At 36.6% G+C, this 144,179-nt stretch overlaps 1 protein-coding gene across 1 annotated transcript; it reads left to right on the top strand.

Moving 5' to 3' along the window:
* The first annotated feature begins 57,451 nt into the window (after window positions 1-57,451).
* GPR149 (G protein-coupled receptor 149) lies at window positions 57,452-143,733 on the top strand. Its single transcript, XM_068547368.1, has 4 exons — window positions 57,452-58,471; window positions 59,426-59,618; window positions 64,750-65,207; window positions 143,161-143,733. The coding sequence occupies exons 1-4, from the start codon at window positions 57,452-57,454 to the stop codon at window positions 143,731-143,733; spliced, it is 2,244 nt and encodes a 747-aa protein (XP_068403469.1).
* Window positions 143,734-144,179: the final 446 nt, after the last annotated feature.

Here is a 144,179-nt window from a genome sequence, read left to right as displayed (position 1 = left end):
GTGAAGTACTTAACTACTCAAGACCAAGGCTCCACTAGTCTCCTCTCCATGGACTTGCTAGAAACTAATTCTCCACTGTCCAACTGACAGAAGCTGTTCTACACCTCCCTCAGGACATGCTGCCCTATCACTTACTTGTGCTTCCATTCCCCAGCTGTCCTCGCTCACCCTTGTCCCAAGATTGCTGTCCTTGTCTCGACAATCTCCTCCCACATCCCTATCAATTTCTGAGAGCCTCTCGCCTCAAAGTTGGAGAGGACCTAACCCAGAGACCTGTTACAGGAGGCTCAGTGGGACGTTCCTGCAGTCCAGCTAAGGGTCCCACATTCTGAGCTCAGAGAACCATCAAAGACTATGCCATCGATTTCACTGGAAGGACTATTTGGAGGTGTCCATTCAAAGACTATGTCCTTATGCCAACCAGGACTCCACACACAGTTCAAGACATTTGAAAGGAATGGACTCTCTTTTTGAGTAATTCATCATTTTTTAAAAGAGTCTATTTCCATCAGCTCACCCTCACCCTCCCACAGGGTAGAAGTGCAGGGGGCTCCTTCCCCTTCACAAAGTAAAGGAACGGGACTCCAGGAGCATCATTTAATAATATAACTAGAAATATCAATGTATAATTTTATTTTCTTAATTTGGGTTCTCCTAGAGAAAACCTGGAGACAAGAATTCAAACACCAAAGTTATTTGGGAGGTACAGGAAGTATTGGTAAGGGAGAGGGGAAGTAAGAAAGGGAAGGGAAGGCAATTGGAGGTTAATCCTTTCAAGAAATTTAGTCAGTGTAAAACACAGGCCTAAGAATTTTCCTTGAGGGGCAAGGGAGCTGGGGTATTTATACACCAACTCCAGTCAGTAATTTGTTGAAAGCTTTCCTGGGGTGGGGGCTGCGGTAATATCGCAACACTCTGAGCCTGCTTCAGGTGCTCCAGGAGGGCACAGTGGACTCAGTAAGAAGAGATAAGGGCCTCAGGTGCCTGGCTGACTGCAGTCCTACTGAGGGTGTTACCCAGTAACTGAACAGGGGTCCAAGTCTCCTATATTCTAGCAGTGCTTCAACTGCACCAATTAAGCACTTTTAACTTCTCAATGTTATCCATTGCCTTTTTAAATTTTATTTGACCTCCTTCTACATACGAAATAACATTTCAGAGAGGAAACTGAATCATACATTCATGAGTTTTTGGAGGAATCACACAGCTAGTGGCAGTTTGACTTAATATCCAAGACTCCTAACTTTCAAGTCAGTTCTCTTTACACCTGTGAACTTCCTTGGTCCCTCCTAGACATTCCATTTTAAAAATTATTAGTGCTAACATCAATATATTGCTCTTGCCTTGAATACGATGATACTGATTTTCTTGTCAAACTGATGTTCATTTGATGATATCTCTACCGAAACAACCCGTACAATCTGAAACGTGAGGATGAACCTGACATCCACATACTTAGATGAGTTATGTTCTAAGTCTCTTCAATATATGCATTACCAAAAAGATCCACTACATTTTCACAGTGGGGCGAGAGGCCTCTTTGGCAATATAAACAGTAATAAGCTCTTTTTATTTCCTATGTTTTCAGATAACCCTACAGTGGAAAGAAATACTGTTGTGAAACAGGTCAGGAAACACTGTCTGTATTAAGGGCTGCACAACAAGAGTGAGTGCATTAGGTGGGCTTTCTTCCAATCAGGCATATTTCTATATTCCTGAAAAGGAATATTCAGGGGTGTGGTAAATGGAGAAAAAGCCTATAGTGTGACCCTGTTATAGTAAGTAAAATTTTCCCTTGTGAGTAGTAGCTTTCCCTTGCAAAGAGCCAGCACAGAGGAGCCAACTGATATTTTCCCCAACTAGTGTCTTGATTTTTATTTTTGACTTTTTGGAGTTTTTGGAGTTTTTCCACCTTAGAAGTATCAAGGGTTCACATTGGCTTTCTATTTGATTTCTTTTCAGTAACCTACTTAGACCAGTTTAATGATGACTGATAGTTGTTTAGTAACAATAGGACACAAGAGAATGATTCGTGGATGGCTGTGTGTTTTCAAGAGCTTCAGTCATACATGTGAAGGAAAGAAAACAAACATGGCATATATATTAATGCATACAGATTCCACCTAATATCTAGAAAGGAAACAAAACAATTCCAGGGAAGATCATCATTATGTCTGTAAGAGATTTTCTTAAAATATTAGAATGCAATTTTAACATCTGTATATGAGAGGGAAAAATGTGTTTCTGTCCTTCAAAATTGGAGCTGTTTTTGTGATGTAATTCAGAATACTCTCCTAACCAAGCCTGCATAGAGAATGGCAGCTCACCATTATGGCTATGTAGCATGAGTTTGCTGCTAACAACATGGTAAATCATTCATCCAACAAATATTGTTGTGAGGCAAAGGGATATAAAAGTTAAAATTTCATGGTCTTTGACCTCTTGGAGATTGAGCTCAAATGTGGAAGGCAGTTAACTAAACAGGCAAGTGTAATGCAAAATAAGCACAAATTAGGGTATAGGGGAATACATAGGAGGGACAGCCAACCCAGTCTTTGGGATTCAGGGAAGGCTAGCAGTTGGCTTTGTGAGACATGGAGGAGCTAAAAATATATTCCAGGCAAGGACATTGTTGCAGAGGCAAAAGAAAGTACAGCACCTTTGGGGAACTGAAACTAGTTCTGATGGGCTGCAGAGTAATGAGCAAGGACTATAGTCTGGTAACCAATGGGGCTGGAAAGGCGAGGTCTTTACAAATCATGTTAAACAGTTGGAAACCTATCTAAATATAATAATTCATTAAGGGGATTTTAGGAAGAAAGTATCATAATCTTGTGCACTTTTGAACAATTGCTTCTGGTTGGTACCATGGAGACTACTCTTGGAAAATGTAAGACAAGGCAAGGAAATCCATAAGGATGCTGTAGCAATAATTCAGACAAAAGACAATGGTGGCCTGAACTAGAGTAGTGGTGATAAGTATAGTGAAAAATAGATTGATTTGAAAGATATTTAAGAAGTAGACTTTGTAGGCTCTGATGATTGGTTGGATGCCAGCAGGAAGGACAAGGAATGATCAGGACTTCTGGCTTGGGCAACTGGATAGGTGCTGTGCACCTACTGAATATTGGAAACGGAGGAAGAGATGCAGTTTTTATGTATATAAGACACTCCCTGGAAATAAAATTGGTTTTTTCATAATAACAACATCTATAGTTGTTTAAAATTGTCTCAAGTTTCTTTACTTTGCCACCGGTTACATAGTATATACATTTTACAGGTGAAACGTTCAAGGCTTTAAGAAATTAAATGACTTGCCCAAGATGACATAGGTCATAAATGGTGACACCAAGACTGAAGCAAGATCTTATGTTTCTAAAACCATTGCTTATTGTGCTCTGCCTCCCTTCCCTGGAAGGTGCATTAACTCTTATGAGCCACAGGGATAATATCTTTAGTAGTATTATCAGTGATTTTCTAAATGATGTTCTGATGACCTGACAGAGATGATGATGCCTTCCGAGCTATTCAATCCACTCATCCTGCAAGGCAATTTCAATTTCCCAGAGCTTGCTATCTTTACTGGGATTTTATTTTTAAAAAGAACAACCTTGAAATAGTTTTGTCTCCCTTTCCCCTAAAAGTATTCCACAACTATGTTAGAAATAGATATTGTTTCAAAAGTAATAGTTAAACATTCAGAAGTAGGTCCTCATCAGATAATCAAATCATCACATTACGGTATTTGCATGACAAAAATATCATGGAGTCTATTTTATGACTATAGGTAGATTATTTGCCGTGGAAGTTTTAATGTATTATTCTATTTTCTGTAGCTATTCTCTTTGTATTACTATCTCAGCACCACACATGGTTATCTGATACCAGTATCCAGTATCAAAAGTTGCTTGTTGATATAAATCAAGTGAAATTCACTTTTCCCAAGTTTTCAAAATACTACTACTAATAAGTAATGAATAGAATCTTCTCAATCTTAATTTTCTTCCATACATATTTATTAAAATTTGATACCTGCTACAAATTATCTATATCAAGGTCTAGTGTAAAAGGATTCTGGGAAGATGGTGACAGCAACAAGCTTTGAATTCCAGTGTAAAAAGAGACAGAACAACCACACAGAACAAACCTTGGACAAAATTAGGTGATAGACTACCCTCATGAACCGCAAAATACAAGCAGGTGAAGACAAACTATAGCCACACTTGATGTTATTAGCATTTGAGCAGGAGAAAGCAGAGGAAAAAAACAGGGAATCTGATGGATCTGGGAATAGGAAAACCCCAAAAGAGCTAACAGCTAATCACTGGAAAGCACAGCAGACTGATTTGGAAGCAGCAGTTAAAATTGGGAGAGGTTTTGCTCAGTTCAATATTGGATAAATGAAAGGAGTCCATGAGGGGAGCTAAAAAAGTTGAGGAGTCTAGCCCGAAGACTCCATGCACTCTTGAAACCAACTTGCCATGGTTCTCTTTTAGGAGAGAGCCCACATTGAGGAGAAACTGCTGGGAGCAGAATCACAATCAAGCAGGACATGTGAAATAGAGATGGTGGAAATAGAAGGTCCAGATAAAAGTTGGGAAGGAGAAGAGAGCTAGGAAATCTCAGAAAGTAAGTTGCCATCTCTTTGAACATTACAAATAACCAAGAAAGGAGAGAGCACTGTCAAAGGAGAAAAGCCATCTGGCAAAGCCTCCTTCAAAAATTGAGGGAAAACAAATTTTATATAAAAATGCACAGAGATTAAGTAGTGAGATCAGTTCTCATACAAAGCTATTATATTCCAAAAAAGAAAATAAAGAGCAGGATAACGTCCTTATAGATAATTTTGTTAAATGCTGGGAAGATGCTCATTGAACAGACCAAAAGAGTAAGCTTCTACTTGAGACAGAGCTAAAAGACATTAAGAAAATGATATATAAACAATGAAAGAATAATATAAATCAGTATTAGAAAACCTTAGAAATTAAATGACAGAGCTCAGGGGTAAAAAAAAGAGTTAAAAGGAAATGAAGACTAAACCAGAACACAAAACTGAGTAAATACCAGAGATGATGAGAAAATCTCTTTAAGAGAAATACATGGTGAAAAGGAGGGAAAATATTTTAATTAAATAGAAATAATGAAGAAGACACAAAAGAATTTGAGATAAAGTGATAAATATTTAAGATAGGTTAGAAAATCCAGTGTATGAATGAAAGGAATCCTTGAAGAAAAAAACCAAAGTGAGGGAACAGGACAAATACTAAAACTCTGTAAGTCAAAAAAACTTCAGTTAAATTTTTTTAAAAATTGAATCTATATATTGAAAGTTCAGTCCATGTACTTTAGATTATCACTTGGATAAACTAATGCCAGCTCATATTTTATTAAAACTGTTGGATTTTAAATAAAAAGAAAAAATCCTTTGATCAGCTAGGCAAAAAAAAAAAAGCAAATGACCTATAGATACTAAATTGTTAACAGACTTTTCAAGAGTCACAATCACACTTTCATAATAAAATGGAAGACATTCAAGAAAAGAAAATGAGCCAAGGATTTTAGATACAGACAAACTATTACCAATATGCAAAATACAGGAAATATTGTTCTCTTGAGCCTTTCCTAAGGAACTTACTAGAGAATGAGCAACCAAAACGACTAAAGAGAATTAAACATGTATAATATGTAGTCACTTTTAAAACAATGATTAAATGAGAGTTAGACAAGAGAGCGTACTGTATGTTATGGTGATAAGATGAGGCAAGGTAGATACAGTATAACTATAAAAGATGGTGGAGAGTAAGGAGAACATATGCAAAAAATATTTTAATTAATTATAGTGGTGATGATAGTATTAATATTGTTATTCTACAACAGATGTGTGTATGATGGGAGATAAAGTTAATGAGCCATTCTAATTTTACCACCTCCTGTGCCTTTGAGAACTGGGAGTACAAATAATATGGATGAGGTTATGTGAAAATCCTGTAGTCCTGAATTTGAATTGTAAATATAAGTATGAAATCATGAGGTATTTTATCTTAAAAAATGATGTATATTTTCTGTCTACTGAGGAGCCCAGAAACAGTAGCAATGAGCACTCCTACCACGCAGATTGTAGTCCTCACATGCCATTCTCTAGTAAAGAAAAACAGTTTCCTGGAGAAATGGCTGATTCAGGCCTGAGGCAGGAAATGTACATGATGAACCTAAAAAGCTTGTCCAATTTATAGTGAGAAAGCTATAAAAAGACTTCTAGGGTCATGCCAAAAGGAACAACTTGAAGATCTTTGGGCGTTAACATCTTTTAACATCACAAATGAGAGATAAGCAGACACTAAATGCCTTCTGATGAAGGAACACACCATGACCTAGGCAGAGTCTTGCTAAAGAGATCCCATCTGAATTTAATTAATGGATTAAACTCCATGTTCCTGCTACCAATTTACAAAGGACAGAGGTACATAAATGACATTCACCATGAAAATGCAATCAGCCAAATCCAGACAGTTGGAAACTGTACTAGTCAAATGTATGGGTCTTTCAATAGATACAATGTAAGGGTATGAGTGGGTGGGAGGAGGGGGAAATAAAAGGGGAAAATTGTAAATTGAAGGAGACTTTAAAAACATTTCCAAAAAAATTTTAAATAGCAAGACTAAACTATATTTTCTAGGGATTCACACTTGGGTGATAAAGCTATTTTTTAAAAAAAGAAGAAATGATTACTTTAGGAGTCAGGATAGTGGTTAATTTTGGGGTACTGCATAGATGGACGGACTCCTGGAGAAGCTAGCAAAGTTCTATTTCTTGACCTGCTTTAATATCCATCTGTTTGTAAAGATTTTCTGTATCTGTGTTTTACTTTTAAATAAAATGGTTTTATAAAAATCCAGTATAACATGTAACTGTTCTAGGAGGAAACAGCATATTTTGTTATTTTGAGTATTTAAATAACTTTTATAATGAAGCCATGAATCCTCCGTGACTCTAGTTTTGAGTTAATTCATTATCTGACATTTGAGAACAATTTCAATGAGCAAGGACTTCCCCCATTGGTGATATCCTGCTTCATGTTGATAATCCTACAGCCTGGCATGTAGTAAACAGACAATAATATTCGCTGAAAAAATAATGGCTGCTTTTCAGATTGCACATTTGGTCTTGAATTTTAAATCTCTTGAAAACAGACACTTGTTCATTTGCCAGCCTTTATAAGAGAACACTACTATCGCATCATAAAGCCAGCTCATTCTTCGTAATCTCACCATTAATCTGTGGACAATTTTATTTTTTAACAAGAAATCCTAATCATTTGAATAAGAAGTACAAATCTTGTTTTCTTATATGAAAATTTTCCTATTTTAATCCCTTTAAAAATATAATTATAAAGATTTTTTAAAATTAAAAGAATAAAATTAAATTTAAAAGAGATAAAATTCTTATGTAAATTAAACAAAAGTTGCTTGTTTTCAGATGTGAGAATTTATTCATATGGGAAGTCTTAGAAAGTCAGACAAATTAAATTACAGTCATTCATAAATTTAATAATATTTATGTATCTGGCTGTAAAATTGAATCGTCCCCCCAAATCCTGTAGATATGTGCCCCAAATTTTTAGAGCAATGATGCTAGAAAAAGAAAAGTCGACTAATAAAGGTTTTAGTTACAAGTAAAATATATATATATATATATATATATAGGAAAGTAAAGGAATGGTGGGTAGCATTATATAAATATAATGCCCATGATATTTGACATTAAAAAATTAAATTTTAGTTGGAGAATAGGGCCTACAATAGGAGTAATATTACACTTATCACCAGAAAATGCACATCAAGATTTTATAAAGTAGAAACATGATAACCAGTCTGAAGCTTTCAAGAAAAATAATTTGTGCTTATGGTTATTTAGTTTGATGTTCAAACCTTAGGATCGATTTCAGATATAGATTCATTTTTAATTATGACCTGAGAGTCTCTTAGTAACTTTCATCATGGTTATTTAACTGCTTTCTACACTTTTTTCTCTCCTTTGTTCTTTCTCTTTAGAACTCTGATTTCATTTTTTAAAGTGCAAAATCTATCTCTGTTTCCTAAATATGACAGTTACATTTAGATCTTTTTAAAAGGAGAGCTATTTTGAGCTGTTGCATTTACTTTCAAAAATCATTACCTGTGTCTTGGACAGAGAAACTTCAGAATAGCCAAAGTATCTAAAAAGCAATTATCCTTGATTTTTTTTTTTCCTTGAGAATTCAAAGCCATTTTTATCCTATGCCCTAGATAATATCTCCCTGGTCAATTCTATTTTGCTGTTTCTGACATTATTTTTTTCTAAGATTTGGCAAATTTATACCATTCCTCCTAGAAATAGCTTGGAAAATTCCAAAAATACAAAGTTGTTTTAAAGTTTAAGTTTATAATCATAAGCTTTCCTAGTCCTGGGTGCTAATATTGCCAGCAGGATCATTTTTTCATACCCTTCTGTTGGTGATCACAGAATATTGTCCCATGCAGAACTCAGTATAGTGGTCAATTCAGAATAGGCAACAAATTTACCAACCTTATAATTATTAGCAAATTAAAGCTAGTAACTACTCAGCCATGAAAACTTTAGAATAAATCTGGAACTTAGAAACACATAGATGGTTTATTAAGTAGGTAATATATTTACTTTGTTTTAATACAGAGCATCACACAGACACAGATGATGGAGGGGAGTCAATTCTGTATATCATTAGAACATATGGAAAAAATAACTCAGAAGTTCTAGTATCCCAATACAAATGTACACAATGATCAGAGAGATAGAGACCTACAGCCAACATTCACTTAAGGAGAGCATTTAGTACGAAAGCACCCCTAACAATGATAGAAGGAGAGCGTTTTCAGATGCCAAGCCCCAGTGCTGCTCTTCTGGGCCCTGCAAAAATGAATGACCAAGGAGATAAAGAGAGCTAGGATCCATCCTGTGCTCTGCTCACCAAGCCCCACACCCTTGCATGGGACTGCCTTCTAATAGGCAAGCCACGCCTCCAACTGGCGGCAGTCTCAGAGGGGTGCCTTATCCTAAGGCCACTAAAAGCAAATATATAGGAGTGGACCCCCATCACTTTGTATTTTTTAAATCCCCTAGTGATTCCTAAGGACTCTCCATGGCTAAGGGCAATTTTAGAAATAGCACTATTTCTCGTACAACATCCTTTCAATACATAGGAATCAGAGTGTAAGCTGTGAGAGATGTCTTCCGAGTTCAGTATTGCCTGTTATTACACAGAAGCCCCTTCCACTTCGGTTGTCTTTGTTGCCTTTGTCTGTCATGAAATGTATAGCATACTCCAGAAGGACAAAATTGAGTCTGTCCTGCATTGGATCCACACTGCCTATCACAGTGCTTTGTGTGAATTCAGTAAAAATTTCTGAATGAATGTATGTATTAATAGATAAGTGGGTGGGTGAATGAATGAATATATTCATCTGAACCAGCAGTTTTGTACTAAGCTACTTTATCTTCATAATACATGGGTTAAATCTAGATGGCACAAAATCAACCCAATGATAGTTTCAAACTCTAGTCACTCTATCAACATACTAGATATAATACTATTAAACAAATAACTTGATTTTCCCTCCAAGGATTTCATAATAAGTTGGTCATTTTGGCATTGTATAAAAACAACTGTAAAAATTAATAAACAGAAACCTAAATTAAAATAGAGTCAGGAGGCCAGAAGGGGAAACTCTCATACCCTATGACAATAGCAAAGACATCTCCTTCTCCCTGCTTGGTAAGAGCTTAGCCAATGAGATACTGCCACAACTCAGCCAATAAAAAGCCACTAGACTTCAAACTGTCAATTCCTCCAATGGACTTTTTGTTTACTGTAGACTTCCCAGCTTCCCTTTCTTCTTTTTAAAAGAGTTCTCTTCTTGCTGTGGAGTGACTTGCAAGTGGCTCGCCATGGTTGCAGCCTCCAAACTGCAATTCTGTGTTGATCACAAATAAACCTATTTTTGCTGGAGAAATAACTGGCAGTCTATTTGTTTTAGGTCAGTACAACTTAAATCACAACTTATAGAAATTAAAACACTGAGAACAGTATAGTGGCAGAGAGAAAAAGGAAGACACAAATAACTTTTAATTTCAGGAGAATTTGGGAACTTTATCTTTTTAAAAAATTTTTTAAATCAAACTATAGTTGATTTACAATGTAAGGGAATATTCTATTTAGATAGTCTCAGATTTGCTTAAAACTCAGATTGTTGGTTCAGGGAAAATAGACACAGAAGAAAAAAAAAGAAAAGAAAAATTAAGTGTCAGCTGATTTAATGAACTATGGCAAAATTAAAATGAGATTTATGTTTTCATGTTATTTAACAGCATGAAAGGATTTCTCCAGGGAGTCATCAACAATGACCATAGTTGGGCTTGTGTATAAACATATGCTACAAATGGTGGTAAAATAAGACTCCTGGCCAAGGTAACAGCATGAGAAAATCCAGGGTTTATAGTCAGACCTTTTTAAAAATTCTAGTTCTATTATGTGCTGCCTATAGTACATTAATCTTGCTAATTTCCCTCTTCAAGTTTCAGTTTATTCATAATGCTTCAGTATATTTCATAAGATTATATGTGAAAGACACACAGAAATTGCCTAATAGTGCAGAGTGCATAGCAAACACTTAAGTATATGTTAATTTTCAGCCATGGATTTACTCATTGGCATGGCTGCTACTCCATAACCCTTGAGCCTCTTGAATCCTGAGTGGAAAGTCAACTTTCTCTCTTCAGGAGGAATCAGAAGCAGAGAAGATGAGAGTGTGCATGATGTGTTAGGCATGGAAACCTAGGAAGAAGAGAGTCAAGAAAAGAGACGCTGATTGCAATTTCAAAATTTTAGAGTTGTAAGCTGGTAAACCTCCCTAAAATATTCACTTGCTTCTCACTCCCTTAAGCTATAATTTCTGTTAGTATGTTTTAGAACATATTTTTTTCATTCTCTCTTTCTAGTCCATCTCCTCTGTCTCCAGTTTATTTACTGTGGAGTCCCAACTCTGCCAATCCAACCACCTCATGGAAACCTCCTATCCATTGACCTTGCCACTTGATGATAATGCCCCTCATGTTCTCACTTCCTTCTTTATCCAGCTGGGCAATGGGAATCCATCTCTAGTATCACTCTCCTATAAAGATCATTCATTCCCTTGCTCCTCTCTCTGTTCACCTTACTCTTTTGAAAAATCCTAACTCCGGTTAACTCAACTCTTTACTCATTCTGCAGCTGAACAGAGCAGGAGAAAGACACACAATTGTGGTGCCCCTTTAAGTTGGAAAATACAAGTGGGCACTTGGCACTGCTCTGCAATCTAGTTGCATTCTCCTAATAAATTAACTTTCTTCTTCTCTTAGAAAACTAATTCACATCTTATTTCTTATACTCAAATTTCCATTATCTCCTCCCTTCTTTCTCACTCTGTCCTGATGACCTTGACTCCTTTATCACTCAGAAAATTAGAAGTAATAGCAAAAATACTTCTCCAACTTCCAATACCATATCTGCTAAACCCCCTGCTTCTGTTCCCATATACTCTACTTTCATTCCTGTTACAATATATATTCTTAACATTTTGTGTGTGTGTGTTGTGAGAACTTTTAGCAGTCTGGCAAAGCCTATAAACTCTTTTCAGAATAATGTTCTTGAATGCATAAAATAAAATGACTAGAAATACAAAAAAATATTAAAATTTAACTATCAAAATGTTTAAAGACTTGTGTTATAGTAATATATGTTTCTTTATTATTGCATTACATAAGAAGATCTAGCAGGTGGTCTAACAACTACCATATTTTAGTGTAGTGAAGAGAGAAAGTTATATTATAAGATATTTCCAATAGTTATGTGATTTGAAAATATCTGTATTAGTACCCAATTCTGATTTGTTGATTATATTCATTATTGAAGGAAATATTAAATTTCAATCAAAGATTAATAAAAATAAGGATGTAGTCTTTTGCCCATTCAAGTTCACAAACCTTCTGAATTCTCCTATGGTCTTCCTGGAAGTTGGTGGATACCAGATTTAAAACCTGAGATAAAGCCAACCCTTCCACTTGTACAAAAATTGGATTGATCCCTTGATCATTATGTAGTGTTCTTCCTTGTCTCTTGTAACATTCTTTATTTTAAAGTCTATTTTATCTATGAGTATTGCTGCTCCAGCTTTCTTTTGATTTCCATTCACATGGAATATCTTTTTCCATCCCCTCACTTTCAGTCTCTGTGTTTCCCTACGTCAGAAGTGGGTCTCTTGTAGACAGCATATATAAGGGTCTTGTTTTTGTATCCATTCAGCCAGTCTGTGTCTTTTGGTTGGAGCATTTAATCCATTTACATTTAAGGTAATTATTGATATGTATGTTCCTATTACCATTTTCTTAATTGTCTTGGGTTTGTTTATGTAGGTCCTTTTCTTCTCTTGTGTTTCCCACTTGGAGAAGTTCCTTTAGCTTTTGTTGTAGAGCTGGTTTGGTGGTGCTGAATTCTCTTAGCTAGAGCTAATCAATGAATTTGGTAAAGTTGCAGGATACAAAATTTATGTACAGAAATCTCTCGCATTCCTATATACTAACAATGAAAGATCAGAAAAAGAAATTAAGGAAACAATCCCATTCACCATTGCAACAAAAAGAATAAAATACCTAGGAATAAGCCTACCTAAGGAGGTAAAAGACCTGTACTCAGAAAACTATAAGACACTGATGAAAGAAATCAAAGATGGTACAAACAGATGGAGAGAGATACCATGTTTGTGGATTGGAAGAATCAATATTGTGAAAATGACTATACTACCCAAAGCAATCTACAGATTCAATGCAATCCCTAGCAAATTACCAATGGCATTTTTACAGAACTAGAACAAAAACATCTTAAAATTTGTATGGAGACACAAAAGACCCCAAATAGCTAAAGCAATCTTGAGGGGGAAAAATGGAGCTGGAAGAATCAGACTCCCTGACTTCAGACTATACTACGAAGCTACCGTAATCAAGACAATATGGTACTGGCACAAAAACAGAAATATAGATCAGTGAAACAAGATAGAAAGCCCAGAGGTAAACCTACACACCTATGGTCAACTAACAAAGGAGGCAAGGATATGCAATGGAGAAAAGACAGTCTCTTCAATAAGTGGTGCTGGGAATATTGGACAGCTACATGGAGAAGAATGAAATTAGAACACTCCCTAACACCATACACAAAAATAAACTCAAAATGGATTAAAGAGCTAAATGTAAGACCAGACACTATAAAACTCTTAGAGGAAAACATAGGAAGAACACTCTTTGACATACATCACAGCAAGATCATTTTTGACCCACCTCCTAGAGTAATGGAAATAAAAACAAAAATAAACAAATGGGAACCTAATGAAACTTACAAGCATTTGCACAGCAAAGGAAACTATAAACAAGACATAAAGACAACCCTTGGAATGGGAGAAAATATTTGCAAATGAAACAACGGATAAAGGATTAATCTCCAAAATATATAAACAGCTCATGCAGCTCAATATTAAAAAAAAACAAACAACCCAATCCAAAAATGGGCAGAAGACCTAAATAGACATTTCTCCAAAGAAGACATACAGATGGCCAAGAGGCACATGAAAAGCTGCTCAACATCACTAATTATTAGAGAAATGCAAATCAAAACTACAGTGAGGTATCACCTGACACCAGTTAGAATGGACATCATCAGAAAATCTACAAACAACAAATGCTGGAGAGGGTGTGGAGAAAAGGGAACCCTCTTGCACTGGTGGGGGAATGTAAATTGATACAGTCACTATGGGGAACAGTATGGTGGAGGTTCCTTAAAAAATTAAAAATAGAATTATCATATGACTCAGCAAACCCACTACTGGGCATGTACCCAGAGAAAACCATAATTCAAAAAGACACATGCACCCCAATGTTCATTGCAGCACTATTTACAATAGCCAGGTCATGGAAGCAACCTAATTGCCCATTGACAGATGAATGGATAAAGAAGATGTGGTACATATATACAATGAAATATTACTCAGCCACAAAAAGAACGAAATTGGGTCATTTGTAGAGACGTGGATGGACCTAGAGACTGTCATACAGAGTGAAGTAAGTCAGAAAGAGAAGAATAAATATCGTATATTAATGCATATATGTGGAATCTAGAAAAATGGTACAGATGATCCAGTTTGCAAGGCAGAAATAGAGACACAGATGTAGAGAACAAACATATGGACACCAAGCGGGGGAAACAGGGATGGGAGGTGGTGGTGGTAGTGGGATGAATTGGGAGATTGGGATTGACATACATACATTAATATGTATAAAATAGATAACTAATAAGAACCTGCTGTATAAAAAAACTAAAATTCAAACAAAATATTGGCCGTATGCTGGGACAAAAAGCAAATTTCAAGTGATTAAAATCTGACCTCAGTGAAATTAAACTAGAAATCCGTAATAAGATAACCAGATAATATCTCTCTATTTAAAAATTAAGAAATACTAAATGTGTCAAATAACAAATTAAAATAAAAATTAGAAAAGTTTTTTATTTGAATTATAATAAAATTATCACAGAAGTTTAAGCATCAACATTTTTGTGGTACAGATTTTTTAAAAGTTGAAGGAAATTTACAGCCATTAAAATTAAATGCATAAATTTGAAAAGAAGTGTTGAAAATTAATGGATTAAGCATCCATTTCAAGAAATAAGAAAAAGAAAAAGAAACCCAAAGTAAGAGTAGAAATCATTAGAGAAAGGCAAATCAAAACTACAATGAGGTATCACCTCACATCAGTCAGAATGGCCATCATCAGAAAATCTACCAACAGTTAATCCTGGAGAGGGTGTGGAGAAAAGGGAACACTCTTGCACTGTTGGTGGGAATGTAAATTGATACAGCCACTATGGAGAACAGTATGGAGGTTCCTTAAAAAACTAAAACTAGAACTACCATACCACCCAGCACTCCCACTACTGGGCATATACCCTGAGAAAGCCATAATTCAAAAAGAGTCATGTACCACACTGTTCACTGCAGCTCTATTTACAATAGCCAGGACATGGAAGCAACCTAAGTGTCCGTAGACAGATGAATGGATAAAGAAGATGTGGTACATATATACAATGGAATATTACTCAGACATAAAAAGAAATGAAATTGAGTTACTTGTAGTGAGGTAGATGGACCTAGAGTCTGTCATACAGAGTGAAGTAAGTCAGAAAGAGAAAAACAAATACCGTATGCTAACACATATATATGGAATCTTAAAAAAATGGGGGCTTCCCTGGTGGCGCAGTGGTTGAGAATCTGCCTGCCAATGCAGGGGACACGGGTTCGAGCCCTGGTCTGGGAGGATCCCACATGCCGTGGAGCAACTGGGCCCGTGAGCCACAACTACTGAGCCTGCGCGACTGGAGCCTGTGCTCCGCAACAAAAGAGGCCGCGATAGTGAGAAGGCCCACGCACTGCGATGAAGAGTGGCCCCCGCTTGCCACAACTAGAGAAAGCCCTCGCACCGAAACGAAGACCCAACACAGCCAAAACTAAATAAATAAATAATTTTTTTAAAAAAAAAACCTTAGAATTAAGGGGGAAAGTGAATATTGCTCTGTTTGTTTTGTGAAGTTATCATAGTCTTGATATCAAAACCTGATAAGGAAACCACAGTGAAAGAAAATTAAATCCAACTCCACCCATAGACATGGACAGAAAAATCCTAAACAACACGTTAGCTAGCAAATCATATTCAACAGATATAAAATGAATAAAATCTAATAATCAAGATGATTTACTCCAGGAAAGCAAGGTTGTTTTCACACTTGAAAATCAATTAGCATAATTCACCACATTAACCAAATGAAGAAGAAAAAGCATGGGATTTCAGCAGATGCAGAAAAAAATGGTGTCATAAAATTTGACATCCATTTATAATAATTAAAAAGCACTCAGCAAACTAAGAGTTTATTTAATATGATTTATAAATAAAAATAATTTACAAGATATTAAATAAATTTATCTAGGTTAATGAGTATGAAAAATTCAAAAAAGCCATTTTTTCAGAATACCAGCAACAATAATTTAGAAAATAACCTTTATAAAATAGTACTACTCAAAATAGCATCAACAAATATCAAATAAGCATGTTTGTTCCAATTTGCTGGGTGAGGGAAAGCCTAAGGCGCCCCAGGAGAAATGAGGAGGAGGATATGGAAGTGGAGTACGGATGGCATTTAAGGCAAAGACGTGCGAGGGAGGTAAGAGCTATTTAAGGAGAAAATTCTACAGACTGACTAACCAAACAGGAGAGCAGGTGCTGCAAATATGGCGGCAGCTGTGACAGTGTCTCTACTGACATTTTATGTTATATTTCAAGTACTTGAAATAAAAATGAATGCAAGTTTAGGAATCAATTTACAAGATTAGAACACAACTGCATGTTCTACAAGATCTCCCAGATCAAAAGATTACACCAAGAAAAATTTTTTAAAATAAATTCAGGTTTATTTAGCTACAACATAAATGCAATAAAATTGACTCCCTTTGTATATGCATCTTGACAAACACATTCGGTCATGTAACCGCCATCACAATTGGGATGGAGAATATTGGCATCATCCTCAAAAGCTTTGTGCCTATTTGTAGTCAGTCCTGTCCCCTCCACTCTAGCCTGTGGCAAAGATTTATGTATTTTATGTTCTTAGAGTTTTGTCTTGTATGGAATGTCATATGCCTCTTTGCTTCCAGAAATATATTTTAAAAGAGTCTAGTATTTCTAAAACACTTCAAAGTTTACTCACTACAATAGCATTTTATCATAGGAATCTCTAACAACTTCATATTCTAACCACAATTCTAAGTAAAAATTCCATGCACAGTATAGTCACGTGTATTAAAGCAGACAAAATTTACACAGATGAAAAAATATAAAAATAATTTTAATAACACTTATATAGTCTCTTCTATGTGCCAGTTACCTTTCTAAATACTTTCCCATATATTAAATCATTTCATCCCCTACTATTATAAATAATTTTACATGTAATAACTCATTTAATTCAACAAAACTATAAGGAAATTACTATGATCCTAATTTTATGGATGAAGAAATTGGGGATCAAGCAAAGTAATTTGCCCAAGGCAAAAAGCTAGTAAATGGCATAACCAGAATTAAATGCAAGCAAGTTTGTTATGTATTCATTCTTTTAAGAAAAACAGGAGAAAACAGAATATAATATTCAACCATAATAGATTGGATCATAGCAACCTGGAGATTGAGGCTGACCTAGTCATGCACCTATGTATGTACACTAATGAATTAGATTCACCAAATCATAGCACACTGCATACAGAAAGGAACTTGCAGCTCATCTTGTCAAATTCCTTTACTTTATCACTGAAGAAAATGAGTCCCAGAGAAAAACAAAAAATTTGTCCTGTATTATTAGGCTAATTTATGGCTGACTTGGCAGTAAAATACAGGTAATTTCTCCCACACTATTTCAAAATATCCCTAATCACCTTGAAGCAGATAATCTATACAAGTTATCTATCATGTACAGAGCCCTCTTCTGAAAATCCTCAAGTGCCTTCATTCTCGCAGACCACTTCTGAACAAAAATAGACAGAATACCTTATACACAGGCTATTATGCTTTATTTCACATGACTTCGCTAGTCCAGGATCTTTGCATGACCAAAGGTGCATGTAATGTGTCTAATATAAGAGCTGTGCCCTACAGAGGTACTCTCTACTGAAGAGTGACTGGAATATCTAATCAAACCATTAACTCCCAGGCACAGTTGACAGGTACAAACGCAGAGGGTCACAGAGAGAAAAAACAAAAGCAGAAGTCATGAAGCACTAGATTCGATATGAGTCCGTGGCTTCAAGGACTTGAGATAAAAATGAGAACTGCTATCAGAATAAGATCAAACAGGAATATGGAAGCAGAGTCGAAGGGACCAAATCACTAGCCCTAGAATGCCCTGAGGTCAACATAGTGGCTTTTATACCACTAGGTCAGGGTGCAGTAGAACCACTTGGGAACGGGTTAGAAGTGCAAATTTTCAGGCCCCACACAGACTGACTAAGGGTAGGGCCCAGAAAACTATGTTTTTAATAAGCACCCCAGATGACTCTGATGTACCATAAAGTTCAAGAACCATGAAACTAGGCCAGCGACTGTACCCTGAACGTTGGTCAGAATGACATTCCAATTCCTTGCTTCCTTACTTAACTTTACCTAAATCCTTTAAGATAAAAGCCTAGGAGTTATCTAGGAATAACCCTGCAGTTTCTGTTCCTTGCAGCAATCTAATTAACAATCAGCTTTGAGTGTTGGAGAACTGCATATAATCAACTTTAATGAATTGTTTGAACTTTATTCAAATTATGCTGCTCTTTTGCATATTAATTTCTTCATTCATTCATTCATTCATTCAATAAATATTTATTATTCACTGTTTACCATGTGCCAGACAGTACATAGCAATGAAAATACAAAAATCCCTGCATTTGTAGAACTTAGATTGTGGCGAGAGGAAACAGACAATGAACAGTTAAATAAATAAGGTAGGACATATGTCAGATGGTGATAAGTGCTATGGGAAAAAAAATAAAGAGGCAGGGAAGGTGATAGGGAGTATAGAGGGGGCTTTGTGATTTTAAATAGGGTGGACAGAAAGGCAACTCTACTAACGTGCCATTTGAGCAAACACCTGACGGCTCTATGGGAGCAAGCCTTGTGGATACCTGGGGGAAGGGAGATCTTAGAGGATTATAGGAATGGCAAGGAGGCCAGTGTGACTAGAGCTGAAAGAATGATGGGAAGAGCCGAGCCATAGGCATAAAGTCAGAGAGACTAACAGGACGCTAGATGGTTTAAGACTTTACAAGTGATTGTGAAGACTTGGGGGTTTATTCATTAGTTTTGTAAGTTGTGGATAATTTATTTCTCCAATCACGTAAACTTTGAGATTCTTTATTTGATAGGAATAAATGGCCTAGCCTTTTAACCAACATATGAAGTACAATTGTACCGTTTGATAAGGCAGCTTTATGATCATAATTCCAGGCTGGCCCTGGAGAGAGGGATACCAAGAGAGTAGTCTATACAATCTTAACCACTGTAACAGGGAGAATCAAAAAATAAATCTCTCTTCTGGTTTTCTGGAGATAGACAAATTCTTTGCAGCATTTTGAGTAAAGTGACTTTATCTGAGGTTAAAATGATTCCACAGAGAAAGCAATTCTCTTTAGAATAGAATTTATCATTGGGTTGGGAGGATGCATGAATTTCTTCTGAAACCTTTTGTTACCAAGTACGTGGAAAGTTATAGTTACATGAAAATATTCAGCTTGACACAAGTCTAAGACCTAAATCCATTAGAACAGACGTGCCTGGAGACAGAAGTGATTGTATAGAACATATCCCTTCTTTGTACACCATCCCAGACACACTGAGTGTGGGGTGGTCTGCAGGTCTGCAATGAATGCAACAGACAACAGTCCCTGCCACGTGGAGATCACATTACAGGATAGGGATGCAGAAAACAACACCTAAACAATAAATTGGCTGATTTCACATAGTTATGAGTGGTATGAAAAGGGTAGCAGGACAAAGAGTGACCGGTAGAGTTTGTGGCTTTCTACTTGAGATTAATTGCTCAGGAAAGCCCTCTCTGAGGAGGTGACATTTAAATTAAAACCTAAATGATGAGAAGAAGCCAACCTTGCAAAGATCTGGGGGCCAAGAACAATGTAGATGGTTCAGATACACAATAACCCTTAACATTTATATTGTCATCTACAGTTTTCACTTCTGTTTCACATACATTGATTTTTTTTTATCATCACAATAATACTGTGGAAAAAATACAGTCGACATTATTTGACCTATTTTGCAGATGAGTAACTAGGTTTCAGAGAGGTCTAAGGGCCTGCCAAAGACAGGATTAGTAGATGGGCTTTGGCAGGCATTCCTTCCTGGCCCAGTTTGTTGCTATTGTGATTCCAAAGAAGATGAATATTCTCAAGTTGAGAAATACCGATGTCACATAGAGGAAAAAAAAGAAAGAAAAAAAATTGTATTTAGGTTTCAGTTATTTGTAAATGATAAAATATAATTCACCTGTAATTTTTTAACTATAGGTTTTAATTGCTCTTTATTTTTCATTTGAGAGTTTTAGTTTGGGCCATCTAGGTTTGAGGGGTGATATAGTGGTCTCTTCTGCTAAGTCTTGATTTGCATTTCCTTCTAATTTTAACCATAAGAGATACTTAAGGATGTAACCTACACAGATTTTTGCTACATTCTGAGCTTATACATTCCTCATATGCACAGATTTATAGAATAAATCTATGTACAACTTCCAAATCTAGGGTTACCAGGGGAAGGATACACTTGATTATCAAATGAGGTCATTAAAAGAGTTTTAAAAAGTAAATATGAACAATTTTACTCTATTATTGATATTAGTATTAAGATCTGTGCAAGGGTAAGGTTTTCTTCAATTCCTAGAGGCCTATACCACACTACATTTTTCCAAGAATGCTTTTGTTTCCTAACATTGTGACGACATTGACTATATGAATAACAAGAAATTTTTTCTACCTCTTCTGGAAATGTGTAGTTCTCTGTCATTTTACAGTAATAAATTTCAGGGAATAAATTTAAGAAATATTCATGTCATCTTTTCATGAAATGAGAAATTACTTCTTTGTCTCATGGATCTCAGAAGACTACATTAATAAGTTCAGCTACTACATCACAATTATATGAGAAATACTTCTAAAATTTACTGAAACATAATATTTTGAAATTATAGGATAAATTATTATCCTATTTAACATTAAAGTTGATTTTACACACAGTGATCTATATCAGTACCTAATAAGCCAGGATGTGTGTTCTAGGCTTTTTGAAAGTCACAGCACAAGGCAAGAAAAAAATGGACAATAGCAAGCTTTGATGGTGATAAAGTCAACAGTAGATGCAAGTTGTGGTAATAGTAGTATTTTATGGTTTCCTCTGCTGTGCAAAAGCTTTCACGTTTCATTAGGTCCCATTTGTTTATTTTTGTTTTTATTTCCATTCCTCTAGGAGGTGGGTTAAAAAGGATCTTTCTGTGATTTATGTCATAGAGTGTTCTGCCTGTTTTCCTCTGAGAGTTTTATAGTGTCTGGCCTTCCATTTAGGTCTTTAATCCATTTTGAGTTTATTTTTGTGTATGGTGTTAAGGAGTGTTTTAATTTCATTCTTTTACATGTAGCTGTCCAGTTTTCCCAGCACCACTTATTGAAGAGGCTGTCTTTTCTCCATTGTATATTCTTGCCTCCTTTATCAAAGATAATGTGACCATATAGGCATGGGTTTATCTCTGGGCTTTCTGACTTGTTCCATTGATTTATATTTCTGTTTTTGTGCCAGTACCATACTGTCTTGATTACTGTAGGTTTGTAGTATAGTCTGAAGTCTGGGAACCTGATTCCTCCAGTTCTGTTTTTCTTTCTCAAGATTGCTTTGGCTGTTCAGGGTCTTTTGTGTTTCCATACAAATTGTGAAATTTTTTGTTCTAATTCTGTGAAAAATGCCATTGGTAGTTTGATAGGGATTGCATTGAATCTGTAGATTGCTTTGGGTAGTAGAGTCATTTTCACAGTGTTGATTCTTCCAGTCCAAGAACATGGTATATCTCTCCATCTGTTTGTATCAACTTTAAATTCTTTCATCAGTGGCTTATGGTTTTCTGCATACAGGTCTTTTGTCTCCTTAGGTAGGGGGATATATGTATATGTATAGCTGATTCACTTTGTTATAAAGCAGAAACTAACACACCATTGTAAAGCAATTATACTCCAAAAGAGATGTTAAAAAAATAGTATTTTAATAAAAGACAGTATCTATCAGCATTGCATTGTGCCAGGTGCCAGGCTAAGCACTTTACTTACATTATCTTAGCCATCCTTCTCTGTACAACCTTAGTTCCCACCACTCTGCTAAATAAATCCTGCATTCAACCTATCTCCTCGCTCTACCCCAAATATGCTACACTTATTAATGCTTTATTCATTCACTAAATAAATATTTATGGAACATCTATTATATATTATGTACCATGAAATGCAACCACTGACTTCCAGTGAGAGAGACAAACAGAAAGAGCCATGCAAAATGATGAGTACTCTGACAGAGGGGAGTACTGGGTCCAACAGCAAGTACAAGCAAACATCTAGCCCAGCTTTGAGAAAGTTTCCCAGAAGAGTTATCATCAGAACTGAATAAAGATGAGTGAATGAGCAAGGGGGGATAACTGCAAACATTGTTCCAGACAAAGGCTATGTGCAAAGAAGTGAGAAAGACCATGTAGGATTGGGTACCAGCAAGTTGATCATATGGCAGTAATGTACCCTCAGGGGGCAAGTACAGAGCAATAAACTTGGACAGATAGGCTGAAGGGGAATTTTGCTGGTCCTAGCATACATTCCTAAGGAATTTGGATTTTATCCTATAGTATAGACCAGAGGTTGGCAAACCTATTCTGTAAAGGATAAGAGAGTAAAAATTTTATGCTTTGTGGGCTATATGGTCTCTGTCACAACCATGTAATGCTGCCATTGCAGTGCACAAGCAGTCACAGACAATAGGTAAACAAATGGATGTGCTTGTGTTCCAATAAAACTGTGTTTAAAAACTGGTAGTGGGCTAGATTTAGTCCATGGGCTATAGTTTACCCTACCTGCACTCCCAGTATAGATTCTTATTTCTCAAAGTTTTATCTGAGGTCCAGCAGTAGCAGCTGAAAATTTGTTAGAAATGCAGAATCTCAGACATCACTGCAGTCCCACTGAATCTGAATCATTTAACAGTTTAATTGTGTGCACATTCAAATTTAAGAAGCACAACTGGAAAACACTGAAAAATTTTAAGCATGAGAATGACATAACAGGCTTTGTTCCAGTTATAATGTGGCTCTTTCTGAATAGCCCCCATCCAATATTTTCCATATGTGTAAACCTTCAACACTTTTCAAGCCCCAGCTTGAGTATACCTCACCCATGGAACCATATGCCACCAACCTGAAGTGATAATTTTCTCCTCTGATATCTTAAGCACAAAAACATGTTTTATCATTTAATTGTTTCTGTGACTTTTCATAGGTCATAATATGCCCAAGAATAAGAACTATCCATACATCTTTTGTATTTCCCACCTAACAAACCTAACAATGAAATACATGGAGGAAGAAATGTATTCCAAAAGATTCTGCCACTTTAGAAGTTGGTGTTGGTAATTTAGACTGGGGCTACAGAGTTCTTAACTGTGGCATTGGTATTGTCTTAGGGAGCATAGTTTCATATCCCACAGAAGCCAGCTTCCATTGGGCTGGAAAATTCTCTAAAAGTGTACCTCTAAACCATGAATACTTTTGGATGCATGAGGGCTGGGTCAGAGGAATTGCACGGCTCAAAAAGAGAAAAAAAAAACTCATCTAAAGTTTTGGGAGAAAAAACAATTCTAGGCAAGGGTATCATCTTTGGATAGTTCCTCAACTCTTGAAAGTCTGATCTTCAGAAATATCCATCAATACTTTGTTTCACCATATCAAGAGGCTTATGCAGTTCCAAGGCTCCAAAAGCATCGCTGGGTTAACTCGAGACATTCATGAAATTTGTTATAATCTTGTTACCATCAATTGAAGGTATCTGGCATTCCAGGGTCATCTCATTTTCTCCTAGGATGAGAGGCTACACTGACCCTGAAGGCCTTATTCACACAACCTTGGGTCTCTCTGCATAAAAACAAACATGAATTCCTAGTTCTCCAGGGATAGCTAGCCTGGAATGCTCAAGAGTTAGGGCACTTACTGACTCTGTCTCTGGACAGGCAAGGGCCTGGTATAATTTACCAGAGCCAAGGTTCTAGGTGACAGGACTAGGGACTGAGTAGAACAATGCTGGTCCATGGGCTGTAGAATATAGAACCAAGGAGGAAAAACTGAAAGAGAGACTGTCTAAAGGTAAAACCAGAATCAGAAAGACTATCTAGTACAAGTGATCAGGATAGTTAGATAAGAAACTGGAACCATAAAGCAGAGCAAGCATATGACCAATGGAAAGTGGAAGGCAGAGCCAGGAGTGATTCCCAGAGGTATGGGGTGACAACTACAGGACTTTATGGGGTGCCAGAGACATTTCCTGTGGGAGAAGAAGAAGTTGTTACAAACACTCTACACATTGGAACAATAGCATTTTGGTCTAAGTTTAATATATTTCATCTGGTTTTATAGGACAAAAGATAACATCAGTCTATGTACCCCGTAGTTTCCTCTGCATAATGGACATCACAGTAGTTTTTAAAATTTTTCATGGGTGGTTTTGGGGAAATTTAGATTCATTAACTTTTAAAAAGAAACAGATTAAATTCCCTTCCCTGGCCAACTAAGCCCTTGCCCATGCTTATCTAGAATGAGGAGTGGCACTGAAACACAGAGAAATCCCATCAGAATTGAGGCCTGGCAGCCACAGTTCAATTTAATGCCTAAATATTATCAGGTTTTCTTCAAAGAAATGCCATTAGGGAGGCATTAGAAAAGCAATGGGTTAGCATTTCAGAAGTTGTCTATGAAAATGGTACCATAAATTATAGTAATGGAATAAAATTAACTTTGATTGAGTATTTATAATACACTGGGCCTCAGCATTCTATACAGATGATCGCATTGTTTCCTCACAAAATTCTTTTAAGATAAGTGCCAACGTATTTCCCATCTTATAGGTGAGGAAGCTGAGGCACCAAGAGGCAGGTTCACACATAGCCAATCTGACCCTCTGATTTTAGCCACCACATGGACGGCAACCCACCATGCTGTGTGCTCAGCAACCTATAGAATCCTGGCTTCTGAAGTGATCACTGTCTAATGTAAAAGAACATTATCATCAATGCAAAAGATAGTTTCAGATATTCCTGTTTTATGAATGGTTTTACTAAAATACTTTTAATTACATTTACAAACTTTTCAAATATCAGTAACAGCTTTTCTCTCACAAATTCAGCCTCAGTGCTGAAAGTTACGGTGTTTTGTTTTGTTTTTATAATGCACATAAGCCTAAATGTTTCTCCAAATATAGTATTTCCATCAATCGTCTTTAGATATCGTCCTGTAAAAAGGAAACTAAAAGATCCCAGTAACACTGAATTTCATTAGCATGCAGTGATTTACAGAACATTTCAGCATTTTAGCCCACACAGTTTCTATTTGAATGTTTCAGACTGGAATGTGACAAAACCACAATGAAAAATAAAGATGAATGTACTGAAAATATAGCAATTAATTGATTTAAACATGGTAAATAATAACAAAAGATCTTTTTGAACAGAATGAGAATATTTTTATGTCTACTTCAAGAAATCTATAAGGAAAATGGTTGAGTAAAATATATTATTCATTAAAGACAGGACTATTTTTTAAGAGTATATGTATGTTTACTATTATTTAAGTTATCCATAAGAAACATGGGAACTATGACATTCTGTACACTTATTTACAGATCTTGTTCAGAATAAAAGAAAAAAAAGTACTTTAAAACAGCTCATTTTCTTATTCCTTTCAAACGCTCTTTATTTTTATAATCCATCTTTTATGAACTGTTTTGTTATTTCCATAAACTCTGAATGTAAGAGAAATACAGATCATTTAATAAGAATTTTGACTATAAATATGTGTACAAAGTACCTGGAATATCTTAACAAGTTTTCAAGATGAATAAACTAAATTATTTAGTACTAATTATGTGATAATTACACTATTTGTGTTTGTATCTACATTATCAAAGAAGCTATGGGATGTATTTTGCTATTTCCAGATGAGAAAGCTAAGTGACCCACCCAAAGTCACACAACTAGTAAATAAAAACTCAAATTACCATTTGATTCTTTTTTTTAAAAGATTTATTTCATTTTATTTTTTTAATTTAATTTATTTTTGGCTGCGCTGGGTCTTAATTGCAGCACATAGGATCTTAGTTGAGGCATGTGGGATCTCTTGTTGTGGCGCTCGGGCTTCTCTCTAGTTGTGGCATAAGGGTTTTCTCTTCTCTAGTTGCAGCGTGCGGGCTCCAGGGCTCCAGGGCACGTGGGCTCTGTAGTTGTGGCAGGCAGGTTTAGTTGCCCCGTGGTATATGGGATCTTAGTTCCCTGACCAGGGATGGAACCCACGGTCCCTGCATTGGAAGGTGGATTCTTTACCCCTGGACCACCAGGAAAGTCCCCACCATTTGATTCTTCATATCCCAAATATTTCTGCATTCTGACTGACATCAGAAAGAAATCTTTGTATCAAATAGGTCTACAAGAATCTGGAGTAAAATGAGAATGAGGTCAGAATAAATGACAATGATTCTAACAATGTTGATGCTATTTAAAAGCTTACTATGTACCTGACATTATGTGAAGCATTTTATATGTATCATTTCATTTAATCTTAAGAATATCATGAAATAAGTTGTTTTACTACCTCTGTTTTATAAATAGAAAAAAGTTTAGAAACTCTTCTCATTTCAAAGTTAAATTTCTTAATCTCCCCAGGATTAGACATGAAAATGTGTAGAAAAATCTGTCAAATTTAACTTTACTGCATTGTGAGCCTATTAAAATTATGGTTATGAAGCCTATATAATAATGGAAAATGCTTGTGATATGATAGAGTTGAAAGGAGGGTATACATATTTAAATATACTACATTATTACAACTATATAAAAAAAAGCTTAATGGAAGACTAGAAGAAGAAATATAAGTGAAAGGCAGAATTCTAAAATGATCTCCAATGATCTAAACAAATGGTACAAATGAGCATATTTAGAAAACAGAAGTTGAGTCACAGATGTAGAAAACAAACTTGTGGTTACCAGGGGGAAGCGGCAGGTAAGGGATAAATTGGGAGATTGGGATTGACATATACACACTACTATATATAGAATAGGTAACTAATAAAAACCTACTGAATAGCACAGGGAACTCTATTCAATACTCTGTAATGACCTATATGGGAATAGAATCTTAAAAAGAGTGGATTTGTGTGTATGTATAACGGACTCACTTTGCTGTACAGCAGAAACTAACACAACATTGAAAATCAACTATACTTCAATTTAAAAAATTAATTTAAAAAATTAAAAATGCAGGTGCAAGATGATTATGTTGCAGAGATCTCCCATACAATATCATGCCTATGGTTAACACTGTACTGTACACTTAAATTTTTTTAAGAAAGTAGATATCATATAAAGTGTTCTTACCACAATAGAAAGTAAAAGTAATATAAAATGATCTCCAATGACCCATGCCCTTGGTGAAAACTGTGAATATGATAGAATTTCACTCCTATGATTATATTATGTTATTTTTAAAATTTTTATTGGAGTATAGTTGATTTACAATGCTGTGTTTCTGCTGTACAGCAGTGAATCAGATATATATATATATATACACATATACATGTGTATGTGTGTGTACGTGTGTGTGTGTGTATGTGTGTGTGTGTATATATATATATGTCCACTCTTTTATAGATTCTTTTCCCATATAGGTCATTACACAGTACTGAGTAGAGTTCCCTGTGATATGGCAAAAGAATTTTTGCAGATATAATTAGGGTTCCTAACCAGTTGAGTTCGTCAAAAGGAAGACTATTCTAATTAATTCTAATTAGATGAGTTTTTAAAAGGAGGTCTAGAGATTGAAGAGATGCTCCTGATGTCCTGGAAGAAAGCAAAAATCTGTGTTGTGAACTGCCTGTGGAAGCCACGTGGCAGGGAACTGTGGGCAGCCTCCAGCAGCTGAGAATGGTCCCTGGATGACAGCTACTAAGAAGATGGGGATCTTCATCAGATAACCACAGTGACCTGAATTCTGACAACAACCTTAAAGAGCTTGGAAGAAGACCTTGAGCCCAAGATGAGAACTGCAGCCCTGGACAAAACCTTGATTGTAGCCTTCTGAGACATGAACAGAGGTGCAGCTAAGTTGCACCCAGACCCCAAACTGTGCTTCAGTTTTCTCATCTATAAAATAGGGTTCAAAAGAGTGTCTATCTCATAATGTTGTTTCAAGGATTAACGAGTTGATTCATGATGACTGCTTGAAACAATAAGTTTTAGTTACCTATTGTTATATAAAAAATTACCCCAAAGTTTAGCATCTTAATACAACAAATATTTATTATATCATGATTTCTGAGTCAGACATCCAGATGCAGTTATCTGTGTCTTCTAGCTCAGGGTCTCTTCACAGACTGCAAGCAAGGTGTTGGCCAGGGCTGCAGTCAAGGCTTGACTAGGGAAGAATCAGCTGTCAAGTTCATTCATGTAGTTGTCGACAAGATTCTCAGATTGTTGAACTGAAGACCTCAGTTCAATGCTGGCTGTTGAAAGGAAGTTGCCCCTAGTTCCTTATCACATGGGACTCTCCACAGAATAGCTCGCAACACGGCAGCTTGCTTCATCAGAGAGAGCAAGTGAGAGAGTGTGAGCAAGATGGAAGTCATGTTCTCTTTGTAACCTAATCTCAGAAGTGAAAGCCAATCACATTTGCTGGATTCCATTTGTGAGAAGTAGATTACTAAATCCAACCCATAGTCAAATGAAGGGATTACACAAGGGCATGAATACCAGGAGGCAAGAATTATTAAAAGCCATTTTAGAAGGCTTCCTACCCCCAGATGCTTGAAACAATAGCTCTCAATGAATGTTAGCCACTATTGCTATGATTAAGTGCTTTTAAGAATAAGCTAAACACAAAAATAATAACAATAGCAAGATGACTTTTTGGTAGGCTTAAGAAACCAGTTTAATGAATTTTTATTGAGTACTGTGTGCCAGACACTATCCTGTAAAGGAAGAATACAAAGATAAATGAAGCATGGTTACTTACCTTTTAAGGAGTTGATGGTCTAGTGGGGGAGAAAAATCCCAAAAATATCATTTGCTGTGATGGAAGTAGGTATACATTTTAGTGGGGCTACAAAGAAAAGAGTGAATGGTCATCTTAAAAATTGAGGTGATGCTTGAGCTAAGTTCTGAACAATTGATAGGTGTTCACAAGATTGGGAAAAGAGCATTCTATGGAGAGAGAAAGCTGTGGATAAAGATAAGAACAGGCAAAAGAGCATGACACATTTGGGGAACTACTGGTTGACCAATATGGCTGAAGAGTAACAATACATAAGTCTTCAAAGAAAGTATAGATTTCTGGATGTGAAATAATTATGGTTTAGCTTGTAATGTGAATATGAAGACTTAGAGGTAGGACATCTAGGTGTAGAAAGGCAAGTCACATACAGGTTTCTAACTGAAGGGGGATTTTTGAGTTGGAGAAGTAGACTTCAGAATCTTCAGCAATCAGATGTTAATTGAAATTCTGGGTTTAGGTTAAGTCTCCTGGTGAAAGTGTATAGAATAATTAAGGAATAGGCTTGTATTAGGAACTTTAGGAAAACAATATTTAAGGGACAAGATAAAAACATAAGAAAAAGAAGGAATAGTCAAAAGGGTAGGAGTACAATCAGGAAAGCATGATGTCTTAGAAGCTGAGGGAGGAAAAATGTTCAAGAAAAAGGGAGTGGTCAACAGTGCCAAAAGACAAGGAGAGATCAAGTAAAAGTGACCAAGTGAAATGTAGATGGTCAGAAGGAATCCAATTTAGTAGGCAGGAAGGAAAGTGTCAATTATCGATTCATACCACAATTGTTATGTCCATCAGCCTTCTATGAACAGTATTATTACGCTTAGTTTCCATATGCACACACTGAACTAGTAACTTGCCAAATATCACACAGCTAGTGGATGGTGGAGCCAAGATTTGATCCCACAGGTTTCAGACCCCAAAGCTCACTCTCTAACCCTGAACATAAACTAAAGTTTGGCTAACATTGGTATAGTGGATTAAATGTTGCCTTCTCAAATGATATATCTACATTCTAACCTTTGGAATCTGTGAATGTGACCTTATTTGGAAAAAAGGTCTTTGTGGATGTAATTAAGTAAAGAATCTGGAGATGAGATGTTCCTGTATTATCCAGGTGGGCCTTAAATCCAATTAAAGCCATTTTTATAGGAAATAAACAAAAGAGAGACACACAAGGAGAAGAGGAGAAGGCCATGTAAAGACAGTGGCTGAAATTAGAGTGATGCAGCCACAAGGTAGGGATGCCTGGGGCCACACGAATCTGGGGGAGGCAAGGAAGGATTCTCCCCTAGAGCACTCAGGAGGAGTCTACATTATATTTCATATTTCTAGCCTCCAGAACCATGAGAATAAATTTCTGTTGTTTTAAACCACTAGGATTGTGGTAATTTGTTATGGCAGCCTTAGGAAACTACAGTTGACCTTTGAACAATGCAGGTGTTAGGAGGCGCTGCCACCTTGCTCAGCTGAAAATCCAAGTATAACTTCACAGTCTTCCCTCCATACCACAGTTCTGCATCCCTGGAATCAACCAACCACGGATTGTGCAGTGCTGTAGTATTTACTGAAAAAAATCTACGTATAAGTGGATCTGTACAGTTCAAACCCGTGTTGTTCAAGGGCCAACTGGAATACAGTTGGTTTCTTAGTCAGCTTAGGCTGCTATAACAAAATACCATAAACTGGATACCTTACCAACAAGAGGAACTCATTTTCTCACAATTCTGGAAGGTGGAAGTCTAAGATCATGGTACCAGCATGATCAGGTTCTGGTGAGGACCCTCTTCCAAGGTCTCTCTTTTTGATTTTTTAATAAATTTATTTATTTATTTTTGTCTGCGTTGGATCTTCTGGCTGCACACGGACTTTCTCTAGTTGCGGCAAGCAGGGGCTACTCTTCATTGTGGTGTGCGGGCTTCTCGTTGCAGTGGCTTCTCTTGTTGCAGTGCACAGGCTCAAGGCACGTGGGCTTCAGTCGTTGTGGCTTGTGGGCTTCAGTAGTTGTGTCATGCGGGCTCAGTCGTTGTGACTCGTGGGCTCTAGAGCTCAGGCTCAATAGTTGTGGCGCACGGGCTTAGTTGCTCTGCGGCATGTGGGATCTTCCCGGACCAGGGCTTGAACCTGTGTCCCCTGCATTGGCAGGCGGATTCTCAACCACTGTGCCACCAGGGAAGACCTCAGGGTCTCTTTTATAAGGGCGCTAATCTCATTCATGACGGTTCCACCCTCATGACCTTATCACTTTCCAAAGGCCCCACTTCCTGATACCATCACACTTGGGGTAGAATTTCAACATATGTATTTTGGGAAGACACAAACATTCAGTATATAATAATTTGTAATGGTGGGGTTTTTTTTCTTTTGTTTCGGGGGGCTTTTCGAGTGGGGAAGGGGTTGGCCACATTTTAGAAGAAAGAATCATTCCAAGGAAAAAGGAATTAGATTAATCAAATGAACGATTTTCAATTTAAAATCTTTTTGATTATTGCTATATAAAGGACCATTACTATGTACATTTTTTAGAAGATCAAAGCTGTCTTATCATTTGAACTTAATATCATTGGTATAGCAAAACCTCATAATAAACCATCAAAACAATGGCTTTCAATTAAAGCTTTTGTTTGCAATTAATAACAAATGCTTTAAAAAACATAATATATTTTCCTTTAATATTTTAGCACTTTACAGCAGTAATCAACTGTCTTTTTAAGTCATATTTAACACATTTTTTCCAGAAAATTCATTTATTCAACAACATTGAGATATTATAGCATCATGTAAAGCTGTTTTTAGCTTTACTATTAGAAAGAATGTTGGTGATCCAAATTAAGGAGTAGTAAGTGGTGATCCCCAATCAATATTTTCCCAGTGAGTCAAATTTAAGATTTCTAGCATATAAAGGGGGAAATCTCCATTTTTTCATTTTTCAAGTTTATTATAACTTCTTTTTCTATGTCAATATGTTTTCATTGGTGGATCACCAAAGATAATACATACTCTTCTCCAAAGGTAATTTAGAGACCTCACATTACTCTTTTACCAGATTTATAAAGGATAAATGATTTTTATACATGGCTTCATTCCTTTTTACTATTTGACACTGTGGCAGATCCTGATTTTAAACACCATAACTCACTCAACATAATTATGCCCTATTTTATAGCGTGCTGCATTATATTTGAAAAGCACGTTATTCATTGTGGTCTAAAAACATTCATAAGATAAGTGTGAATGTATTAATTTAGTTAACAATGTTTCAAGCAAAGTGCAGATAATATTAAAATAGATGTTTTCTTTGACTGCTAGCAACACATGCATTATAGCAAAAAAAAAAGAAATTATTTATTTTGAAGGCTAGTCATGTTATACTAGTATCTAAAAAGTAGTGAGATAAATATCAGAAGCTAGATTTTTTTTTAACTTTTTATTTTATATTGGAGTATAGGTGATTAACAATGTTGTGTTAGTTTCAGGTGTACAGCAAAGTGATTCAGTTATACATATACATGTATCTATTCTTTTTCAAATTCTTTTCCCATTTAGGTTGTTACATAATATTGAGCAGAGTTCCCTGTGCTATACAGTAGGTCCTTGTTGGTTATCCATTTTAAATATAGCAGTGTGTAGATGTCAATCCCAAACTCCCTAACTATCCCTCCCCCTCCCACCCTTCCTCCCCGGTAACCATAAGTTCATTCTGTAAGTCTGTGAGTCTAGATTTTATTTTAATGCACCATAAAGTAAAAAGGAAAAGGAGATAGGGTTAGTTAATTAAAAATAAGTACATTTTTACCCTCTTAAGGCAATTTCCAGGTCGTGTGGTGTTAATGGAAAGACCATGAACCTTCTACTCAAAGAGATATGATTTTTAATTTCTGTTCCACTACTAATTAGTTAAGTGATACAGCACATAGTAATTAATCTCTCTGAGACTTTATTCTTACCTGCAATGGGAGAGTACCTACTAACTTCTGGGCCTCTGTGAAAATTAAATACAGTAAGTAAGTAGGGCAGTTAATAGTGACTGACAGATAGTAAATAATCATTACATGATTGATGTTGTTGTTGTTGAATCTACCTTTAGAATTTGAAGCATTGACAGGACAATTCCATGATTTGTGAGTCTTTTAGCTATGATATCATTCCTTTTCTCAACATCTCTTCTCAGATTCTGCTACCATTTCTTTGTAAATTTACCTTATTGCTTATAAATTCTATTACAAAGAATTAATCACAAATTTGAGGTGTCTTATACAGCTGACTATATCATTATCATGTGGCTTCTTAATATTTTTAGGCAACCAAGCTCACTTAAGAGATATGGAATCCACAATAAATGAAGAATAATATACAGTTGACCCTTGAATAATGCAGGGATAAGGGGCACTAACCCCTGCACAGTTGAAAATTTGCGCATGACTTTTGAATCCCCAAAAACTTAACTGCTAATAGCCTACTGTTGACTGGAAGCCTTACCGATAATATGAATCATCAATTAACACATATTTTGTGTGTTATATGTATTATATACTGTATTCTTACAATAAAGTAAGCTAGAGAAAAGAAATGTTATTAAGAAAATCATGAGGAAGAGAAAATATATACATTTACAGCACTGTACTTGAATTATGGATACCATAAATTTGTCATCTGTTTACAAGATATCATCTGTCTGTCAATACCTACATCAATATTGTCTTACAGAATACAAAGCACTATAGATGTTAGATGTATTACTAACACTAGACATTAGAAATGAAAAGATGGTGGGATAAAGAAATTCATATTTACAGGTAAAACAATTCATACATTGATAATGAAGAAGCAGCGGTATGATGGCTTTATGGTAGCCTAGTATAACTGATACGATTGCCTCATGGTAGCCTAGCTTACACACTAATGGATGAATTGTTATAAAAATGTTATGGCGTATAATATTACAGTCATATTCATAACACAATATTGGAAAGATTGTTACATTTTTTTCAAAAACCACTTACCACTGATGATAGGCTAATACGTAGTTTCTCCAATTATGAGAGAGAGGGGCATACTGTACACTAATGTAATTCTTTGAAAGCAAATTATAAAACAGTAAGGAAACCTACACATTATTAAGTGTATACTAAATATCACTCACCGTATGCCTATGTAAGGATAGATTGTCCACTTCAATACAAGTCTTGCACACAGTGTTCTACACAATGAATACTTAGGCATGATCATAATGACACATAAACATCTCATACAGTTCTTGCCATGTAGTTATTACATTTTCACACTCACACACATACACAACACATAAGTTTATGAACTATACAGCATGATGATGATTTAGTGTTCATTAAGGGGAAGTAAATCATCATAAAGGTCTTCATCCTTGTCGTCTTCACATTGAGTAGGCTGAGGGAGAAGAGGAAGAGGAGGGGTTGGTCTTACTGCCTCCAGGGTAGCAGAAGCAGAAGACGGAGAGGAAGTGGAAGGGAAGGCAGAAGAGGCAGGTACACTCAGTGTAACTTTATGGAAATACATCATAATTTCCATCTGAATTTTTGCTTTTTCATTTCTCTAAAAATGTTTCTATATGGTACCAATTCTTCTTCCACCATTTCCTTTGGTTTCAATGCCCATATCATAGAAGGGTCCCTGTCATAAAAGAAGTCAAAAGCAGTCTTGAATAATCAAAACCCTTCTGCCAGATTGTCTAACATCAATTTGTTTTCTGGCACTGCTTCTTCTACATCTTCTTTCTTATCATCTGGCACTGGTTCAGAAGCACTCATCTCCATCAAGTGGTCTTCTGTTCATTTCTCTGGTGTGGTGTCTATTAGCTCTTGAATTTCTCCAAGAGCCATATCTTGAAACCTTTCACCCTCATCTTTTTTTTTTTTTTTTTACCATATCCATAATCTTTTTCATGATTTCCTTTGATTGGCTCTGTCATAAATCCTGTGATGTCATGCACAACATATGGACACAGTTTTCTCCAGCAGGAATTTATTGTTTTAGGCTTAATGGCTTTCGTGGCTTTTTCTATTACAACAATGGCATCTTCAATGGTGTAATCTTTCCAGACTTTTATGGTGTTCTCTCTGTTGAGGTTCTCTTCCATTGCATTGACAATCCCTTCCATAGTGTACCATGCGTAGTGAGCCTTAAAGGTCCTTATGATGCCCTGATCTACAGGCTAAATTTAGAGATGTTGTGTTTGGGGACAAGTAGACCACTTTGATGCCTTTGGTCTTGAACTCGTGGGGTTCTGGGTGGCCAGGGGCATTGTTCAATATTGAAAGAACTTTAAAACACAGTCCCTTACTGATATGGTACTCCCTGACTTCAGAGACAAAGCATTGATAGAATAAATCCAGAAAAATGGATCTTGTTGTTCAGGCCTTCTTGTTGTAAAATCAAAAGACTGGCAGCTGGTGTTTGTCTTGTTCCTTCTAGGCTCAGGAGTTTGCAGCTTTATAGATAAAGGTAGTCCTGATCATAAGCCCGATGGCATTTGCATAGGTCAGTAGAGTTAGCCTACCCCTTCCTGCCTTAAATCCTGGTGCTAGCTTCTCTTCCTTAATAATAAGTGCATTTTGTGACTTTTTTTCCCAGAATAAGACACTTTTGTCTGCATTAAAAACCTGTTCAGGCAGGTATCCTTTCTCCTCCTTCTTAATTGTGTCTGGGAACTCGTCTGCTGCCTCTTGGTCAGCAGAAGCTGCTGCTTCTGCTATCTTGACATTTTTAAAGCCAAACCACTTTATAAAATTATCAAACCATCCTTTGCTTGCATTAAATTCTCCAGTTTTAGATCCTTCACCTTCCTGTTCTTTTAAGTTATCATATAATGACTTCACTTTCTCTTGGATTATATTAGAGTCTACAGGTATGACTTTCTTATAGCAATCCTGCACCCACATAAAAGCTGCATTTTCAATAAGAGGTAAAAAGGTATTTCATGAAAAGTGCAAGCTTTTCATGCCTGCTGTCCTAGCAGTGACAGTTTCATGAATTTCCTTTTTTTTTTTTAAACGTGTCCTTATGCTGGATTCGTTTATCTTGGAATGGTGGGCAACCATCATTTCAGACCTCAATCTACAGTACCTATCAAACAACTGAACTTTTTTCTTGTCATGTCATGACTTTGCTTCTTGGGAGCACTTCCAGCATCACTAGAGGCACTTCGTATGGGTACCATGGTGTTATTTAAAGTTATGGTATTGTACTAAACACAATGAAAAATACACAAGAACCTCGAGAGTTCACTGCAATATGAAATTTCTTGGACAGGTGAACTGCTCATGTGGAGAGGATTAGCATCACAAAGTGTTTTAAGCAAATACTTGCAACACTTGTGCTCTCTGCAATAGCAACAGGAGGTGGCTACAGAATTATTACAGTAGGACAGTGTGGACTACAGTTTTATGCAGCTACGATTTAATACTGAATCTTTATGTTTGTTTACATTTCTCTCAACTGTACAGTCTGTGTGCATAAGTTTTGATAAATTTTAACATTTTATAATAGAGTTGTGTATATTTTATGGTGGTAAATGGTAGAATAGTATCTACATAGATTTCATGCATTCATATCATACCTTTTTCTTAATTTTTTTCAGCATTTCAAGGCTATACGGTTTATCTGAGAGTATTTTCAAACTGTCACAAGTCTCCAGAATTTTTTCCGATATATTTATTGAAAAAAATCCACATATAAGTAGACCCACACAGTTCAAACCCATGTTGCTCAAGAGTCAGCCATACTTAGGAAATGATTCCACAGATGCATCTGAAGTGAGGCAATGATAAATTTTTTGTCCATCCTTGTGTACAGTAAACAAACAGTGGAATACAGTGCAAACTCTCAACAGTAGATTTAGTCACATGCAGCACCTCTTCTTTAAAAGTGGTAAATAAATCAGAGGTTTTTAAATTTAGGGTATTTCCTTCTTTTGTCTGTGTTAAAAATTACTCTTTAAAAATACCAAATTAAAGGTTCTTAGTCCAAGGTGGTATTTTTCCTTTCTCACACACACACACACAAAAACTAGCAAAATCATGTGATAATCATCTTTTCAGGTGTACTACCTATTATATCATAGTGTTGACAAACGTTCCAACTCCTCTGTAAGAATAAGAGAGAACAGAAGTCTATCTAGGCTGGGGTTCTGGGAGATCAGCTTAAATGAGGAGTAAGGTAGGGCCAAGCCTACCTTGTGCAGGAAGTATCCTAGGCAGAAGTGGAGGCAGGCTTCCATGGAGGAGGGCAGTTCAAGAGCCAGATAAACTATCCTCACAGACAGTCAATCCCAAAGGGACCAAGCACAGAGATGAAAATGGTTACAAGGCACTAGGTCTGTAAATAGAGGTAAATATATGAAGAAGACAGATAAGAAGAAGAGCCTGATAAAGACCCAGTAGGTAGAACCATGGACAATTTTTTCAGTTGTCCGTGGTCTTATCCATGGACGTGAATGGAGCCCTTAATGGTGTCAAATCAGTCCAAAGAATACAACCAGGAGATACTATCATTCCCTCAATAGCTGACTTTGGCAAATGTTGGTTTAAAAGAGAGCCTTCAGTTCTACCTTCATCAAATGTTCTTTGAGCACTTGTATGGCAGGATGATCTATTAAATGACTTTCCTTAGTCACTTCAAGCTGACAATAAAACTTACCTTTACTAAAAAACAATTCATTGCCAGACCCAGGGTGAAAACATACAAGATGAGTCTAGAATATTATTTCTTGCCATACCAATATGCTAGGAAACTATCAGCTACTGGAGTTGTGTCAAAAGGACTTAAGGGCCAACTTTAAGAAGCTCTCACTAGCCAAAGTTGAGAAGATTTGAGTATCAGTAAAGAAAACTGCAACTAATAGAAAAAAATTTTTTAATGTATACCCATAAATTCATAATAATATTTTAAAGATAATAATAATTGGTCACCTTAGGAGGATCTTAGGGTTTCAATCATTATTTTGAAAACTGGTAACAAAGGAAAAGAATCAAAAATCTGTTATGCTGTTAAAACATACTGTACCTCAGGAAAACTCAATAGTTGATGAGGGAGCTAACAAATGAAAATGAGTTGACAGAATTTCTTAGCCTCTAATGCATTAATGGATCTGGGGAATGATCATCAATGGCTCGCGACAACACAAAAAGGGAGGCAACCAGACATTATATGTCTCCTGATGGAAGTATGCATCAACTATGCAGTATTTTTCAAAAGCAAAAAAAAAAAGTGAACCTGAGTCTTATCAAACCTCTAAATCTAACTTCCAGTTCACAGAGGACAGAGGAAACTTACAAATTGACAGCATAGGAAGCAATCTGATCTACAAAATCCAGACCGTGGAAAAACAATGCATTTCTTCAACAAACAAATTTCAAGAAAAGAAAAAGAGATTGAAGGAGAACCTATAGTTGAGGAGATACTTAAGAGACAGCAACTAATCTAAACACTAACCTAATCTTATTTGGATCCTGATTAAACAATCTGCTAAAAAGAAAGAAAAGGGGAGAGAGAGACAGATTTGGTGGGGCTGGGGGAGAGAGAGAGAGAAAACTGGGCAAGTGGAAAAACATAAGTCCAGTCTATAAACTCGATGTGATAGGACTTTTTGCAAGTATTTTTAGGCATGATAATGGTATTAAGGTTATGTTTAAAAGAGCAATATTTATCTTTGAGATATACATACTAAAGTATTTACAGATGGAAAGACATGATATTTGGAATTTCTTTCAAAATAATAATCTGGAAAGAACTGGTGGAACACAGATCAAAGAAATTTGACCATGAGTTTGTTGAAGGTGGATAATGGGGATTCCTTATTCTATTTTCTCTACTTTTAACATATAAAGATTTCCATAAAATTAAAAAAAAAACTATTGACCTTGATGGCATCCTTTTTGGATGAACTTTTTTGGTTAGGATCACAATTCTAAACATGTTAAAAGTTATCAAAAGGAAAGAACGTTGCTATAACCCCTGCCTTACAATTTTGATGTGAAGTCACAGATAACACACAAAAAGTTCCTAGCCATTGTCTTGCAAATCAAAGTTGTCCAAGAAATAATGGTTACTATTATTATATGTTTGACCATTGTAGCATCCAAAGTGAGTGCTACTGAAAAGACAAAGTAGAATCTTCCTGGAAATGTGGTAAATTGAGATTATGCCAGAAGCATCATCACTGCACAAAACAGAGGAGAAGTAATTACCCAAAACGAAAGGGAAAATTGGTATGTTTCACCACAGGTAAAAGAACAGAGGCTGGGTAGCAAAAAAAACAAACATCCACCATATGGAGAAAACAGGAAACTTCTGTTTTAAGCCTAGTACTTGGCTTTATATAAACTAAGGATTCAGTACTGATAGGGTAATACTGGTAACATTTAAGTTACATCCTAAATCCAAACTAAATTTTTATGAAAAGATTTAGAGTCTATGTTATGGTGATTAATTTTAGTCAGATCACACAATAATTAATATTTAGTTTTAAGTAGAGTTCTTAAAAATATACATTATTATCTTCCTTCTAATGTCAATTTGAGAATGTATCGATATCTCACAATTTATATAAACTGAGTAAAATTTCACCATCAAAGTTATAGGATAAGTTTTTGAATGATATGCCTAAAATCATAAATACATTTTTGAAAGACCACAATTTACTCTGCCATGCACATATAAAAGTGTCTGACTACAATGAAGAAAACCAAAACATAACATTTTAAATTTTGTTCATATAATGGCTTAAAATATTCTGTTCTGGAAAAAATGTTGACTTTTTTACATGGCTAAGATTTCAAAAGCCCTTAATTTCTTTCAGAAGGCAGTCTATATCAGAAAACAGCACTAAAGTGATAATTACATTGGTAATGATTAAATATATAAATTTTCGTTTAGTTAAGGCCTCACTAAAAAAACTGTTCAAAAGATATAGGAGGAACTTGAGGTAAATTATTTGAAAGATGCAACCCAGTAACTCAGCAGATATTTATCAGATTCTTCCTTTCTCCAAGAACTGTTCGAAATCCTTCGTATACAATGATGAGTAAGATACCATACCATCCCCTCCTTTAGTGCACAGTGAAGAAGAGAAGACCTCTGTCTAAAGAATGACTGTATGATATAACGAATGCCATGACAGAGGCAAAAACTCAATGCTATGCAAGATGGAAAAGAGGTGCTAAGATTTTCTCAGGGTCCAGGAGTAAGGAAAGTTGAGTAGAATATGAAATAAGTAGTAGCAGCACAGTTGACTGTAAAAGAGAGTCATTAGATTACATACTCCAAATTAATTCAAATTTGTAGAGTCATGGTCACATAATACACATATTTTTAGAAGGATTACTTTGGCAGCAATGGAAATGGACTGGAGTGGGTGAGGCTGGAAACAAGAACACAGGAAGAAATATTTCAAGACGGGAGAATTAGGACACAGACAGGTGAATGGAGGGGAAAGTTGTATGTGAGAATATTTAGAAGGTAGGATTCAGGAGACTTTGTGAATGAGCAAAAAGAGGGAAATGGAGTAAGAAAAGCAGTTAAGTCAGTGGTTCTTAAAGCAGAGTACCTGGAACAGCAGCAGCACCATCCCCTGGGAACTTTTGAAAAACGTAAATTCTTTGGCCTCACTCCAGACCTTCCAAATACACTCTGGATATGGAGCCCAGCAATCTATGTTTAAGAAGCCCTCCAGGCAATTCTGATGCATGCTACAGTTTGAAAAGCACTTGCAGCGGTTGATTCTCAAAATTAGCTGCATTGGGGAATTGCCTGGGGAACTAAGAAAAAGAAAATTCCCACCCCAGAGATTCTGGTTTCATTGGACCAGACTGTAACCTAAACATCAGGATTTATATATATATATATATATATATATATATATATATATATATATTTTTTTTTTTTTTTTTTTAACTGAAGTATAGTTGATTTACAATGTTGTGTTAATTACTGCTGTACAACAAAGTGATTCAGTTATACATATATATACATTCTTTTTTTTATATTCTTTTCCATTATGGTTTATCACAGGATATTGAATATAGTCCTCTGTGCTATACAGTAGGAACTTGTTGTTTATCCATTCTATATATAATAGCTTACATCTGCTAGCCTCAACCAACCACTCCAGCCTTCTCCCCTCCCCCATCCCGTTGCAAACCACCAGTCTCTTCTCTATGTCCGTGATCCTGTTTCTGTTTCATAGATAGGTTCATTTCTGGCATATTTCAGATTCCACATATAAGTGATATCATATGGTATTCATCTTTCTCTTTCTGACTTTCTTCACTTAGTATGATAGTCTCTAGTTTCATCCATGTTGCTGCAAATGGCATTATTTCATTCTTTTTTATGGCTGAGTAGTATTCCATTGTATATATATACCACATCTTCTTTATCCATTCATCTGTTGATGAACATTTAGGTTGTTTCATGTCTTGGCTATTGTAAACAGTGCTTCTATGAACATTGGAGTACATGTATCTTTTTGAATTATAGTTTTGTCCAGATGCATGCCCAGGAGTGGAATTGCTGGATCATATGGTATCTCCATTTTTAGTTTTTTGAGGAACCTCCATACTGTTTTCCACAGTGGCTGCACCAACTTACATCCCCACCAGCAGTGTAGGAGGGTTCTCTTTTCTCCACGTCCTCTCCAGCATTTGTTATTTGTAGACTTTTTAATGGCCATTCTGACTGGTGTGAGGTGGTACCTCATTGTAGTTTTGATTTGTATTTCTATAATAATTAGTGATCATGAGCGTTTTTTTCATAGACATCAGGATTTTTTAAAGTTCCCCCAGGTGATTTCAGTGTGTGTCCACATGTGGTAGACTGCTGGTTCTGATTGGGGAAGCTGAGTGGATAGTGCTGATACCCACCAAGGAAAGGGGGAAGGTTTAAGAGGAAATCTGATACCATTTTCCCAGGCTAACTGTTCTCTACTGAATCCCCAAAGACACACACCAGACCTTATTTAACTAGATTTTCTATAGTTTACTATAGGCAAACAGATGAAAAAGTAATAAAAGTATCAAAACATGAGCACATTATAAGGGCATCGAAACTTTGAAAATTCTCCATAACACCCTTTTCATTCTCTGAAGTTTTTGAACTAATCTCCAAAAGCTCTAATGTCCTTCTGCTCTCCTCTTCCTTTTATTACTAAATATGGAATTCATCCATGCTCACTCTTCATTTAGTCCACATTCAGTCCTTAAGGTCGTGGTTAAGCACACAGGCTACCTGTGTTCAAATCTTAGCTTTGCCATTTGCTAGCTCTGTGGGCTTAGGCAGTTTACTGAACTTCTTTGTGCCTCAGTTTCCCCATCTTTAAGAGGGAATAACAATAGAACCTACCTGTTAGGACTGACTGAGGATTTAAAGCATTAATAATCGTAAAGTTCTTGGAACAGTGCCTGGCACATGGTAAGTGCCATGTAAATTTTATTCAATAAAAATTTTTCAAAGTTAGCATGGAGCATTTGGTGTATAAATCAAAAGGCAATTCAAGGGCTTCCTAGTACAAGGGAAGTAATTTGCACCAGGCGAGCCTCACTTGTGTCTCCAGGAGACACATACAACATGATAACTCCTGTAGCTAGACTGCCAAGTCCTTGCAGACAGGTGCCATGGCTTACTCACCTTTGTATTCCCACTTTCTAGCACAATGCCTAGCCCATGGTAATTAATAAATATTCATTGAATAAATGAACTCATGATGGATTATTCATTCCATTCATTAAGTTTTACTCTATGTAGAAAATAAGATCTCATATGGTATCTTCCAAGAGGAAATAACCAGTTTGGGGATGATGATTTAAGCCAAAGTGTCCCAAGATGAAGGTAGAAGATAAAGAGAACTGCACTACACATCCTACCTCATTTAGCTCTAGCCAGGAAATCAGGTAGGTCTGGGCCTGCGGAAGGATCTATCAGAGATTCTGGGAGGGGCAGAGGCAGGGAAATGAGGTTGGGACTGACATTTGGAGTGGAGGGGGAAAAAAAAAAGACTTAGGCAACCAGAAAATCATTCTGAAGCAGTTTTCATTAGCCTGGCAGAAGAATAGGGCAGTTTTATAATGTCAGAAATTCTGCCAAAGAAATTAAAGCAATATTTAAGACTTGATAGACTTGGAATCAGGGCCAACTCTGCCATTAGCAAGCTCCTGATCTTGCATGAGTCACCTAGCCTATCGAGCCTCTCTAAGCCTCTGTTTCCTCCTCTCCAAAATAAGGCATTGACTAATGATCCAGAAGGTCCTTTGCAGTTCTGTAGTTCTTTGATTCTAACAGCAGACTGAAAATTTAAGTTCTTCCAAGGAAAAATAATATACTTTCTTTCTAATTCAGGGAGCTATTGCAGGGACTCTATATCTCCTTTCTGTGTGCAATAATACTATCTACTCTTAAAATTTATTCTGTGTTTTAGACTTTCACTTGTAATGATATGGACTGACACCCAGCTTAGGATAATTACCAAAAAATAGAGCTTAATGCACTAGACCAAATTTATTTTTAACTTTGAGTCACCCATCACAACTCTGTAACAACAATATGCTATGAAAATCATAACAGTCTCTAAAGAGTCTTTGTAAAAAATAGCTTGAAAATACTACAATACCTATTTAGTTCTTGAACAATTTATTAGTAAAACTTAAATGGCTGTACCCTTCATCTGAGTTACAGTTGCTCTTTAGGCTTACAAAAACAAAACAAAATAAAGCAAAACAAACAAACAAACTGAACCACTAACTCTGAAGTGGGTAGGTAAGAAGAATGAGTCACAATTCTATGACTTTTATGTTTCGATGCAAATTGCACATATCACACCTAGGGATTTGTGTCAAACTCAGGTTTAAATGGTGGAAACTGATTTATCTATTTACTTGGTTCACAAAGGTTCAGAGCCTCTAGGCAATCAATCTAACTCTTTGCAAAAAGACATCAGTTATTTGAGATTTTTACCTCAAAACCTACTGTGCCCCCAGTGTGCTATCTCTGATTATTGTTAAATAAAGTCTCAGTTGGCAGAAAAGTTCACCATACTAGGGCTCTTGATAGCTTCAGAGAAATACTTCATTAAATTCTAAAGCACTCAAGCCATACCTCCAAAGCACAAGCAAACCTTTCTGAGTCTCCAGAAATTACTCACAGCCCAACTACTGTTGGGGCCATAAAAGGCGTAGCATCAGAACCACAGAGCTAAGGTAGAAACCAGTTCTTTGTTCTGCTAACTCCATAAGGAATATTTTCTTGTTATCAAGATCTCTAAAGCCCCACAAAATACCATGTTCCTGTCAACATCGACTTCAGATAAACACTACAAACATGAAAGTAGTTCCCAGCAACTGTAATTCAGTTCTTGCTTTGACATATAGCTGGAGCTTGTCATTCTCAATGCAACATTTATCACATTGAGTATTTCTAAGCAATCCGGAAGGTTCATGCCACTTATCAATTTATCAATAGTTTTGCCCAGTTTGTACATGATGAGTCTTTTGCGTAGGAGTGAGACCTTAAGCTAGTGAGTAAATCTAGCTGAACAGAAGCATCTCAAACTCTACAACAGTTTTGTTGTTATCTACTTGCCATCATAAAAAATTGTTCTTTATTAAAAATCTCCTCTGAAGGAGAGTCAAGTGCTCATGATGGTGATTAAAATGCAGAGAATCATAAGCTTCCCAAAGAGAGATACTAACCAGAAAAAATTCTATGGGGAAAATTACAATATATGCTGTAGTAAATTATTGTCGTGTACACACTGAAATTTTTGAAGTACAGCTACTGCAAATGTTAAAGGTCTGTTTTCATATGCAAAAGGAAAATGATAGTGAACACTTGTAACTATTTGTTAAATCAGCTATACTGTATTAAGAGTAAAAAAGATCACAATGTAGGTGAAATTGCTTAGTAACCTGTCAATCACTTTACAAAGAAAAAAATTAAGAGCTATGTAGAGAAAAATACTGAGGCACATCATCATTTAAGGGTGCTGGGGTGTAATAAAAGATAAAGAGACCTTTTCTGTAATCCTTCTGAGAAAACAAAAACTTCTAGTTATATGTTGCCTCTATGTCATTCATATATCCACAAGTTCCTAAAAGGGAATTCTGTGTTTGGAAGCGCTACATGAGAAACGAAAAGAGAGAGAAAGACAGAGACAGAGAGAGAAGTAGAGAGAGAGAGACAGAGTGAGAGGGAGAATCTAAAGGGCTAGAAGTTTCGTATATTGCATGTATTCTATAATATGGGGTGATATGGATGAACCTTAAGGACATTATGCTAAGTGAGATAAGCCAGTTAGAGATGGAGTGATTCCTTTTAATTGATTTTGATCATCTTTTGTTTTTCTCAGTTTTCAACTATTGCAAAAATATTCTTTCCTTTTGCTATCACTCCAGAAACCATGTTCATGGTATTTGTTTTTTTAGCAGAAATTCTTAATTTTGATGTAAAAAGCTGCATCAATATTTTTGCCTTATGATTTGTATGTTTTCAGTTTTAATTAATAAGACCTTCACTTCCCTGGCTTCAAAAGAACTTAATAGTTTGCCTTTTATATTTAGGTCTTTGATCCATCTAAGATCACCTATATATATAAGATCAGGATCAATTTTTATTTTTCTCCATAAAGTTAGGTGATGATCCTTCAGGGGACCACACTTGTGATATAAGTTGTTATATAAATATATAGGCCTGTCTCTGAACTCTCTGTTCTGTTGCATTGGTAGTTTATGTGTATTTTTTGTTTGTTTGTTTGTTTTAAAACATCTTTATTAGAGTATAATTGCTTTACAATGGTGTGTCAGTTTCTGCTTTATAACAAAGTGAATCAGCTATACATATACATATACATATGTCCCCATATCTCTTCCCTCTTGCATCTCCCTCCCTCCCACCCTCCCTATCCCACCCCTCTAGGTGGTCACAAAGCACCGAGCTGATCTCCCTGTGCTATGCGGCTGCTTCCCACTAGCGATCTGTTTTATGTTTGGTAGTGTATATATGTCCATGCCAAGGTGGGACAAAGTTTATGTGTTTTTGTACTAATCACACTACCTTTAGAACAATGGCATCATTGTATGAATTGCTCCTTTTTTATGACACTGGCTTAGCTCTTCATTGACCTCTATCCTTTCAAATAAATTTAAGTTTATTGAATTTTTCAAGAAACTCAACTAGAATTTAATTGGGATTATATTGAATATATAGATAAATTTAGGAAGAATTTATATCATTTTAATACTAAATGTTTTATACAGAATCATGGAATATCTCTCCATTTATTTAGATCATCTTCTATGATCTTTTATTAAAGTTTTCAAGTTTTCTCTAAATAGGGCTTGAGTGTCCATGGTTAAATTAATTTCTCAGGCATTTCATGATTTTTACTGCTTCAAGGATTTAAATTATGAAAATATATATTCTATTACACTTTCTTTTTTTTAACATCTTTATTGGAGTATAATTGCTTCACAATGGTGTGTTAGTTTCTGCTTTATAGCAAAGTGAGTCAGCTATACATATACATACATCCCCATATCTACTCCCTCTTGCGTCTCCCTCCCACGCTCCCTATCCCACCCCTTAAGGTGGTCACAAAGCACTGAGCTGATCTCCCTGTGCTATGCGGCTGCTTCCCACTAGCTATCTATTTTACATTTGGTAGTATATGTAAGTCCATGCCACTCTCTCACTTCATTCCAGCTTACCCTTCCCCCTCCCTGTGTCCTCAAGTCCATTCTCTATGGCTGAGTCTTTATTCCTGTCCTGCCCCTCGGTTCTTCAGAACCTTTTTTTTTTTTTTTAGATTCCATATATATGTGTTAGCATACGGTATTTGTTTTTCTCTTTCTGACTTACTTCACTCTGTATGACAGACTCTAACTCCATCCACCTCACTACAAATAACTCCATTTCGTTTCTTTTTATGGCTGAGTAATATTCCATTGTATATATGTGCCACATCTTCTTTATCCATTCATCTGTCGATGGACATTTAGGTTGCTTCCATGTCCTGGCTATTGTAAATAGAGCTGCAATGAACATTGTGGTACATGACTCTTATTGAATTATGGTTTCTCAGGGTATATGCCCAGTAGTGGGATTGCTGGGTCATATGGTAGTTCTATTTTTAGTTTTTTGAGGAACCTTCATACTGTTCTCCATAGTGGCTGTATCAATTTACATTCCCACCAGCAGTGCAAGAGGGTTCCCTTTTCTCCACATCCTCTCCAGCTTATTACAGTTTCTAGTTGGTTGTTGCTCCTACTAATTTTTAAAAATTAATCCTTTGCCCAACAATTGAATTCTCTTTTTAGTTGTAATCATTTTTCTGTGAGTTCATTTGCTTCCTAGGTTTATGATTATATCATCTGCACATAATAATTTTCTTTCTGAACTTCCACCCAGTCCAATCTCTTGTTTGTATTTTTTCCTCATAACATTGGCTAGGACCCCCAGTAATATGTTAAATAGTAATGATAATCGTGGACATACTTGTCCTGTTTCTGTTGGGAGATAATTATCCATGCATATCTTGCATCTCTGTATGTCTTGCAAGCAGAGACACTGACTGTCTTTTTATATTTTCTTTTTAGTGAAGTCTGTATCCAAAATAAAAGGCAGACTTGCTTACAGCCTTGGAAGAAAGGGATAGTGTCTCCCTCCAGAGTGAAGGGCAGGCATACTTACTGCCCATGATAAACTATTTGTGTTCCTAAGCTAGTTCAGGGTTTCTCTCCTGACACAACCTCCACTGTGTGTGCAGGTGTCACCTGGCTCTCTGCATGTGACCCTGTGGGAATTTGGGCTTGGGAAACTGGCACAAGAAGATACTGATATTCTACTGCTATTGTTGTGAATAATAAAGTCCTTTGCTTCTGAACCAGGAACCCCCTTATTCTGCCACGAACCTGCATCAAGTTAACTTACAAGCTTGCAAGTAGGGTAAAATCTACAAGTGTTTGTTTGTAATAGCCCCAAACTGACAACAACACAAATGTCCATCTATGATGGAATTGACACATAAATTGTAGGCTATTCATAAATCTGGAATTCTATATACCAAAGAAAAAGAACCACTATATTAAAAAACATGGATGCATCTCACAAACATGACATTGAACAAAGGCAGCTAGACTCACAGCAGCACATACTTTATCTTTCCAAGGAAAATTAGTCTACAATTATAAATTAGAAGTCAGACCCTAGTTACCCTTGGGGTGTGTTGTTGGAGGGTGGTTCAGTGGTAACTGGAAGGGACACTTGGGGACTTCTGACATCCTGGTCATGTGTTTCCTCATCTACGTGCTGTAACACAGGTGAGCACACTTTGTGAAAATTTATTAATTTGTGTGTTTATCATTTGCACACCTTTCTGTATGCATGTTATAGAATTTATAAAAATATATATTATTTTATGGGATAGGAATCAACAGAAAATAATCTGTATAACAAAATAGAGATTCGGAAATAGACACAATTCATATAGGAAATGATTATACCTGTATCTTAAAGGTGTCATAGCAAATCAGTTGGGAAAAGATAGACTATATAAAGTTATGTTGGAGCAACTGGATACCTACTTGGGAAATAAAAATCAAGCAGAATTCTTTTCTAAATCCTTGTACCAAAATATATTTAACAGGAAAATTTTAAATGCAAAAGTGATTCCATACTAGTATTTTAAAATGACGTGATTTATTTTACACTTTTGATGTGAAGTATTTTGTGTGACACAAAGGAAACTGTCAATCAGTTTGCCTTAAAAGAAAAGCTGCTTTTAAAAATAAGCCATAGGGGCTTCCCCGGTGGCGCAGTGGTTGAGGGTCTGCCTGCTAGTGCAGGGAACACGGGTTCGAGCCCTGGTCTGGGAGGATCCCACATGCCACGGAGCGGCTGGGCCCGTGAGCCACAATTACTGATCCTGCGCGTCTGGAGCCTGTGCTCCGCAACGGGAGGGGCCGCGATGGTGAGGGGCCCGCGCACTGCGATGAAGAGCGGTCCCCGCACCGCGATGAAGGGTGGCCCCCGCTTGCCGCAACTAGAGAAAGCCCTCGCACGAACCGAAGACCCAACACAGCCAAAAATAAATAATAAATAAAGTAGCTATAAAAATAAGCCATAAAAAGATTAACAAGTACCCTTGAGAGATTATTTCTTAGACCCTGCTTCTCCCCACTCATGAAGTCTTCAATTACCTCTAAGTTGTTCAGTGACAAAATTTGTTTTGAACAAAATGGAAGAATGACAATGTTGAACTTTATCTGAACCCTTTGCTCCCAGAAAGCAGTAATGGTTGAGAGATTCCCACCCTTTATGCTCTGGGAAATGGCTAAATCCAAAGACCCACCATATTCTGGCATTTCCCCAAATAACACCCACCTCCATCCTTATCAATAATTCCTCTGTTACTTCCCTCAGTACAAACAAGGCCCCTTCCTTTTCTTTGAGTTATTTCTCATTAATGAATGCTCTCCCAATTGCAATAGCCTGAATAAAATAATTTCCTAAAAAATTAATCAACAAAATCATAATATAATTGACAAATTCATAACAAATATCTGAACATATGAAGTTCTTATTTCCTTCACACCAAAAGACACTTATAAATCAATATTTTTTAACCTAGCAGATGGAGCAAATAAATTTAAAGCTTTCATAACGCTCAGTACTGGTGAGAATGTGGGAGAAACAGGCAGTCTTAATATATTTGGGTTTATGCTACCATTATTGGTGCAAATATTTTGTAGGCACATAGACAAATATGTCACAATTAAAGCAACTTTGGCCCAGCAATTTCAACTTTAAGAATTTACCTTGTGTATGTACTTACAAAAAGGTGCCTTGATGTGTGTACAAGGATGTTCACTCAACATTATTTTTTTAGAGCAAAACAATGGGGAAAAAACCTTACACATTCTTTCATAAGGAACTAATTAAATAAATTATAGTTCATTTATACAGCCAAATATAAAACATCTATGTAAATAATAAAGAAGTGCTGGTATGAAGTGATTTCCAAAATGATTTCATCCATAAAAAAAAAATGTAAGTATGATTACATATGTGTATAGATTCCATTTTTGTGCACACATGAAACTGCTCCTAGTCATCACTTCTGCACAGTAAGAGCAAGGTTTTCTTCTGTAGTTTTGGATGGGGTTTTTTGCCATACCTTTACAGTTACATTTAACCCATTTTCAAGTCTGACTTACTGGCTCTCATCTCCAATCCTTTCTGGAACAAGTCAATTTTAAAATATAGAATCTGTGTCTATCAGTTTGTCTTTATCTCTTACCCTGACCTTGCTAGGCCAGCCATATTCCCTCCAACTCCAATGCCTGTCACCGCGAGTACCATAATATATCAGCCCAGATACCTCCAATCTACTATATATTCATTCATTCTCATTCTCTCTCTCTCTCTGCCCCCTATCCCTGCCATCCCTCCTTTTCTCTATCCTCTCTTCATTGCACATTTTATTAATTTGAGCATCAAATTTAGAAATAGCACGATTGCTTGGTGACTTTATGGTTCTGATATGCATCAGACATGGAAGGAAAGGAAGGAGATAAATGCTCCATCACAACTGCTTCCCCTTTATTGTCATCTACCAGAGAACCCTGAGCTGGTGCTAGTGTAGTCTTTCACTTCGAAGGAAACTGCCAGTTTCAGAGATAAGTATACTAGAAACTCATCATTACTTATTCTAAACTTTTATGATGCTTTTCATCTGAGCTTTTCAAATTCTTCAGGACAGGTATTATTTTCCTGTCTATGAAGACAGAGGAACAAAGCCATAGGTGAGATGAAGTGGCTTGCTGAAGGATTCAAAGCAAGCCTGTTGAGAGTTAGCAATCATTCCGGTTGTCGAGTCCGGCTTCTCTACCACAGTGACCAGAGGATCAATATCACTTTTCACCTCTGCAGGACTACTGTTTCTAAGCCCTTACCGTGTCTCTCTTTCGTGCGAGATTTTTAAAATACTTCATAAATACATAACCTTTTCATTTCAAATACACCCAAAACCTGGGGTATTTCTCACTACATAGCCCTGAGACACTGCTGCCCCTGTGAGTAGACACAAATGAGAAAAGGGAGGAAGGTAAATTTAATTTCCACCTCAGTCACTGAATTACAGCATCATCTTCAACAAGTGATTTTGCTTGTATGCTCTAACTTCTCGACTGTAGAGTTTGGATAAAACTTCACTTCTTAGGGAAGTAAGAACTACTGAGATAATTTCTTTAAAACCCTTGGAGCTCAATGATACTAAATGAAAAGAAAGAACAGGCGGCCATCTGTATCATTCTATTGCTGAGTTAGGACCTCAGAAATTTGTATTGCCTCAGGAAGTTGTCTTCCCCAGCAATCCCTCTGATTTATTAAAGCTCACAGAATGTTTGCAAAGGCAAGAAATCTAGAGAATAGGAAAGAAAAATAAACCACACACAATTTTGCCTCTATAAGCGAGGGGTGTGTCTCTGAATAACCTGAATAAAACCTAACGTCTTTGTTTACAGGCAGTGTAATTTTAGGTGGGTTATTTACTCTCTGTGCCTCAGTTCCTTTGTTTGGAAAGTGCAACTAAAACTAATACTCACATCTTAGTATTTTGAGTATTAGTTAATTAGTTAATACATATAGTTAACTTTATTAGAAGAATGTCCAACACATTATAAGAACTAAATTGTGTTAGCTGTTGCTATTATTTTTGTTATTGATATTAATTATATAATTTTTATATAAATATAATATATAATTTATTATATAATATAGTATATATTATTATATATGTTAGAACACATAAGATGTGGGTTTGTCTAAATCTCACAAATGACCCAAACATTCTATCAATTGGAGTTACTTTGCACTGAAATTGTCCTGTTTTGGATAAACCAAGAATCAACATATTTTTTTCTGTAAAGTGCCAGATAGTAAATATTTTTGGCACAGTCTCTGTCACAACTACTCAGGATTCAACTCTGTTGTTGTAGCTTGAAAGCAACCACAAAAAGACTTAAACAAATGGGTGTGGCTATGTTCCAATAAAACTTTATTTACAAAAACAAACCATAGTTTGCCAGCCCCTAAAATAAACCAAGAAATCTTTCAAAGCCATTGTTTTTACTTAGTGAAGTAAACTGGGACCTTAATAAGGAAATTACTCTTCCTGCCAAAAGACATGAGACAAAACATGTTTCCCATTACTATGCCCCAGATATCACCTCAAGGCAAGACAATGATACTCCTACAGGACAGAGTGATCAGATTAGAAAGTAAAGCCGTAGCACTGAGAGAGAAGCCACTCCCACGGCAAGGAGTGGCATTCATTTTGCAAAGGACTGGAAAGAGCAATCATCTTTGAGAACATGGTTGATGAAGTTTTGGTACTTAAAGTGAACCTTGAGCCTTTATAGATGTAGAGACTGAGAAGTTTATGAAATACTAAGGAAGGCTTTATTCAAAAGGCAGCAAGGTCCCAGCACACACTGGTATGGGTCACAAACAACGTGGAGGTGGTGGTCAGGGTTGGGGGGGATGGTCACATAAAAATTCAGGATCATAACATGGGCCATGCAGGATGAAGAGAAATCTGGACCAGACCAGAACCAAGAGCTATTCTCATAGCTCCTTCAGAGATTTCACCAGCTCCCTAGTGAAAAGAAACAAATAATATCAGAACTGCTTCGTATATCACTTATAGTCATAGTACTGAGCTGAGGATATTATTCTATCCTCAAGATACTGAGATGTTGAAATAATTTCTTTGAAACCTTGAGCCCAAAAAATAAGGTACAGGGGCCCTCCTGTATTACTTCATTACTAATTTAAGACTTGGTCAATTTGTTGTGCATAAGGACATTCTCATCCTAAGCATTCAATATTTATTGTGTGGACCCCCTTGGGATGAGAGATTATTTTCAGAGAGGAATTTAGGGAAGAAGATAGTATGAAAAATGACTAGACCATGAGCTTCATAAGGGCAGGAACTCTAATGTTCTGTTTACCATTAATGCACATTGTCTGAACTTTAGACACTCAAATGTTGAATGAATGAATGAATGAAAGTTTACACTGTATAATTATGGTTAGAATAACTATATATTATTTATATTTTTATTCTATGGAGTGGATTCAGTCATTCTCAATCCACTCAACGCTTCACACAGCTCTATATTAAAACTTTCCTCCAGATATAATCTTTATTATATGACTAGGTGGACCTTCAGAACTACCATGGTCAAGATCTTTGCCCAGAATGAATAAAAAGTGACCATTAACAGTAAACCTATTTCTCTCTGTAACTGTTCTACATTAACATATATACACATTCATATATATATGAAGTTAGTCTCTCTGACTTGGCGCCAAGTTAAATTGTGTCCTTATTCAAAGTTATTAGACAGTTTTAAATATTGTACATTTCTGATGAGACTTTGAAAAAGAAGAAAATAAATCACAGCATTTGGGCTCTCCTATGACACCAAATTGCTAGTGACTTTTTTTGGAAACTATCAGCTAAAGCAGAGTTTGCATATGTTTAATACAATCTGGATTTTACATATTCATATATGTTATAAATTTATATGTGTATTATATATATTTATATTCGTAAATTCTAGACTTTATATATTATGTATATATATGCATATGTACTGGATAATTTATGATATCTTTCGCTTGAGCTTTGATGATAAGTTAGTAAGAGTCTTAACCTGGGCCAGTCCTTCAAAATGTTTTGGTTGCATCCTATATTTTTAGAAACAAAGAAGTGTTATATCTTCATGATTAAGTTTATCTGTGATGCTTTTTTTTTAATTTTCATAAATGTTTCCATCTGATTCTCTGGTTACTTTTTTATTGCCAAAGCTCCGCATTGCTAAGGATGTTATTTAACCATATTCAGCCAGAATTTTTTATGCTGTTTCCTACTTTTTGAGGATTTTCAGATATAATGTAGACTTTTAGAAAAATGAGTTGCCTGCAGTGCTTTGCAAAGGTACAATTACATCAACGACTTCATAAACTAAAAGCCCAACGAAATTTTTTCCATGAAATTCTCTCTAGGTTGTTTTATAGTCTCTTATGCTATATGTTTCAAAGTAACCAAAGCAGCAGTGGGACAATAAATAACATCTTCACTTAAGCTGTTCTGGTATAATCATAATGTCAATTTAAATCAATTTAAATTTGCATTATTCAGTAATTTGAAGACAGGATTTTCAATAATTGAAGATATAAAGATTTATCATAAATGAGACAGAGGAACAAGGCTCATTCACAAGAACTGAGTAAATTTAAGGCACAAAGGGGCTTCTTAGAAATCTTTCTCCCCAGACTCCTAAATGTTATCCTGGTTATTTAAAAGGCATTTAGAGTGATTCTTTTTTTTTTATTTTTTAGCTCAGGAGGATATTGCAAAGAAAATGAGATTATGGCTAAGGGGAAGACTTACAACTTTCAAAAAACTCATGTATAATATACATATGTATTATATATATACACAATGTATGTATATATATTATATATATTATAAAACATAAAGCTTGGTAAAAGGTTGTTTATAAACTACAACTTTGAAAAATGAGATATTTCAAGCATGCTTTCTGAGAAAGAAAAACAGAAACAAAGCTTTATAGTTGTCAGCATTCATTGGAAGTGTTCCCCGTCATGAGGTGCTAAGAGGGGGCAATTAGAAAATGTGTGTGTGTTGTGATTAAGAATGCAAAGCCAGGCTACAATTTTAAAAACTGACTCTACCACTTACTAGCTGTTGGGGCAACTCTATACCTAACCATATTAGGATGAGCTAAGTTACCATCCAATAACAATCAACCCCCAAAACACAGTGACTTACACAATAAACTTTACTTCTTGCTCATACAAAACTTACTATAGGTTCTCACAGCCCTCCAGGGCAGCCATGATCCTTCAGTTGGCCTAACATTCCAGGCTGCTTGAATCTTATACCTTCTTCATATTGACAAGGGCCTCCATGTCATCACAGCAGGGAAAGAGATAGCATGGAGAACCCAAGCATCAGTTCAGTATTGATTATTGTGAAGTAGGCAGAAAAGAAAATTAAGATAAAGTTAACCTGAACTATTTAAAAATTATATCATTCAATTTTAGAACTTGAAAGGACCTAAAAATAATCCAGTCAAGTCCCCTTATTTTACAGATGTGGAAACAGACACCCAGAGAAAGTATAAGAATTTTTGCCCAAGTTTACACAGACAGCAGTAGCACAGTTTGGAATCAGATTCAGATTTCTCTCCTAGCTCCCTGCTGGCTGCAATTCCACCACCAACCTTTGGAAATGTACTAACACTCTTGCCCCTTCTGTCATATCGTAGAGATAAGAGCAGCATGGTGGTTAGGTGTCCTGTCCCTTTTCAAAAATTATATTTAATAGAAAACCCAGAGATGATGGTAATGACAGAGGGAATGTCCCCAGGCCTCAAGTGGTATTGTGACAGCCATTATTTATTTCCACTCATTCCATTTGAACAATGTGATATATATTGTCCAACCCCACTAAAACTCCAGGGTTAAATACCATATGGAAAGGTAACCCAGAGCCTTCTTAATCACACTACGCTGCAAGGTCTATTACTATCAGTAGGAAGAGCCAGAGCGCTGAGCTAGCTGTCACAGGTGGCTGAGTGAAGGGGAAATCAAATAATACGTCAAGATAAGTGAAGGGCCCACTGTTTATTGAAGGTTATGGCTGGCAATGACTAATACAATCACTTTTCCCTTGAACAGATTCAGGTTCAAAATGTAGCTTCAGTTACCTCTAAAATGAAAGGAATGTTCAGAGTTCTACTGCCACTTCCATGTACTTAGACCATTACCAAATGAATGTTCTCCTTTCCCTTTCCCTGCTTTCCTTCAGACTCCAGCACTGTGTGTGGAAAGACAGCCCTCAGGTCATGAGGCTGAGCTGAGGAGGAATACTACCCCAAAGCATCCTGGGAAATGCTGGACCAGAACTATTGCTGTCTGTTACTTCTTTGCTAAACCACTCATCTTGCAAAACCAACGAGGTGGGAGGAGACGCAAGAGAAGGAGATATGGGGATATATGTATATGTATAGCTGATTCACTTTGTTATAAAGCAGAAACTAACACACCATTGTAAAGCAATTATACCCCAAAAAAGATGTTAATTAATTAATTAATTAATTTAAAAAATGAGTTCAGAGACTCAATTGTTGTACAGAACATCCCAGTACTCTGGTTAAAAATGTTTTTGTGAGATAACTTCCTTTTTACTCCCTATATAATGCCATCTGACTTTAACAACTAGAAATATTATTTATTCAAATGGAAGCTTGCTTACTTTATGACACTGACATAAAATAGTTACATGGCTAAAGTTAGAATGGCTCCACCCAAAGATTCTGCAAAATCTTGTTTAGTGTAGTGAGGACCATAATGACATTCTTATTAGTAAATACAATACATATTTTAAAAACAAACAAAGCTGGTACCTCCTATTTTCTTAAAAATGGCATTGATGATATTCTTCCTCCAGTGGATTATGGAACAGAGAGGTCTAGATAAGAGTAAAAGCAGCCCCTTAGTAGAGTAGCGTGGACCTCTCAAAGCGGTTATTTGTCATTCACATCAAGCCTGAGCAAGTATTTGGGTTAGTTTTATATGTCAAAACCGAAGGGGAAGGCTTAGCAAAAACATTGTCTCTTGCTCCGAATAAGGCAGGCTGAGGAGATGTACATCATTTCGCTCACACACTGAACTCCCCTCCCTTTTGTTCCTGCTTCTCCCCTGCTTGGAGCTGACTCCTCCTTCCTGCAGCTCTGAGGATCACAGGCTGATTGAAGAACACAGCGGTTCCGATGGGGAGCTGTGCTCAGTGACTCACTCTCTCTCTCATTCTCTCTCTGTCTCTCTGTCTCTGAACCGGCAAAGCTGAAAACTACCTGATAATCTCTCTGCCTTTGAATCCAGCTCGGAACCAAGTGCATCATTTTACTGCTCTTAAAAACTGAATAGAGTTTGATTACCTCAAGCCAAAGCTGCTTTGCTCCATAAGAAGGACCCGAAAGGACCCACACATCATTGTTTTTCAATCTACTTAAGGAACTTTTGCTTTCATGCCTGAAACTTGCTGGTTTCAGGAGGGAGTTTTTGGTTTGTTTGTTTTTAATTGAAATGTTGAAAAGTTTCGTATTGCTGCTTTAAGTGGAACCCAATTTTAAAATATGGGTTGAGTCAGATCTAAAGGAGACTTGTCTGACCATCTTCTGCCGGGACTGACTGGTGAACATCTTGAGGGAAACTTGGTAGGAGATAATGAGATCTGATTTGCAACTAACCGCCATGCTCAATTTTGAGAATATTTATAGACTCACTGAAAAAGAAATTAAATATTGACCAAGGATAATGTCTGTATTTCTCAGTAACTTATCAACAAATGACTCTAGCCTGTGGAAAGAAAATCATAATTCGACAGATCTTTTAAATCCGCCAGGAACCGTGAATATCTATCTTTTTTGCCTGACATGCTTAATGACTGTCGCAGCCCTGGCAGGCAGCATTTATTCCCTAGTTTCCCTCATGAAAACGCGGAACAGAACTGTTGTGTCCATGCTTGTGGCGTCCTGGTCTGGGGATGATCTCATGAGCGTCTTGTCGGTGACCATCTTCATGTTTTTGCAGTGGCCAAATGAGGTCTCTGACTACTTCCAGTCTCTGTGCACCACCTCTGCCTTACTATATTTATGCCAGGGCCTCTCGAGCAACTTGAAGGCGACTCTCTTAGTCTCCTACAACTTTTACACGATGCGCAGGGCTGTGGGGAGCCAGGCAGCCTCCAGGAGATCCGGCCAGGTGCTCGGCGTGGCGCTGACGGTGTGGGCAGCCAGCCTGCTGCTCTCGGCGCTTCCTCTGTGCGGCTGGGGCGCCTTTGTACGCACGCCTTGGGGCTGCCTGGCCGACTGCTCCAGCTCCTACGTGCTGCTGCTTTTCGCTGTGTACACTTCGGCCTTCGGACTCCTCGCCGGCCTCTCGGTCCCCCTCACTCACCAGCTGCTGTGTTCGGAGGAGCCGCCAAGACTCCACGCCAACTACCAGGAAATTTCCCGCGGAGCTTCCACTCCAGGGACCCCTTCAACGGGGGTTGGCAGAGTGCTTTCCCTGTCCCCAGGTGATGCCCCGGGCCCGGCCCTGCGGTGCTCTGGAGGATGCTCCCCGAGCTCGGACACCGTGATTGGCCCGGGTCTGCCCACGAGGGCAGGGCTGGGGCAGGGACCGGGGCGCGCTGCTACCGCTGTGGCTGGAGCCTGCAGGCGTGAGGACCGGGGGACCCTCTACGGCACCAGGAGCTTCACCGTGAGCGTAGCGCAGAAGCGCTTTTCTTTGATCTTAGCGATGACAAAAGTCACCCTTTGGCTGCCCATGATGGTAAAAGTGCGGTTGCTCACAGAGCGCGGGGGGGGGGGGTGTGCCAGGCAGTATGAGTGCGTGTTGAGACCAGCGTCCCCGGTTTGGAGGGTCACCCAGAGACGTGCATTAAGTCCGCTTACGAATGTATCTCGCTTGGTTTTAGAGAAGCACTTGGAGGAAGGCCGTTCACGGGTAGGAGGAGCAGCCGCGAAGCCTTTGCTGCTAAGTGCTTCTCGGTTCAAAACTGGGGAGGAGGATGGGGAGCGCTTTCAGGCGCGGGAGACTTAGTTTTCCGAGATCGCTCATGGCCAAGGGTGTCCTTTTCTCTCATAGCGATATCTGGGAGTATTCAGAAGAGAAGGGAGGTAGTAAAGAGGGTGTTTGCCCCCAGTCTTCTGTCACGCCCTTCTCTCTGCTCCATTCCTCCCTCGTAAGGACGCCGCCCATCCCCAGCAGGGAGAGAGGAGAGGCGTGATCAGAAGTAGAGGCAGCAGAAAGTAGACAAAACAGGCTTTTGTTCAAGCTTCCAGGAAAGAGCCCAGCTGAGAGGTGGCGGGTGGTGCCCTAGTGTGACAAGCATAACCTGGCAGAGGTGAGGAGCCAGGGATGTGACAAAGGACATCTGGAGTACCAGTTACAGGTTTCACACACGCTTGCCTGTTCTCTGGGATAGCGTTTTCCGTATTGTGACTGTGCTTCCCTGGTGGAAACTTGAGCTGGCAGCTAGCACAGACCAGGCTCTCAAGAGTGGAAACCCTCAAAGCCTGTGCAGTCTGGAGCAGCGGGCCTCCTCCCAAGGAATCCCAGTAGTCCATCACCAAAACCGAGGATGCCAGCCCAGGAGTAGAGCTTCTGGCTCTCAGACAGGAAAGGGTCCTGGAGAAGGGAGCTGGGGCAGCATGCTTGAGGGAAAGGCTTGGCAAAATGGAAAATGTTATCCTAGGATAGGTCTGAAGCTCTCTGCTTTTGCAGATCCACATGGTGGTCCAGCACGTCGTGGGCTCTCAGAGCCTTCCCTTTGAGACGCTCAGCTTTCTGCTAACCCTCCTGGCCACCACTGTAACTCCAGTGTTTGTCTTGTCCAAACACTGGACACACTTGCCCTGTGGCTGCATCATCAACTGCAAGCAGAACACATATGCAGTGACGTCTGATGGGAAAAAACGTAAGTCCTGAACAGTGCAGAGGTGGGGAACAATATGTGTATGGTCAAATACAGAAAGGTGGTCTATTGAGAGAGTTGCCTTAGTAGGGGATGAAGAGTCCAAGGACAAATGAAGTGGTAAATAAAGGGAAGAAATTATAATGTGAAACAATTATTAACATAGTACTGGAGTAAGTTTTAAATGAGGCAAGTTTAAAACAACTCTGTGAACTGCTTGTACATTGAATAATTATTTTAGGTAAGAAAAAAAGAATTCATTCAACACAGCATGAAGTCAACAAAGGCCTTTAGGTGTTATATCTACCATAGCTCTTAGCCTAGAGTAGAAAATAACTCCCCTTCCCAAGTCTACGTATGAGAAGTCTGCATCTTTGAAAAGTTAAAAACTCATTATATTAAAGTTCATTATTGTTGAGTGGAAGAGTAAAGAAAAGCATTTTCTTTAGTTTGCTGCTTATATTCTTCCAGGGTTTTGGAAAGTTTTCAGAGTAAGCAATAGGAGTGACTAAAAACAGTTCCAAAACAAATTTTAAGTGTTTGCCTCTGCTTTTAGAAAACATACATATATACACAAAACAACCCCGCAAACACCTGTAATTTCAAAAAAGGACAAAGGTGGCAGAGTTTGTCAATGTATGTTCATGTATGAATCTAGCCATGCTAGTTATTAAAAAAAAAAAAAAAAAAAAAAAAAAACTATGTTCTAAAGAGTACCTCTAGACCAGGAGTGCGGTCAATTATAAAACTCACTAGAGTGTAATTGTTCCTGTTCTGAGACAGGAACAGTTGAAGAATGACCTGTATATTTTGACTCTGCCAGGAAGGAAAAGGACATTTTTTTGTCATGCCAGACAAAAGATAGGATGTTCTACCATTTAATAAATCCAAGACTACATTGGTGTATGCTGGATTAACTGTTCCATTAATTGTCCTTTGCTCAGAATAAGCAAGTAGATTATTCTTTAATAGAGAAGAAAGAGTAAATGAAAACAGTCCATCTTAGACTATTTAGGGCTATGAAAACTGGAGACTGTTAAAGAATATTCTGCAATCAATTCTTCAACAGGTTTATTTTATAGACATTAAATAGTCATGAACTGGTCATTTTCCATGTATTCATGACATTTAATGTCTAGATAATTTTCAAATGACCAGAAGATTTTTTTTTAGTGTTAAGGATGCCATGAAGTTTTATTGTTAATAGATGCCAAATTCATCTATGCCCTTAAAATAAAATAACCATGGAACTTGTAATAAGTATGTGCTTTTGGATATTAATATCCAGAGCAACAGTGACACAGAAAATTAATAATAAATCTTTTTGAACCACATAGAAGAACATAGAATATATAAAAATCACTTACAAGCCTGAAAGTTCTACCATTCTATCAAACATTAATATTTTGTCACTAAATTAATGAACTAACCCCATCTTATAGTATTTAAAATTGTAAGAGAGACAAGAAGAGTTTAGGGCAGTCATTTTTAAGAACTAAAGGGCACCTCTATCAGAGCTGAAAACAAAGCAATGCAACAGATCTATCACTATAAATGGTCTAGGAAGCACTCTATCTTATACTGCACAAAATAGAAGAAACTACAGCAGGCTAGCAGAATCAATAATCATGCTAATATCTCATGTTTGAAATTAGAACCATGCCTTTCAAGATCAAAATAATATTTTTCCTCTAAAATTATCGTTGCCCTTATTTGTATTTATTTTAAAATTTCAGGGAAGGTGTTGAAATGTGAGCTTAGAGAGGCATGGCTTTGAAAATAAAATGTTGTGAGAAATGTTAGTTTAAAATGGCTCCATTCTCTTTTTTTTCTTTTTTCTAACATCTTTATTGGAGTATAATTGCTTTACAATGGTGTGTTAGTCTCTGCTTTATAACAAAGTGAATCAGCTATACATATACATATATCCCCATATCTCCTCCCTCTTGCGTCTCCCTCCCACCCTCCCTATCCCACCCCTCTAGGTGGTCACAAAGCACCCAGCTGATCTCCCTGTGCTATGCAGCTGCTTCCCACTAGCGATCTATTTTACGTTTGGTAGTGTATATATGTCCATGGCACTCTCTCACTTGATCCTAGGCTCTGCCACAGGAAAATTATAAGAATAAGAATGATGTACTTTCCTTGTCTGAGGACGCCCTGTAAATTTTCCTATTGCTAGGATGACACAAAAACAGAATTTTGAAACTCCACAGATGGCTCATCCTCAGGTGGGCAGGTGCTTGATCAGTTATAGTACTTTGATTCTATGTAGTTATAGTACTTTGATGGCTCCAGTTTCACATTTAAGCTTTTTCTCCTTAACAAATTAATATCCCCCTTTTATATTCTTTTGCTGGGAACTCCAGAAGCAAGAAAAGGAAAATATTTTTTCCTAACTCATATTTACCGTAGGTTCATTTTGGTGATGTAAGCATAATTCTACATCTCAGCTTCACTGTATGGATACTGAGAGACATGCAGCCAGAAAATGAATGTCAGTAATGGAAAATAATTTCCAGAAATAATAGTTCTCTCCTGTTTTCAACAATAATCTGTATTACTAGTGTCTCAAAACAAAAGTGGTTTAAAAAAAGATGGTTTTAACACAGAGGTCTCAGGTGGTAGACATATGGATTGGATATGGCTTTCAGACCCATTTGGTTTGCATGACATGATGCGTTCTTTTGTAAATTAAATAAACAGTTAAAATAAAATATTTTCTATAAAAATCAGATTTTCAGCTTCTGTTTTTTGACAAAGTCAAAGTATCTGGTGACATGTTACTCTGAAGAATTATGTATATTTATAAGCTGATATAATTACTTATGTCTAAAATTGTCATTAGTAAGATGTGATTAAAAGCAGAGACTAGAGCTATTTCATGCCTTATCCAGGGTTTTGCTTTTCAGAGCAAATGTAACATTATACTTATTTTTCATAAGTGTACTATAGACTTCAAAAGACCCTGACTCTATTCTGATGGTCTTTAAGTTTCTTGTAAGTTACTAGTCAAATATTGTCAACTCTGTTATGTTGTTATAACCTATTACCTTCATTGGTTAGTCAGAATTTACCTCTAGTGTTAAGGAAAAGTCAATAACAAGAAATGTTTCTATTGGTTACATTTCATAATTAATGTACTTCCCTTAACTTAAAGATAGCACATCAGGGACATTCTGCTTCCATTAACAAATTTCTGTCATGGATCTGATTAGCAGTAAAGCAATTTCACATAGAGGTTAATGACTCCAATTCTGGAGTCAGCTTTAAATTAAAATCTCTTTACCAGGTAAGTAATCTTAGGTAGGTTTCTTCTATCAGCCTCAGTTTTCTCAAATGCAAAATAGAACCAATATGCCTTTTATTATGTAGGGTTGTTGTTTTGTTAAATGACATGACCTATGTGCATAACTGTCCCTGGAATGCTCTAGTTCCCCACTGTATCTTTCTCAATCACACTTCCTTCTCATAGCCTACCTCAGACTGCTTCTTGCACCCAGTGATGTGGAAGTAGATTCTCCATCGACACATTCTGCACAGTTTTTAAAAACCTTACTCACTTTTGCTTTATATGTTTCATAGTTGTAATACACAGCTAATAAAATATATAGCCACAGATATCCATTTATATGATAAAATTAGGATTTTATGACAGTTTTTGTTTGCTTAATATCCTTGAATTGACCACTTGTCACTTTATAACTTTTTTTAGAGAAAAAGGAAACCCAACAATAACTAAAACGTCCTTTTAGTTCCTTCAGCTTTCACACTATTAAAGTAAATTAAAAATTCTAATTTAATTTTACTGTACTATATTACTAGAAAAAGTTAAGTAGTACTATAAATGAAATAGTGTATAATGTTAACATCTGTTTCTACTTTTCCATTTTCTTTGAATAGAAATTTGTGTTTGTATCCTGGCTCAATGTTTTGGCTCAAATAATGAATGATACCTATAAATTCTCTTTCAGTCAGCAGAATTGGTTTGTAAATCTTCAGTTCTGAGACAATTTCAGTAATAGAATCAGCATATGAATGACATGAGGTTGTATTGTAAAATGAATCAAATTTTACCTGTTGTTCTCATAGAAATTTTATAGTTTTTAATAAATTTTTCCACTAAGGATAGCTAAATGTGTGCTATAAAACACAGAACTATCCAAGTAGAAAAAAGTTTTGAAATGAGCCATGTTTGAAAGATGAAAATCAAAACATTACATTGCATTTTGTCTACCATCTTGATATAGCTTCATTCTTAATACACAAAAAGTATCTAGTATTTAATGACGTTCACATACAACAATTGTATCACTTCTGTCACATTCTCATGTGTTATTCTGCTAAGACTTTATACAGTATTCACCAAATAGTAGTGCTATATGTAAGATACCATCATATTTCACCTGATTTAAACCATGGAAAGTTTTGTGTTCCTGCTAAACTCATCTTGTAGTTAATCAGGTATAGACATGTTGTAAAGTGCTTCAGTTCACAGAAATATGTCTATATACTCTTCTATACAATTCATTTCAAATTTATTCAGAAATGTACATATTATTTTTAAAAGTTTAAAAACTGTATTGTAGCATTATCTAATTTTTACTGTATGCATTTATAAACATATAAATGTCAGGAATGATATACATCAAAATATTTAAAGCATTTATATCTGTTGTTGGTATTGCCAGCAGAATAGCTCAAGTAATATTAAGAGCTTTTTAATAATTAAGTTGTAGCAAAATAAAATTTATAAACAATGTATTTTATACCCAAATAAAGAAATGTACAGATAATTGGTAGACTGATAGAGCTAAAACTAAAACTGAGTGGATATGAGACTATTCTAAATTATGGATTAATTTTTTACATAAAATTTCTTTAAAGACTTCAGTGTTCTGGGGTTGTATGTATTTCAAGGCTTCCATTGTGTCAGTGAGAACAGTTAGGCCCAGAGTGATAAGATGGTTGAATTTGTGAGGCACAGTTGCTTTGCATAATTGACAAGAAGTAAACGAAGATAATTCAACGAATCAGGTTGAATTCACTTTCCTATTTTTATTCATTTTGTATATCCAAGCACTGTTTATATCTGTCTTCCTAATCATGTAATTTTGTTTTTGTTTTTACATAGCCAAGAGGAGATGCATTGAATTCAATCTATCATTTCAACGAAGTTATGGAATTTATAAAATAGCACATGAAGATTACTATGATGATGATGAAAATTCAATGTCCTATCACAATCTCATGAACTATGAGTGCAAAACTACAAAAAACTCTCAGAGAGACTCTCATAATATATTCAATGCCATAAAGGTGGAAATCAGCACCACACCCTCTCTGGACAGCTCCACACTAAAAGGCATCAACAAATGCACAAACACTGATATTATAGATGCTAAACAGGATTCCCACAATGAAAAAGGTGTTGATCCACTGCTCTCTGAAAAAACAGAAGGTCATATTAAATATGACGAAAGCACCCTTTTGGAAGGGCCAGAAAGAAGACTTTCTCATGAGGAGAGTCAGAAACCAGACCTTTCAGACTGGGAATGGTGTAGGAGTAAATCAGAAAGAACCCCTCGTCAGGTACAGTAAAGGTTGTTATTCCTCTTAAATTAAAAGTGAGACCAAATACGACAGCATGCAAAAAAATTATCCGTTGCTTATTTCATTCATCCGACTCCAAGGTTATCTTCACTTAACTCAATTAATTTCCATAATACTAAATTTTATTTCAAAGTGTCTTTTTAAATTTTTTTAATTAGTTCTGCATTTTCAGTCAAATTCTGTGTATTTTGGAATTGGCAGAGCTAAACAGGATCTTTGAGACGAACATCTATTTTAACCTTAAGTAATCTGTGTAAATTCAGACTAGACTCTCAAAACTTATTTCAAATTAGTAAACTTGTAGGTTTTATATCTTTTCTTCACCTGAAAAGTTTACACAAGTGTCCAAAAGAGGTTTTGGGGCAAATGTTTATACAGCTACCGGTAAACAGGTAGTCCTTTTGCAACTCTACTATTCACATAGCTTGCCTATTAGTCTTTTTTTTCTTTTGAATTTTATTTCTTTATTTTTTTATACAGCAGGTTCTTTTTTTTAAACATCTTTATTAGAATATAATTGCTTTACAATGGAGTCTTAGTTTGTGCTGTATAGCAAAGTGAATTAGCTATACATATACATACATCTCCATATCACCTCCCTCTTGCATCTCCCTCCCATCCTCCCAATCACACCCTGCTAGGTGGACACAAAGCACCGAGCTGATCTCCCTGTGCTATGCAGCTGCTTCCCACTAGCTATCTATTTTACATTTGTTAGTGAATATATGTCCATGCCACTCTCTCACTTCATCCCAGCTTACCCTTCCCCCTCCCCATGTCCTGCAGTCCATTCTCTATGTCTGCATCTTGATTCCTGTCCTGCCCCTAGGTTCTTCAGAATCTTTTTTTTTTTTAGATTCCATATAGATGTGTTAGCATACAGAATTTGTTTTTCTCTATCTGACTTACTTTACTCTGTATGACAGTCTCTAGATCCATCCACCTCACTACAAATAACTCAATTTCATTTCGTTTTATGGCTGAGTAATATTCCATTATATATATGTGCCACAACTTCTTTATCCATTTGTCTGTCAGTGGACAGTTACGTTGCTTCCATGTCCTGGCTATTGTAAATAGAGCTGCAATGAACACTGTGGTACATGACCCTTTTGAATTATGGTTTTCTCAGGGTATATGCCAGGAGTGGGATTGCTGGGTGGTATGATAGTTCTATTTTTAGATTTTAAGGAATCTCCATACTGGCTGAATCAATTTACATTCGCACCAACACTGCAAGAGGGCTCCCTTTTCTCCACACCCTCTCCAGCATTTACTATGTGTAGATTTTTTGATGATGGCCATTCTGACTGGTGTAAGGTGATACCTCATTGTAGTTTTGATTTGCATTTCTCTAATGATTAGTGATGTTGAGCATTCTTTCATGTGTCTGTTGGTGATCTGTATATATTCTTTGGAGAAATGTCTATTTAGGTCTTCTGCCCATTTTTGGATTGGGTCCTTTGTTTTTTTGATACTGAGCTGCATGAGCTGCTTCTATATTTTGGAGATTAATCCTTTATCAGTTGCTTCGTTTCCAAATATTACTCCCATTCTGAGGGTAGTCTTTTCACCTTGTTTAAGGTTTCCTTAGCTGTGCAAAAGCTTTTAAGTTTCATTAGGTCCCATTTGTTTATTTGTGTTTTTATTTCCATTTCTCTAGGAGGTGGGTCAAAAAGGATCTTTCTGAGATTGATCTCATGGAGTGTTCTGCCTATGTCTTCCTATAAGAGTTTTATAGTGTCTGGCCTTCCATTTAGTCTTTAATCCATTTTGAGTTTATTTTTATGTGTGGTGTTAAGGAGTGTTCTAATTTCATTCTTTTACATGTAGCTGTCCAGTTTTCCCAGCACCACTTCTTGAAGAAGCTGTCCATTCTCCATTGTATATTCTTGCCTCCTTTATCAAAGATAAGGTGACCATATGTGCGTGGGTTTATCTCTGGGCTTTCTGTCCTGTTCCATTGATCTATATTTCTGGTTTTTTGCCAGTACCACACTGTCTTGATTACTGTAGCTTTGTAGTACAGTCTGAAGTCAGGGAGCCTGATTCCTCCAGCTCCATTTTTCTTTCTCAAGATTGCTTTGGCTATTTGGGGTCTTTTGTGTTTCTATACAAATTGTGAAATTTTTTGATCTAGTCCTGTGAAAAATGCCATTGGTAGTTTGATAAGGATTGCATTGAATCTGTAGATTGCTTTGGGTAGTAGAGTCATTTTCACAATGTTGACTCTTCCAATCCAAGAACATGGTATATCTCTCCATCTATTTGTATCATCGTTTTTTTTTAAATTAATTAATTAATTTATTTATTTATGGCTGTGTGTTGGGTCTTCGTTTCTGTGCGAGGGCCCTCTCTAGTTGCAGCGAGTGGGGGCCACTCTTCATCGCGGTGCACAGGCCTCCCACCATCGCGGCCTCTCCTGCTGCGGAGCAGAGGCTCCAGACGCGCAGGCTCAGCAATTGTGGCCCACGGGCCTAGCCGCTCCGCGGCATGCGGGATCCTCCCAGACCAGGGCGTGAACCCGTGTCCCCTGCATTGGCAGGCAGACTCTCAACCACTGCGCCACTAGGGAAGCCCCTATTTGTATCATCTTTAACTTCTTTCACCAGTGTCTTATAGTTTTCTGCATACAGGTCTTTTGTCTCCTTAGGTAGGTTTATTACTAGGTATTTTATTCTTTTTGTTGCAGTGGTAAATGGGAGTGTTTCCTTAATTTCTCTTTCAGATTTTTCATCATTAGTGTATAGGAATGCAAGAGATTTCTGTGCGTTAATTTTGTATCCTGAAACTTTACCAAATTCATCGATTAGCGCTAGTAGTTTTCTGGTGGCATCTTTAGGGTTCTCTATGTATAGTATCATGTCATCTGCAAACAGTGACAATTTACGTCTTCTTTTTTGATTTGGAACCCTTTTATTTCTTTTTCTTCTATTATTGCTGTGGCTAAAACTTCCAAAACTATGTTGAATAATAGTGGTGAGAGTGGGCAACCTTGTCTTGTTCCTGATCTTAGTGGAAATGGTTTCAGTTTTTCACCATTGAGAATGATGTTGGCTGTGGGTTTGTCATCTATGGCCTTTATTATATTGAGGTAAGTTCACTCTATGCCTACTTTCTGGAGGGTTTTTATCATAAACTGGTGTTGAATTTTCGCAAAAGCTTTTTCTACATCTTCTGAGATGATCATATGGATTTTCTCCTTCAATTTGTTAATATGGTTTATCATATTGATTGATTTGCGTATATTGAAGAATCCTTGCACTCCTGGGATAAACCCCACTTGCTCATGGTGTATGATCCTTTTAATGTGCTGTTGGATTCTGTTTGCTAGTATTTTGTTGAGGATTTTTGCATGTTCATCAGTGATACTGGCCTGTAGTTTTCTTTTTTTGTGGCATCTTTGTCTGGTTTTGGTATCAGGGTGATGGTGGCCTTGTAGAATGAGTTTGGGAGTGTTCCTCCCTCTGCTATATTTTGGAAGAGTTTGAGAAGGATAGGTGTTAGCTCTTCTCTAAATGTTTGATAGAATTCACCTGTGAAGCCATCTGTCCTGGCCTTTTGTTTGTTGGAAGATTTTTAATCACAGTTTCAATTTCAGTGCTTGTGATTGGTCTGTTTTTATTTTCTATTTCTTCCTGGTTCAGTCTCAGATGGCTGTGCTTTTCTAAGAATTTGTCCATTTCTTCCAGGTTGTCCATTTTATTGGCATATAGTTGCTTGTAGTAATCACTCATGATCCTTTGTATTTCTGCAGTGTCAGTTGTTACTTCTCCTTTTTCATTTCTAATTCTATTTATTTGGGTCTTCTCCCTTTTTTTTCTTGATGAGTCTGGCTAATGGTTTATCAATTTTGTTTATCTTCTCAAAGAAACAGCTTTTAGTTTTATTGATCTTTGCTCTCGTTTCCTTCATTCTTTTTCATTTATTTCTGATCTGATCTTTATGATTTCTTTCCTTCTGCTAACTTTGGGGCTTTTTTGTCCTTCTTTCTCTAATTGCTTTAGGTATAAGGTTAGGTTGTTTATTTGAGATATTTCTTGTTTCTTGAGGTAGGATTGTATTGCTATAAACTTCCCTCTTAGAACTGCTTTTGCTGCATCCCATAGGTTTTGGGTCGTCGTGATTTCATTGGCATTTGTTTCTAGGTATTTTTTGATTTCTTCTTTGATTTCTTCAGTGATCTCTTGGTTATTTAGTAGTGTATTGTTAAGCCTCCATGTGTTTGTATTTTTTACAGATTTTTTCCTGTAATTGATATCTAGTCTCATAGCGTTGTGGTCAGAAAAGCTATTTGATACAATTTCAATTTTCTTAAATTTACCAAGGCTTGATTTGTGACCCAAGATATGATCTATCCGGGAGAATGTTCCATGAGCACTTGAGAAGAAAGTGTAATCTGCTGTTTTTGGATGCAATGTCCTATAAATATCAATTAAGTCCATCTTGTTTAATGTGTCATTTAAACCTTGTGTTTCTTTTTTTATTTTCATTTTAGATAAACTATCCATTGGTGAAAATGGGGTGTTAAAGTCCCCTACTATGATTGTGTTACTGTCGATTTCCCCTTTTATGGCTGTTAGCATTTGCCTTATGTATTGAGGTGCTCCTGTGTTGGGTGCATAAATATTTACAATTGTTATATCTTCTTCTTGGATTGATCCCTTGATCATTATGTAGTGTCCTTTGTCTCTTGTAATAGTCTTTATTTTAAAGTCTATTTTGTCTGATATGAGAATTGCTACTCCAGCTTTCTTTTGATTTCCATTTGCATGGAATATCTTTTTCCATCCCCTCCCTTTCAGTCTGTATGTGTTCCTAGGTCTGAAGTGGATCTCTTGTAGACAGCATATGTATGGGTCTTGTTTTTGTATCCATTCAGCCAGGCTGCGTCTTTGGGTTGGAGCGTTTAATCCATTTACATTCAAGGTAATTATCAATATGTATGTTCCTATTACCATTTTCTTAATTGTTTTGGGTTTGTTATTGTAAGTCTTTTCCTTCTCTTGTGTTTCCTGCCTAGAGAAGTTCCTTTAGCATTTGTTGTAGAGCTGGTTTGGTGGTGCTGAATTCTCTCAGCTTTTTCTTATCTGTAAAGGTTTTAATTTCTCCATCAAATCTGAATGAGATCCTTGTTGGGTAGAGTCATCTTGGTTGTAGGCTTTTCCCTTTCATCACTTTAAATATGTCCTGCCACTCCCTTCTGGCTTGCAGACTTTCTGCTGAAAGATCAGCTGTTAACCTTATGGGGATTCCCTCGTTTGTTATTTGTTGCTTTTCCCTTGTTGTTTTTACTATTTTTTCTTTGTATTTAATTTCTGATAGTTTGATTAATATGTGTCTTGGAGTGTTTCTCCTTGGATTTATTCTGTATGGGACTCTCTGCGCTTTCTGGACCTGATTGACTATTTCCTTACCCATATTTGGGAAGTTTTCAACTGTAATCTCTTCAAATATTTTCTCAGTCCCTTTTTTTCTCTTCGTTCTTTGGGACCCCTATAATTCGAATGTTGGTGCATTTAATGTTGCCCAGAGACCTCTGAGATTGTCCTCAATTCTTTTCATTCTTTTTTCTTTATTCTTCTCTGTGGTAGTTATTTCCACTATTTTATCTTCCAGGTCACTTATCCATTCTTCTGCCTCAGTTATTCTGCTATTGCTTCCTTCTAGAGAATGTTTAATTTCATTTATTGTATTGTTCATCATTGTTTGTTTGCTCTTTAGTTCTTCTAGATCCTTGTTAAACATTTCTTGTATTTTCTCCATTCTATTTCCAAGATTTTCCATCATCTTTTCTATCATTACTCTGAATTCTTTTTTAGGTAGCCTGCCTATTTCCTCTTTTTTTTTTGATCTGGCGGGGTTTTACCTCGCTCCTTCCTCTGCTGTGTATTTCTCTGTCTTCTCATATTGCTTAACTTACTGTGTTTGGGTTCTCCTTTTCACAGGCTGCAGGTCCATAGTTCCCGTTGTTTTTGGTGTCTGCTCCCAGTGGGTAAGGTTGGTTCAGTGGGTTGTCTAGGCTTCCTGGTGGAAGGGACTGGTGCCTGTGGTCTGGTGTATGAGGCTGGATCTTGTCTTTTTGGTGGGCAGGACCACATTCGGTGGTGTGTTTTGGGGTGTCTGTGGCCTTATTATGATTTTAGTCAGCCTCTCTGCTAATGGATGGGTTTGTGTTCCTGTCTTACTAGTTGTTTGGCATAGGGTATCCATCAGTGTAGCTTGCTGGTCATTGAGCAGAGCTGGGTCTTAGCGTTGAGATGGAGATCTCTGGGAGAGCTTTCACCATTTGATATTACATGGGGCCAGGAGGTCTCTGGTGGGCCAATGTCCTGAACTCGGCTCTCCCACCTCAGAGGCTCAGGCCTGACCCCCAGCCAGAGCACCAAGACCCTCTCAGCCACACGGCTCAGAAGAAAAGGGAGATAAAAAAAGAAAGAAAAAAGAAAGAAAGAAAATAAAGTTATTAAAATAGAAAAAAATATTAAAAATAAAAAAGTAATAAAAAAAAAGAAAGAGAGAAAGGAAGAAGAGAGCAACCAAACCAAAAATCAAATCCACCAATGATAACAAGCGCTAAAACACTATACTAAAAAAAAAAAAAGGACAGTCAGAACCCTAGGACAAATGGCAAAAGCAAAGCTATACAGACAAAATCACACAAAGAAGCATACACATACACACTCACAAAAAGAGAAAAAGGAAAAAATATATATATATATAAAATGTAAAAAGGAAGAGAGCAACCAAATCAATAAACAAATCTACCAATGATAATAAGTTCTAAATACTAAACTAAGATAAACATAAAACCCGAAACAAATTAGATGCAGAAAGCAAACCCCAAGTCCACAGTTGCTCCCAAAGTCCACCGCCTCAATTTTGGGGTGATTTGTTGTCTATTCAGGTATTCCACAGATGCAGGTACATCAAGTTGATTGTGGAGATTTAATCCGCTGCTCCTGAGGCGGCTGGGAGAGATTTCCCTTTCTCTTCTTTGTCCGCACAGCTCCTGGGGTTCAGCTTTAGATTTGGCCCCACCTCTGCGTGTAGGTCTCCTGAGGGTGTCTGTTCCCCACCCAGATAGGACAGGGTTAAAGGAGCGGCTGATAAGGGGGCTCTGGCTCACTCAGTCCAGGGGGAGGGAGGGGTACAGAATGGGGGCAAGCCTGCGGCGTCAGAGGCCAGCATGACGTTGCAACAGGCTGAGGCACGCCATGTGTTCTCCTGGGGAAGTTGTCCCTGGATCACGGGACCCTGGCAGTGGCGGGCTGCACAGGCTCCTGGGAGGGGAAGTGTGGATAGTGACCTGTGCTTGCACACAGGCTTCTTGATGGCTGCAGTAGCAGCCTTAGCGTTTCATGCCTGTCTCTGCGATCCGCGCCGATAGCCTCGGCTCACCCCCATCTCTGGAGCTCGTTTAGGCGGTGCTCTGAATCCCCTCTCCTCACACACCCTGAAACAATGGTCTCTTGCCTCTTAGGCAGGTCCAGAGTTTTTCCCAGACTCCCTCCTGGCTAGCTGTGGTGCGCTAGCCCCCTTCAGGCTGTGGTCACGCAGCCAGCTGCAGTCCTCTCCCTGGGATCTGAACTCCGAAGCCCGAGCCTCAGCTCCCAGCCCCCACCTGCCCCGGCGGGTGAGCAGACAAGCCTCTCAGGCTGGTGAGTGCTGGTCAGCACTGATCCTCTGTGTGGGAATCTCTCCGCTTTGCCCTCTGCACCCCTGTTGCTGCGCTCTCCTCCGTGGCTCCGAAGCCTCCCCCACTGACCACGCCCCGTCCCTGCCAGTGAATGAGCTTCCTGGTGTGTGGAAACTTTTCCTCCTTCACAGCTCCCTCCGAGAAGTGCAGGTCCCATCCCTATTCTTTTGTCCCTGTTTTTCCTTTTTTCTTTTGCCCTACCCAGGTACGTGGGGAGTTTCTTGCCTTTTGGGAAGTCTCAGGTCTTCTGCCAGCATTCAGTAGGTGTTCTGTAGGAGTTGTTCCACTTGTAGATGTAGTTTTGATGTATTTGTGGGGAGGAAGGTGATCACCACGTCTTGCTCCTCTGCCGTCTTGAAGGCGCCCCCCTACAGCAGGTTCTTATTAGTTACCTATTTTTTACACATTAGTGTATGTATGTCAGTCCCAATCTCCCAATTCATCACACCACCACAGCCACCCCCCGTTTCCCCTCTTGGTGTCTATACGTTTGTCCTCTACATCTGTGTTTCTATTTCTGCCCTGCAAGCCAGTTCATCTGTATCATTTTTCTAGGTTCCACATATATGCGTTAATATACGATATTTGTTTCTCTCTCTCTGACTTACTTCACTCTGTATGACAGTATCTAGGTCCACCCACGTCTCTACAAATGACCCAATTTCGTTCCTTTTTATGGCTGAGTAATATTACATTGTATATATGTACCACATCTTCTTTATCCATTTTGCCTATTAGTCTTGCTGGAACTAGTCCCTCTAATACTCAGCAAGGAAAAAAAGATCTATTCCAGAATAGACCCAAGTGAATCTTTACAAAAACCCTGCTAAATGTTCCATCCTTTTAAGGATTGAAGAATAGTTATATAATTTTTTTAAATTTTTATTTATTTGTTTGTTTATTTATTTTGGCTGCTTTGGTTCTTCGTTGTTGTGTACAGGCTTCTGATTGCTGTAGCTTCTCTTGTTGCAGAGCATGGGCCCTAGGCACATGGGCTTCAGTAGTTGCAGCATGTGGGCTCCATAGTTGTAGCTCACGGGCTCTAGATCACAGGCTCAGTAGTTGTGGCACATGGGCTTAGTTGCTCTGTGGCATGTGGGAATCTTCCTGGACCAGGTATCAAATCCGTGTCCCCTGCATTGGCAGGTGGATTCTTAACCACTGCGCCACCAGGGAAGTCCCTATATGATGTTTTATAATGAAAGAATTTGTACCTTAGCTCATCCCATTCTTTCCTAGATTTAAGCCTGCCTAGAATGATGAGGGGTACTTCTTATTTTATTGAAATTGTAGTGTGATATTGATATAAGATTGTTCTTTCCTCCAAACGCTCATACCTGATAATTAAAGTTGCCCTTGCGTTCCACGCAATTGATTTACTAGGAAAAGATATCTTTTTCTACATGACTTAATGTAAATCAAAGTCCATTTGCCCCTAATCTCTGGAATCAAAACTATAGTTTTTCAAATATCTGCTAGTAATAGTGCAGTCATTGATCACAAGTATGACCATCTAACACCAACTATGAATATGAACAGAATAATCTGAGATTTCCTTTATTCTCCTTGATTAATTAAAACTACTAGTTTTTCTTTGATATCACCAGTTTTAAAAGTTGGATAATAAAACAAAATGTACAAAATATATGATTAAAAATAATTATTCATAGTGTTTAGTGATTAGGTATCGCAAAAAAATGTAAATATTTGCTGTAAATTGCAAAATACAGTGAAAATTGTATTACTGACAGGATACACTGCTCAGTATCTTTAGAACAATATGATACCCCAGCTAAGAGGGGAATCCCTACAATATCATCATCAATTTGTTCCTAAATAATCTGAACCTCCTGGTTTTCTTGCACTTAAAAATTAAGTAATATTATGAAGCATGTATGTGTGTGTATATCTCAGTAACTTGCAGCTACAGTACCCTGTGTGCCACTCCCCTATTCCACCCTCATGCTCACCCCTTAGGGGTTTCAGCTATCTTGAATCTTGCTCATGCTTTTTTGTTTTACCGTTTTAACACAAATGAATGTATTTCTAACACAATATATTCCTTAGTTTGCTTATTTTGAGCTTTCTAAAGATGGTATCATTTCTGGGACTTGCTTTTTTTCCACTCAACATTGCTTTAAATGACTTCATTTTCTAATGTATTTTGTCAAAGCAGTGAGAAATGCCATCTGAGCTATCACAACGTACAGCCCTCATTTAAAAGTCTGAGTTATATTTTGGAGAATATAATCAATTAAACACATCTAGAAATATGTGAAAAGATCAGATACTGTTTACACATAAGCATATTGTCTTATGAGAATGGTGAAGCACAACTTACACACCTCTGTAAAACAAACAAACAAAAATGCTACATGGAAAGCACAAAATGTTTATCAATCCAGGTATCTTTCAACTACAAAGATTTGCTTATTAAGTATTAATATTTTAACATTTATGAAGGGCAAGTAGTTCAGGCAACTGCTTTAAAATGATACTTGTAAAAAATGTTTAGTGGTTAAATAGATAATACGGTATTCAGGAAAGGTAAAATTTATATTTTAAGAAACTAATTAAAATTAAATGAAATACTATCATAAATTTAAAACAACAGTAAGAAGTCCTTATGCCACAGGCTGATGTTATTGGTATGACTTTCCCTTAGCAAAATCACCTGTGGACCTAAAGATTAACATTATAACAAAAATACATTTAGAGTTGAAAAGCTTATGACAACTTTTCTTCTGACCAAAGACTGGTTTTAACTCTTACCCTATTCTTCACCAACAGATATTTCATGGGAGTAGGTGGTGACTTAGAAAGCACTTTCTTGTCATCCTTTTCTTCCAAGTTCCTTCTTTGTTCTGAAAGCAAAGTTAACTTATGTATCTTACAGTGATACAGTAAACTGATAGATACTGTAGTAACTCTCTGAAAACACTCTCTTTTTATTTTCTATGGTTGTACTTTCAAATATTTAGGCTCAGTTTATCAGTTCATATCTAATGGTACTACATTGAATTGCGTATGTTCTTTGTTTTTAGGCTATAAAAAAAAGCAGGTTTGATTTAAAATGTATTTAATGAGCCTTACTATATTTTTACAATACACATTGCTTAATTTTTTTTAGAGTTTATGTGAGTAAACAAATTCTGAGTATATCTTGTTGGAAATCCTGGTAGAAGTGAGAGTGTCAGATCAAGGTTAAGATATAAAGGAAATGGGAGTAGAATGGCTTCAGTAGGTTTAAATGTGATCCAATAAAATGTATCACAGGTGAGAGTGTTTGTAAGACTAAAATTGTGTTACACTTAGCCACACAATCACTTCTTTTTGGACCCCTAGTAGGTAGAGGCCTAAGCAGTTTACTGTTTAAAAATTCAGAAAAAATAATCAGAAATGCCAGAGTTCTTCGGTTACAAAGTTTTAATGTGGTCGCCATGGTATGACTGTTCCTCAAGTGAAATAATGATTTTCCACAACCCCAAAGTTTTGTCATCTATGAATAAATAAAATTGTACTTATAAAATAATTTAGTAACTTATGGGAGATCACTCTAATTTTCTCTTTTAATACTAAGCTCATCAAGTTCTCCATGGATCCCATTTTCTTTTGTTTTAATGTGTTGTCTTAGAGCTCTAGAAACTCATTTATTACTGTAAATCAGAAGCAAAGATATGCTGTCACTATGTCACTTAGTCCCACTAATAATTCTGTATCATCATAGTATTTGAAAGATGAAAGGTCCTTCACTATGCCAGTAGAATATAGACAACCAGATTCTGAAAAAATCCTTCTCAAATGAGAGTCAAATGGGGGAAGTGATTGCTTTTGAATTAGCTACACACAAACCATTTAGTATAAGGATGAATAAACCAACAGAACTAACTTTACAGTCACTGGGGAATCAAAGAAATTTAATTTTTCTTTTAAGGAAAATGTTTTAACTATCTAAAATTAACTATCTAAAAATAGTTTTACAAATTAAAGTTTTGTTTGCTCACAGAGTTCAGGGGCAATATTGGTTTCTGTAATCTTTTTTTAATATTATTATTTCTTTAAATCCTTTTCGTAGAAAACTATAGAAAGCAAATGCCTATCTAGATGATTTTGGGTTCTTTAGATCAGAGCTTCTCAAACTTTAATATGCAAATAAGTCAAATGAGGATCTTGTTAAAATGTAGATTATGATTGAGTAGATCTGAGGTAGGGTCTGAGATTCTGCATTTCTGACAAACCCCCAGGTGACTGGTGCAAAATCAAAGTCCCATCCCAGACCTACAGAATCAGTAATGTGCATCTGAACCAACCCCAGTTTAAGTACTTAATTTAAGTACTTCTTTCTAAAATTTAAGAAGTACAGTTTTAACATCTAATCACTAGGAGATGGATACTAGTTTAAAGAGTGGGGCAAAATCAGGGCTTCCCTGGTGGCGCAGTGGTTGAGAATCTGCCTGCCAATGCAGGGGACACGGGTTCGAGCCCTGGTCTGGGAAGATCCCACATGCCACGGAGCAACTAGGCCCGTGAGCCGCAATTACTGAGCCTGCGTGTCTGGAGCCTGTGCTCCGCAACAAGAGGGGCCGTGATAGTGAGAGGCCCGCGCACCGCGATGAAGAGTCGCCCCCACTCGCCGCAACTAGAGAAAGCCCTCGCACAGAAATGAAGACCCAACACAGCCATAAATAAATAAATAATTAAAAAAAAGAGTGGGGCAAAATCAATCCTCTTCATTTAACATATGCCCCATAAAGTGAAATAAGACTTGAAGAAAATACCCCAGTACACACATCTCTTTCCTCTTCCTAAAAAAAGTGCATCTTCTCTTTTCATTTTAAAAAATAAATTATTTTCCTGTGACACTGTCAGCATGATAATTGCAAATGCTGAAACTTGTTCTCTGAGTAATTTTTGACGTTTTTAACTGAAGTGACAGTAGGAGAAAAACTTACTTATCACCTCCTATTTGTAGCCTCAAGGCAAAGATGTAGCCTCATCCTAACACAAAATGAGTGTTTGGAATATAGATGTTTTATATTTAGCTACATCCGTTTGTTTGGAGTGGTTAGCTACACTCACTGTTCAGCGACCTGAAAAATTGTTATACTGCTTTCTTTTTTCAAAACATTTATAATCTTTATTTTTTATGGTTATAAGGTAATATAATTATTGTAGAAAATTTAGAAATTGCTGATAAGCAAAGAAAAACAGCCACTTCTAACCACCCAGAGTTAATCACTGTTTACATTTTATCATATAAAACTTTAGGCTCTTTCCTAAGCATGTATTTTCACTTTTGACAAAAATGGGATCATATTGCATGTACTGTTTTGGAATCTGCTTTGTCCACTTAAGAGTATAATTTTCACCTGATTTAAATTGTTTTGAGTCATTTGTGTGATTATCTGGTATAGTTTAGAATGCCTATTTAGAGTGTGGTTTAAAACCCATTCACAAATGTAAATTTGTTCTCAAGTATTTAAAGTCTTGAAAGTTGAAACTAAGGGAATGTCGTTGTAAACTACTTTGAATATTTCATAACACATTTTGTGATCCTCACAGCATGTATCATTTGCTGAAATGAAGTAAAATTGAGCTAACTGTTCACTTTCTATGGATTCAAGGGGATTAGCATTGGATCAAAGCTTGTGTAGAATCCTATAATTCACTTTTGAAGCTAAGGATTCTGTTAATATCCTCAAAAAAGCCTCATGGTTTAAGGAGGCCTTACAGGCTATGTGTTGGAACCACCCAGTTGTGGCTTGAATATCTTCTACAACTGCTGTTGAGTGTTATCCCTTATTTGAACTCAAATGGCTGGAAACACTACATTTTTAAAACATTTTATTATGAACTAGTTTTAGAGTTACAAAACAGTTTTTAAAATAGCATGAGAGTTCTAATATATCCTTCATCCAGCTTCTATTAATGTTAACATGTTACATGAGAATAATGTAATTATTAGGGAATTAATAACCAATTTATAGACCTTATTTCAGTTTTGCCAGCTGTCCTGCTGATGTCCTCTTTCTGGTCCAGAAGCTGATCCTCAGTTCCTTACTGCATTTGCTGTCATGTCTCCTCAGATTCTTCAATCTATAGCAGTTCCACAGTCTTTCTGTGTCTTACATGATTTTGACAGTTTTGAAGACAACTAGCCAGTTTGTTTTGTTTTGGTTTATTTCTGGAATATCCTTCAGTTTGTAATTAACATATGCTTATTAGTCAATTGAGCTTATGCATTTTTGACAAGAATAACACAGAAGTGATGTTTGCCCTTCCCAACACACCATATCAAGGGGTACATGATGTTGATATGTCTTATGACGGTGATGTAAACTTTGATCACTTAGTAAAGGTGAGGTCTGCCAGATTTCTCCATGTAAAGTTACTATTTTTCCCTTTGTAATTTATAAGTATCTTGTAGGGAGATATTTTGAGGCTATGCAAATATTCTGTTTCCTATCATACTTTTGCCCACTAATTTTAGCATTAATTGATGAATCTTGCCTGTAACAATTACTATGTGAAGGTGATTTTCTATTTTTATAATTTCTTCTATATTTATTATTGGAATTCTCCTGTAAGAAAAAGTTGTCTCTTCTCCTCTGTTTACTTATTTGTATCAGTATGAGATCATAGGTATTTATTTTAATCTATAGGTTATTAGCCATACTATTATTTATTTTATTACTCCAATTATCCTAAATTTGGCCATTGGGAGCTTCTTCAAGTTGATGCCTTTATCCTCAACATGCCATTCTCATCTTTTTGAGCACTTCCTTACTTTCTAGCAACACAAGATATTCCAGCCTCATTTTGTATTTTTCCTGACCCATCCCTAAAATCAACCATTTTTCCAAGGCGTTCTAGTCACTTTTGTTAGAGAATGGGATTTAGGAACCAACATATGAGTATGCTTATTGTTACAGAGGTGTCTTGCTTCTAGACCCTATCATTGGACAGATCTAAGAAATACATATATATGTGCTCATGTAGAAATCTATATTTCTATATCAGTTTCTCTGTATAAATCATTTAAAACCATGAGTTTATACTGATAATTCCAAGTCCAATCAAATACCACAGAATTCATTCACACCTTTCCCTTTTCTTACTTATTACTTCTTTTTCTGACAGTGAGGAAACTGGTTCTCATTCTCTACAAATTTCTTTACTTATCTGCTCAATCCTGGTATACACATAAAGTAGTTTTAGAATTGCTAACCCACACCACTGTGGGAAAAAATATTAACTAGAGTATAATAGTTGTGTATAGTTCTTTTTATCTTTAACCTTACAGTTTATCGTCACAATACAATCTTCCACATTTATTAGGTTAGTTATTTTCATTTCCATTCCCTTCATTTTATATTACATTTTGAGTTCTTTTGATTCATTTTGATTCTTTTTGATTTTGATTATTTATGTTTAAGTATGTGAAATTATTACCATGTTTCCAAGAGTCGGAACTATAGAAAAGGTATACCATCCTCCCTCATTCCTTTTTCCCTGTTCTCGTTTTCCCATTCTTACCACCCTGTTCCCACCTATCCCCTGTAAGTAACCAATATCATACTTTCTAGTTTAATCTTCCTGTATGTCTTTTTGCACAATGAACAGATACATGCATATCTTCTTATATCTTCTTCTTCCTTACATATACTCTTTCTCACTTTGCTTTTTTCACTAAATAATATATCCTAGAAGTCATTCCATATCAGTTCATAGAGATTTTCCTCATTCTTTTTATAGCTGCATGATAATCCATAGTGTGGATACACCATAGTTATTTCAACCACTATCTTATATGGACCTTAGATTCTTATATTTTGCAATTAAAAATAATATCACAGTGAATAACCTCATGCAAATGTATTTTCATATTGTTGGAAGTGTATCTTTAGGATAAATTCCTAGAATTAGAATTTCTGGGTCAAAAGTTAAGTGTAATTTTGTTAGAAATAGTTATAAAAGTTTGCACTGCCACCAGCAATGTATAACAGAAGACACTTTTCCCTACCACCTCAGTAATAGCATATATTATCATGCTTTTTAATTTTTGCCAGTCTGATAGTAGAGAAATGCTATCTCAGGGTTGTTTTAAATTATATTTATATAATTATAACTGAGTTTAAATAGTTTTCATTTGTTTAAGAGCCTTTTTTATCTTTTTATTTTTTGTGAACTGTTTTTATCTTTTTCCCATTTTTCTATTGGAGTTTTGTCCCTTTATCCTTCAATTTTTAAAAATTCTTTATATATTAGGGATATTAGTTCTTTGTGATATATATTGCAAATATTTTTTCCTAGTTTGTCGTTTGTACTTTAACTTTACTTATGATGTTTTTTAGCATGCACAATTTTAAAATTTGTTTATAGTAAAAACTATCAATTTTTTATTTACTCGCATCTGGATTTTGTCATAGTTAGAAAGCCAGTTTTATTTTTAATTTTATTTTTTTAAAATTTTGTTTTATTGAGGTATAGTTGATTTACAATGTCATGTTAGTTTCAGGTGTACAGCACAGTGATTCAATTTAAAGAAGTTAACAATAAAGTTTGTCCAGATGATTCTGATGAGCACCCATCACCCTCGGCCTCTCATGTGCCCTGCTTCTGCCTCTTGGGCCCACTCAGAACCGTGCTGTTACCTCTCCCACTTGCTGTTAAGTTAATGAAATATGGTTATCCAATTCTTCACATTGCTGTCCTTTCTCATTTATGCTAACTAAATATTGTTACTTTCCTCAGCCTTTTTCGTGATAAATTCACTTACAGTAGCCCATAGGCTTTAATTATGGAAAACCTAGAATCAAACAGAATGTTCAAGCTGTCTTTTCTTCTTCACTCTGTGAGCTACACTTCTCTTAATGCATCTTAAGGTCACATTCACTTATTCGGCAGCCATATCACACTGCTGGTGTGTTTAACATCAGCTGACACCCTTAAGCCCTTTTGCTCACGCTGCTGCTTAGACTACCTTTGTAGTCTATTGTTTAAACTCAATCTTATCTCTATTCAATTTCATCTAGTTCCACTTAGTTAACTCTTCCATTATTTTCAATAACCTTTTCTAATGCCATCAAAACGCTTTCAGATGCTGATTCTAAGACCTGACTCCTATGCTGTAATTCCCAAATTTGTATCACCCATGGATTTAATAAATCACCCTTCATATTTTTATATAAACTGTTGACTAAAAATGTGGGGCAAGACAGGGCCAAAGAAAGAGGCCTGCTGTACACCACCAGCAACAAGTCCCTCCTTTAGTTTGGTTTATTTAAAAACACCTTTAGTATTGTGGTTCCAATAGTTATTAATCTCTTTAGTTACCCTTGCAATCAATATATTTTTACTCCCTCTTGTTCACATGGATGTAATTAGTATATTATGCGATGCTTTAATGAAACACTAATATAAAATTTTCTAACACATCTCTTTTATCTGCCATTAATTAATTTATTCAATAAATATTATTAATAAAAACACTATGGATATAAAGATATAAGCTTCCTGCCTTCAAGTTAGGAAGTAGACTTTCAAGCAAATAGCTGAGCCTCAGTGAGAAAAGAGTGGACAGAATACAGACAATGCATTTTTAGACCATGGAGGATGGAGTGATTATGTCCAGCAACCGTGAGGAAGAAAGGAATTGGTCTATTAAGACATGGTTTTAGTAAACTAATACTGTGCCATCATCTTAAATCTTCTTTTTTTCTTGGCGCTCAAACTCCAACTTTTCATCAAGTAAATCTTAGAAATGTCTCAGGAATTGATGTAAATATCACTTGTCTAGTTTGTTGATTTCATTTCTTTCCGTTTGAAAAAGGAGAAACATTTGCACATTTCCAGTGTTCGATTTCGCGTCTGCATAAAGGTCATCAACCGTGTTTATATACAACTTTTCCTAGTAACTTTGAACATGATTCTTTTGAGGGATTAATCTTGCACTCTTGCAGTAGCAAGGGTCTCCCCTATTATTTCTTTTCTTTTTTTTTTCATATTTTTTTTCTCACATCTTCATTGGAGTATAAATGCTTTACAATCTTGTGTTAGTTTCTACTGTACAACAAAGTGAATCAGTTATATATGTATACATATATCGCCATATCCCCTCCCTCTTGAGCCTCCCACCCACCCTCCATATCCCATCCTTCTAGGTCATCACAAACCACCGAGCTGATCTCCCTGTGCTAAGCGGCTGCTTCCCACTAGCAATCTATTTCACATTTGGTAGTGTATATATGTCAGTGCTACTCTCTCACTTCCTCCCAGCTTCTCCCTCCCCCACTGTGTCTTCAAGTCCATTCTCTATGTCTACATCTTTATTCCTGCCCTGCCACTAGGTTCATCAGTACTGCTCTTTTAAGTTCCATATATATGCATTAGCATACGTTATTTGTTTTTCTCCTTCTGACTTACTTCACTCTGTATGACAGTCTCTAGTTCTATCCACCTCACTACAAATAACTCAGTTTCGTTCCTCTTTATGGCTGAGTAATATTCCATTGTATATATGTGCCACATCTTCTTTATCCAATCATCTGTTGATGGACACTTGGGTTGCTTCCATGTCCTGGCTATTGTAAATAGTGTTGCAGTGAACACTGTGGTACATGTCTCTTTTTGAATTATGGTTTTCTCAGGGTATATGCCCAGTAGTGGCATTGCTAGGTAATATGGTAGTTCTATTTTTAGTTTTTTGAGGAACCTCCATACTGTTCTCCATAGTGGCTGTATCAATTTACATTCCCACCAACAATGCAACAGGGTTCCCTTTTCTCCACACCCTCTCCAGCATTTATTGTTTGTAGATTTTTTTGATGATGGCCATTCTGACCGGTGTGAGGTGATACCACATTGTGGTTTTGATTTGCATTTCTCTAATGATTAGTGATGTTGAGCATCTTTTCATGTATTTGTTGGCCATCTGTATGTCTTCTTTAGAGAAATGTTTATTTAGGTCTTCCACCCATTTTTAGATTGGGGTGTTTGTTTTTTTGATACTGAGCTGCATGAGCTGCTTGTATATTTTGGAGAATAATCCTTTTTCAGTGGCTTCATTTGCAAATATTTTCTCCCATTCTGAGGGTTGTCTTTTTGTCTTGTTTATGGTTTCCTTTGCTGTGCAAAAGCTTTTAAGTTTCATTAGGTCCCATTTGTTTATTTTTGTTTGTTTTTATTTCCATTTCTCTAGGAGGTGGGTCAAAAAGGATCTTGATGTGATTTATGTCATAGAGTGGTCTGCCTATGTTTTCCTCTAAGAGTTTTATAGTGTCTGGTCTTACATTAAGGTCTTTAATCCATTTTGAGTTTATTTTTGTGTATGGTGTCAGGGTGTGTTCTAATTTCATTCTTTTACCTGTAGCTGTCCAGTTTTCCCATCACTTATTGAAGAGGCTGTCTTTTCTCCATTGTATATTCTTGTTTCCTTTATCAAAGATAAGTTGACCATATGTGTGTGGGTTTATCTCTGGGCTTTCTATCCTGTTCCATTGATCTATATTTCTATTTTTGTGCCAGTACCATACTGTCTTGATTACTATAGCTTTGTAGTATAGTCTGAAGTCAGGGAGCCTGATTCCTCCAGCTCCGTTTTTCTTTCTTAAGATTGCTTTAGCTATTCGGGGTCTGTTGTGTTCCAATACAGATTGTAAAATTTCTTGTTCTAGTTCTGTGAAAATTGCCATTGGTAATTTGATCGGGATTACATTGAACCTGTAGATTGCTTTGGGTAGTATAGTTATTTTCACAATATTGATTCTTGTAATCCACGAACATGGTATATCTCTCCATCTGTTTATGTTATCTTTGATTTCTTTCATCAGTGTTTTATAGTTTTCTGAGTACAGGTCTTGTGCCTCCTTATGTAGGTTTATTCCTAGGTATTTTATTCTTTTTGTTACGATGGTAAATGAGATTGTTTCCTTAATTTCTCTTTCTGATATTTTGTTGTTAGTGTATAGGAATGCCAGAGATTTCTGTGCATTAATTTTGTATCCTGCAACCTTACCAAATTCATTGATTAGCTCTAGTAGTTTTCTGGTGGCATCTTTAGGATTTTCTATGTATAGTGTCATGTCATCAGCAAACAGTGACAGTTTTACTTCTTCTTTTCCAATTTGTATTCCTTTTCTTTTTCTTCTCTGATTGCTATGGCTAGGACTACAATACTATGTTGAATAATAGTGGTGAGAGTGGACATCCTTGTGTTGTTCCTGATCTTAGAGGAAATGGTTTCAGTTTTTCACCATTGAGAGTGATGTTTCCTGTGGGCTTGTCGTCTATGGCTTTTATTATGTTGGGGTAGGTTCCTTCTCTGCCCACTTTCTGGAGCGTTTTTATCATAAATGTGTGCTGAATTTTGTCAAAAGCTTTTTCTGCATCTATTGAGATGATCATATGGTTTTTATTTTTTAATTTGTTAATACGGTGTATCACATTGATTGTTTTGCATATATTGAAGAATCCTTGCATCCCTGGGATAAATCCCATTTGACCCTGGTGTATGATCCTTTTGATGTGTTGTTGGATTCTGTTTGCTAGTATTTTGTTGAGGAGTTTTGCATCTATATCAGTGATATTGGTCTATAATTTTCTTTTTTGTGATTTTCTTCTTTGTCTGGTTTTCTTCTTTGTCTTTTTTGTGATTTTCTTCTTTGTCTGGTTTTGTTATCAGAGTGATGGTGGCCTCATAGAACTAGTTTGGGAGTGCTCTGCCCTCTGCAACTTTTTGGAAGAGTTTGAGAAGGATAGGTGTTAACTCTTCTCTAAATGTTTTGATAGAACTCACCTGTGAAGCCATCTGGTCCTGGACTTATGTTTGTTGGAAGATTTTTAATCACAGTTTCAATTTCATTACCTGTGATTGTCTGTTTATATTTTCTAATTCTTCCTGGTTCAATCTTGGAAGGTTGTACTTTTCCAAGAATTTGTCCATTTCTTCCAGGTTGTCCATTTTATTGGCATATAGTTGCTTGCAGTAGTCTCATATGATATTTTGTATTTCTGCTGTGTCAGTTGTAATCTCTCCTTTTTCATTTCTAATTTTATTGATTTGAATCCTCTCCCTTTTTTTCTTGAAGAGTCTGGCTAAAGGTTTATCAATTTTGTTTATCTTCTCAAAGAACCAGCTTTTAGTTTTATTGATCTTTGCTATTGTTTTCTTTGTTTCTATTTCATTTATTTCTGCTCTGATCTTTATGATTTCTTTCCTTCTACTAACTTGGGGTTTTCTTTGTTCTTCTTTTTCTAGTTGCTTTAGGTGTAAGGTTCGATTGTTTATTTGAGATTTTTCTCGTTTCTTGAGGTGAGCTTGAATTGCTAGGAATTTCCCTCTTAGAACTGCTTTTGCCGTGTCCCATAGGTTTTGGATCATTGTGTTTTCATTGTCATTTGTTTCTAGGTATTTTTTGATTTCCTCTTTGATTTCTTCAGTGATCTCCTGGCTATTTAGCAGTGCACTGTTTAGCCTCCATGTATTTGTGTTTTTTACTGTTTTTTTCCTGTAATTGATTTCTAATCTCATAGCGTTGTGGTCGGAAAAGATGTTTGATACGATTACAATTTTCTTAAATTTTCCAAGGCTTGATTTGTGACCCAAGATGTGATCTATTCTGGAGAATGTTCTATGTGCAGTTGAGAAGAAAGCGTATTCTTCCATTTTCAGGTGGAATGTTCTAAAAATATCAATTAAGTCTATCTGGTCTATTGTGTCATTTAAATCCTGTGTTTCCTTATTTATTTTCTGTCTGGATGATCTGTCTATTGCTGTAAATGAGGTGTTAAAGTCCCCCACTCTTGTTGTGTTACTGTCAATTTCCCCCTTTATGGCTGTTAGCATTTGCCTTATGTATTGAGGTGCTTCTGTGTTAGGTACATAAATATTTATAACTGTTATGCCTTCTTCTTGGGTTGATCCCTTGATCATGATGTGGTGTCCTTCCTTATCTCTTGTAACTGTCTTTATTTTAAAGTCTATTTTATCTGATATGAGTATTGCTACTCCAGCGTTCTTGTGATTTCCATTTGCATGGAATATATTTTTCCATCCCCTCACTTTCAGTCTGTATGTGTCCCTAGGTCTGAAGCAGGTTTCTTGTAGACAGCATATATAAGTGTCTTGTTTTTTTGTTTTTTTTGTTTTTTAAACATGTTAATTTCTTTTTTTATTTATTTATTTTTGGCTGTGTTGGGTCTTCGTTTCTGTGCGAGGGCTTTCTCTAGTTGCAGCAAGTGGGGGCCACTCTTCATCGCGGTGCGCGGGCCTCTCACTCTCGCGGCCTCTCTTGTTGCAGAGCACAGACTCCAGACGCGCAGGCTCAGTAGTTGTGGCTCACGGGCCTAGTCGCTCCGCGGCATGTGGGATCTTCCCAGACCAGGGCTCGAACCCGTGTCCCCTGCATTGGCAGGCAGATTCTCAACCACTGCGCCACCAAGGAAGCCCAAGTGTCTTGTTTTTGTATCCATTCAGCCAGTCTGTGTCTTTTGGTTGGAACATTTAATCCATTTACATTCAAGGTGATTATTGACATGTATGTTCCTATTACCATTTTCTTAATTGATTTGCATTTGTTTTTGTGGGTCTTTTTCTTCTCTTGTGTTTCCCGCTTAGATAAGTTCCTGTAGCATTTGTTGTAAAGCTGGTTTGGTGGTAGCTTTTGCTTGTCTGTAAAGCTTTTCATTTCTCCATTGAATCTGAATGAGATCCTTGCCAGGTAGAGTAATCTTGGTTGTAGGTTTTCCCCTTTCATCATTTTAAATATGTCCTGCCACTCCCTTCTGGCTTGCAGAGTTTCTGCTGAAAGATCAGATGTTAACCTTATGGGGATTCCCTTGTATGTTTTTTGTTGCTTTTCCCTTGCTGCTTTTAATATTTTTTCTTCGTATTTAAGTTTTGATAGTTTGATTAATATGTGTCTCAGCGTGTTTCTCTTTGTATTTTTCCTGTATGGGACTCTCTGTGCTTCCTGGACTTCACTGACTATTTCCTTTCCCGTGTTAGGGAAGTTTTCAACTATAATCTCTTCAAATATTTTCTCAGACCCTTTCTTTTTCTCTTCTTCTTCTGGGACCCCTATAATTCAAATGTTGGTGCATTTACTGTTGTCCCAGAGGTCTCTGAGACTGTCCTCAATTCCTTTCATTCTTTTTTCTTTATTCTGTTCCCTGGCAGTTATTTCCATCATTTTATCTCCCAGCTCACTTATCCATTCTTCTGCCTCCGTTATTCTGCTATTGATTCCTTCTAGAGAATTTTTAATTTCAGTTATTGTGTTGTTCCTCACTGTTTGTTTGCTTTTTAGTTCTTCTAGATCCTTGTTAAGTGTTTCTTGTATTTTCTCAATTCTGTTTCCAAGATTTTGGATCATCTTTGCTATCATTACTCTGAATTTTTTTCAGGTAGGTTGCCTATTTCATCTTCATTTATTTGGTCTTGTAGGTTTTTACCTTGCTTCTTCGTCTGTAACATACTTTTTTGTCGTTTCATTTTTTTTTTTTTGATGGGTGGGGCCATATTCCTGCCTTACTGGTTGTTTGGCCTGAGGCATCCAGCTTGGAGTTTGCAGGCAGTTGGATAGAGCTGGGTCTTGGTGCTGAGATGAGGACCTCTAGGAGGCCTCACTCTGATTAATATTCCCTAGGATCTGAGGTTCTCTGTTAGTCCAGTGGTTTGGACTCGGAGCTCCCATGACTGGAGCTCAGGCCCAACCTCCAGCCTGGGAACCAAGATCCCGCAAGCCACGTGGTGAGGAAAAAAAGAAAAAAGAAAAAAAGGAGCAGTACAATAACCAAGAATAAAAAGCAAAATAAAATTAGAAAGATAAAAAATATATTAGGAAAAATAAAAATATAGTTGAAACAACTGCAACAAGGTAAAAGAAAACCACAACAGAAAAAAAAAAAAAAGGGAACAGCCAAAAGGAGCAGAACAATAACAAAGTAGAAAGAATAAAATAAAATTAGAAAAATAAAAGATTTATTAGAAAAAATAAAAATATAAATGAATCAACAATAATGAATCAACAACAAGGTAATACAAAACCCCAATCTAAAAGAGGAGAAAAGAAAACAAAAAAAAAAGCCTTGGCTATGGGGGGCAGAGTTTAGGCAGAGGTGGAACTTAGTCAGGGGTGAGGGTTAGGGTGGGGTGCCACCTAGGTGGGGGCGTGGTGATGTTTGAGCATGGGGCGGGGCCAATGCTTAGGACCTGCGCAGAAGGGGAGAGGCAGCACGTCCAAAGGAGGGCTTCTGGAGTGTAGAATTCTGGAGTTTGGAGGTAGGGCCCTGGGTGAGGGTGTATGGGTGGGGTTTAGGCCCTGCGCAGTTGGAGGGGCTCTCAGAGGGGGTCTCCGAGTGTAGAGGTAGGGCCCTGGGTGGGAGTGTGGGGGCAGGGCTTGGGCTCTGCACGGCAGGAGGGAGGCTCCGAGGGCAGAGGATTAGGCCCAGGAGCCCAACAGGCTCCCTGGTGCCTAAGTGGACAGGGAAAGCACTGGCCACCTTCCCTTCCATTCCTCCACACCCTGCCCCCATCTCCCCCAGAGTCTCCCCCATCGCCGCTGGACCCCTAACCATGGGTGGGTCCTGCTGGGTGTAGGAACTCCTCCCCTCCCCCAGCCACCCCTCAGGGGTGCCGGTCTCAGAGGTCCGGCCTTTACTTTTGCTCCCCCTTCCCTCCCTCCCACTCCTTCAGGATCCTCTATTATTTCTTGTTTTAAATCGTTCTTCCTTTATTCTCACAAGTGTTTTCTTTATGTTTTAAAATTCCTTTACAAAGGACACATTAGCAAATTAGGATCTGAGGATATCTGCTGTCCCTTCATCATCCTTCACTTATGGCATTGGCTGCAAGCAGGGGCCTACCCCTTTCTTTGATCTTCTGATCTGAACATGTTTCCAAAGGCCTTTTTTGTTGCCCTTAGTATTTTCACAAGCCAAAGATCATTTTCTTCATTTGTCCTTCTGAATACCAATCTTCCCATCTTTGGTGATGAGTCATTTATTCTATAGTTCCCCTTAAGCCTGACCTGACCTGCACTGAAATTTTAATATACAATCTTCTTTTCTTCCTCAGCTGGATCACTTATGATTACATAGCCAGAATTGTAATCTTGATGCTCATACCACTTTTGTTTTTCTTTTTTTTTTTTCAAATTTGGCTTAAAGTTTAAAGGTACACAGATTACTATGTCTGAACTTTCCCTCCCAGATAGCACATATTCTAGGAATAAACATTTTTCTCCTTATATGTCCAACTCTTCCAATTTTGCCAGTCGTTTCCCCTTATTGGTCAGAGTCTAAGAAACTGTACCCTATTACCTCCTATACTCTCTGTGAGGTGAAACTATCAGCAAAGCAAGGCAAAAGTATGCTAGATGATCTGCTTTATATTTAAAAATACCTTTAAGCAGAATCATTGGAAAACACTGCCTTGCCTCTGGGCAAACAGATGCTCTGCTTTCATGAATATCTCTCTGTTCAAGAGCCACTTTCCTATATCTTTAGCTATGATCTAGAAATCTATATTCAGTTCACTGGCATTATCTGCAAAGCCAGAACAGTTTTGAAACAACCACTAAATTAATACCACTTACTATCAAGTCACCAATTTATGATAGCGATTTTAAGCAGTTATAGGAATAAAAGGGGAAAAAAGCTTTTAAGAATTTTAGAAAATAACTAATTTCTTTTTGAATTTCATCCTTCAAAGAAAGATAACTTTTGAACCAGTACCCTCATCCCATGAATCATATAGCTACAAATGGTCAAACAAGGGCTCAAACATGTGGGTCATCCTGTGAAACAACAAATTCAATAGTATTTTAGTGTAAAAGTCCAGTAAGTATGTTACTGACATCCATTCTTTTTGGAGCAAACATTACTTTAAACAAAATGATATTTAATACACTTTGATGAATTATATAATCATGAATTATAATGCATTTCCACTCTGGTAGTGGCTAGTCTCTGCTGGAATGTTGCAGGTAGAGCATGAGCTTTGGAAGTAGGCAGGCCTGAGTTGTCTTGCCTCCACCTCCCTGTACTCTGTCCCCCTAGATAATAATATAAGCAAATAAAAAACCGATGTTGTGAACTTAAATAAGATAATGCATATCAAATATTTATTTCAGTGTATAATTCATAATAATATAGAAATAATGTTTGATACTATTATGTTATTTATTCCTTCCTTCCTTCATTCATTCATTCAGCAGCTGTTCAATGAATGCATACTAGGTGCCAGGCACTACACTTGGTGCTGGTGATAGATAGAGCAGTTAACAAAACTGACATCCTCTCTGTCATCGTGCAGTTAATTCCTAACATAAAAGAGAAAAATTAAATAAATGAGTATTTAATAAATAGAGGGTATAACAGGAGTGTCTAACTGAAAACCTAGGATAGACTTGCCAGAATATAAGGAATTTATTTAAACAGAGACCTGAATGACAAGCAGGATTTAGCCATGCAAGATGGGAGAGAACACAACCAGGAAAAGATCCGTCAAACTCCAAAGTTTATCTTCTTTGTAGATTTCCCTCATCTCTACAACCTTATGATAAATGAAAGAGGATGATAGACCTTCTAGATACATTTCCCCAAATCTATTGAATTGCTTTAAATTTCCCTCAAAGATATTCTAGGGTACCTATAAAATGCTTATCAATTGAGTATAACTTAATTCCAAGAACTTAGGAAGGTGGTTTTACATCTTCTGTTTCATTGCAGTATAAATGAGAGAGGAATCACTCAGAAATGATGTCACCTAATTCAATAGAATATAGTATTGTATCACCATGGGAGGCTCCAGGATTTTTATATAGATACAGCATCAAAATGACAATCTTGTAGAAGGGACTTATGTTAAAGGGGTGTTTAACTCACTGGTTATGTTAAGTGGTGGTAAACTCACTGTTTTCCATCAGAAAGCAAATTTATTGAAGTGGCTTTGGGAGCATCAATGAAGAATATTGGGGAGGATATGAAGACCTTCCCCTAGATTGTCCATTGGCACAACCACTATATATTACAAGAAATATTGTATAAGACAAGTAATGTAACCTCTCTGGCCCTTAGTAAGCTCATAGGACCATTATGAGGATTTAATATTGTAATATAAATGATTTCAAATACATGAAACCATTTACACATGTATATGATTATAATAATATAGAAGCATCAAGCAGAGAAACCTTTGGATATGTATGTATGTCATATAGTAGGGACTCTAATATACTGTCGAATTAATGGACAAATGTCAGTGAAAGCAATTTTGTGTTTCAAGCTGGATTGTGGAGGTGACTTAGGTGTTTATAATAGAGTTATTTTCCTGCTCTCTGGTAAAGAGAACTCAGGGTGTCAAATGGCAAGGACTCCTTAATAATAGTGCCACAAAGATACTTCAGGTGATACCTTCAAATACTTCTAACAGTCCTGCCTGGGTAAACGGACCATCTATCTCTGGGCCAGAGGAAAGCTGCCAGCAACTCTGGAAACACTCTATGGGAATTTTTATTCCAATGTGGCAAGTCAAGTTCCAGGAGGGATTTGAGTTAAAGATAGGATCCGTAATGAATAGAAAGGAGGAGTCCAGGGGCTTCCCTGGTGGCGCAGTGGTTAAGAATCCACCTGCCAATGCAGGGGACATGGGTTCAAGCCCTGGTCCGGGAAGATCCCACATGCCCCGGAGCAACTAAGCTCATGCACCACAACTACTGATCCTGTGCTCTAGAGCCTGCGAGCCACAACTACTGAGCCCACACACCTAGAGCTCGTGCTCTGCAACAAGAGAAGCCACCGCAATGAGAAGCCCACGCACCACAACGAAGAGTAGCCCCTGCTCGCCACAACTAGAGAAAGCCCGTGCACAGCAATGAAGACCCAACACAGCCAAAAATAAATAAATATTTAAAAAAAGAAAAAAAAGAAAGGAGGAGTCCAAAACTAGTCTAAGGATAAAGATGATATTTGTTACACAAAATAATAATTAACAATTTTTAAACATTTATGGGAAAAGATAGGTTACAACTTGCTTTTCTTATCCTCAAAATATTAACTTTATAGTAGCATTTATTCACTTTTTAATGTTGCTTAAGCTCAACTTTTACATGAGAATTTTAGTTTTGTATAAAGGTGGGAAATTATAGCCTGAATATTTGATAAGATATTCACATTATGAATACAAGCTTTGATTTATGTTTAATGAGCCTAATCTCTGGAGAAGTACTAATAAAGAAAAACACCCTAAATCCAGCCAGTGGTTCTCAACTCCATCTGGACATTAAAATTATGTGAAGTGCTTTAAGAAATACCAATACTCAGGCCCCACTTCAAACCAACCAAATGAGGATCTCAGCTGGTTGGTTCTAGTACTCAATATTTTTTAAACTATTGCTTCCAATAAGCAGCTTAGGTTGAGCACCACTAGTCTGTACTTTATAAACCAAAGTTATAAAATAATGAGAAAAACTGCCCCAGTTGTAACTAATCCTGTCCTCCACCTCTTATTTTTACTGGAATTACGTTCAGCTCTATGAATGGGATGAGACATCATTTCATGCCTTGGTGAAAACGAAACAGGGTTGACTTGATGTAGTCATTCTTCAGTTGGCCAAGTAAATCAAATGCTAGTAACTGTATCACTGAACAAATGACATTGCTTCCTCTGAGTCAGTTCCTACATTCATAAGCTGAATCATGGACACTTTTAATTATTGTGAGATCCAAGATCATATATGAAAATGTTGGGCCTCAGAACTTGTCATTTCAGCCAAATTTCAATTTTAGTAACTATATTCTGCTTACCTCACTTCCCCGTGATATTTCAAGGTTATTGTTTCTTTCTTTCTTTCTTCTTTCTTCCTGTCTTCTTTTTTTAAATTACACCCAAAACTTCCTGTTCTCATTTGTGTATATTGGGAAACTATAATGGTTTCAATTCAGGTACAAATAGAAATAACCATTCTAAATGGTCTAATTTTTAATTTAGGACAAAAGACCATAAAAATAAGCAAGAAAAATAACAGACACGGATAAAATTGACAAAACTTTACTTAACCCCATAAAGCAACTTTCTTCCCCAGTGAGTCTTTATTTCATAGAGTAAAGATTCTTTCCTTTTAAAGCCTTTGAGAAAATCTGGATGAAAAGAAAAAAGGGTGCTTTAACTTCCCTAATCATAATCTTAATTGGAATTTGTATAGCACTTCACAATGTATAAAGAACTTTCACATGTATTGCCTAATTTTATCTTCCCCCTAGACAGTCACAGATGTTTTCATCTGCTTTGAGGGATAAGTAAATTGAAATGAGATTAATATTCCAATGGTGTGAATATATACCTAGGTATGTAAGTACATAAGATTATTATAAATTTTGCTGATATAAAGAATATGGAGCACACAATCCTTTTACAAATAATATTAAAAAGATACTACTCTTTATTGTAAATTCCATATAGTTCCTTGCTTATCACAAAATGCTTTCACTGATTTTTGCCAAAATTTCAAATCCACAGCCAAGTTGCAATTGGCAAATAGATGTATTTCTAATATGAATGTTGGTTAACATTCTCATACGTTAATGAGTAAGATGAAAGTGAAACAACAAAGGCATATTGTCTTTTGTTTGCCAATGATATAAGAAAACCTTTATTGAATCAGATAATAGTTTTCAATTTTCTGTGCTCTTCATATGTAATGACTATGAACAAGACACACTTTAATTCTAATAGTATTATTAATATTTTCTCCACTACTTTCTTAAGTCTAGGCAATTAATAAAACAAAAAATTCAAGCACTAATTTGTAGCATTTGCTAACTTCCATGGTATTAATACTACCACCATGGCTGATTTCAAATTACCAAAGTAGTATCACTGAATGCAGAGTTAGGAAGAAATGTACAGCTGCATATTATATAGTACTTCCAATGTACAGATACAATAGATGTAAATAATCTCAAGAGCATATATAATGACAAAATGTAATAAGATAAATAGGAAGGGTGAATTTTGAGTATTAATTATCTTTGTTTTAAATATAATATAGCTTATTATAAGTTTATATAATTTAATTTTTAGCAACTGACTCTCAAGATTGCTGAAAATTTCACGTCAATACAAAGTCAGCTCAAGCACACCACTGGCATACTCCATTCTTTAGGAAGACTCAACATAAAACACGTGCAATAACACCCAGTGTCAGATTACATGAGCCACAGTCCCTCCAAGTTGGCTGTCCTAGACCCCTTCTTCCCTGCCTGCCTTCTCTTGGCATGAGCGTTTCTGACTCTATCTCTCCTTAGAATCTGATTCTTTCTCTGTTTTCCCATGAGTCTGTCCTTTACCAGGCACCTCACCCCAGAACCGGTTTAGGCACTTGGTCTTCCTAACATGACTCTCAACTTTTCCCAAATAATAGGAATTGGATTTGCTTCCATTTCAGATGTGATCTCTAATTCATGAACACTTACTTCCCTCCCTCCCCCCACCACTCCCAATGGATCTACAGAACAGTGAGAAGGATTCAAATATCCAAGTTACAAGGCTAACATTGACACTTCAAACTCAAGGCCATATCTTCTGGTTCAATATTTAGACATCTTTTTAAAAACTATATTCTTTAAAATAAGAAGGAACTAATGGACAGAAGAAACCATTCTCATTTTTTTTTTACCTCTTTCCCTCCCTATCTCAGGCTGGTGGAAATGATCGAAAAAGGGTTAACAAGACAAGGGGAAGAGAGAAAAGATCTCTAACTGCAACAAAGTCCTTATATACATAATATAAATCTTAATATTTATATTCCTAAAAATATTTTATTGATGTCAAGTTTTATTTGAAATTCTGTTTTTAGAATCATGATATTTTGTTCATCTTCAGATATAATTTATATTTTTAAACCCTCTGAGTAAGACACCCTCTCAAATTATATAATATTTACTTTAGATGGATAGCTCCTATACTGAGTCATAAGAAGTTTTAGATTTAGGGAAACTTCGAAGCAAAAGAAGAGTAATAAAGTCAACTCATTACAAACAGAAAAGTTTTTAAGCCTCCCATTATAGTAAGTTAAAAGTCACAAAATAAAAGAATATGTATATATATATACACACACATATATATACATTTGAGCATATATATTTATAATTAAGAATACTGTTTCTTTAGATATGTCATAAAAATATAAATTCCTTAATAACAGAAACCAATAACATGTGAGCTCCACTATTTCTTGACAATTAATTAGGTGCTTGGCTTTATTTCTTAGTGTCATTCTTATAAGTTACCTGACTTATAAAAATGACAATAGCTACATTGGTCTCTCACTAAACAAAGATTGCCTTATAAGAAATGGAAGTTGATCTGAGTAAAATATTTAAATGTAATTTATAAGTTTAAGCTCATCTAGGCAACATTTTAAAAATACCTGCTTGGAATGAAATGTTCCAGTGAGAATCTTACAGATTTCCAACCACCTAAGTACTCTAGATTTAAATTCAAAACCGGACACACATTAGCATGTTTATAATTCTTAATAATTGCTGCCCCTATATGAGTCTAAGGAATCAGGAAAAGTATTAATAGTCAAGAAACATACAACTTTCAAATATTAAATAAATATTTTGAAGCCCCTGTCTGTGTTTTCATATCAATAAATTACTCTTACATGATTTCCTGCTTTCCCATATGTGATTTTTTTCCTTTTTTTTCTTTTTTTTTTTTTTTGCTGTTTTCATCAAGGTTTGGAAAACATATATATTTCCTTGACAGAGTGTATTTTTTTAGGTATCCATGGTTTTAGTCTTGCTCTAGAAATTACTGAACAACCTGATTTTAAATATATTTCCCCAAATCTACTTCCTAAGCTTTCTGTTCACCTCCCAAGAATAAGTCAGTTCTTTTTTTTTTTTTTTTTAAAGTCACAAAAATTATACTCATCCTCATCAGTTCACTCAGTCCCATGTAATTGATTTTTTTTTTCATCTTGATCTTTTGTTAGCACTTTTATGAGTTCATCAGTTTTTCATTAAAGTTCTGAAAATGCTTATTCATTCAGTTCAGCAGTACAGTTACCAGAAACCTGTACTTGTCAGAGTCTTTTCCATGAATTTCTTGAAGATGAAAGCCTTTTATAGGAACATATTTGCAAAAGCATCAGAGTACACCCAGAACTGTCTGTAAATGACAAAAGACTTAAAAATGACCACTGTTAAAGATTTGATGAAAGTTCATAATAATGCAGTTGACAAGAAAATTAGTTATTTCTGAGATATACATTTTAAAGTAATAACTAGGATTATTACTTATAACATTATACCAGAACATATAAGATTTTTAGAAATTTCATGTAATGTCTGAAACATTTATATTAACATATTTCCATACATATTTCCATACAAATCCAAATATAAGATTTTTAGAAATTTCATATAATGTCTGAAACATTTATATTAACATATTTCCATACATATTTCCATACAAATATAAGATTTTTAGAAATTTCATGTAATGTCTGAAACATTTATATTAACATATTTCCATACAAATAACCCAATGAAAGTTTACTATTAGTTGTTTTGTTTGTTTGTTTTTTTATACTGCAGGTTCTTATTAGGCATCAATTTTATACACATCAGTGTATACATGTCAATCCCAATCGCCCAATTCAGCACACCACCATCCCCACCCCACCGCAGTTTTCCCCCCTTGGTGTCCATATGTCCATTCTCTACATCTGTGTCTCAACTTCTGCCCTGCAAACTGGCTCATCTGTACCATTTTTCTAGGTTCCACATACATGCATTAATATACGATATTTGTTTTTCTCTTTCTGACTTACTTCACTCTGTATGACAGTCTCTAGATCCATCCACTTCTCAACAAATGACTCAATTTCGTGCCTTTTTATGGCTGAGTAATATTCCATTGTATATATGTACCACTTCTTCTTTATCCATTCGTCTGTTGATGGGCATTTAGGTTGCTTCCATGACCTGGCTATTGTAAATAGCGCTGCAATGAACATTCGGGTGCATGTGTCTTTTTGAATTATGGTTTTCTCAGGGTATATGCCCAGTAGTGGGATTGCTGGGTCATATGGTAATTCTATTTTTAGTTTTTAGGGAACCTCCATATTGTTCTCCATAGTGGCTGTATCAGTTTACATCCCCACCAACAGTGCAAGAGGGTTCCCTTTTCTCCACACCCTCTCCAGCATTTGTTGTTTGTAGATTTTCTGAAGATGCCCATTCTAACAGGAGTGAGGTGATACCTCACTGTAGTTTTGATTTGCATTTCTCTAATAATTAGTGATATTGAGCATCTTTTCATGTGCTTCGTGGCCGTCTGTATGTCTTCTTTGGAGAAATGTCTATTTAGGTCTTCTGCCCATTTTTGGATTGGGGTGTTTGTTTCTTTAATATTGAGCTGAATGAGCTGTTTATATATTTTGGAGATTAATCCTTTGTTGGTTGCTTCTTTTGCAAATATTTTCTCCCATTCTGAGGGTTGTCTTTTCGTCTTGTTTATGGTTTCCTTTGCTGTGCAAAAGCTTTGAAGTTTTCATTAGGTCCCACTTGTTTATTTTTGTTTTTATTTCCATTACTCTAGGAGGTGGATCAAAAAAGATCTTGCTGTGATTTATGTCAAAGAGTGTTCTTCCTATGTTTTCCTCTAAGAGTTTTATAGTGTCCAGTCTTATATTTAGGTCTCTAATCCATTTTGAGTTTATTTTTGTGTATGGTGTTAGGGAGTATTCTAATTTCATTCTTTTACATGTAGCTGTCCAGTTTTCCCAGCACCACTTATTGAAGAGACTGTCTTTTCTCCATTGTATATCTTTGCCTCCTTTGTCATAGATTAGTTGACCATAGGTGCGTGGGTTAATCTCTGGGCTTTCTATCTTGTTCCATTGATCTATGTTTCTGTTTTGGTGCCAGTACCATATTGTCTTGATTACTGTAGCTTTCTAGTAGAGTCTGAAGTCAGGGACTCTGATTCCTCCAGCTCCATTTTTTTGCCTCAAGACTGCTTTGGCTATTCGGGGTCTTTTGTGTCTCCATACAAATTTTAAGATGATTTGTTCTAGCTCCGTAAAAAATGCCATTGGTAATTTGATAGGGATTGCATTGAATCTGTAGATTGCTTTGGGTAGTATACTCATTTTCACAATGTTGATTCTTCCAATCCAAGAACATGGTATATCTCTCCATCTGTTGGTATCATCTTTAATTTCTTTCATCAGTGTCTTATAGTTTTCTGCATATAGGTCTTTTGTCTCCCTAGGTAGGTTTATTCCTAGGTATTTTATTCTTTTTGTTGCAATGGTAAATGGGAGTGTTTCCATAATTTCTCTTTCAGATTTTTCATCATTAGTGTATAGGAATGCAAGAGATTTCTGTGCATTAATTTTGTATCCTGCAACGTTACCATATTCATTAATTAGCTCTAGCAGTTTTCTGGTGGCAGTTTTAGGATTCTCTATGTATAGTATCATGTCATCCGCAAACAGTGACAGTTTTACTTCTTCTTTTCCAATTTGTATTCCTTTTATTTCTTTTTCTTCTCTGATTGCCGTGGCTAAGACTTCCAGAACTATGTTGAATAATAGTGGTGAGAGTGGACATCCTTGTCTCGTTCCTGATCTTAGAGGAAATGCTTCCAGTTTTTCACCATTGAGAATGATGTTTGCTGTGGGTTTGTCATATATGGCCATTATTATGTTGAGGTAGGTTCCCTCTACGTGCACTTTCTGGAGAGTTTTTATCATAAATGGGTGTTGAATTTTGTCAAAAGCTTTTTCTGCATCTATTGAAATGATCATATGGTTTTTATTCTTCAGTTTGTTAATATGGTGTATCACATTGATTGATTTGCGTATATTGAAGAATCCTTGCATCCCTGGGATAAATCCCACTTCATCGTGGTGTATGATCCTTTTAATGTGTTGTTGGATTCTGTTTGCTAGTATTTTGTTGAGGATTTTTGCATCTATATTCATCAGTGATATTGGTCTGTAATTTTCTTTTTTTGTAGTGTCTTTGTCTGGTTTTGGTATCAGGGTGATGGTGGCCTCATAGAATGAGTTTGGGAGTTTTCCTTCCTCTGCAATTTTTTGGAAGAGTTTGAGAAGGATAGGTGTTAGCTCTTCTCTAAATGTTTGATAGAATTCACCTGTGAAGCCATCTGGTCCTGGACTTTTGTTTGTTGGAAGATTTTTAATCACAGTTTCAATTTCATTACTTGTGATTGGTCTGTTCATATTTTCTGTTTCTTCCTGGTTCAGTCTTGGAAGGTTATACCTTTGTAAAAATTTGTCCATTTCTTCCAGGTTGTCCATTTTATTGGCATAAAGTTGCTTGTAGTAGTCTCTTAGGATGCTTTGTATTTCTGCGGTGTCTGTTGTAACTTCTCCTTTTTCATTTCTGATTTTATTGATTTGAGTCCTCTCCCTCTTTTTCTTGATGAGTCTGGCTAATGGCTTATCAATTTTGTTTATCTTCTCAAAGAACCAACTTTTAGTTTTATTGATCTTTGCCATTGTTTTCTTTGTTTCTATTTCATTTATTTCTGCTCTGATCTTTATGATTTCTTTCCTTCTGCTAACTTTGGGTTTTGTTTGTTCTTCTTTATCTAGTTTCTTTAGGTGTAAGGTTAGATTGTTTACTTGAGATTTTTCTTGTTTCTTTAGGTAGGCTTGTATAGCTATAAACTTCCCTCTTAGAACCGCTTTTCCTGCATCCCATAGGTTTTGGGTCGTCGTGTTTTCATTGTCATTTGTCTCTAGGTATTTTCTGATTTCCTCTTTGATTTCTTCAGTGATCTCTTGGTTATTTAGTAACGTATTGTTTAGCCTCCATGTGTTTGTCTTTTTTACGTTTTTTTCCCTGTAATTCATTTCTAATCTCATAGCGTTGTGGTCAGAGAAGATGGCTGATATGATTTCAATTTTCTTAAATTTACTGAGGCTTGATTTGTGACCCAAGATGTGATCTATCCTGGAGAATGTTCCATGCGCACTTGAGAAGAACGTGTAATCTGCTGTTTTTGGATGGAATGTCCTATATATATCAATTAAATCTATCTGGTCTATTGTGTCATTTAAAGCTTCTGTTTCCTTATTTATTTTCATTTTGGATGATCTGTCCATTGGTGTAAGTGAGGTGTTAAAGTCCCCCACTATGATTATGTTACTGTCGATTTCCTCTTTTATAGCTGTTAGCAGTTGCCTTATGTATTGAGGTGCTCCTATGTTGGGTGCATATATATTTATAATTGTTATATCTTCTTCTTGGATTGATCCCTTGATCATTATGTAGTGTCCTTCCTTGTCTCTTGTAACCTTCTTTATTTTAAAGTCTATTTTATCTGATATGAGTATAGCTACTCCAGCTTTCTTTTGATTTCCATTTGCATGGAATATATTTTTCCATCCCCTCACTTTCAGTCTGTATGTGTCCCTAGGTCTGAAGTGGGTCTCTTGTAGACAGCATATATATGGGTCTTGTTTTTGTATCCATTCAGCCAGCCTGTGTCTTTCGGTTGGAGCATTTAATCCATTCACGTTTAAGGTGATTGTCGATATGTATGTTCCTATGACCATTTTCTTAATTGTTTTGGGTTTGTTTTTGTAGGTCCTTTTCTTCTCTTGTGTTTCCCACTTAGAGAAGTTCCTTTAGCATTTGTTGTAGAGTTGGTTTGGTGGTGCTGAATTCTCTTAGCTTTTGCTTGTCTGTAAAGCTTTTGATTTCTCCATCAAATCTGAATGAGATCCTTGCCGGGTAGAGTAATCTTGGTTGTATGTTCTTCCCTTTCATCACTTTAAGTGTATCATGCCACTCCCTTCTGGCTTGTAGAGTTTCTGCTGAGAAATCAGCTGTTAACCTTATGGGAGTTCCCTTGTATGTTATTTGTCGTTTTTCCCTTGCTGCTTTCAATAATTTTTCTTTGTCTTTAATTTTTGCCAATTTGATTACTATGTGTCTCGGCGTGTTTCTCCTTGGGTTTATCCTGTATGGGACTCTCTGCGCTTCCTGGACTTGGGTGGCTATTTCCTTTCCCATGTTAGGGAAGTTTTCGACTATAATCTCTTCAAATATTTTCTCTGGTCCTTTCTCTCTCTCTTCACCTTCTGGGACCCCTATAATGCGAATGTTGTTGCGTTTAATGTTGTCCCAGAGGTCTCTTAGGCTGTCTTCATTTCTTTTCATTCTTTTTTCTTTAGTCTGTTCCGCAGCAGTGAATTCCACCATTCTGTCTTCCAGGTCACTTATCCGTTCTTCTGCCTCAGTTATTCTGCTATTGATTCCTTCTAGTGTAGTTTTCATTTCAGTTATTGTATTGGTCATCTCTGTTTGTTTGTTCTTTAATTCTTCTAGGTCTTTGTTAATCATTTCTTGCATCTTCTCGATCTTTGCCTCCATTCTTATTCCGAGGTCCTGGATCATCTTCACTATCATTATTCTGAATTCTTTTTCTGGAAGGTTGCCTATCTCCACTTCATTTAGTTGTTTTTCTGGGGTTTTTTCTTGTTCCTTCATCTGGTACATAGCCCTCTGCCTTTTCATCTTGTCTATCTTTCTGTAACTGTGGTTTTTGGTCCAAAGGCTGCAGGATTGTAGTTTTTCTTGCTTCTCAAGTCAGTTCTTTATGAGTATTATTTATTTGTTTTTTAGGTCAGTATCTTCAAATGTGATTTAGTTTCCTAGCAGGTTAATATCCCAGCACTCACTTTTCCTCTAAAATATTCCAACTTTTAAAATTTCTTCCCCATTATAGCTTTTCATATATATGAATTATAGACTTACTGATCTAAAACAATATATTTCAGATGTGCAATCTGTAAGAAAGTACTTACTCTTTTTATAAAGCCAAAAGGGAGGAATCAGCTTGAATGATAACTAGGAGACAGAAACTACTTATTGGAGAGCTGGAATGCTAGTTAGAAGGCAATTATCATAAGGTCTCTGGCAGCTGCTTGGTTAATGTTAATCAATGAACATCTGCATATCTATATAGTTGGAATGTTTAAAACATTCAGGTTTGGGTAGAAGCCTTGTAGTATCTAAAACTTTATTCCAGTTGTATTCTAGAGTAAGTCATACTTGTTAATTTAGTTTTTAATCTAAATTGGACTTTTCATCTCAGTTTTCTGGGACCAGGTCTTCTATGCTCTGAAGATGCACTGTCCAGTAATGTAGCCACTAGCCAAATGTAGCTAAACTTTAGCTTACATTAATTAAAATTAGATAAAATTTAAAAATCATTTTCTCAGTATCACTAGTCACATTCCAAGTGCTCAGTACTGCATGTGTCTAGTGGCTACTTCATTGGAGAGTGAAGTCAACATTTCTGTCATTGCAAAAAGTTCTATTGGATGGAACTGCTCTATAGCTTCTATGTATTAAAACTTATTTAAATAGCTGAAGTGCATTTTTTCCTCATCTGTTACTGCCAAAATCAATTTATTATAAAGAAGAAATCAGAGAATTTCAGACCTCAAATTTCATCCTACCCATTTTCAATCCAACATTAGTGCCAATCCAAACTCAGGAGGCTTCAGTCTGCACTAAAATGCCTACAGAACATTTGATTTCATATATACTAATCCCAGAAGACCCATGTTTCCCTTGCTCATCTCTGATCTGGAAGACTCATAAGAGATAAGGTCATTTCCAAAGATGATTTGGACCCATTTCCCAGGTGACTGCAGTAAGTTTTGATGGACTGTGTCCCCAGCATAAGTGATTGTTCTTTCCTCTGTGTCTTTTTAAATGTATCTACCCTGTCTTTCATCATGCGTTTTTGTAATTATGTGTCTGCCATCTCCACTAGATTGCGATTGAATCTTTGGGTCTCCCGGAGTCTTATATGGTGCCTGGTGTGAGCTTAATACTCCATAATGATGAATAAATGAATTAATAAATGATCTGGGGCTCAACCACTCCCAGATTTTCCTACAAGTGGTTACCTTTTTCTTGAAACCCTGAGGTAATCCTTTTGTTCTTCCTCTTCTCCTGTGTTAATTCCCACTCACACTCACTAGGAAGTGCTCTCATACAAAGTGGTTTCTTCACTTTATTTGAATACGTATTTATATTTGTGAAGTGTTTAGCTTAACAGTGGTCCTGGTTTTCCTGACAGTGGCCAATTCATGAGGTAAAATTCTGCTCTCCCTCTGTGCCATGAATGAAATGGTTCTGTGATAGTATAGTCAACCTGCAGGTCATGTGGATTGGAGTCAAGTTAGGGCAGTAGAGTAAGTAATGAATCATGGCCTGCCTGCCCTGTTTCTGCCTGTCAACTCCACAGGCCTTGCTATGGTTATGTTTTCTGAATGCCGCTTCCAAGGTACCAGAAAGTCATTCCTTAGTCAGTCCTCAGGTAAGAGCATATACTTAGAAGCCCAAGTACTTATAGACTCAGAAAACTCAGAAATAAAAGCGTAGAGTACATTGGGAAAATGGGGAGAAAAAAGAGAGACAGGGACAAAAACAGAGAGAAGTTGTTTGAAATTGTCCTGATAAAACACAGGAAAAACAAAAGGAAAATTGGATTCCAAATTGGTACTTTTCCCACAAATTACAGTTCATAAGAGTCCATAGATTTTGGAATGTTGCTATTTTCCACAACTCATTTTATAGAAGAGGAAAACTAAATGTAAATGTACCTAAAATGTAAGGTAACAGAGATCATTGGGATTTTCTAAATAAGTTATTAACTGAAACATAAGTTTTCAAAACAACCTGAAAAACCAGTGGCATTTTTAAAAGTGCATGTTATTAGAAACTGTGTATGGTCCACACATCAGTGTGCTTTCCTCCAACTCAAAATAGGCAAAACAATATTATTTCTTTATTTTAAAAGCCTCTGCCTCTTGAGGCAAGTTATAAAAAATCATTGGTCCTCCACAAAACTAATGCTCAGGCTTATTTTTTTCACTCTTTGTCTTATTTTTTGCTTCATTTTTTCTAGAGTCATACCACAGGAGTTCACAGGATGTGTACTATTTAATAATAGAAAGCACAGAGATAGTGAAAATGTTTCCAGGTTGTGTTTTCTTCTCGGGGTAAATTTTTCAGCACTCTGGAGAGTGCCGGAAGCTTGCTTGATGTGACAATAATAATGTACTCTCTAATAAGAAACTCTGGTTCTCTAGATGTCGTCTTATTTATTTTCCACCATTCCCATGTTGGAGAAGGTATCGCTTTTTGAAGTTTAATAAGACATCCAGAGATAGTAGATGATTGAACTAAGGAAATAATTTAGGCTCACTGACTCCTACTCTACCAAAATTAAAGAAGACATGAGATCTGATGTATGCTTGGGTTCTCTCAGGTTTGAGTTTATGTCAGGTCACTGCATCTTGACCTTATGGGGAGAATATCAAGGTACTTCCGACTGGGTCTAGATTATTCACTCAAAAAATATTCATTGAGCCCAGGGCTTAGGTATTAATATTCAAAGGCAATAAGATAGAGCCCTTGCTCTCAAGTAACTCAGGGATCAGGAAGGGAGGAGGGCACAGATAATGACAATATTTCAAGATAATTGATTACTGTGGTTTGGGCAAAAATGCTACAGGCACACTTAATTCTGCTGAAGGGAGAACTAAAATAATCACAGCTTTCATTGTGAGCTTTGAAAGGAATAATAGTTCATCCTGCAGAAAGAGTGGGAGGAAGAGAGCACATTTCAACCCACAGAGGCATGAAAAGTCCAGGAACTTTCCACATTTTTTTTTTTTGGTACAAAATTTCTATTCAAAAATTGCAGTGATAGGTATTGTTTATATATATTCAGTTATGCATTTTAAAATTTAACATCTAGTGAGCATAATACTGAGAGTCTCTTGGATATTTCTTTTAAAGGGCAAAAGAGAAGAAAAATACACTTCAACCCTTCTTCCAAAAGAGAAAAGCTGAATTTATCCTGGATGAACAGAAAGAAAATACACAGATTATTATAATATTTTTAAAATATTGACTCTCCTATTTAGACATTCCTAACTTTATTATAAATGTCTTTGCAGGAAAAATATAAATTAATGTTTTTTAGATGACCAAATCTTAGTGTCAGCTCTACAAGGATTAAAACTGAAGTGGTTATGTTTCTTTTTTGTCCCTAATCTTGTGTTTTCTTCAGCAACATCTTTCACAGGGACATTTTGCCCATTCAGAATGCACAGTCTCTCTAAGGCAAGTCCCTGGGTGGAATCAAAGAGTGAGAGGTGGTCTCTTCTGAAGATATGATGAATGTTGCCTTAAACAACTGGATTACACTACAAAGGGCTTCCTGTTCAGTTAGGGAGATGGATACAGGCTCCACTGTGGAAATCTGATCTCTTTTAAAACATCCGTACAAACAGCCCTTTCCTGTGATCACAGAGTCACACCATGAGACAGCATCATCTTCCTCCCTCAAAAGAGTATTCTCTTGAGGTCAGGTTTGAGTCTTTTTGGGGGGTGCTTGTCAGGCTGATCCTATACTGGTGCACACAAAAGCAGAGGGGGCACTCTTGGGTCTTAAGAAGCGATGTCTAGTTCTTTGCAGTTGTGTAAGTTGTAATTGTGGTCTCAGGAGCTCGAAGCTGGCACCTTCTAGTTCTGATTTATGACCATTCTTCAACCTCTGTTTGACCCTCAATTCCCTCAACTGTGAAGGGAGATAAAAATATTCACCTCACGGCATATTGAGGTGAAACAAGCTAAGAGTATGAAGCATCTTTCAAATACTAGGTGTTTAATGTTGATTAAATATGTATTAATTCATGTATTCATTTAACTAACATTTGTTATGAGCCTTTAGTCGTTCCCTTTATCTGTACCAAAGAGTCAGAAGGTTACAGAAATTTGTGAAAATTACCACATTGGAGATCTTTGGATTTATGCCTGTCCCTCAACCAGTTCTTAAGGGTATATAGTCCATGTGTAGACTCGATGGTAAACAAACAAACCAAAAAGGAGCTCCCCTAAAATCACATAGCTGGTGAGCACCTGGTCAAGATTATACTCAGAATGTCAGACTCCAGTGTTCTCTTTTACCTCTCTTCTTGTCCTACTCACTCCCCGCCAGTAGCTATGAGAGGACTAGGCAGTCACTCACAAGGGGTGAGGGTCATGCCTATGGTAAGGGTGTCATGCCTATGGTAAGAGTTCCTCTTGTGAGTTTTAAGCTTCTTAGTACTCACCACCAGTACAAAAAATATATGAGTTCCTACTCTGGATTTTCCATCTCCAAAGGATCCCCAGGGATTGGAGATGAAAACCAGGTCAGATAACCTCCAAACTCATCATCCTTGCCTGCCCTATAGCAGGCATACTTCAAGTTTCTTTTCAGCAAATAATTTCTCTACCTAACAATATCTAAACACCAAGACCTCAGACATAGATTGGCTCATATTCAACCCATAAGCTTAGATATGCACTACACACTCGTATCATTTAAGAAATAGTATTTCTTTTTTTTTTTTTAAGAAATAGTATTTCTTGAAACACAGGCATCCGCACAACCATACTCACAAAACAAATAATATGCATTCAAGGCTGTAGCTTACTTACATGTCCATTTAGGGGAAGTCCATAAGAGAAGCTGGTAGGAGAGAAGAGGTGAAGAAGAATCAACAATGTCTCATACATCATCCTCTTCTGCCTAGGAGAAGTGTTAATAACTATTCTATAGCCAGAAAGAATAGCCATACTGATGATGGAATTCCAACCATGAACCCCAAGTTAGCTCTACCCTGACACACAGTAGTTATACATAAAGGCACACAAGCCCAGGATCTTGGTTGGCTTTCTTGTTGCTGGACAGAATTTGGACTCTGTCTGGCTCAGGGACTGATTATGTGACACTGGGCAAGCTCTTCGCCATTTTTTCTCACCTGAAAAATGAGACATTTGAGAAAAATGAAAAGATTGGAACTAGGTAACCTCAGGTCTTTTCCAGCTCTAGAATGCTATGGTCTATAATTCTTTCATACATTGCACTGTACCCACATTTCACTTCAAAAAGCTTCTCTCCAGTGTAGTAGGGTTTTCTGTATCCCAGTTATATAAGCCCAAATTTTAGGCTTCCATGGCAACCATGTAATCACCTCGATTGGTATTTCTTATTGAAGATGTTTGTATCTACTACTGAGCTGTATACCTTGAGGTAGTTACTGATGAGGCAAACAGACTTTGGTTTTGAATAAGTCTTTTTAGGTTTGAGCTGTTCCTAGTTACTTTATATAATTAAAGAGTCTGGAAATGTTTCTACATGAGAAAATGGCTAGACCTTTACTAGTAATAGCTATTTATAACTTTGCTTCTTTGAAGTTTAGTTTACTAGAAATAAAATCTCACCTGAGATTTCAGGAAGATGTCTCGAGCTTTTAAATCATCACAATTTTCTAAACCTCCTCTGAACTTTCAAGCGCAGAGGGCTTGGTTTCAATTCAGTATCTGTATGTAACTTTCTTCCTCAAAGGTCAAGGTACAACTGTAGCACCTCTGTGTTTCAAGCATATGCCTGTGAAATATGATATTCTCATTCCTGGGGAATTTGCCATACAAAGCATAAATTAGAATTTGTCATGAGAAAGGCCATAAATGATTTGACGTGAGTTTTCAAGAGTCCAGATATAACTACATCAAGTCAACGAACATTTTTTAACCTATTTTGGGTGTGCCCAGTACTGTGCTCCATATTCACTGCCAGGGACTGAAACAAAATAAGAATTGAAAATACTGCTTCCTTTCAAGGAGAGAAATCTGTAGAGAAGTAGGTGCCTTCAGCCTCAGCCAAACCCTACTTGAATTGTCTCCTCTCTTGGGACCCCCCATGACTTAAAGGAAGCAGAGATGACTTTGTGGTCTGAGATGGTTTAAATGTGGCCTGCTCAGTAAAGCTTCTCAGCCCCAAGCCTGTTTTCTGAGTTTCCTCTTTCCCCAGTTCTCCCACAGCTGGGTCAACTAATTTCATCTTCTGCAGATCCAGCCTTTTTTTTTTCAGAGCAACCTGAGGCTATAAATAAGTAGCCTCTGGTCCAATGCCTCCATTCATCCAGGCTTATTATAGCAGCCCTTTTCCAGATATGGGGCATAGGCACTGTGTCCTGGGTTACCCTCACGACGATCTATACTAGAGCCATTTTCTACTCTTTCCAGACCTTGACACCCCCATCTCAGCCCTAATCCTCCCCCAATCCAGCCCACAGAGCAATTCACCACAAATCAATTCCCTGAAAGAGCAATTTTCGGAATGACTGATTCACTGAATTTAATAAATTTATCAACATACTCACAATTTGTTTTAGGGAACATTCTTTTTGAAAATGTTAAATGAATTTGTATATATTCTTATTGAGAATATATTTGAAAATATATTTTTCTTGAATATGATCAAGAATATATTCTTGAATATATTAAATATGGATATTCACCTTATAAAATTATTCTTCATGAACATACTCATAAGAAAAGTTAATGATCCTATGACCCTCAGCATTTAATAAATTGAATATTATTTAAAGTATAACTAGAGTAAAACACATTAATATATTCAAGAAAACTGTTTCTCCGTCCGAGCTTTTGATAATTGGTAAATTTGATTAAATGGTCATTTCACAAATTGACCTTTTAGTAAGTTGGCTTTCTGCAAATTGATTTCTGGTAAAGGGATCTAGATTCACCAGGGTGCTGCATCCATGCTTCCATGGGCAGTCTCCTATACCTTCCTGGATTTCTGAGTATTTCCTTCACCACCCACCCCTGGCTGAACTCTGCTACATCTGGCACCAGGTGTTGATGGAAAAATGAATGTCACTTCCTGAATAGGTGGGATTTACCCATATGTCTGAAATGTTTTTTCTGGCTATTTTGTCTCACCAGTGGACTCAGCTCCTTCTCTCCTCACTCCCTCCTGCTCAGCCTCACTGTCAAGTTTCAAGATATAACAGATCCAAAGGCCTGTCCTCTTTTTCTTTCAAACAAGCAGTTTTTAAATGTTTCCTATTCTCTCATAGTAATGCCAGAGTTATAAGAAACCTTGTAGCCCACAGGGAAATATTAACTCCCTATGTTGAAAAAAAACTTTCTGACTTTCAGCAGAATAACGTCTGTTGGAAGATGTCTTATTGTTTGGAGACGATAGAAGTAGCTGGGTAGCAAAATAGGTAATTTTAGCATCAGTTGGACTCATTTAGGTTGAGAATATTACCTCTTACTCTCTTCTAAAGACAAATGCCTATTTCTAAGAAACTTGTGCTAGAAAGTAATCACATCTTTTAAAAATTAGTGCATATCACCAATTCAATTTTGAGTGCTATGACTTAACAACATATGACTTCCATGCTCTTGCATAAGAGGATTTCAAATCATTACCTTTATTTCTCCAGTTAGATCTTAGCTGTTAGTTCCACATCAAATATCTTAAAGTCTGTTTTAATCTTGAAGCTTCTCTCTCCCGCCACCACCAAAATAATGACTTTATATTAAAACTATTAAAGCAACTAAACATTTCTGGTATGGTAGGGAACATTTAAAAATAATCATTATACGAACAACGAAACCCTAAATATTTGGAGACCAACAGAACTGAATTAATTTAAAAATACAACACTTCAAACAGTAAAACCTTATTTTGTTGGCACTCTTGAAAAATGCTACCTGAAAAATCTTGATTTCTCAAATCAAAATGATGTAGTGATTGTTGATCTGTAGCATTTATAATATACAGTTATCTGACAAGCAAGTATACGATGAGGAACAAGAACACCAATTCTTCAGATTACTTTCTGTCAGTGGCAACATGAATGGAAGAGACAAGCTCACAGGAATAGCAAAAGTCTTTGAGGTCTAGTGAATGCACCTTGATAGTCTGCAGTGACCGTCTCCCAAGGGCATCCATGTTGTTTTCAATATATTTTAACCAGGAAAAAAAATCTCACTTGCGTCCGTCATGATGTCGCACTTAGCTGCCTTTTTGAGGTTTTGTTTAGAACAGTGATTCTGAAACCTGAGTGCACATTAGAATTACCTAATGATGCCCAGTCCCCACCTAGACTAATTAAATAAAAATTTCTGAGTGTGGATTCCTGGTATTTGTATCTTTTTTAATTTTCCTGAAGAAATGCTGACGACTATCTAAACTTGGGAACCACTGGTTTAGAGCATAATATCTGCTAGATACAAAAAGTAAAATAGCTGTAGGAATTTTCCTCCTGCTTTTTCTGCCCCTGGGGCTTGGCTCTTAGCTTTCATGTTCCTACTTTTAAAATCCTGTATCTGACATTGGCTTAGCTCAGTATATGGTGGGCTTGGGTTTGCTTGGCATTTATTTGGACACAGGGCCTAATGGCAGGTAGTTAAGCTAACAGGCTTTTTTTGTTTTAACTCTGTATGAATAATCTAACCCTTAAGTGCTTTTACAGAATTGGATATTGGCAGTTTGGATTTAATTTACTTAGGTACAACAATTTTGACCTTGAAATAATTAGTGTTAATTATTAGTTTAAATATTAAATTTGAAACATTGTCATTTTCTAAAAAAAGGATGGGAAAGAGAGAAATTAATCTGGGGAGGTTTAAAGGGCTATTTGCAGAATAATAGAGCTTATTTGAAGAAGCACCTGATGAAGGAATGACCTCTATTTTTCTCAGCCATAATAAGACCCAATGATTCTCATCAGTGTAAATGTTTATCATTAATGAGCAATTGTCTCTACATTTTAGTTAAATTAGGTACAAAGAGAATCACAAAATGCTTTTAGAAGATTCAGAAAATGGATTTGTCATGATTCCTTGGACACACCTGTTAATAATGAAGTCAGGCATCTAGATAATAAAATCACTATCTTTATGAGTTATCTTTTGAGTTATTCATGCTTTAATATTTCCATCCTGTGAGAGCAGTACTATGCTCATGTGTGATCCCATAACAGGAAACTGAGCACAGCACTGTATGTAGATGCAACTCTGGGATGAGGGGTGGAGAGCACAATAGTTAAGTCAAAGAATGTGTCATAATAATCTCCATTTTTCATGTAAAAGGGAGTTTAAATGGGGCCTTAGATGGAATAATATCATTTTATATCTATAAATCATGTAAATAAATAATTTAATGTAATGACATAAATGTAGGAATAAATAGTGTAGAAGCAATTCTCTTGCAAAAAGGACAACTTTCCTGCTTACTTAATTTTATTTTGTTTTGTTCCCTATTTGTGTTAAATGACTGTGGCAACAGCAGGGGCTTGGGGAAATGGGCATCAGTTCAAATGGTAGAAAAATCTTTCCACCAAACAATAATTTTGCACTAATTATTTGGGTTTCTCTCGTACAAAATAATGCATGCAGTTAACTCCCTGGAAGTAGACTTTCAGAATAAAAGTTCAGTTTCATAAGGAACTGCACGTCATTGATGCTTACAAGTTTAACCAATAGGAAAACACACTCTTTAACAGAGGTGTTAATGAACAAGGACTAGCTAATGTAAAAACTGTGTGCCAAAATAAAAACATTTATATTCATTTACCATACAATCCTAAACCTTTGATTTTCTAGAATATATAAGAAGGGTGGGGGTATTTTGTTGTTTTTTTGTTTGAGTGTTTCGACCAGAAAAGATGAACAGAAAACACACACACATACCCCAACATTTACATCTTCTATTTTTTTAAATGTAAAGGATGCTATGATAGCAGGACAAAAGGAAGAACAACAGAGTTGTAGGTCATATACTACCTGATTTCAAAACTTCCTATAAAGGCACAGTAATCAATACAGTGTGGTACCAGCATAAGGATAAAAATATAGACAAATAAAACAGAATTGAGAGTCCAGAAAAAAAATCTTTACATTAATGGGCAATTGATTTTTGACAAAGAAACCAAACAATTCAATGGGTAAAAGGTAGACTTTTTAACAAATCGTGCTGACAATTGGATATCAATATGTTAAAAAAAGAAAAAGAACTTAGACCCTTACTTTACGCCATATACAAAAGTTAACTCAAAATAGGTCAAAGATATAAATGCAAGAACTTAAACTACAAAACTTGTGAAGGAAAACACGGGGAAAAAAATCCTTATAACCTTGGATTAGGCAAAGAATTCTTAGATATGACATCAAAGGCATAATTCATTAAAGAACAAACTGATAAAGTTGAACATGAAAATAAATAAATAAATAGCTTTAATTTATAAAAGAAAGTAAATAAATAACTGTGTGCTCCAAAAGACATGATTAAGAAAATTAATAAAACAGCCACAGACTGGGAGAAAATACTTGCAAATTATACTTCTTTTTTTTTTAAAGATTTATTTATTGATTGATTACTATGTTGGGTCTTCGTTTCTGTGCGAGGGCTTTCTCTAGTTGCGGCGAGCGGGGGCCACTCTTCATCGCGGTCTCTCTCGTTGCGGAGCACAGGCTCCAGACGCGCAGGCTCAGCAGCTGTGGCTCACGGGCCCAGCCGCTCCGCGGCATGTGGGATCTTCCCAGACCAGGACTCTGAACCCTTGTCCCCTGCATTGGCAGGCAGACTCTGAACCACTGCGCCACCAGGGAAGCCCGCAAATTATACTTCTGATAAATGTTTATCTATGATATATAAAGAACTCTTACAAGCAATTGTAAGAAGAAAAACAACTCGGTTTTTAAAATGAGCATATTTGAAAAGATACCTAACCAAAGAAGATACAAAATGATTAATAAGCAAAGATCCTTAATATCATAGAGAAATGCAAATTAAAGGCACAATCAGATACCACTACACACTCACTAAAATGGCTGCAGTTTTAAAAATACAGTAATAAATGTTGGCAAGGATGTAAAGAAACTGGAACCTTCCACATTGCTGGTAGGAATGTAAAATTGTATACCCACTTTGGAAAAAAGTTTGGTGGTTCCAAAAAATGGTAAACATAAACTTATACAATCCAGCACTCCTAGGATTATACACAAGAGAAATGAAAACATATGCCCAAAGACATGTACTTGAATGTTTATAGCAGCACTATTTATAATAGCCCCAAACTGCAAGCAATCCAAATGTCCATCAAGTAGAGAATGGATAAAAGGTGTAGTATTATACCCCTACAAAACAGGGATTCTATTCAGCAATGAAAAGGAATCAACTACCAATACATACTACCACATGAAACCAATTCAAAAACAGTATGCAAAGTGAGAGAAGCCAGACCCGAAAGACTATATATTGTATGATTCCATTTATATGGAATGCCCATGAGATTTAAATCTATGTATACAGAAAGCAGATTGGTGGTTGCCAGGGGCTGAAAGCCAGAATAGGGATTACCTGCAAATGGGCATGAGGAAAGATTTTTGGGGTGGAGTGATGGAAATGTTCTAAAACTAAACTGTGGTGATGGTTGCACAACTCAATTTACTAGAAATCATTGCGTGGTACATTTACAATGGGTGAGTTTAGCGGTATGTAAATTATACCTTAATAAAGAATGTTTGAAAAAAAATAATAATTGCAGAGCAAGAAGATGTTCTAGCCCAGAGCACACTGCTCATATTGGCTTACACAGATATGCTTTATAGATTTAAAACCAAAACATCCTTTGCCTAAAATCTTTCTTTTCTTTTAAGACTTCATTCTTGCTCAAGGGCCATCCTATTGAATATTCATTAAGTAATGATACAACATATTCTCTTCCCACTCACTTTAAAATTATGTTCCACTGCCAATTTACATCTTTTTACTTTCTAAATTCCTGCCACAATTTATCACCCCCATTTACCCTGTGTATTTTATTATTATCTTCTGTTTGAAAATTCAGGAGTACTGGTGCTTAGGGCTTACAATAATAAACATTTCTTGAAACATACCCTCTTCTACAATACTTTACACATCTGTTTTATGTACTTCTCACCTTACTTCATTTAATTCTCAAAATAGCCCAATGAAATAAGCATTATTATAATCCCTGTAATATGTTAAAGGAGACGGAGGCACAGGGAAGTCGCTTAACATTATCCATATCTAAAGTGGTAGAGCCGAGATATGACTCCCAAGCCCAGCCTCTTAACCACTGAGCTGAAAAGTCTCTCTAGAGCATTGACAGAGAGGGAATGTTTTGCAGTTATCTTCCATTTCTATTACAATGGCCTTGTTGCCTTGCATATTTTTACATAAAGCTCTCTAAAACAGGAATGCTCTAAGTGTATACTGCTGTTTTCCTCCTGGTTCCTTAAGACAAACCATGAAATGTGTGGGCACATTATATGAATTTGTTATCCACTCCTCCAAAATAGCATGTGTTTCATATTAGTAATTGGGGAAAAGTATAAAGATACATACATACAATGTGAATACACACACATTGGTTATTTGACTTCCTGGTAGAACTTTGAATTTAACCCCAATAACTAATCTCTTTATACACATTGCTTCATCCTGACATGTATAACGTATATAAGGAGGAACAACTTGAACAGGAAGAATTGGTTTGTGAAAGAACAAAGCTACTATAGACGCATTTTTAGAAACTTCAGTTGTAGCGGAGGAAATGAGTCTTTTTAAGAAAATCGAAGGCCTGACTCTAAGACTTCTTTGTAAACAATGAGATGGGCATTGTGAAAAATGCCTCTTCCAGCAACTGAAGTTTGAATAATTAAGGAGCAAATGATAAAAAATAAGGAAATTGTTTTATACTTTTCATAATCAGGGATATGAACATACACCCAACTTCAGTATAACTCCTTTTATGACTTTTTAGACTGCTACTATGGATTATGAGTTATGAGAAAATATAATTAGATTCATAACTTTCAGTATTAGGATCTATTCAGCATGTTAAAAATTAACATTCTGGCACATCTAGTCCTCTGGTGAAAATAGTGTTCTAGTTTCAAGTTGACAAAATAGGCTAAAGGTATTTTGGACAGGAATTTATACAGATTTAATACCAACAAAGATGCCCTGTGGTAAGCTTTGATGATGGTATTGAAGAGAGTTCACTGGGGAGAAAAAAACTTTTAAAAAGATGAAAGTCATTTGAAACAGTACAATATTTACACAATGTAATATTTTGGCATGGAACTGTTGAGGACAAAATGTTCTCAAACCATTTTAAATTTTTTAAGGTAATGTTTCCTACTTAACACAAATAAAATTGCATATTAGGTAGTGTACCTCTACCAGGAAAAGAAAAGGAAGAAAGCAATATTAAAAAGTGGCTCTTGGGTGAATATTTGGATTAAAATTTCATATTGAATATTTCCTAAGGAGCATAGGATATTAGAATTTTCAGAAACAAACCTCTGTCAAAAGCTGCTATAGAGCTAGTCCTAAATAGTTCTCTTTGTTCAAACTCTACCACATCATGTAAGACTTGAGAGGCTAACCAGAGAGAACAAGTCTATTAAGCAACTCTGCAATAGCATTCTGTTAGAAAGGATGGTGGGTTGTTGGAAATGCTGGTAAGTTTGCTTAGCCCATTTCAAGAGTTTCTCTAAGGACCAAAGTCTGCATCTCCAATGATGCTATCAAAAGAGCAAGAGATGGGCCAACAGTCAACTGCTTTCCAATCTTTCCTTGCTTCCTAAGATTTGCCAAGAATGGTTTCTTCTACTAAAACATGACCCCTGAGCTATATACACTAACCCAGGTTTGGCATGTCTGTGTGCCTCCCCTTTGCTACTAAAAATATTGGGATATTCATTTTTGGGCATTTTGACCAAGCCTGGTTTGAGTCTGGAACACCCCTTTATTCCTGGATATTGTGACAGACTAGAGCCCTTGCCCTCAACCACTTGCCGTTTGGGGGCTCTTGGAGAATGTTAAGACTTGTGTGAGCCACTTTAGATATGTAGTCTAGCTCTCAAAGAGTTCATAATTTTTAAAAAAACTGGTCAGACAAACAACTCTAAGCACCCAAAAGATATTTTCTATAGCAGTTCTTTTCCCCACTTTTCTATTAGTCATAAAGATTAAAATTGCTTCCTACAATTTCCTTTCATTCATTTGATACATATTTATTTAGGGCCTATTATGTGCTAGGCACTGAGAATGTAGCAATGAATAGTCATCTACTTCTCTTTGCAGCATATTTTTGTTACCTAAAATCCCACGCATCACACTGGTGCAGAAAAGTTGACATGCAGATTCTTGAAAAAAGAGTCCTGAGGGAAGCAGGAAAGGTTCAGAATTCTGGAACCAAACTGTGTGCCTTCTCTTTAGGCTTTCAGTATACAAGAAGGTGGAAAGCAGGATAAACTGCATCTCTTGTTCTCATTATGTCTATTCCTAAAAATATACAGTGACCATATTTTCTTCAACAACCAACAAAAAAATCTGACTACAAATTCTGACTAATATAAACACATATGACCAGAATGGATTTTATAAACTGGAACTGTCAGACAAAACCAGGTTATTTGATTAAAGTATTTGGCAATTAGTGATGAAGTTTCATGGACTTCCTTTAAAATTTCCCAAGGGCTTCTCAACATGGGTTTCATCAGCCACTGTCCCCATGTTGGGCCCTGAGAGAAAAGAGTATATATGTGCATCTTTGCATTGACTCCATTTGTGGTAGCTTGATTCTCCATCTCATATTCCCTACCTGTCCAGGGATCAATGGACTTTTCAGTCTATCCTACCTGACATCTCAGTAGCATTTGACACTGTTGTTATCTTTCTTCTACTCTTTCCTTGGATTCCATTGCATTTTACTTTTCTGATTATTCTCCTATCTCTTTTGCTTACTCCTTCATGGACCCCTTTATGATCTCCCCTATCTCTGCCCATTCCTTAAATGTTTGTGTTCTTCAGGATCCACTTCTCATTTCACACACTCTCCTGATTCAATTTCATCTCAAATATATATACAAATATATACACAAATGTATATTTCAGATCGAATCTCTCCCAAACCCCAAGCCCCAATATCCAACCTCCTGCTGAGTTTCTCCATTTGGACACCCATCAGTCATCTCATTTCCAGCTTTCCAACACTGAACTCTTAATCTTCTCCTGACCCCTCTATCCCATGGCTCCAAACTTGCTTCTCCTCTGTGTTCCCTTTCTCTGGCAGTCACACTACCACCCATCCCGTTGCCTAAGCCAGATACTTGGTCAACCTCCTTGATTTCTTTCTCTGTCACAACTCACATCAAATCAGTCACCAATCCTACATCTTAAATATATCCTGCTATTCCCATGACTCACCATAGCCATTGTTTCTCTCCTAATTTAAATCACCATTCCTTCTCTCTCAATTGCCTCTTTGCTGGTCCTCCTGCCTCTCAGTGTGAACCCTTCCAGTCTATTTTACAGACCACAGTCCAGAATAAATTTGCAAAAATGCAATTTTCATCATATCAACCCCTTGTTTAGAACACTTTGTGGTTCCTTTATCATTCAGGACAGGGCTGAAAGTTTTTAATGAGGCTTAAATGATTGGTTCCTGTGGTTTCATCTCTCCTCAGTCTCCTCTTAAACTCTTTGCTCCAGTTTTTCTAACTATTAATAATTTTACTTCTTGAATATGTCATGCTTTTTCTTTCCACCAGAACTTTGAAGCCTCTAGTCAAGGATGCCCTCTAAGAATCCCTCTCAGAGGATTCTTCAAAGATTACCTAGTACTGTATACTCTTATGTGATCTCATGTCTCATGCTTCACCAGTGGTGTGTCTCTAAATAAGCCTGATATTCATACTATGATTTCTTACTACTGACCCTTAAGACAGGTATGTATACAGGTTATGTGGAAATTGAAGATTACGTCTTTGGGGGAGATATCTTTTTCTTAAAAGTATACAAATCATCAGAAATCCCCTGGCGGTCCAGTGGTTAGGACTCTTCAGTTCCAGTGCAGGTTCGATCCCTGGTCGGGGAACTAAGATCCTGCATGCCACGCGGTGCAGCCAAGGAAAAAAAAGTAAAATTAAAAAAAAAAAAATAAAGTATACAAATCATGAATACAAAATAAGGTATGAAAATGAATATTTATTTAGAACAAGAGAAGAAATCATAACAAATGTATTGGTGCCCTGGAGATTCAGGTATCTTTTTTCTGAGATCTTGTTAGGCCATTTCCCAGGTACACTTACCTAGAAATGCTTTCTGGTTGTAACCTTGTTTCCCCTCCCCACTCAGGACGCTACAGCTTCCAACAGTAATCAGTTTTCAGAGTAGCCCATGCTTGTGAGTGGCTCTGAAACTTTAAATTTATGAGAAATCGGTCTCCTCCTTAATAGTTTTTACGTGTCCCAGCCAATGCAAATGCCCATTTGCTTTTTTATTTGTCATTCTGACTAAAGCTTGGAAATCAGAGAATAGGGGCTTGTAGCAAGATATCTCTTAATGTCCTTTTCTGAAGTGTACAGTAAATTAACCAGGAAATTATTTACTCTGCGTGACATCACAGCTCTACCTTCATTTTCTTGTATCTTCTACGTTAGTGGGTCCCAACCCTGGCTATATGTAGGAATCATTTGGAGAGCTCTTTACAAATATAAATTCTTGGTTCCGGTTACAAACCTACTGAGTTAGGCTCTCCCACAGTGAGGCCAAAGATCTTTATTCTTAACAGACTCTGCTTTTGATTCTTAAGGAGTCAGTTCAGCACCAGTCTAAGAACGGCATTTGGAAACAACTGGTCTAAAGAATTGAAGAAGCCAGGTCAAAGGCCCGACTCCTTGAAGGACAAATAGTCTCAATCGGTGGATTAAATTTTCTTCAAACACTTTTATAATACAGAGAATCATTGGTTCTAAGAACCTAGATGGTCTATTGCAGATTTCTAGGACTGCCACATTAGGATAGCCAACTTATTCTGAAACCTTAACTGATAGGGAAGAGAGAGGGAACACTATGCATTGGCCCAAATTTCTAAAAAAAGACTAGAGCATCACCAATTTTCACCCTGTGAAGTTAAAAACATGCATTTGTGCATATGGTTGTCCTATCATCTACTACACAAATAATTTACATGAATTAAAACCAAAATCCAGGAAAAGTTTAAATTTAAGTATCTGAGTAATTCCATCAATTAAAAATGCACCATCAGGCACGTTGCAAACACGTAGATTTTACTAGGACAAAGACTTTAATCTATTCCTAATGTTGTTTTATATGTGTATATTATTCTCTTCCCAGAAATAAAAAGACTAGTCAGGTATGGCATTTTCACTTTCACAGGGCTCATTTCCTCTGAAGGCAAGTGGTTAATTTCTGAAGAGTGTTCACATGGGTGATGTATAACTGTATCATTAGCATTCTCCTTCTTTGAGATCAAATAATATCACTAAGACTTGTAGTTAATTTTTTCTAAAGAAACTTTGTAATGTTTTTAAAAAGAATTGCTTTAGTATTTGTTGTGTGGGATGGAAAGATTTTGGAGACCTTGACTTCTAAATCAGTCTGAGAAAACAATTTCCACATGTCATGTTCTTTTGCTTTGCATGTAGTGAGAAGAAAGAACGAAGCAGTCTTTTCATACTCCTTTGAGTTTAAGATTTGAAAATTTACTTTCTATTTCCTTCAAAAGAGAAACGAGTCACATTAGGTTTTATCTTAAGAATAATGACTTTATTGTTTTAATAAAAATAACATATACTCACTATTTTAAAAATTCAAGCAATACAGAAAAGTACAAAGAAGAGAGAAATTAACCTGAAATTATACCACCCAGGAAGAACCATAGCTCTCTATGCACATATACAGAGAGAAAGATGGATGGATGGATGATGGATGGATGGATGGATGGATGGATGGATGGATGGATGGAAAATCATTTCATAACCCCAGTCCCTGGAATAGTGTCTGGCTTATAGTAGGTACTCAGTAAAAATACAGTAAATGAATGAATTGGATCGAATAATTGATTAAAATAAGTGATTTTTTTTTCTGGAACAATACTGCCCAAATTGGAATCTCATTTCTACCACTTAATATGTGTTTGACCTTGAAAAAGACACTTAACATCTCTGCAACTCAGTTAACTCATCTGTAAAATGGGGATAATAATACTACTCACCTTCATCAATGACATTCTTAAGTGAAATTGGAGTGAGTGTGTGTGTGTGTGTATGTGTGCACGCATGCACATGCATGTACAGTGGTGGAAGATACAATGCCTACTAGCAGATTTGGTGTCGACGGCCATGAAACATGTTAAAGTGCCAGCAGTTTTACCTATCATTGCTTTTGCACCAGCAGTGAACATGCCAACACAGTGAAAATGGCAAATAAAGCTTTCGTATCATTATGAAAATAGTTTTGACTATACAGACCCCCTCATTTTGAGAACCACTTTTCAAACCACTTCTTGCCAAAATAAAATTTATAGCCAGAATTACCAGGATATTAAGTCATCTTCTTTCTGTACAACTGCTTTTGGAAGTGGGTGACTCCTTTGTTTCTTTTTGTAGCCACTACTGTACATGAGGCTGAGCCCTTTATTTCGTTGTTGCTTGAACCTGTGGCTGTTATTTTTCTTCATGTTATTAGTGGATGAGAGAGATTCTGTGATTGGACTACATTCCAACACCTTCATCCATGAGCATAGTTGGGTTTTTGAGTTAATTAAAAATAATCTTATTTTTTTACTATTAAGGTTGGGGTTTCTCTTCCATTGAATAGGATTTTGGTCAGTTAAGGTTTAGTCAGGGGAGCAAAATCACTATGTTATGGGATAAGAGACTTATTTAGAATTGTGGTAAATCTAGGGAAGAGAAGAGTCTAGAAGAGAAGTTGGAGGGCCAGAGGTGGAGTTACCAATTAGTCAATTTAAGAAGCCACATATGTCTAGTCCCAAAGTAGGAACACGAAGGGGGAATCTGTGTGGAGGTCTAGGAAAAACCGTTGCCTGCGAATAAACCACCACCTCCGTGGATCCATAGCCAAGCACCTAAGGGTGGATCTCTCTGTTGGTCAACACTGCCAGGAGTCAGTAAGCAAAGCTAGATGTGGAGCAGGAGAGTGAGATGACATGGTGGCACCTGCCACGTATCTCTTCTTCTGTCTCTATACCTGCCTGTGAAAATAGTTCCAGGTGGTTATGACCACTACCTTGTTCCTACCTTCCAAATATTGAGCAAGCCCTGTCTTGGCCAATTCTAACCTGGAAGCATACAAGGAAGGGAATTCTGGAGAATGGAGTCTGATGGCATGTACTGTCTCTTTTTTAAGGTATAAATATTAGATTTAGCAAATGATTTTCTAGACAAGAAGTATAAAAAAAGTTTCCAGAGAATTTCACCACTGTTTTGCAAAAAAAAAATTTTGCAAAAAATTAGGAGAAAATCCCATTAATTTAGATAACTCAAGCTATCCACATAGGCTGTATAGAGTTGAATGATTCTTTTTTCAAAAGGATTAAAATTCTTAAAATTATAGTCACATGGAAGTCATCCTTAATTTGCTATAACCTAAGGACTGTTTGGTCCATATTCTTCAGATATTATTGTAATTGCAAAAACTTACAGTAATATATTATTTTTATCATCAGGAAAAAGTTAACTATGAATTATTATACACACATATATAATACACACATACACAAACCCCATATATACTCATATATGCAGGGTTCTGCATGGTCTTTTAACTATATCTAGTGTTCAATAAATATTTCCTATGATTGAAGATTTAAATTAGAACTATATAAGCGTCATGAAACTCTCCTTACAGGTTTCTTTCTAAACAATGGTTTATAATCTTCTTCACTTTCTTTCTTGCTATTTTATTTTCCCACCACAGACATTTTCATTGTACAGAATGCATGGTGGCTTAGGTTTAATATATTTTGAAAGCATAAAAAATGTTCCATCAGCAACAATGTCCTATTGGTAAAAAAGGGGAGGGGTCTTTGAAGGGGCTTGGATGCATAATTTTGGGAGCAAGTTTTTAAAGGAAATTTTTATATTTCAATTTCTTTCAGAAGAGCATCCCTGCTTAGATATTTTTCAAGGAACAAAGCGCTTTCTTTGAGGCTAACTTTGCCAAAATAGAGTCAAAGAATATTGAAATGGAAGAAATGAGAGATACTTTGCGGGTCATCTGCCTGACCCCCTCTTTATATAGATAATGAAATAAATGTCTAGAGTGAATACACTACTTGTCTAGAGTCACATGGCTATTTATTTAGTGGCAGAACAAGTGCTGTATTTCAGGGTCTCCTGAATATCAGTCAAATGTTCTTTAAAAAAAAACTTTATTGAGGAATATTTTACATATTATATAATTCTCTCATTTCAAGTGTACAATTCAATGATTTCTAGTAAATCTGTTTTAGAACATTTTCATCACACCAATTAGATCCCATGTGCCCATTTACTCTTTTTTTTTAAATTATTTTAAAATTTTTATTTATTTGGCTGTGCCAGGTCTTAGTTGTGGCAGGCGGGATCTTTGTTGCCGTGTGTGGGATCTTTTAGTTGTGGCATGCAGGATCCAGTTCCCCAGCCAGGGATCGAACCCTGGCCCCCTGCACTGGGAGCGTGGAGTCTTAACCACTGGGCCACCAGGGAAGTCCCTGCCCATTTACTCTTAATCCATCACCATCCCCTGTCCCAGGATACCCCTAAACTACTATCTCCATAGATTTGTGTTGTTTTGATTTTATCTTTTTCTTATATTATGCTGTCTAATAAAAACATTTTGTCTTCTGTACTTTTATAAATACCATCCACATGAATTTTAACACCTTTTCTGAAGTATAGTGATCTTACCAAAAACATTGTATTTATCCTTTGAAACTGTCTTACAAATGAAAATACACATTCATTCCCGAGCTAATTCAGGTTCATGAAGTATGAGAAAAAATATTTGTGCAACAATTTTTAGTAGTGTATCTCTAACTGATACAACACCCAATTGAATGGGTGTTTATCATTTAGAGGAGAAAAACTATTTCATTTCTTAGGATTCATTTATTCCTGATAAAATTGTATATTCCAAATAGAATCAATGCATGCTTTCTCTCAAGTTACAGTTTATTCTCTATTTTGTTAGAAAAACAGAAAGAATTGGTTTCTTCTGGAAATAAAGAAGAAATTTATTTATTCTTTATTTCTATTTATTTCACATGGAAATAAATTCGGATACATATCAGATCTAAACTGAAATGTCATTGTTAGAGTTATAAGAGATTTAGTTTAGGAAAACCTATCCAGTAATCCCAAGAGCTACAATTTTACACAATTAAATTCAAAATTCCCACAGGGGACTTCCTGGTGGCGCAGTAGTTAAGAATCCGCCTGCCAATGTAGGGGACACGGGTTCAAGCCCTGGTCCAGGAATATGCCACATGCCCCGGAGCAACTAAGCCCATGAGCCACAACTGCTGAGCCTGCATGCCACAACTACTGAAGCCCACGTGCCTAGAGCCCGTGCTCCGCAACAGGAGAAGCCACTGCAATGAGAAGCCAGCGCACCGCAACAAACAGTAACCCCCGCTCACTGCAACTAGAAAAAGCCCGCACAACGAAGACCAAACGCAGCCAAAAATAAATAAATTTTAAAAAAAAAATTCCCACAGGATTTCTTATAGCCTGTGATGATTGTGCTCATAGGCTCAGATAAAGCCCAAAAGTATGAATTGAAAATATGAGAATACCAATTTCCATAAATAAAAACTAGAGCAATTTAAATGCAATGATATATTCATTTCAGAAGCTTATGTTTTGGTCGTAAGATCAATGTAAAATGAAGAGTCATGCTGAAACTTGATCATTTTTCATCAGGATGGTTCATCATTTGAAATATGTGTCATTTGAATAAAATATTAGAATATATTAAAGGCATGTGAAAAGATATGAGTTTGTTTCTCATCCTATTCAGCTATAAATTAGCTTTGGAGGGGCTTTCTATTATTCTGTCAACTGAAATTGAATTCTCTCTACTTTTCTACACTGCTAACACTATAAAATAACAAAATCCATTCACCTGTGAAATCATGTGATTTTAGAACTGTAAGGAGCCTTACCGATTGTATGTCCTTTACTACTTAATGTGTGGTCCATGGGCCAGCAGCCTCAATATCATCTGAGAAATTTTATTAAGTGCAGAATCTCAGACTACCACAGACCTACTGAATCGGAATCTGCACTTGCACAGAGCAAAAGTTTTTAATTTTGATGAAGTCTAATTTATTAATTTTCCTATTATGAATCATGCTTTTGTTACCAAGTCTAAGAACTCTTTGCCTAGCCTTAGGTCTCAAAGATTTTCACCTATGTTTTTACTAAAATTTTTATAGTTTTACATCTTACATTTAAGTCTGTGATCCATATTGAGTCAATTTTTGAATAAAGTAGGAAACTTAGTTCTAGGTTAATTTTTTTGCCTATGGATGTCAATTGCTCCTGCATCGTTTGCTGAAAAGCCTATTGAATTGGTTTTGCACCTTTATCAAAAAGCAGCTGGGCATATTTGTGTGGGTCTACTACTTCCGGGTTCTCTATTCTGTTCCACTGACCTATGTGTATATCCCTCCACCAATAACACAGTCTTGATTTTTGTATCTATATTGAAGTTAGATAGATTGATTACTCCCACTATATTCATTTTTTTCAAAATAACTTCACAATTCTGTTCGTCTTTTCATATTAATTTTAGAATAAACATGTCTGTATCTGCAAAAAAATCTTGATGGAATTTTATTGGGAAGTGCATTAAATCTATATATCTATTTGGGGAAAACTGACATTTTTTACTATAATGAGTCTTTCAGTCCATGTACATGTTATGTCTCTCCATTTATTTAGAACTTCTTTGTTTTCTTTCATGAGTCATGTAGCTTCCAGCATGTAAGTTCTACATAGGTTTTGTTAGACTAACATGTATTTCACTTTTTTGAGCAATTGTAAATAGTACTGTAATTTCCAATTTTCACGTCCATACATTCATTTGCTAGTATATAGAAATACAAATGACTTTGTATGTTTAACTTGCAGGCAACCTTGATTAGCTCATTTATTAGTTCTAGGAGTTTCTGTAGATTCCTTGGGGTTTTCTGCTTAAACCAATGTAATCTAAGTACTGACAGTTTTAGTTCTTCCTTTTCTTGACTTATTGCACTGGCTGGAACTTCCAGCACTATGTTGAACAGAAGTGGTAAGAACTGACATCCTTGCCTTATCCCTGCTCATAAGAGAAAGAAGTCTCTTACCATTAAGTGTAACGTTAGCTATAGGGTTTTTTTGTTTTTTCTTTTTTCAGTTTTTTTTTTTTTAGTATTAGTTGTTTTGTTTGTTTGTTTTTTTATACTGCAGGTTCTTATTAGTCATCAATTTTATACAAATCAGTGTATACATGTCAATCCCAATCGCCCAATTCGGCACACCACCATCCCCACCCCACTGCAGTTTTCCCCCCTTGGTGTCCATATGTCTGTTCTCTACATCTGTGTCTCAACTTCTGCCCTGCAAACTGGCTCATCTGTACCATTTTTCTAGGTTCCACATACATGTGTTAATATACGATATTTGTTTTTCTCTTTCTGACTTACTTCACTCTGTATGACAGTCTCTAGATCCCTCCACGTCTCAACAAATGACTCAATTTCGTTCCTTTTTATGGCTGAGTAATATTCCATTGTATATATGTACCACTTCTTCTTTATCCATTTGTCTGTCGATGGGCATTTAGGTTGCTTCCATGACCTGGCTATGGTAAATGTGCTGCAATGAACTTTGGGGTGCATGCGTCTTTTTGAATTACGGTTTTCTCTGGGTATATGCCCAGTAGTGGGATTGCTGGGTCATATGGTAATTCTATCTTTAGTTTTTTAAGGAACCTCCATATTGTTCTCCATAGTGGCTGTATCAATTTACATTCCCACCAACAGTGCAAGAGGGTTCCCTTTTCTCCACACCCTCTCCAGCATTTGTTGTTTGTAGATTTTCTGATGATGGCCATTCTAACCAGTGTGAGGTGATACCTCATTGTAGTTTTGATTTGCATTTCTCTAATAATTAGTGATGTTGAGCATCTTTTCATGTGCTTCTTGGCCATCTGTATGTCTCCTTTGGAGAAATGTCTATTTAGGTCTTCTGCCCATTTTTGGATTGGGTTGTTTGTTTCTTTAATATTGAGCTGAATGAGCTGTTTATATATTTTGGAGATTAATCCTTTGTCCATTGATTCATTTGCAAATATTTTCTCCCATTCTGAGGGTTGTCTTTTCCTCTTGTTTATGGTTTCCTTTGCTGTGCAAAAGCTTTGAAGTTTCATTAGGTCCCATTTGTTTATTTTTGTTTTTATTTCCATTACTCTAGGAGGTGGATCAAAAAAGATCTTGCTGTGATTTATGTCAAAGAGTGTTCTTCCTATGTTTTCCTCTAAGAGTTTTATAGTGTCCGGTCTTACACTTAGGTCTCGAATCCATTTTGAGTTCATTTTTGGGTATGGTGTTAGGGAGTGTTCTAATTTCATTCTTTTACATGTAGCTGTCCAGTTTTCCCAGCACCACTTATTGAAGAGACTGTCTTTTCTCCATTGTATATCTTTGCCTCCTTTGTCATAGATTAGTTGGCCATAGGTGTGTGGGTTTATCTCTGGGCTTTCTATCTTGTTCCATTGATCTATGTTTCTGTTTTTGTGCCAGTACCATATTGTCTTGATTACTGTAGCTTTGTAATATAGTCTGAAGTCAGGGAGTCTGATTCCTCCTGCTCCGTTTTTTTCCCTCAAGACTGCTTTGGCTATTTGGGGTCTTTTGTGTCTCCATACAAATTTTAAGATGATTTGTTCTAGTTCCGTAAAAAATGCCATTGGTAATTTGATAGGGATTGCATTGAATCTGTAGATTGTTTTGGGTAGTATAGTCATTTTCAAAATATTGATTCTTCCAATCCAAGAACATGGTATATCTCTCCACCTGTTGGTATCATCTTTAATTTCTTTCATTAGTGTCTTATAGTTTTCTGCATACAGGTCTTTTGTCTCCCTAGGTAGGTTTATTCCTAGGTATTTTATTCTTTTTGTTGCAATGGTAAATGGGAGTGTTTCCATAATTTCTCTTTCAGATTTTTCGTCATTAGTGTATAGGAATGCAAGAGATTTCTGTGCATTAATTTTGTATCCTGCAACTTTACCAAATTCATTGATTAGCTCTAGGAATTTTCTGGTGGCATCTTTAGGATTCCCTATGTATAATATCATGTCATCTGCAAACAGTGACAGTTTTACTTCTTCTTTTCCAATTTGTATTCCTTTTATTTCTTTTTCTTCTCTGATTGCCGTGACTAGGACTTCCAAAACTATGTTGAATAATAGTGGTGAGAGTGGACATCCTTGTCTCGTTCCTGATCTTAGAGGAAATGCTTCCAGTTTTTCACCATTGAGAATGATGTTTGCTGTGGGTTTGTCGTATATGGCCTTTATTATGTTGAGGTAGGTTCCCTCTATGCCCACGTTCTGTAGAGTTTTTATCAGAAATGGGTGTTGAATTCTGTCAAAAGCTTTTTCTGCATCTATTGAGATGATCATATGGTTTTTCTTCTTCAATTTGTTAATATGGTGTATCACATTGATTGATTTGCATATATTGAAGAATCCTTGCCTCCCTGGGATAAATCCCACTTGATCGTGTTGTATGATCCTTTTAATGTGTTGTTGGATTCTGTTTGCTAGTATTTTGTTGAGGATTTTTGCATCTATGTTCATCAGTGATATTGGTCTGTAATTTTCCTTTTTTGTGGTATCTTTGTCTGGTTTTGGTATCAGGGTGATGGTGGCCTCATAGAATGAGTTTGGGAGTGTTCCTTCCTCTGCAATTTTTTGGAAGAGTTTGAGAAGGATGGGTGTTAGCTCTTCTCTAAATGTTTGATAGAATTCACCTGTGAAGCCATCTGGACCTGGACTTTTGTTTGTTGGAAGATTTTTAATCACAGTTTCAATTTCATTACTTATGAATGGTCTGTTCATATTTTCTGTTTCTTCCTGGTTCAGTCTTGGAAGGTTATACCTTTCTAAGAATTTGTCCATTTCTTCCAGGTTGTCCATTTTATTGGCATAGAGTTGCTTGTAGTAGTCTCTTAGGATGCTTTGTATTTCTGCAGTGTCTGTTGTAACTTCTCCTTTTTCATTTCTAATTTTATTGATTTGAGTCCTCTCCCTCTTTTTCTTGATGAGTCTGGCTAATGGCTTATCAATTTTGTTTATCTTCTCAAAGAACCAGCTTTTAGTTTTATTGATCTTTGCTATCGTTTTCTTTGTTTCTATTTCATTTATTTCTGCTCTGATCTTTACGATTTCTTTCCTTCTGCTAACTTTGGGTTTTGTTTGTTCTTCTTTCTCTAGTTCCTTTAGGTGTAAGGTTAGATTGTTTACTTGAGATTTTTCTTGTCTCTTTAGGTAGGCTTGTATAGCTATAAACTTCCCTCTTAGAACTGCTTTTGCTGCATCCCATAGGTTTTGGATCGTCGTGTTTTCATTGTCATTTGTCTCTAGGTATTTTTTGATTTCCTCTTTGATTTCTTCACTGATCTCTTGGTTATTTAGTAACGTATTGTTTAGCCTCCATGTGTTTGTCTTTTTTACGTTTTTTTCCCTGTAATTCATTTCTAATCTCATAGCGTGGTGGTCAGAAAAGATGCTTGATATGATTTCAATTTTCTTAAATTTACTGAGGCTTGATTTGTGACCCAAGATGTGATCTATCCTGGAGAATGTTCCATGCGCACTTGAGAAGAAAGTGTAATCTGCTGTTTTTGGATGGGATGTCCTATATATATCAACTAAATCTATCTGGTCTATTGTGTCATTTAAAGCTTCTGTTTCCTTATTTATTTTCATTTAGGATGATCTGTCCATTGGTGTAAGTGAGGTGTTAAAGTCCCCCACTATTATTGTGTTACTGTCGATTTCCTCTTTTATAGCTGTTAGCAGTTGCCTTATGTATTGAGGTGCTCCTATGTTGGGTGCATATATATTTATAATTGTTATATCTTCTTCTTGGATTGATCCCTTGATCATTATGTAGTGTCCTTCCTTGTCTCTTGTAACCTTCTTTATTTTAAAGTCTATTTTATCTGATATGAGTATAGCTACTCCAGCTTTCTTTTGATTTCCATTTGCATGGAATATATTTTTCCATCCCCTCACTTTCAGTCTGTATGTGTCCCTAGGTCTGAAGTGGGTCTCTTGTAGACAGCATATATATGGGTCTTGTTTTTGTATCCATTCAGCCAGCCTGTGTCTTTTGGTTGGAGCATTTTATCCATTCACGTTTAAGGTGATTGTCGATATGTATGTTCCTATGACCATTTTCTTAATTGTTTTGGGTTTGTTTTTGTAGGTCCTTTTCTTCTCTTGTGTTTCCCACTTAGAGAAGCTCCTTTAGCATTTGTTGTAGAGCTGGTTTGGTGTTGCTGAATTCTCTTAGCTTTTGCTTGTCTGTAAAGCTTTTGATTTCTCCATCAAATCTGAATGAGATCCTTGCCGGGTAGAGTAATCTTGGTTGTAGGTTCTTCCCTTTCATCACTTTAAGTATATCATGCCACTCCCTTCTGGCTTGTAGAGTTTCTGCTGAGAAATCAGCTGTTAACCTTATGGGAGTTCCCTTGTATGTTATTTGTCGTTTTTCCCTTGCTGCTTTCAATAATTTTTCTTTGTCTTTAATTTTTGCCAATTTGATTACTATGTGTCTCGGCGTGTTTCTCCTTGGGTTTGTCCTGTGTGGGACTCACTGCACTTCCTGGACTTGGGTGGCTATTTCCTTTCCCATGTTAGGGAAGTTTTCGACTATAATCTCTTCAAATATTTTCTCTGGTCCTTTCTCTCTCTCTTCTCCTTCTGGGACCCCTATAATGCGAATGTTGTTGTGTTTAATGTTGTCCCAGAGGTCTCTTAGGCTGTCTTCATTTCTTTTCATTCTTTTTTCTTTAGTCTGTTCCGCAGCAGTGAATTCCACCATTCTGTCTTCCAGGTCACTTATCCGTTCTTCTGCCTCAGTTATTCTATTCTCTCAGCTATTGATTCCTTCTAGTGTAGTTTTCATTTCAGTTATTGTATTGTTCATCTCTGTTTGTTTGTTCTTTAATTCTTCTAGGTCTTTGTTAAACATTTCTTGCATCTTCTCGATCTTTGCCTCCATTCTTATTCCGAGGTCCTGGATCATCTTCACTATCATTATTCTGAATTCTTTTTCTGGAAGGTTGCCTATCTCCACTTCATTTAGTTGTTTTTCTGGGGTTTTATCTTGTTCCTTCATCTGGTATTTAGCCCTCTGCCTTTTCATCTTGTCTGTCTTTCTGTGAATGTGGTTTTTGTTCCACAGGCTGCAGGATTATAGTTTTTCTTGCTTCTGCTGTCTGCCCTCTGGTGGTTGAGGCATCTAAGAGGCTTGATGGGAGGCTCTGGTGGTGGGTAGAGCTGACTGTTGCTGTGGTGGTCAGAGCTCAGTAAAACTTTAATCCACTTGACTGTTGATGGGTGGGGCTGGGTTCCCTCCCTGTTGGTTGTTTTGCCTGAGGCAACCCAACACTGGAGCCTACCTGGGCTCTTTGGTGGGGCTAATAACAGACTCTGGGAGGGCTCACGCCAAGGAGTACTTCCCAGAACTTCCACCCGCCAGTGTCCTTATCCCCATGGTGAAACAGAGCCACCCCCACCTCTGCAGGAGACCCTCCAACACCAGCAGGTAGGTCTGGTTCAGTTTCCCCCAGGGTCACTGCTCCTTCCCCTGGGTCCCGATGCACACACTATTTTGTGTGTGCCCTCCAAGAGTGGGGTCTCTGTTTCCCCCAGTCCTGTCGAAGTCCAGCAATCAATTCCCACTAGGCTTCAAAGTCTGATTCGCTATGAATTCCTCCTCCCGTTGCCGGACCCCCAGGTTGGGAAGCCTGATGTGGGGCTCAGAACCTTCACTCCAGTGGGTGGACTTCTGTGGTATAAGTGTTCGCCAGTCTGTGAGTCACCCACCCTCCAGTTATGGGATTTGATTTTACTCTGATTGCGCCCCTCCTACCGTCTCATTGTGGCTTCTCCCTTGTCTTTGGATGTGGGGTATCTTTTTTGGTGAGTTCCAGCGTCCTCCTGTCGATGATTGTCCAGCAGCTAGTTGTGATTCTGGTTTTCTTGCCAGAGGGAGTGAGAGCACGTCCTTCTACTCCGCCATCTTGTCCTAATCTCAGCTATAGAGTTTTTATAGATGCTCTTTATCAAGGAAAGGAACTTATTCTTGATCTTACTTTTCTTTTATCATGAATGGATGTTGAATTTTGTCAAATAGTTTTTCTGCATCAATTCATATAACCATGTGATTTTTCTTCTTTAGCCTATTAATATGGTGGGTCACATCAACCTATTCCTGAATATTGAAACTAGCCTTGCATTTGGAATAAACCCCACTTAGTCATGAAGTTTAATTCTTTTCATTGACTGCTTAATGCCACTTGGTAATATTTGTTAAGAATGTTTGCATTTATATTAATGAGTTATAGCTCTCTGCAGTTTTCTTTTTTGGATTATCTCTGTTTAGTTTTAGTATCAGGGCAATATTTTTAAATCATTATAAAATGACTAGGAGATGAAAATTGTTAAAGTAGCATTAAATTATCAACATCCTCCTAAGCGCCTTATCTCAACTACTAGTACTAGACACTAGCAATAGAATCTCAAAAACATAGTGGTTTCCTGTCTCTTACTCACCTCCCAAAAATAGCTAATAGTTATGGGCACTTACTTTGTGTGAGGCACTCAGCTAATCATTTTACATTCATTAAGTCATTTATTCTTCATATTTTGCAAATGAGACAACTGAGGCTTAGAGAGGTAAGGATTACAAAGACAGTGACTCGACCGAGTTCAAAGACAGGTGTATGTGACTCCATAGCTGTATTTCACCAGGACCCTCCACAATCTCAAGAGTTTTGCTAATGCAATTCCCCTATAGTCCGTCCCACATATGTGTTTCTACTACCAGTACTGAAGTTCAGATTCCCTTTTCTTTTGTACACAATGATTTAAAAAACTACCTAATTGGTCTCCCTACCACCACACTCTTCTTCCCCAGTCTGTATTTCACAGGCTACCCAATTATCATGTTAGACCAGAAGAGGCATAGCAGAAAGCATATGGAATCTGAGATGAGTATATATCACAATTCAAAACTTAACTTCCTGTGTAACCTAAGCAAGTTAATTAACCTCTTCACACCTCAGTTTATCTATAAAATGAAAATAATTTTACCTTCCTTATGGAGTATTATATTAAATTAGATTTCACATGTAAAGTGCCAAGATGAAGCACCTGTACATAGTAGATCTTCCATATATCTTAATTTCCTTCCTTTCGATAAACAAAAATAGGTGGTTCCTGCTTGCCTATGGGATACAATCAGAACTTGTTATCCTGGTGGAGGGCTCTTGGCCCTGGGCCCAAACTCTGTTTTCAGTCTCATTTCCCTCTACTATGTCATTTCCCCAAAATTCCAATTGCCTTTGTTCTTACTGTTCCCCAATCCTGGATTACATTTTTCCTACTTTTCTGCCAACTGAAGTTATCTTTTAGGACCCTATTTAGAAACCATTTTCTTTTTTTCTTTTTCTTTTTTTTTCAGTTTGGAATATGGCATTTGACTTTATTCTTGACAACGTTCAGGTGGTTCTACAACAATCTTGTGGAAGCATATTAAAGTTACATAAATATTACCAGGGAGCCTGGTGCTCTTTACTTGCTGTGCCATAAGTGCTTGTGAGGTATTTGCAAAGTGCATGATAGTAATGCTCTGAGTTTTCTAATTTTAAATTTCTTTTTTAGCCAAGTGTTTTGTACATATATTTTCAGTAAGTGCCCAATATGTCAGTATTGCATGTAAATAATTGTGGTGGGTTTTGTTTTGTTTTGTTTGTTTGTTTGTTTGGCTGCACCGAGTGGCTTGCAGGATCTTAGTTCCCCAACCAGGGATTGAGTCTGGGCCCACAGCAGTGAAAGCACCAAGTCCTAACCACTTGACCACCAGGGAATTCCCTTTTTTTTTTTTTCTTATAATTATGTTAATTCTTTTACTGTAGCATAGATTCTATTTACAAAATGTTTGTTTATAAAGTTTTATGGATTTTTACAGTCAAGTGTAGAAACCCTTTTCTTAAAGATCTTCCCTAAATACTCCCTTCACTTCCTAAAGTGAATAAATCCCCCTTTTCCCTTGTTCCCACATGACATCGCAGGTTCCAGCTGGATTAGGAGAGTGAGGTGTTATTCATGTTTTATTCCCTAACACTATGCCTTGAAGTAGCAAGACGGCTAAAAACGGAGGGCTTGAGACAGATAATCCTGGATTTGGATTTGACTATGCCATTTACTAACTGGAGTTACCTCCCTATGACTCAATTATGTCCTCTATAAAATTGGGGTGATGTATGTCTCTATTTAATAAGGTTGATGTGAAAATTAAATAAGAAAATGTATATAAAGTGCTTTAGTAAGAAGTCTGATATATGGGCTGTGTTCAGCAGATCAGTAAATATTTGTTATGATGAATATCAATCCTAAATCTGTCACTCAGTTGTGAGACTTTTCATCACTAACAAGGCAAATCTTAATTTATAGCTCGAAGGTCTTTGAGAATTAAATGGGAAATGTGTTAAAATACCTAACACTTCCCATGCCACATAATAGGACCTTTATAGAGGCCCTTATTTTCTCACTCTTACTCTTTTCTTTAAGCACTTCATGTGTGTTCTTCTTTTTGGTTTACTAAAGATTTAAATGAAGGCGACAGGATGACACAAGGAATATTTGGGGACTTGAATATATGAAAATATAGTAGTCACACAGTGTTAAATAAAATTCCAGAAGTAAATTATTAAAAGTCTAGTTTATTGTTTTTCTTACAAAGTTCTCACTCTCCCTGCTATTTTTTTGTTTCCCTATCTCTTCTCCTCCAAGGTCTCTTAGATGGTCTGCTTGACTTAATTCCTCAATGTCTGTACTTTTTGATGCCTGAAAGTCACCTAAATCATCTATATGATTTTAATTTAGATTAAAATTGTCAGTCACTTGGATTATTCATGAGTTAGTGATAGAATTCTAGCTTCCTGGGCAGAAAACCCTTGATCCACCATCCCTGGCTAAGCAGATTTCTTTCAAAGTAACAACATAGTGCAGTGGGAAGAGCCTTTAACTGGGAGTTATGACACCTGAGTCCTGGTGCCAGTCCTACTACTATTACCTGTGTGACCCTGGGCAGGTAGTTTCACCTCTCTGGCTGTCAGTTCTCCCTTTATAAAATGGTCTCTGATGAGTCCTATGATCCTACATGCTGTAATACATCTTTCGTAAATTGAATGATTCAGATAATCAACAGAAACTTCACCTGTTAGGAGAGATATTTTGGAGCAACTCTTTTATATTATAATTTCACCCTGATTTCACTTAGAGGCTTATAGTGAAGAAATAAAAAGTTCATTATGCTCAAGGTCAGTTAGTCTGAATCAATTATCACAGCAGATTATTTGTGCTAATGTGTTTACATGGCATGATCTCTCCTTCTGAAGCATTTCTGAGGTTTTGAAAACCGCTTTTCATTTTCAAATAAAAAAGCTCCCAGCCACCTACACTCAGGAATACAGCAATAATGGATTGGCACTATTCCTGACAGCATATGCTAATTCATAGGCTTTTAAATGGAAAGAAAGCAGAGACTACGAAATGAGTAGTTTTATGTTCTCTGAATCTACCATTTTTTATAATGCAATAAACTTTCACATACAATTCAGTCCCTCAATATCCTATTTTATTTTCAAAAAAGAATATGTTCCAATATGACCTTCTGATGCACTTGTAACTATCATCAGGTATTATATAGGGCTGTTAAAATAAAAATAGATAAATTTTAAACAACAATACAGGTGTTCGCTGCTTTTCGAAAATTCACTTTTATTCCACTTCGCTTTTACGAAAGACCTACATTAGTACCAGTTTTCGCTAACTGAAAGAAATCCAAAGAGGATTTTTGCCTTAAATAAGAAAGGCAAAAAGTGAAAATAACATTCAGTTTTTGTTTTGCAACAAGCCTTTATAGAAGCAGAGCACACCCAGAGCTGCGAGAATCGCAGCGCTCAGCTCCTTCTCTGAAAAATATACTCAGCATCTCGGCATCAAGCCGCCATAGCTTTGAACTGTGTCTATGAGCATCTGTGCTTTATCTCAATTAATTTTGTGCATCTATTGGCAAGATGTGTCCTAGGGTAATTGCTTCTTCACTTTACGCCATTTCAAGTTATGTAAATTTTCACCTGAACGCTCTACTTTCATATATCAAGGGAAACCTGTAGTTTTAAAAATTGATCTTACGCTTTGTGCTTTAGAAAGTTAAGATAAATAAGGTCCTATTGTATAGCACTGGGAACTATATTCAATATCCTGTGATAAACCATAATGGAAAAGAATTTTTAAAAGAATGTATATATATGTATAGCTGAATCACTTTGCTGTACAGCAGAAATTAACACAACATTGTAAATAACTATACTTCAAAAAAAAAAAAAGTTAAGATATGGAATCTAAAATCCCTACAAAGTCAATGCTGCAGATTCATTCATTCATGCACACATTTATTCACTCAACAAATATTTTTTGAGGGGCTGTGATGTGCCAGCCACTGTTAGAGATAGCAGTAGCAGAAAAAATAAAGATCAACAAGGAAATGTTCCCTTCCCTTGAGGAGATTACATTCTATGTGGATTTGACAGAAATGCCACATAGTTCCAGTCTCCACAGGAAAACAGGCAGTCCTACGACTTTGCAAAACGTGTATATGCATATGTATTTTTGTGCCTCTTTGCATAAAACATTGTATTAGTTTCCTAGGGCAGCTGTAACAAGTTGGATAGCTTAAACAACAGAAATCTATTGACTCACATTTCTGGAGGCCAGAAATCCAAAATCAAGGTGTCAGCAGGACCATGTTCCTCTGAGGCTCTAGAGGAGGAGTCTATCGTGGTTCATGACAGCATAACTCCAAATGTTGTCTCCTTCTTCACATGTCCATCTTCCCTATATGAGTCTATGTCCAAATTTCTCTTTTCTTAAAAGGACACCAGTTATTGGGATTAAGGCTCACTCTAATCCAGTATGACTTCATCCTAATTTGAGTACATCTGCAAAGATGTTATTTCCAAATAAGGTCATATTCACAGGTCATGGGTGGGTATGAATTTTGGAGGGGACGCTATTCAACCCAGTACAAAAATCAAGAAAAATTAAACCAAATATTAACAGTCTTTTGTATTATCTCCTTCTTACAATTAATTTTCTCTTAGGATTTTATTGCTTTTTATTTTAGTCCCTTTTTGAAATTGTTCTTGAACTTTTAGAATGGTTTGTAAACCTGTGGGCTGAACTGTAGTTTGTGACTCAAGATCTATAGTATTTCTTTGTTTGTTTTTCTGAAGTGGAATTCTTTGTTTATTTGAACTCATTGTTTACATTGACATCTTGTTGGACTCAAATGTTTATAGTAGTTTTTCCAGTAAAATTAATGAGGGGAATCTGACTCATTACAGACCCTGGCCACTTTGAGAGTGCTATAAATTTGTGCCTGCCTAGGATCAGAGGATCCTTTTCCTTTCTAATAATTAAAAATTTTTATTTTTCTTATTATAAGTGCCATTGTCTACACTTTTAAAATGTGAATGGAAAATAAGTGGGGACTCTCATTCTAACCAACCAAACTGTTAGGGCAAAATTTTGAGACAGTACCCTTCATCCAGCTTGTCTCCTCTCTCCTGACCTAAAAATAGCATAAACCCCCAATGCAACACAAACCCCAAATGTAGCACAAACCCCCAAAGCAGCACAAACCCCAATCTGACTACCTAGTTGAACCCTGAGGCTGATTACTATCATAGGCATCACCCTACCCTTGTATTCTAGATTTCCTTCTAGTGATATTTTCCACTCTCTGGCTCTTCTACTACCTAATCAACTTCCATGAGCAAAATCATCAAATAATTTAAAAATATAAAACTCAAAATCCTCCCTCCAGGGCTTCCCTGGTTGTGCAGTGGTTAAGAATCTGCCTGCCAATGCAGGGGATACGGGTTCGAGCCCTGGTCTGGGAAGATCCCACATGCCGCGGAGCAACTAAGCCCGTGTGCCACAACTACTGAGCCCATGCGCCACAACTACTGAAGCCTGTGCGCCTAGAGCCCGCGCACCGCAACGAAGAGTAGACCCCACTCACCGCAACTAAAAGAAAGCCTGCGTGCAGCAACGAGAACCCAATGCAGCCAAAAATTTAAAAAAAAAAAAAAATCCTCCCTCCCATCCACTTACAGAGAAAAGAATTGTTTGGTATGTAGCCTTTCAAACCTTTTTCTATGCCTATAGTATACAGGTGTGTTTGTGTCTGTGTATTTTTTATTCCTATACATGTGTAATTTTCTGGGTTGATTTGTGGTGTTTTTCTGAGTGTTTTTCTGCAAGAAAACTAGATTATACCATACGTATTACTTTGTAATTTGCTTTTGTAACTTAAAATGTATTGAAATTATTTAACCCAGGCACAACTCATAGTTTTACCTCATTCTTTCAAGAGAGTTTTCTAGTATATTACTGTACCATAATTCATTCAACTATTTTCTGAATGATGGACATTTAGGGTATTTCTACTTTACAACAGTGCTGAAATAGACATTACTATGGGTTGAATATCTGGTGGTGGAATTTACTTACAGAAATAGGATTGCTGGTAAGTATATGCAGTTTTTATTTTATAGTCAAATACAATTAAAATACACTTGAAAGATGGCATCTTTTTTTTTCTTTTTCTTGATTTTTTATTTTTTTTGATGGAGGGCAATCTGAGATGCTAAAAATGATCAAGTGTTTTTACTTACACCTTTTTTTGATTATCAGTGAAATTGCATATCTTTTCATATGTTTATTCTCCATTTATATTTCTTCCTTTAATTGCTTTACTCACTTCCTATTTTCACTTTCCAACTGGGATGTTTATCTTATTGATTTGGGAGAAAGTCTCCATATTATGGCTATTAAACTTTGTTTTATGCACACTGCCATTTGTCTTTTACCATTGCTTTCAGCATATATTTCTACACAGATATTTTTAGTTTTTCTGCAATCAAATCTGTCCATCTTGTACTTTGTCATTTCTGATTTTCATTCCTGATTTGGAAAGGTCTTCTTCACTCAGGATTTTAAAAGAATTATTAAGACTCAAGAAATCATTTTTGCGTATAACATGAAAAGGGGTCTAACTTAATTTTGTAATGAATAGCCAATAATATGTAAAAGCTCACTTGAATCCTTATTTTGAAATGCTATATTGATATACTATGTCTGGTTTCTTGACTCTGCGTGATTGATCAAATCTTGCCATTAACACCCTGTCTTAATTACGTAGCTTCATATTATATCTGCAAAGTCTGTCTTAATTACGTAGCTTCATATTATATTTGCAAATTCACCTCATTAGTCTGTTTCCACATTCTTGGTTATCCATAAGCATTTACTCTTGCAAGTAAATCTTAGAAGAAACTTTCCAAGTTCTAAAATAAAATTCCATTGGCATTTTTATTAAAAATGTATTAAACCAATAAAGTAAAAGAAAATTGCCATATTTACAATATAGAGTTTTCCCATGTGGAAACATTGTTTCTTTTGTCTCCTATTTATTTCTAACTTTTTTTTCAGACCTCCTTTTCCCTCACTCCACCTAGGTTAGAAAACCCTGGGCAGAAAACCCATGATCCACCATCCCTGGCTAAAGCAGATTTCTTTCAAAGTAACAGAAACCATATTCTCCATATTCTTCCATATTTTCCATATTCTTCCATATTCTCACAATACTCCAGCCTGGGTCTATTGTAGCACAAATCACAGGGAGATGCAGTTGTTTATAAGCTTCAGTATTTCTGCATTCTATGGGCTCTTAAGATATGAGAGTCTGTTCATTCCATTGCTATAGACCTACCAGCTAATCAAGTCCTAGTATATAACAGTGGTTCAATTCGTCTGTTCTCCTAGCTTCTAATCTCTCTCCATTTTAGTCCTCCTTCCATATCCTAAAAGAGGAGGAAAATCCTGTTGGTTTTACTCAAATTCTGTCAGTTCCCTCCCTGAATCTCTATTACTGCTCCATTAGTTCAAGCTCCATTTCCTCTCACCTAGAGCAATGTTTCTCTAACTTAAATAATAGACAAAAAAGAAAAAAATTATATAAACCTCATTGTCAAATCAAATTTTATGATTTTGCTTAAAGACATACAAAATTTGGTGTAAACACCTTACACTTGTACTTCTTATACAAATCTAAAACCAAAATAACTTATACATTAAATACTTTCATAACCAGTAAAATTAAAATAACTGAATTAGCTTAAAGTGACAGTACCGTTTTCCTGAAACTAACCTTCCAATTTTGAATTAAGAGTATAAAGTGTGCTCAGATCTATTTCTATATAATCTGTTTCTGTGTTTTTACTTCTATGACTCTCAATCATAGTCTTTTGAATGTTTCACAAAATAATTTTGATAACTCAGCAGTCTGTGTTTTATTTCAGAATAATCAGACTTCATACTTAGCTAAACTATGGCACTATACAGCTCTCAGATGCCAATTTTAATGAGCTGTCATTTGATAACTCAGTAAAGCTTGTTTTTTCATTTGAAGATGAGGTTAGCATGGGGGAGCTATTGAAATCTGCAATATTTGGATGTATAAAATCAGATGCAAAAAAAATCACATTTGCTTTTGCTTTTATATTAACTGCTCATCAGTGATGCAAGTTGGTACATATAAAAATATGGCTATGCTGTTGATCCTACAGTGAAAGTTCTTTTAAAAAAATATGCCAATACTGCTGGGTGCTGATAACTTAGTTCTCTCATCTCATCTTTTTTAAACTAGCATACTCCATAGGGCTTTGTTTATATAGCATACCATGCCAAAGAGAAAACTTATGAACAATTTTTAAAGTACTGATTAGGGATGTTTTTTCTCCTTGCAATAAAGTATAATGTAAGGAGGTCAGCTTTCAGGTTAACTAGCTCTCAGAATAAAGAAGGCTGTACTTAAAATTCACATTATTAAATTACAGTCAAATTTTCTGATTAAATAATGTCTTGGTAAATTTTGTTTTAAAAAAGAAACAGAAGTTTCTGACTTTTTCTCAGGATGGAAAGTTTTTAGGTTCGCCCTTAAACTCATGATTTATTACTCAGAAAGCAAGGCTTTAAAACTGTTGATCTTTTCTTGATTCTTAAGATCAATTTCAAATGCCACCCCTACATGAAATCTCTCTATCAATCAGAGGTGGTAATTCCTTGAACACCTTTGAGCTTGGTTCCTAGCTCTATTACTATAGTTAGAGATGAAATTTTTACTTTCTTACATGTCTTTCCCACCCAACCATCTGTGAGGTCTTTGAATGCATCCAGTGCAAGCTTAGAAACTTGCAGATAATATTCAGAAAATGTTTAATGAATGATGAATAAAAAATAAATGAAGGCACTCCTCCTTTACCAAAAGCACTCAAACAATGCTCTCGTACAGTAATGAACTTAAGTATTTTCCCTCTGTCTCTTTTGCTTCAGTCAACTTCACACAAGTGAAGTTGGTCAAGTTCTGCCTCAGCAGAAGGGCAAACTGATCTTTATGGTGTAAGTTTTCAAAGTTTATGGCCCTTAAGGGTGCAAGGCCCTAAATTTAGGTCCCCAGGTCCCTTTATGGATAAACAGAATTGAAGCCTACTCCATAGGGAATAACTGGAAAAGACTAGTGCAATGTCTCACACATCCTAGACTATATTTTTCTTGGTCCCGAAATTCAATAGGTGTGGCATGAAGCCACCCAAACGAAGCTCATGATGTAGCCTCCCTTAAAATTTCCCTAAGTAGATGAGAATACAAACTGTTCTTTAATGTGGGACCCTGGTCCTAGGCTTTCTCTAGCTACTCTTAGGTCCAGATACAAAATGCCCATGGAAAATAGGGTGACCAACCGTCCTGGTTTCCCTGGGACTGAGAGGCTTCCTGGGATGCAGGAATTTCAGTGCTAAAACTGGGACAGTCACAGGCAAACTGGGAAGGGTGAACATCCTAAATTGACAAAACATTAAGAGCCCTCACGCCCATTCCCCTGGTGGAAAGACACATTTAAGCCAATCCAGTGAGTAATTCCAGGCTTTACAGATGGTGGGCACAAGTATAAAAAGAGTCTGTTAACCACCCCTCCCCCCACCTTCTCTTTCTGGGCTACAGCATTTCTTTAGTTACAGCAATGGATCTTGAATCTCACCATGCAACAGAATCACCTAGAGGGCTTGTTAAAATACAGGCTGCTGAACCCCACCCCTAGCGTTTCTAATTCAGTAGGCCTGGGGTAGGACCCAAAAATCGCATTTCTTATAAGTTACCAGGTGATGCAGATAATGCTGGTCTGGGGATCTAGCTTTTAGCACCACTGCTCTAAGGTTGGCATATTACTGTCTTCTTCTGAAACTAACATGTAATCAAAAAGAGTCAACTGAAAGTATGAAGGCGTGAATCAACAATATAAAATACAGACTATCATAAGAAATAGTCTTCATTTCTTAAGCAGTTCTCAGTGGTGAGTACAGTTTAAAAACAAAATTTTAATACTTTTAAATATAAAAGTTTTGCAGGGATGTAAGGGCATTCTCTATTACTGGGTTTACTTTAATGACTGTGATTTGTCTGTGGAAAAGTAAGCACACTGTACCACACACTTCTGGTGACATTTGGTTCCTCTTCTGTGTGCTCAAACCTACAGTCGAAATATTCTTTGTATTTAATTTGGACCATAGTTTCACAGGTGTCACTCTCTCTGGCATACTAAACAGGAAAAAAAAGTGCATTTTGATAACACAGTCTGCATTTCTTTCAACCTATAAAAGCTTTTTAATGTAACTGAACATGTTACAAAAATATAAAAGCAATTCCGGAGTGTAAATATGCATTCGATTTTATGCCCATATTCTGCCCATCTCCTGCTGGCCACAGTGCACAAATTTTGCCTTAAACTGTGGAAATATGTCCCTTTATCCTCAAAGATAGGTTTCTGACTGCCCTCATTTAGATGTAGTATTTGACCTAGGAGAAACTAAGCTACAGAGCTTTGATGACAGAATTTCAATCTCATACCTGTAAAAGGTTTCCATGGAATTGGATTTGAAATAGAAAAACTTTACCATTTTGATGACTAAAATGAATTACTAAATGGTCCAATCTCAGACACCAGTTTTCAATAATAACCATTTTGTTTTTGTCCCCAGCGTTCCGGTGGTGCCCTGGCCATTCCCCTGTGTGCATTCCAGGGGACCGTGTCTCTCCAAGCCCCAACAGGGAAAACCCTCTCTCTTTCTACCTATGAGGTGAGCACAGAAGGACAAAAAATAACCCCAGCCTCTAAGAAAATAGAAGTCTATCGATCCAAAAGTGTTGGCCATGAACCAAACTCAGAAGATTCTCCCTCCACATTTGCGGACACCAGCGTGAAAATACACTTGGAGGTTCTTGAAATTTGTGATAATGAAGAGGCCTTGGACACGGTGTCAATTATTAGCAACATCAGCCAGTCCTCCACACAGGTCAGATCTCCTTCCCTGCGCTACTCACGGAAAGAAAACAGATTTGTTTCGTGTGATTTAGGGGAAACAGCCTCATATTCTCTCTTTTTACCCACAAGTAATCCCGATGGTGATATCAACATCTCCATTCCAGACACCGTTGAAGCACACAGGCAGAACAGTAAAAGGCAGAGCCAAGAGAGGGATGGCTACCAGGAGGAAATCCAGCTGTTAAATAAAGCTTATAGGAAAAGAGAAGAAGAAAGCAAGGATAACTAGTGATCATTTGGCCTAATAAAGGCAAGAATGGCTCTGCAACCTCAAACTACTAAACTAACACCTTTGTTCTGAGGCTATTTGATTTCCTTTTTTATTTGTTGGTTTACATAAGCTTTACAGACTTAATTATTTTTAGTGCAAACAGCTGGAACTAGTGCAAACACTTGAGTGCTTTTGATGTGTTACTTATAGATCACACACTGTGGCAATTATAAGATTCTGTTTCTTATCTGATTTCTAAAAACCTTTTCTAAATCAAACCTTGGTCTTGTTTACTAATGTTTTCGCCTATGTTTGTCAACCTCAGAGTAAACAGAAAATTGTATAAGCTCAATGAATATACTGTTCTCATGCATGTGTTTCTACACATAAAGTTGGCCTTTACAGCAAGGGGAAAAATATTTTGGGAATGGAAGAAATGTAGCAAAACTCTGAGTTGTATTTGA

Source organism: Eschrichtius robustus, chromosome 6 (genome assembly GCF_028021215.1).
Source record: "Eschrichtius robustus isolate mEscRob2 chromosome 6, mEscRob2.pri, whole genome shotgun sequence".
NCBI classification, from domain to species: domain Eukaryota; kingdom Metazoa; phylum Chordata; class Mammalia; order Artiodactyla; family Eschrichtiidae; genus Eschrichtius; species Eschrichtius robustus.
The sequence above is the reverse complement of the archived record's forward strand: the minus strand, read 5'-3'. Positions and strand labels throughout refer to the sequence as shown.

Bases quoted from the DNA above. Each gene is read 5' to 3' on its own strand.
- GPR149 (XM_068547368.1), top strand. From the start codon at position 57,452: ATGTCTGTATTTCTCAGTAACTTATCAACAAATGACTCTAGCCTGTGG. The intron at 58,472-59,425 runs GTAAAAGTGCGG...CTGCTTTTGCAG, and splicing joins CCCTTTGGCTGCCCATGATG to ATCCACATGGTGGTCCAGCA. The intron at 59,619-64,749 runs GTAAGTCCTGAA...GTTTTTACATAG, and splicing joins GACGTCTGATGGGAAAAAAC to CCAAGAGGAGATGCATTGAA.